General features: G+C 42.1%; 3 protein-coding genes across 4 annotated transcripts in view; 1 reads left to right on the forward strand and 2 right to left on the reverse strand.

The window, feature by feature from the left end:
* The first annotated feature begins 1734 nt into the window (after window positions 1-1734).
* gsap (gamma-secretase activating protein) lies at window positions 1735-61898 on the forward strand. Of its 2 annotated transcripts, none has more exons than XR_013963533.1 (32): window positions 1735-2191; window positions 3311-3381; window positions 4869-4925; window positions 5458-5527; window positions 5815-5856; window positions 7193-7281; window positions 8033-8102; window positions 8591-8640; window positions 9456-9566; window positions 9920-9976; window positions 10138-10184; window positions 11247-11332; window positions 13292-13369; window positions 13729-13821; window positions 14061-14153; window positions 14668-14851; window positions 15306-15468; window positions 16284-16353; window positions 18981-19060; window positions 20565-20645; window positions 22946-23068; window positions 23306-23361; window positions 26378-26409; window positions 27959-28020; window positions 30748-30843; window positions 38470-38540; window positions 39422-39516; window positions 40216-40335; window positions 53678-53739; window positions 60121-60232; window positions 61029-61131; window positions 61280-61298. XR_013963533.1 is itself a non-coding variant. In XM_080757137.1 (32 exons), exons 1-32 carry the CDS (start codon window positions 2035-2037, stop codon window positions 61378-61380), a joined length of 2775 nt encoding a protein of 924 aa, XP_080613263.1. In that variant the 5' UTR covers window positions 1735-2034; the 3' UTR covers window positions 61381-61898. The 2 variants fall into 2 exon arrangements, 1 of the variants encoding a protein (XP_080613263.1); XM_080757137.1 differs by having other exon boundaries at window positions 60121-60225; window positions 61280-61898.
* Window positions 45201-46665, reverse strand: LOC308310562 (C-X-C chemokine receptor type 2-like; the record flags this gene model as incomplete). Its single annotated transcript, XM_080756949.1, has 3 exons — window positions 45201-45566; window positions 45951-46124; window positions 46261-46665. The coding sequence occupies 3 exons, from the start codon at window positions 46663-46665 to the stop codon at window positions 45201-45203; spliced, it is 945 nt and encodes a 314-aa protein (XP_080613075.1).
* Window positions 61899-75953: 14055 nt separating the features above from the next.
* Window positions 75954-122972, reverse strand: part of ccdc146 (coiled-coil domain containing 146) — a gene marked incomplete at both ends in the record, with an annotated part of 76427 nt that continues 29408 nt past the window's right edge. The window contains 13 exons of the mRNA XM_080757006.1: window positions 75954-76148; window positions 82577-82702; window positions 84552-84689; window positions 85385-85513; window positions 105766-105994; window positions 108426-108574; window positions 111797-111872; window positions 112078-112242; window positions 114792-114880; window positions 115925-116089; window positions 116549-116641; window positions 121254-121350; window positions 122057-122146. Of these exons, the coding sequence (XP_080613132.1) occupies window positions 75954-76148; window positions 82577-82702; window positions 84552-84689; window positions 85385-85513; window positions 105766-105994; window positions 108426-108574; window positions 111797-111872; window positions 112078-112242; window positions 114792-114880; window positions 115925-116089; window positions 116549-116641; window positions 121254-121350; window positions 122057-122146 (1741 nt within the window). The remainder of the gene's footprint in view (window positions 76149-82576; window positions 82703-84551; window positions 84690-85384; window positions 85514-105765; window positions 105995-108425; window positions 108575-111796; window positions 111873-112077; window positions 112243-114791; window positions 114881-115924; window positions 116090-116548; window positions 116642-121253; window positions 121351-122056; window positions 122147-122972) is intronic.

Here is a 122972-nt window from a genome sequence, read left to right on the forward strand (position 1 = left end):
TCCAGCCAGGAGCCCTGCGGACACCACGGTTGGCGCCAGTGGCCGTCAAGGATGTTCTTTTCCAGATTTTCCAGATTACTGCCGATTCTGTAAGAGGAACGGGGAGACGGCCGAAATATACAGGTCACACCACCTGAAGACAGTGGACGGGATAGTGACCTGTCCATATCTGCGCGTGTACGTGTGTCCGATATGCCAGGCCACCGGGGATAGGGCCCACACTATCAGCCACTGCCCACGAAAAAAAGTCAACTTGTCTTCTGTGGAACCTATGTCATGGCACCGAAAATAGCGCATCATGTTGTGAGCTCGTAGAACGGCTAGTTTTGGTTATTAGTTATTTTGAGGTCAAAGAGTATTTGTTCCATGAACATGAATGGTTTCGGATGTTTTATAAAAAGCCAATATCTGTGATTGGCTCATGTAGAATAGCACAGCATATATGTTTAGAATAATAAACATTACAATTTTACATACTGTGCTAATTGTTTAGGAAACAGGCCAGGGCACTATAGTGTGTGTGTGTGTGTGTGTGTGTGTGTGTGTGTGTGTGTGTGTGTGCTTTTATGTTCTCCTTTAATTCTGTTTGCCGATTAGGATGTGGCCTGAACATTTCTTTTTAGTCATGATTTTATTTTTTGGCCCTTAGATTATACACGAAGAAATTGTACTTTTATTTGACACCTTTAGTTAGTTTGCAGATTTCGATTTTTGAAAGATTTTAAGATGGGTCCGTTCTTTAAGTATTTTTTGATGCTAATACTTGTGTACCTTTATGTTTCAAATGCCTATTGTGAAGCACAATTACAAGTCTCAAGTAAAATTTTGAATACAGGACTTTTACTTTACTTTTATTCAAACCCGACCTCCCAGTCTCAGGGCAGACACTCTAACCACAATGCCACTGAGCTGGTACAATGCAACGGTACAGTGCATAAAGCTATTACATAAATGTATGACTATGCCACCCATGACTATGTTATTATATTTATAAGGAAAACTTTGACATTTAAATCAGTACATTGATGTTAAAATGAAAACATGCTCCAGTTGCCTACTTTAACCCCACTACAATTATTTGAACACATTAGTTGCTGTTGCTTATATCGATTTTGATTATTATTACAAAACAAACATTAACCACCATTTTCTACTTTTGGTAGCCTACTTTAAGTACATTTTGATGCCAATAATGTTGTACTTCAAGTCAATTTTGGATACCAGACTTTTACATTTCTAAAAAAAAATCCACCACTGGACTCAAGTACAAGGGTTGAGTGCCACCACACTGGTCACGTGCGACTGTCACTGTGTGGTGGCGTGCAGGTAACCTGGCTAATAACCCAGGCAATTCTTTTTGCCAACGGCTGATTCGGTCTGGCTTATTAGCTAGGCTAGCGTGCAGGTGCATGCAGCAGACAATGGTACTGCACTGTTACTGTTGATGCAGATCAAACAGTTAAACTGACGCTGCCAGATCCAAAAAGCTTGCTACACAAATTTGTTAAAACAAATTTGTGTAGCAAGCTTTTTGGATCTGGCAGCGTCAGGTTATCAAACAGTAGGCCTAGGCTATAATTTCCGTGTTTGCTCCAGCTGGGGTCAGGTGACCATGTGTCTGTGTGCCATGCCATCCATTCAGCGAGGCGGTGAGACATTCCATTCCCGGCGCAGTGACGCTTCTGTCGGCTTCACAATAGCAGAGCTACCCGCTGGCCCTGGAGGAATTAAGGAGGGACGCTCAGCGAACAAACAAGCGGCATGAAATGAGAACATTTCCGCATGTGGTCAATAGGTGACAGTTGAACAAAGACAGCGCAAGGCTACATATTTGGGTCGGTTTAAAGTACACATTTCGTAAAAGTTGGAACTTTTACGACGAGCGTCTCTCTGTCACATGAGATGAGAGAGCTGTGACAGCTATAGTGCAAGGTGTCGCTTGACTCGCTTCTGCTTTGATACATTGGCGACACAATGTATCGGCGCTGAAAGAGTTTAACTTGGGGAAACAAACATTTTTAACATTCTGGTTAAATGCTGTTGTTGGGAAAGAAAGACGTTGTCTTCAGACAAGAAGATAACCAACGTGGAGGAACAGAATGCATGCTGAAGATCCAGCCAACGTTCGACCTACAGAGAGATGTGGTGACGGATATCTGCAGGAAAGAAGCATTGGATGGCAGAGTGAAAGGTAAAAAAGTAAAAACACATTTATTAGACCACCTCACCACCTATAGTAGGCTAGTTCATTAGTCTCGAATCTTTTTTATAATTTCAATGATCACCATAACTCTGACAGTGTATAAATTAACCAAATGTACACCCAGTCAGAGTCGACTGACATAAACTTTAGTTGACAGTCTGACTGCATAGCAAGATATCTCCTGCATGGCATATGGCATACTTTTAATTCAAACTACATCATTGGGTTTAAACTTAATTGTGTTTGAACCTAAAAACACCCAGTACAGTACAGTAGCCTATTGCTTTGTTTTCCAACTGAACCATGCTACTATCACTATATACTGTGTTCACAATTATCCAATGGGAATATTGTTTACAACACTGCCAGCCAGGTCCATTTCCACACACACACACACACACACACACACACACACACACACACACACACACACACACACTTTCATTGCTGTCCTTGCTAGCTCTGGTCCATAGCGTTAAAGGGTTAGATTAGATTACACTCATGTTCAACATTTTACTAACTATGTCATTAATATACCTTAGAGCTGTTGTGTGGAAATAATTAAAAAAAGTCAAGTTAAAATCATTAACATGGTGAAACACATGATGACATCATCAAGATGTGTTTCACCATGTTAATGCTTTTTGTGCTATAGTGCTATATAAAATGCACCATTTACCATTAATTTATTTCACATTTTATATAAGGGGTAGTAGCCTCGGTACAAATGGAAGTTACCAAACTCTCACTGTCAGAGTTACAAGCCTGTTAGGGTTCAAAAAGGAATCGTTAACATCATAAGGATTAAGGATCCCAACCCAGGCATCTTTTTGTGTTAAGATGTAGGGAGACAGGAGAAGAAATGCGAAGAATTGGAAGCATTTATACTGACACTGGTCACAATGGCTGGGTAGAAAGATAACAAGGGATTGGATATTTTGTTCAAGGACAATTCTGACACTTTGAGGCAGGACAGTTCACTCAGCTTTGTACTGTAAGGCAGCCCATCCTGTCCACTACACTTCTACAGATCACTGCTATGCATGCATCCATTCATAACATAACCCCTCAGTCAAATTAATGGCATTTTCATCTTGTGAACCGTAGAATGTTCTGGATTGGTCGACACTCGCATCCTCAACATAGAAAGAGATGGAGGAGTCCTGTACTCTTGGAAGGTAAGGTTGTTTGTCTTCTTCTTTTAATACAGATTATAAGGTTTTCAATGTTTAATGATTTGAATCATGTGGGAGTACTAAAAACATGCATACAAAATGTATTTGTAAAGCAAAATTAGAAGGTGCTTTAAAATACAAAAATATAACGTTTCAAAAGTAAAATAACAGAAGGAATCCTAAAACAAAATGAGACTGAAACTATAAAAGATATACCCACAAAATACATAATCTGGGGGGCCAGTCACCCATGGGTCAGTCACATGCCAAGACCTGGGTCAGATGTTCCATAGATGTTACGCTGAAGAACCAGTTTTGGTTCCAGTTGGCACTTTTATTCTTCTGTGTGTAAGTCAGTGTAGCTGACCCTTTTATCTTCAGGCTCACAAGGTAATGCAGTGGTTCAGTGGGGTCGACCAGGGCAATCGACAGGTCAACTGTGTAATTTCTTCACACCCTTGTGGCTGTTGGGTGGAAACCTTGTATGTCCAAAACTGTGGAAAATGGGACAGAGGGGGACACCTGTGTACCAAACATCCAATGGATCCAATGTAGTTGTTATTCAGTCACAAGCTCTTGTTGATCCTTTGATCCACAGACACACTTAATCACTTTCACTACAAATGTATTTCAACTTAAGATTCTACAAGCTAACGGCACTGTGAGCTTGTAGATCTGCTCCCCCCAACCCTGCTCTCCTCTTGCATGCCGTTGATCAGAAGTGATGTTGATGTTGAAAGTTGAAATATGGAGATGCAAGGTTTCTTTCTGCCCCACCAGCAACGATGTAGCGTGGAGCCTCATAGTGACAGAGCCTGCATGGGAAAAACCCTTATAGTTTAGTCTAGACAGAGGGATTAATCACCACCATGCCGGCTTGTGATGGCCATTTTCGCCAGGCACGGACAGACAAAATAATCAAAATCTTCTTTATTGTCATATCACACGTTTACATGTGTGAAACAGTGGGGGAATTTGTTTTCGTGCAAGCTCCACTGCTTTAGTTATTTCCATAAAATAGAAGTGGAAGAGCAAAGAAATTCCAGCCTGATGACAGGTGCTGATCATGCCTTCTTCAGCAGTCTAACGGTAGCCGGGTGGAAGCTGTTGAAAATGAGCGGTCAATAATATTACCAGAAGGGCCATAGGGCTGTATTTTGCGTGTCTTAAGTACCAGGTCTTATTCCCTAACTTGAGTAAACTAAAGACCTGGAGGCGTGATCAATGCTCTTTGGCCACTCAGAATAGCCAAATGGCATTGATCACGCCTCCAGGTCTTTAGTTTACTCAAGTTAGGGAATAAGACCTGGTACTTAAGACACGCAAAATACAGCCACAGTGTCTTAAAAATGACATTCTGAAGAAAACCTGGAGTGTCAAGTCAGCCACTAACACATTTTGCTCACCACTCACCCTAACCTGACCCTACTTTGACCGCTGTAGACAGTAAAATATGTTCTGTTCTAATGGGTTGTTTTGTGTGCCAATAGGGAACCACAGGAAACACCAGGATTGGAAAATATGACCCTAATACAAAACAGAACAAGGTACTGTGTGTGTGTGTGTGTGTGTGTGTGTGTGTGTGTGTGTGTGTGTGTGTGTGTGTGACTGTGTGTGTGTGTGTGTGACTGTGTGTGTGTGTGTGTGTGTGTGTGTGTTAGTGTGTCCTTTTTATGCACCAGCACCATATGAGACTCCAGTGGTTTAAACCGTCAATACTTTGTATACTTCACCGTTAGCTCTGTACTTGGTCTACCCCAAACCGAAAATGGACTATTTACTTGTAAGCTATTTTCGGCTAATGTTCCCCTCAGAATAGGGATGCTAGCGTTCAAGTGGTAAGCCTGCCCCCCATTGTAACTTTAAAAGCATTGTGGATTAAAATGATGAATAGACATGCACAAAAAAGAGGAATCTTGGTCTTGTTTTTTTGTTCCCCCCCAAGAAGCAGTTTGAGTCAACTTGTCTATTTTATAATGCTGGAGGGGAAATATAAATGTGTTTGTACTGCCACACCCTCTGTGTGTGTGTGTGTGTGTGTGTGTGTGTGTGTGTGTGTGTCTGTGTCCTCCCCTACAGCTCCTGTATACATTTGACAAGCAGGTGTGTGTGAGCAGCTGCTCTGTTAACAAGGAGGAGACACTGCTAGGTGAGTTCTTCAGACATTTACTCAGTGACAAAGCGACCCAACCTGAAACCATCTGGTACACACGGTTTGTGTCAAATTTGAAAACACTGATGACTGTGACAGAGGACAGCTTGGTTTAAGACAGTGGATCTCAATCTTTTCAGGCTGCGACAACCCCCAGGCCCAAAAATAAGACCGCACGGAACATACCAGTTATAGGGCAAGAAAAATGACGTTGTAAATTGACATTATCTTTTACAGTATAAACATTTTGATAATGATGAGACACCATTACTGTTGTCTTTCAGCTGTCAGCCTGAGGACTGGTGCAGAGGAGCGCTTCAAACCAGGTAACTCACTCACTCACTAATTCGACTAACTAATTCGACTTCTTCTAGGCCTGGGACCAATGACCCACCTATATGCAGAGCATCTGGATAGCATTGGCTGGCTCTGGCTAGAAGACAGAGTCAAACAATTGAAAATTGGTCTGACATTCAAAATTGATCATGCAGCTATGCCCTCAGTGCATGCCCATTTACTTGACTGATTACTTAAAAGAAAGTGAGCGACAGCCACAAAACTAGAGGTAGCGTAAACAATGATCTGCTGCCACCCACTAAAAAACAAATATGAGAACCTCCAACACAGGAACAGTGGGAGGACTTGATTCAGGAGATTCATTTTATGGAAAAACTAACACACAGTCTGAGGCTACAAGAAGAAAAGATGGAGGACAAATGGTATAAATGGACAATATTCAAGGGTATAGGGGAATGAGAGACAACTGGGAATGCCTGGAAAGATAAAGTAACTTTGTATAAACGCAATGTCGATGCCTGTTGTATTTTTTATTTTTCTGTTTTTTATTTTTTGTACGTCTGTGATGTTATATGTATTGTAAGTTTGTTTTTTCTGTCTTGTAAAACAATAAAAATTTAAGTTATAAAAAAAAATAAAAAACAAATATGAATAAATTCTCCTTCCGCAGCACTGCTATTCAGGTGTGGAATGCCCTGCCCCTTTCCCTTAATTAAAACAAGCAAATCACTGGCCTCCTTTATAACAGGCCTACAATTTCACCTGTGAGCAGATCAGAGGGAGAGGAGGTGACCAATTGCTGTTTTAGATTCTTGTTCATGACTACATAATATGTGTGAGTGCATGGGACCCGAATGGAAAGGTCTTTCTTTGCAAATCCTTTTGGACAAAAATGCCTGACTGTACCTTGTGCTGTTTGCATTTTTCTTTTGTCTAATACAATTTTCAATCTCTCTCACTCACTCACTCACTCACTCACACTTTCTCTCTATTTTTATCGCTCTCTCAAAAGGTCTCTAAAGTATTTTAGCTGCAGTGTGAAACAGAAGTGTTTTCTGTTCAGAGCAGTTTTAAATAGAAATCACTACCATAGATATTTTTGCCTGATGTTTCAGTTGATGTTAACTATTATCCTGTCGCGTGGTACATTTCTGTATCATATCAAAATATCATTTTCGGCCAAATACAACGAGACTGAGCGTTAGGGGGTCCATCAGCTAGGTCAGGAGGGGTTGCACAGCCAAAAACGTTTGGGGACCACTGCAGGCTCTAGTCTATATGCCACCATTTATGTTGATTTCTTTACCTAACCCTCCATTTTCTTTTACTCTCATTTACTCTCTCTCTCTCTGTCTCTCTCTATAGTATCAAAATGCCTGACCCTCCTCATAGAGATTTATCCCATCAACAACACCAGAGTCCTGAAGGCAGTAGACTGCAGGGTCAGAGTGCAGGTAATGGACCCGCTCTTTCACCCAAGATTTGGTTCAATATATTTAACATAATTCCTGCTACTATATCATTTATGAGCAGCAAAATTCTTTCCTGTCTCTTTGCAACAGGTTAGTATTTTGTTTTTTTCCACACTGGCTGAAAGGCTCGTGTCTCACTACGCCTCTCAGCCATTATAAAATACCCGGTAACCTGAGACCTCTTGTGGCTTATTGCGTTAGTCTGGGGTCAAGTGGTTAATCAGAAAACAGAAAAGGTACCATCTTTTAAATAATGGTACGTTTTTCATTTGTGCTGCCTAAGTGCCAACCATTTTCCAAATCATGAATGTTTGTTTAATTTCTTGAAAAAACCAATGGATTCCATTACTTTCATGGTATGAAAAAATGGTATGAAAATCTACTTGCAGAAACTTGCATTGTGATAAATTAAATCAACAATCTAATGGGTAGTTATAGTTATGCATTTTAAAGCACAGATTAATTTGAGAATTCTAGCCAAAAGAGTCCCTGGAAAAAAAGATTGATTCATGAGGGAAATTCAAACGTCTATGTAATGTTTTAATGAAAATCTAAAATAAATTGATTATGTTTATATATATAATGGAAGCGGCAAATGGACAAGGGCCTGTATTGATGCCGATATAGTACTTTTTAAAGACAAAGCTCCATAAGAAACCATAATAACATAGCAGTAAACACAAGCACAAAGCATTCATTCAGATATAGTGTGGCACTGTGCTTTGTTATCCAGTTTCTCTACCCAGAGACGGACAAGGCCACAGTGATGGAGAGTCACCTGCTGCTGCTAGCTGAGGATGGATGTGAGTCTCTCTTCTCCTCCCCCTCATCTCTTTTCTCCCTGAATAATGATGAATAAGAAATCATTATGTGCCATACTAACCTGTCTTTACAGCCGCATTATGTAACTTTCCTATACTTCTATCTATCCTCGATTTGAACCCGGTTTCCTGTGAAAGTGCTGCATCGTTTACCATTGAGCGAATAGAGCCTGCCTGCTTGCTCAGGGATGAATTGAATCTGGTCAAAATCATGTGTCTATGTGTGAGACATGATGATCTTTGACACAATCTAAATGTCTCAATAGAAGAGCAGGGAGACAACATACAACCACACCAATTGTACAAGTTACTGTATATTGTATTTACATACTCTACCATTGGACAACATTTGTGTGTGTGTGTGTGTGTGTGTGTGTGTGTGTGTGTGTGTGTGTGTGTGTGTGTGTGTGTGTGTGTGTGTGTGTGTGTGTGTGTGTGTGTGTGTGTGTGTGTGTGCGTGCACGTTTCAGATGTGGATCAGTACCATGTTCTGCTGACTAAACAGGAGGGCTACAGAGTGGTAAGGCTTCTTTCTATACAACACCACTCGTTCTCAAAGTGTGGTCAATATTAAGTAGTTCTGGTCATTTCGTGGGGGGCACTGGCCCCTGTGCCCCCCACAAAATGATGGAACTACTTCATATTTCACCAAAGCCAGAGCAGAACTCCCACCACGGGACTCGGGCAATCAATTAATACAGTTGCAACCACTATATTAATGGCAAGTGTTTCATACAGCTTAAGTTAAAAAAAATCTGAACTATCCCTTTAAGACCCAAGGCTCGTTCTACAACTAGTTTTCTAAATCCGCTTCCCCTCCCGGCGGGGAGGATAGGTGGGCACATGGTGAACCAGTTTTCAGTGCTAGTCTGCCTATGCCAAAAAAACATTGGGTATTTTCATGCTGTGGTCACGACAGATCAAAAGAGAGGGATTGTTTAGAGTTATTTCCCTCCCAACAGAATCAACCTGGCACAATGTGTGAAGTGTGTTGAGTCACAGTGATGTTGTTTTTGCTGTCATTAAACGGCAAGAGACAATTCTGATCACTTAAATATAATACCCAGTTTATAGTTTTTATGTAGACAAGAAGACTTTAAAATGTAACTATCTGCCAGCGCATCGGGATTCTAATTAATTAGTATCGGACCCGATTCTGAAGCCATTAGTCTCGCTGATGTGTCCCCATATAATTATACTGAATCCCTACTCGGCTGCTTATTTTTACCTACACCGTTGCTTCTCAAACGTGTATTTTGGTGGGCGTGTGTGTGCGCGCGCGTGTGTGTGTGTGTGTGTGTGTGTGTGTGTGTGTGTGTGTGTAATGAAAACCAGGTGATGGTGAATCCAGACCGTTTGTCCAAAGCAGTGGACAAAGTAGCAGAAGACATCAGTTGGGTGCAGTGGGATGGACGCACACAAAGACTGTACTACCTCACACAAAAGGTGACACACACACACACACACACACACACACACACACACACACACACACACACACACACACACACACACACACACACACACACACACTTAAATAATTGATTTATGTCCACACAAAGGGAAATGCACAAGGACACATTATGGGTGCACTTATGTTACACAATCTGTCTTATATGATTGTCTTGGAATCATGATTCAACAACAAGAATGTCACTCAGCAGCATCTCTGATACACACACTATAATATCCTCACATTATTTACTTGAACTATATAGTGAAATATTGTGATATTGAACAATAAAGTGAAATATTGTGGTATTTTATGTGATTATTATTATTATTATTTCAACCTACAGGACAAATATATGCTGCGAGCGGTCCAGTTCTACCCCACCCACAACTGTGAGACAGTGGTAAGACATCCAAGATATTGTGAATTTTAAAACAACTGTATATTTAGATTTGTTTGATTTTATGACCTTTATTTTACAAAATACCTTCATTGTGATGTTTTAGGAATTGAAAAATGTTGTAAAATATACATTCATGTGAGTAAATCTGTTTGTTTTAACAGTTTGAGCTGACAATAGAGCTGCCCCCAAATCCATTCCCTTCAATGAGGTGAGACAAATAGCTGTTGGCATAGACCAGTGATTCTCAACTTTTTCAAGTAGGAGTTGTAGGCATTACATTTGGTTTGACTAGGTTACACATATTGTGACGATCTACAAGCTCACAACGCCTCACGTGAGCTTCAAGATTCAAGATGTTTATTGTCACACAGATGTACAAGTACATGCATTGTGAAAAACTTAGGTTGGGGGTGCTCCACAATACACATACATAAATAACAATACTAAACTCATGTAAAAGGTTTTAAAAAGGTTTAAAAGAACTCAAACAGCATACACCATGGAAAAGTTCATTGTTCATGTAGTGTGGGTATATTTGTTCCGCCCAGGTTGGGCCAGGCCTTAATTTTCGGGCCTATTGAGAACTCTAGTTTTCGCCGGCTGCGGGTGGACTAATAACTTTGGGGCAGGCCCGTCTAGAGTTTTAAATGGACTGGTATCAGTCAAAATGGAGACATCGAAAAGGAAGGATGGATGGGGAACGATCAACATACTGTATGACATAGGATATATCAGAACAGGTTCTGACATATACAATATCCATATGCATATACTAATATTGATGACATCAGGGATCTCCATATATGAGCCTAATTGTGACAGCAGGTCACATTTACTATGACATCAGGGATCTCCATTCTGAATTACACTGCAGTATTGATACTTTTACTTCAAGTAAAACATACAAGTACTTTTTCCACCACTGCTTAGGCCTCACTCACACCTTTCGATCTAGCATACAACATTGATGCATGCTAGATGTAAGCAAGATGTAAGTGTCATGGCCACCCCAATGCATTTCCAATGGAAGTTTGATACAACATTTTGGACTAAAGCTGTTGTATGGCTTTCGGCTGTGTTTCGACTGCCCCCCTCCCCCTCATACAACACAAATGTTGTGTCAAACCAGGTGACTCCCATTGGAAATGCATTGCGAGCTTGCATCAGCTATACATCTCATACAACAAGCATACATCAGTCTATTGTAAAGGTGTGAGTGAGGCCTTAGTATTACACTTATTCAATTTGTATACTTGTCTATATCTACTAGGTTTGTGAATGTGGGCTTTGATCATTACCACCAGGAGAGAGCAGAGCATGAGCTGGTTAGGATGGAGGTGTTCACTAACACTATAGGTAACGCACGCGCACGCACAGTCGCACACGCACGTCATTACATGCAATAATGTGCAGTTGTATGTCATCATGCCAAACACACCCACAAAGCCTTCATATTAATAATACAGTACTATGATAAATGTTTTCATTTATCTCATACTTCCCCCTCTGTCTTTACCATGACCTGTGCCTGAAAACAAGAGAGTAAGTGAAAGTCATGCTAAAATTAAGTTACAATACAAATGAGATACCAGTATGATGGAATCACATAATCAACTTGATCAACCACATGTTTAGATGCCAAAAGGTTTGCCTTCATGAAATACAAGTTATAGGTCTGTTATGTAGACAAATGACAATATGAAATATCATATGACCTGATCTATGACAATGAGCTGAATCAATAGCTAAACAAGTTTTTGCGTCAATTAAAACGGGTGACACATGACAAATGACAATATGAAATATCATATGACCTGATCTATGACAATGGTTTTCCCTACATAACCCCCCCCCTCACACACACACACACACACACACACCCTTCTTGTTTGACCCTCTTTTGATTTTGATTTCTAGTTTTTAACCTTTTAAACCCTTTTAAATAGTTTTCTAATAAATGTGTCTGTACCTCTTTCTGTAAAGCGACTTTGGGTATCCAGAAAAGCGCTATATAAATCGTATATATTATTATTAATGAGCTGAATTAATAGCTAAACAAGATTTTGTGTCAATTAAAACGGGTGACACAGGAAAATAGTGAGTTTGTGTGTTGAGTTTGACTCATTTAAAGACAGAACTTCCCTTTTTTAGGGTAGACTCATAATAATAATAATATATACGATTTATATAGCGCTTTTCTAGGTACCCAAAGTCGCTTTACAGAAAGAAGTACAGACAAAGTTTAAAAGGTTAAAAACTAGAAATAAAAATAAAAAGAGGGGCAAACAACATGAGCTTTTAGCAGAAAAGAGAATTGATAGATTCACTTGATGAGGAAACAGAAGGCATGTTAAATATGAATATCGTGATTTGTTTTACTATAAACATACCAAGGGTCCCAAATCCCAATGTGATTTGATGTCATATACTGGCTGTTTTTCTCAAGCATGTTTATCAGCACTCAATCATACTTGATTGAAAGTTTGGAATAGTAAGAAAGAAAGGAATTTGCATGCCAGTTAGAAAGCAAAAAATCATTCCCTCATATACAGTGCACAGAATGTGTTTCCGCTTTCTACTGATTTATATTGAAATAATGTCAAACTAAATAAAAACCAATGTAAATATACCCAAAATACCTAATAAGTACTTCTTGATCTTTATGTAAAACGTATTAAGTTTTTTGATTTCAACGATTTGACTCAATTAATGCTACAACTCTTAATAATTAATCACTGATTTTCATCTACATTAGCTCCTGTCTTTATTTTCAGTAAACACATTGTTCACTAACTGAGCTAAAATAATGTACATGGATGAGTGTAGGGGCCAATTTAACTTGATTGAGTGGTAGTAAAAATGAAACCCAAAACAAACAAAGTTCTGTGGCTCTCACAGGCCCCTCTTGAAGCGGTTCGGTTCTTTTATTCCCTGCCTAATATTGACCCAGTTCAGAGTGTTTCCACTGAAAATGAATTGGTTCAGAGCCCTAAAAGTTGTTATAGGAACTGAAAAAAATGGCCGCTGGTTCCGTGAAAGCACCAAGGCTGCAAGAATCGGGAACGGAACCAGTTCTAGAACCAGAAGTTATTTTGGTGGAAAAGGGGCCAAAGTGGGGTCCAGGGGGTTTCAAACAGACCCTCACAGGTCTGTAACTCTGAGAGTGTACAAAGTAAGGGTCTGTTTGGTTCCATTTTGTTCATTCTCACAGTTTAGTTATGGGGTGTTTGAAATGAAAATGTTTCAGAACCACAGAACCAGTAAAAAAAAGTGTCCTTTGATGTAGTAACAGCACCCTCTTGTGGATGTTTACAGGAAGTATGTGTGTGTGCTACAGCCAGCCTCCAAATGACAACCAGGAGTTGACCTACACCGTTGTCCTGGTTCACAAAGGTAGGGGTGTGTGTTGTGTGTGTGTTCACGTCGTGAGGATCCCCACAAGCTTTGATTGATTGAATACTTAAATTAATCAGGTACGGTTTACAGTGATCGTTAAAGCGATAAGACAACCCTAGACTGGGCTTGTTATGCGTATTCAATTAATTAAGGCATATTTTCTAGTGTTAAGCTTTTCTGGAACCTTTACAAAGTGTGTGTTCTTTCTGCTTTGGCAATGTAAACGTATGTTTTCTCATGCCAATAAAGTCAATTGAATTGTGTGTGTGTGTGTGTGTGTGTGTGTGTGTGTGTGTGTGTGTGTGTGTGTGTGTGTGTGTGTGTGTGTGTGTGTGTGTGTGTGTATGCGTATGCAGGTTGCAGTAAGACCTTCAGAGTAGTTCTGAACAACAACAGCCCCCATCAGACAGAGACACACCCCCAGCTTCATCCTCTCTTTATCCCCATGGGTTTGTACACACGCACACACACACACACACACACACACACACACACACATGCTAGGGCTTTAAGCAACTAGTTGACTATTCTTTTTATATATTTTTGGTTTGTAGGCCTCAAGATCAGCTAGAATGATAGATTATAGTCACCAATGTACACAGTTTTTAAATGTACAAATATTATATATTAAAAAACGCACACACACGCACACACGCGCAGCCCCCTGACAGAATGGTGTGTCTCGCAGGGTTCTACATGCTGGTGTGTGTATCTGGCTCTTTCCTTCACTGCATCAACAGCAGACAGCAGGAGATGCTCTGTCACTCTCTCTTCCTGTCCGGTGAGACTCTCACTTCCTTCTATGTCACCGCATACATACATACTGTACTACTGTGCATGAAGCGCACTAACATAGAGGGAGGGCATGGGTTGTTCTATTGGGTCTTTTGTGTGTTTGGACTTCTATCTATGTGTCGCCCTATTAAGACATGGGATGCATATAATGATACACCTACAACTTTTAACCACTTTAACCTTTATTTTAAACTTTAGCTATTGGAAAATAGCAGATATACAAGCTCATATAGCGCGGCACTGAGTGCCGAGCTTGTAGACCTGCTATTTTTGAGGGGAGTACTGGGAGCTGATGGTAGGTGTGGTGCTCCACCTCAGCAATCCATCTCCCAGGGGTCTAGCGCACTGTAACTGGGACAGACTCCCACGTGTTACCGGCTGATACCGACAATAAGTCACTCCCGACCTACTTCTTCTGAGGCAGTGTTGGGTCTTCTGTCTATGTGCATAAACCTGTAGATTCTGATGCAGTCTTGGGTCTTCTATGTGTTAAACTGTAGGTTCGGATGCAGTCTTGGGTCTTCCGGGCCTGGTGTCCAGTACCGTGGCGCTGGGTCAGCAGCAGCACGAGGACTCCGCCGCCTCCCTGCTGGATCTGGCCAGTGGACGGGCCTACACGGCTGCACTTAACCCCGCCTACCTTTTCCAGATACTGTACGGAGACCTGCCTGACTGCACTCCAGAGTGAGTTGTCAATTAGATCAGTGGTTCCCAAAGTGGTGTCCGGGGACCCCCAGGGGTCCTTGAGGGAGTTCCAGGGGGTCCCCCAGTCCTAGTTTAGGAACCAAATGGACCCTTATGGGTCTGGAACTCTAAAAGTGTACAAATGGAACCAAATGGACCCGACCCATTTATTTTGTACACTCTCAGAGTTGAATTAACTTTGATTTTACAATATACATTGGGGTCCCAGAGATAGAAATGCCATTAAATGGGGGGACTGTAGCCTAATTCAGGTCAAACCGGGGGCCCTTGACATGAAAATGGTTGAGAATCACTGCTAGAGCCGCAAAGATCTTAGTAAAATAGTAAAAAAGTCAAAGACGTTTAGGGATAAGGGCGTAAGGCAGTGATGAAAATAGAGCCCTAAATGTCCTAGCTGCCCATGCAGTCACTCACTCTTTCCCCCACCCTGCAGGCAGAACGCCGACATCTGTCCCAGTTTGGGTCCTGAAGACGGCACACCCATCTGGCCCACCCACCCTGCCCGCCGTAGCAGCAGGAGGTCTGACGCCCAGCGGCTGGCCGCCCTCCACTGTCTGCTGGACTACATGGGAGATGACCCCCAGCTGGAGCTAAAGGTAGGGGGATGACCCGCAACTGGCTCTTCCTGAAAAGCACGGTTCAATTCAGTATTCTTTTCTTATAGTGCCAAATCAGTCAACAAGTTGTCTCGAGACAAATGGGGCCCAAATTGACCCAACCCACAGAGAGATACAAGCAAAGGCAACAACCGTAGAAACAGTCGACGTACTGTATTTACAGGAATAACAATTATCTGGTATTCTTTGGAAAGCGGTCGGCAGTAGTGTCCAGTATGCTTTGAGTGGCGGTCAGTGGGCTGAATCATGTGGTTCTGTTCAAATTGTCAGTAAGAACGACGGGTTATTGGACAGAGTGCTGACCATGTTTTAGATGTTGTCTAATGGCACTAGCTCTAAATGATAACGTCAATATAAATAAACTCTTCTGCTCGATTGCAGCAAATGTGGTCTTTTTTTGTTCTGGGGAATTACTTGAACTGGCGAGTGAAGGTACTGTAGGCCGGAGAGACAGAGACGGTAGTGACGTTAATGCAGTCGGACCTAAATGGAGCCACTGCAACTATTCTACCCTTCATACTATAGCTGACCTTTTGTTAATGTGAAATAAACAGCTCTGGAGGCTTTGTAGAGAAAAAGAGTCCATTTCACCTTCTCTGTGTTCACTTCTCTGCTTTATGTGTGCTGTTTACACTTTGAAGAAGCCAATCTACTAGTTCATGACACGAGACCTAGTAGATCGCCTAATTTAACTTTAAAAAAGGGCATAACTTAAGTTTGTGTCCCGGAGAGACATCAAATTGAGTTTGGGAACCCCTGTTTTAAAGTACTGTTAATGCAGAATCTTCCCACAGATCATTGATTGGCTGTGTGACAACCAGATGGCCTTTGAATCCTTTGACCAGATCCAGGAATTCATTCTAGGTGGGTCATTCTTCTTCTGTATGTGTTGTTTTGATTGCATAACACAGCTAATAGAGCTAATGGTTTGACTTTATCCTTTCTCCCTTCCTGTCATTGTCACGTGAAGAAGACATGGCGAATGGAGCACGATCGTGGCTGTTATTTTAGAGACTCTTGAGAGTTTACACTCAAGTAGTGTGACTCGAAAGGGTCTGTGTTTTACAGAGGTCGCTTCACTTGGATTTTTCCAGCTGAGGCGAAAACACCAGGTGACCGTTTGCTTCGTTCGCGTGGCCCCACTCACCTTTCTATCAAAACTAATCAGGTTTGAATGTGGCTTAATGACCAAGTGAATAGAAAAAAACACAAATAAAAAGTATGTCATGACATCACAGGTTTAATCTCTATTCCTTCATCTCTAGGGGCCTGTGGCTCCCCGGCTACATGGGGAGAGAGTATGTTTTGCATACGTCCATGTTTCTGTCCGTCCGTCCGTGTACAGCTAATCTCTGGCACTGTTGGCCCGGCCCGGCCAAACTCTGCACACACTCCCTACACACGACTAACCTCTACCCCAAATTCTTCAGAACGGCCTGTTATTGCGCCATCCTGAGGCCGTTTCTTTGCTAAACACATTTCATTGCTATCTCTATGGTCATGTGATCAACACGGATCTGTCCCATTTCCCATATTCCATCCCGTTTGGCTTGTGTTTTGTTTTTTTGTCTCAGTTTGGAGGCAAGATTATCACCATGACATTTAAACAGCAGTTTCTTATCAAGCCAGATGCCAAGGTGTTATTTGACCCTCTCTATTATAGAACCACATGCAGAGGTTATGGATATATATATAGATCTGTGATTCTGGTCCTAGTAGTGAACACTGTGAATTTTGTTTTGCTATGCAGTGAACTTTGGCGCCCGACCCCAAAGGGGTCCCGCACCTCTGGTTTGGAAACACTGCGCTAGAAGACGGTATACTCGCGTAGCAAGCTTATTAAAGCTCAAAGCGCGTGGTGATAATAAAATGCTAGGGGAGCATTTCTGAGCATGAAGCAACTTTACTTCTTTTTAATTTATTTTTTATAGTATAATATTTATCATTTGGATATGCTTTAACACTGTTTTTATTAAGAGGACACAGCTCAGTGAAATGATGTAAATGAGAGAGAACGAAGGAAATGGCATATAATAATAGCCTTAAGCTCCAGTGTGAGGTGAACTAAGTGCAAAGGAATAATATAGTTTTTGAAATGAACTCGTTGGAACTGGAATGATGTCTCTAATCATCATCATCATAACCTTTATTTCAATTCGGAGTACAATTGAGGGACAGGCTCTCATTTTCAATGTAGCCGGGTGCAGTACTTGGTTTAGACAGTTTTTGGTTTAGACTAGTCATTGGTTAGACCAGTCAGTCCTACAACTACAACCTATCTCAAACCCTCACCCTAAACCACACCTCCCACAGGGCAGCACACCTAAACCCATGTCTAACCAATAGTCTAAACTAAGTATTGCGTGAGACAGACGGCCGCTGGCATTACGTGTTCGTTTTTGTTTGTTTGGATGGCAATTAAGATAATCACTCTCTTGGTTGACAATCAATTTAGTTTGAACAGCTTTTTGGTTGTTTTTCATTTTCAGTTTTCAAGTTGTTATACCAGCTCATGTGGAGTGTGAAGACCAGTGACTGTCAAACCTTTTCATGTCGAGGATCCTCCCCAAATTGATTGGTCTTTGCTCCATGTCATTCATCTCTCCCCATTTCCTGTCAGTCTACGGTTTCTATCAAGGCAGAAAAAGACCCCCCTCAAAAAATGTCTTCAAAAATACTATTAATAAAAAAGTGATTAAACTGATTGTGATGCTAAGTTAAAGGTTAGACCACTTTTGTAGAGGTTTGGGTTGTGTAGTTGGTTACCTTGACATTGACTCCAAATGTGGACAAGAAAAAAAGAACTGCTCCATTAATTAGAAATTAATAATTCAAATTATGTTCGTCATTACTAACATTGTATGCTGAAACAGCTCTCAAAGTCACTCTTTTAGTACATAAACAAAAAAAGTTGATTCAGACAATATAGAGCATCACCAAAACTCGTACCATTTTTTTTTTAAATACAAATGTCACTTCCTGTTGATTTTTCTATCTGCATCTGGGTCCACGGCAAAAGAAAGGCAAAATTCCAACAGAATCCTGTGCATTCTGTTGGAATGGGGAACCGGTCAAACTAGCAATACCCAAAGTTAAAGCCTCAATCTGCGATTTCTGGTTCTGTAGAACAGCAGAAATGGGGTTAGAATGATAACAATAAATACTAATTCTACATATTGTGCTAATTGTAGTGATAGTGGTTATCAAAGTGAGGGTCCAGGGACCACAGGGTTCTTCAGTTGGTTCCAAATGGAACCATATCAATTTGGTTCCATTTGTACACTCTTGACTTGAGTTAATAGGGGCGGGGGGGTCCTTGAGATTCAAATGTTGGTGTTAAAAAAAAATCTTCTGGGGGTGTGCACAAAGATATTATCTGATTGTGGCCAAATACATATTAATTGCAGTTCCTTTACATGGAAATGTTTGAGGACAAGGGTTGAAAAGCGACTGCCCTTGACAATCAGTTTTACTGTGTATGTGTGTGACAGCCTCACTGTACAGGATCAGCTATGACAAGTCTCTGAGTCTGGACAAAGTACTGCCTTACTCTTCTGTGTTTGACATGAAGGTAACACACTCACACTCACACACACACACACACACACACACACACACACACACACACACACACACACACACAGGTACCGCTTTGAATTTTATGCTACCCTGGTTTAAACTTTGCAACTTAACGTGTATAATCAGATTCTGAGTCAAAGCACATTAAAATGAAGTAGGCCTATTTGAGAAATCACCTCAGACCCGTCCCAAATGTAGCCAGGCATGGTCAGACTAATATGACTACATAGATATTAGTGGACGTGATTCAAACCCTGGTCTCCCGCACGGGAAGGGGCACTAAAGCCAAATACATGGATTCAAGTTCTTAGTCGCCATGACTGATTTCAGACAGTCATTTGGATTCCATAGAATCCGGCCTGTCCTCTGTGGAAGCACGCGTTGGGCAGCGAAGATAGCCGATCTACAAGCTCTCAATGCGCTTGAACTAAACAAACTCACAGTTATGTTCAGAAGCATCTTCCCTAAAATGAAATGAAGTCTCAGATATTTCATATACTGTAAAAGCAAAGGTTAAAGTGTCATAGTCTGTGATTTCTTCACCTGGTTGGCAGTACAGAATGTAGAACAATTACTAAAACATCATAATGTTACATCTTGTGTTGTAATGTTTTAAACATTATGTTATACTTTAGCTATTGAAAAATGGCGCGCTACGAGCTTGTAGGTCTGGTATTTTTTTTAAATCGTGAAAATGTGTCGCAAATGTTTGAATATATATTATTTCAGAGTGAACGTTTTTAACTCAAATCTTTGCTCAGGCCTAAATGGGTTAATTGTTTAGGAAATGGCGCTAGTGTTTGGTTTCACAAATCGCACATTAGTCGCACATTAGTCGCATATTAGCCTTGTTGGTCTTCAGGCAGAGGCACTGAGCCACTCTACTACAGTACATTGAGACCTGAGACCAGATTCTACAAAATGTCTTCTGAACCCTGACAGTTTTCTGAAAAACCTGTTTCTATATCAGTGGTGCTCAAACTTTTTCATGTCAAGGACCCCACAAATTATACGTGTTTGGCCGCGTGTTGGGTCCCCCAAGAAGTAAAGATTTGAGTTATAAACGTTTGCTGTGAAAGAATAATATATTCAAAGATTTGCACACATTTTCACGATTTTTCAAAAATATAAATGATCTACATGCTACATGTGCAGATATACAAGCTTGTATATCTGCTGTTTTTCCAACTGCTAAAGTTTAAAATAATGGTTAAAACGTGGTTAAAAGCTAAGGCAACTCGGATGCGTCCCAGGTCTTAACAGATTAATTTGTGTTCCGTGTGGTGTTGTTCAGAGCCATGGAGTATAGACAACCGGTCACCTGGTTCATGTACTCGCGTGAGCCCATAGACTCCAATGCATTCCGTAAACTTCCGGTGTCCTTATTCGCCAATAGAAGTCTATGTAGAAGAGCTGCCATTGGACTGGTCCCATGAAGTGCTAACGGAGTTGTCCTATCTCTGTCTTACTCTATGGCTCTGGTGGTGTTGTTCCAGGAGGTCCCAGAGTGTTTGCTGAAGCTGCCCGGTGTGTCCTGTTCCGCTGAGCTGCATGCTGACCCTGTCTTCAGAGGAAAGGTACAGTACCGTTCCACTGAGCTGTATACTGACTAGGTACATAAGACAAGAGAGGCGAGGTTGAGATGGAGATGGAGATGAGCAGAGAAGGATGCTGCAGATGGAGCTGCCAGGCAAGAGAAGAAGAGAAAAGCCAGAGGTTTATTTATTATTTATTCGCCGTAGTAAAGCAAGGAAAGTGTGCAGGTCTAGTTTTGTCAGATGTAAGGTTTAAAGAAAGTTGGGAACCACTGAGGTAAAGCTAAGTGTTCAATCAGAGCAACTAGCAGACTCTCAGCCAGTCAAATAACGAGCGAGTCAGCTACAGCTACACATTCTATTTGTCAGTGAGTCATTTAGTCACTTCATCAGCCATTTAATGAGCCACGCATTGAGCCAGGCTCTTGTTCCGTCCAGCCTCATTCACATGCTGTACATCTTAAGTAACAAACTGTGTGCTTTCTCTAGCAGAGATAACTGCCTTGTGATGAATTACACTTTTCCTCTTACTGTAGGTTTTTTCCACACTAGAAAAGAAACAGATTGCTATCTTCAATGCATTATGGATTTATGCATCAGATCTGTTGTAGCTGATTTGTGTGCGGCAGGCTTTTGCATTTTGTGTGTGTGTGTGTGTGCATGCGCGCAAGCGTCTTTGTTACTGAATATTGTGTGTCCATGCTCAGCTATGTATGTGTGTATGTTTGCTTTTTGTCACTCTCAGGTGGAAACCTTGTTAAAAAAACCTAACTTTTCAGGAAATGAAACAAATGAAAATCGTCTATTTTTGCCACTTTTGCACCTTTGATGTTGGAGAGGACACTCCAGGGGGTCACCTTCAGTGGTGTAAAGTAACTAAGTACATTTACTTAAGTAAACCTTTGAGGTATTTGTACTTTAGGGTACTTGAGTATTTTCAATTTCCAATACTTTTACTCCACTGCATTCATTTGAAAACTTTAGCACCTTCACCTTGTAGATTTTGATTATAATTACAAAACATACATTAACCACTGAATGTACAGCACATATATAGCCGATCTACAAGCTCACAATGTGTTGCGATGCTTGCTGTTTTCAAAACATTTTATACATTTGAAAACTTAAAATGGGGCATGGGTCTTCTAAATCTAGTCAACAAGGCCTGCAGTAGGCTATACACTGGACAAATGTCTTCTAAATCTAGTCAACCAGGCCTGCAGTAGGCTATACACTGGACAAATGTCTTCTAAATCTAGTCAACCAGGCCTGCAGTAGGCTATACACTGGACAAATGTCTTCTAAATCTAGTCAACCAGGCCTGCAGTAGGCTATACACTGGACAAATGTCTTCTAAATCTAGTCAACCAGGCCTGCAGTAGGCTATACACTGGACAAATGTCTTCTAAATCTAGTCAACCAGGCCTGCAGTAGGCTATACACTGGACAAATGTCTTCTAAATCTAGTCAACCAGGCCTGCAGTAGGCTATACACTGGACAAATGTCTTCTAAATCTAGTCAACCAGGCCTGCAGTAGGCTATACACTGGACAAATGTCTTCTAAATCTAGTCAACCAGGCCTGCAGTAGGCTATACACTGGACAAATGTGCACCATATTATTTAAATAAACTAGAAATACGAGGAAATGACTATTGCTTTTTGGGGTGAAGAAGGTGAAGGGCTAATTACAATACCGGTACGTGGTTCTGAAAGGTTTTAACCACCATAACTCTGAGAGTGTACAAATGGGTCCCTTTGGTTCCAATTCTACACTCTGATACAACCCAGGAAGGGGAGATATTTTTTGGGGGGGTTACTAAGGTTCTGGTGGGCTCCGTGTTAAAACGCCAGCATACTGTACGCCGGTATACGTCCTTGGCGGGGTGGTGGGTGATGGGGTGATGGTGGGGGCAGCATGTGGTCCCCGGGCTAGTTATAGTATGACATAGTAGTAAGTATTTATCCACCAGTGATCCTTGTTCCAGGTGGTCCCCAGCTAAATGATGGAAAGTTGGAAACCAATTGGACCCTTATAGATCTTTCACTCTAAAATGGTCCATTTTTGTTAAACATCGGCATTACTGGAATTTCGTTACTTAGAGAATTAGAATTAGAGTCTTCTAGGTACCACATCAATACAGCGGTTGTAGCATGGAATTTTGGACAAAATCTTATCAACGGCGATAAATTATCCTTCAGTTTTGGGTCTGAGAGGCTCAAAATGCAGAATAAAAAATTGACCATGTCACCTTGACATGAAAAGGGTTGAAAACCACTGATTTACAGGAAAATAATGGAAATCTGGAGCTACTGTAGGAGGTTTGTTTTGTGTGTGTCCAGGCCAGGAGTCTGCAGGGTTTCTGGGCAGACCTGCAGTGGAACACGGACAGGATGAGGTACCTGGAGGCGGTCCCAAACCCCAGATACAAGACCTCCCACTTACTGGACGTCTGGGACAAACTGGTGAGTCAGAGAGAGTGTGTGTGTGTGTGTGCCTGTGTGTGTGTGTGTGTGTGTGTGTGTGTGTGTGTGCCTGTGCCTATCTCATTAAAATCGTAGCACGTGCAATGACAGAACTAGAGCTTCATTTGATTTATTTACATTCTACATACATGCCCCCCCCCCCCCCTCCACTTTGATGGAAGAGATGCAGTGCGTGTGTGCATTTCCTGACACTGTTTTGTTGGTTGTTTTTTCCAGAGGTGTGAAGGCAGAAAGTCTTCCAGTCATGTGGGACACATGGACAACACAACCAAGTAGGTTTGTCTTCCTCCTGCTATAGGGCAGCAGTCAAGGTCCATTATTTATTTGGCATTGATTGAACCTCAATGGTTCATAGGTTGTGTGTGTGTGTGTGTGTGTGTGTGTGTGTGTGTGTGTGTGTGTGTGTGTGTGGTGTTGAGTGGTTCTCAAAGTGGGATCCGGGGAGTCAGAGTTTACAAATGGAATGAAATGGACCCTAACAGGTCCATTTGGTTCCATTTGTACCCTCTCAGAGTTAAGTTGACATTGATTTTACGATATAAATAAAAAAATAATAAATTGAGGTCCCTTATATAAATGGCATTAAATGGGGCTCAGTAGCCTAATGCATGTCAAACTGGGTGTCCTTGAAATTAAAATGATGAGAATCACTGCTAGAGCCCTGGCATATATTTTCAAATGGGGGTCTGTTTATCTTGGGCCCCTCGCCGGCACCGGTTCTTGTATTTGTTTTACTAAGGATAAGATAGGGTTCAAGCCTTTACTTCAAGGTAAACCTTATTGTCCACAAGAGAAATTTGTCTTGGGCTTTCAGCCCTGCTGCAGCCACACAGAAAACATCAGTGACAAAACACATAATAGAAATTCATGACAGAGGGGGGAACACAACATTACACAAATGGTGCACAATAGTCATTTTAGTTGACAGTCTGTACAAATGATTTTTTAAACCTGATGTTCACTTGGGTTCGCTGTACCTTCTACCAGAGGGCAGAAGTACAAACTACTCGTGTACAGTAAAACATGGGTAACATCACTGCCAATTTTTTGAGCCTGTCTTATTGAAGCCTGCTCATAAATATACTGCAGAGAGGGGAGTTGTCTTACTCCTATGATCTTCCCTGCAGTCTGCACCAATCTGAACAATTCGGACAATTTGGACAATCGGAGATTACCGAACCAAACTGATGTAAAATCTAACCAGGCTTTCCAAGATCGCTCGGTAGAACACTGACATATATTTTTGGTCAACACTGTGAACCCTGAGACGACGGAGTGAGTGCAGTCTCTACTACAGAGACTGTCCACATGTGTATTCCAAGGTATTTTAGGTATAGGTTTAGGCACCGTTTTACCGAGGTTACGTTTAGGAATGAGGTTCGTTTCAGGCATCGTTTACTGAGGTTACGTTTAGGAATGAGGTTCGTTTCAGGCATCGTTTACTGAGGTTACGTTTAGGAATGAGGTTAGTTTCAGGCATCGTTTACTGAGGTTACGTTTAGGAATGAGGTTAGTTTCAGGCATCGTTTACTGAGGTTACGTTTAGGAATACAATGTGGCGAGGTCACTGGATTTGGGGAGAGTGTGTTTTGGGGCGAGCGTTTTGGTATTGTGGACATGATAGCTCCTCAGCTCAAAAGGCGGAGGCATTCTCTGTAGCTGTGCTCTTTATCTGTGCACCTGGCCGACTGATATGACCCTCCCCACCCCTCAAGGTGACCTGCCCACAACTGGCCAATGACACACCTGCTGCTGACCGCTGATAATGTCTAGTGATACGACAGTGTCCCGTGCAGAGAAAATCGCAGATAAATACTCTCAAATGAAACATAGCCTTTACAAGTTTACATAAAGCCTTTCAAGACCATTCCCAAGTGTTCTCTTTATTTTTAGTATGGGACTACATAAGGACACCAATGCAGAACTGTCCTACTATTGTTCTTTATTTTTAGTATGGGACTACATAAGGACACCAATGCAGAACTGTCCTACTATTGTACTGAAGACTTGTATCTCCATATTTCAACTTTTTATGTTTTCTTTTTTAAATGAACGCCCTTCTTCTTTGTACAAGAGTGTCGCACAAAAGTAGCGAAAATTGATCATTTAAAAGCTGACAACGTGTCGTTATACGGAGAGCTTGTAGATCTGCTATTTTATTTAAGTACCGGTATTAGCTTCTCTTCTGACTAGAGACTATAGTCAGAAGCTAATACCGGTACTTAAATGGCCTGGCCAGACCATTGCATCTCGCAATTTTCAAATCCTTCCGTCATACAGTCTGGGTATGAGTAAGTGATAAAGTGTAGGTGAAGTCTCCTCCCTAGCCTGGCTAATAAGACAGACTCATATCACACTGTCACGTGGCAATTTATTTTTGCCAACGGCAGATTCACCTCTGGCTTATTAGCCAGGCTACCTCCTCGACCCTTCTGCAAATTTATCCTAATTTACATAGAAATCATCTAAGTATACATAGCTAGCTGCATAGCAGAAATGGGAATAACAATTTAAAATGTAAAGATATATACCGGTGTATATATATTTTTTTTAATGTTTTTTTTTCGGCTTTCGCCTTTTTATTTCATATTTTTTATAGAGGGACAGACAGTAGGCTGACAGGAAATGGGGGAGAGAGATGGGGGAGTGACATGCAGTAAAGGCCGTCGGGGATCGGGAGTCGAACCCGCGGCACACTGCCAGACTCGGGCTACCGGCCAAGGTGCCTGGACCGCTGAGCCACGGCCCAGGGCAGGGCAGAAGATATTTTAAAATATATTTCCCTGAACGGAAATGGCAGCTTCCTTCCTCGGATTTCGGGAGGTGTAGTTCCAGACTCTATTTGGCATTCAGAGATTGTGGAATAGTTGTCTAGCTTCTGACTAAATATGAACTACATTCGATCCTACATAGCTATGCTATGCTGCATGCAGTGCATATCATTGGTGTCAGGCAGAAACCACTTTTTGTTTGTTTTTTTTCCCCCCGTAAGCCAACACCCGACGGGCCTACTATATCATACTACAGCGTCACACAACAATGAGCTTGTAGATCTGCCACTTTAGCTGTGAAAAGTACCAGTTTGAGACATATGTGGTTTCCGCCCGACAGAGACGATGTGTGTGACTTAAAAGTTTGCAGCCCTGTGTGTGTGTGTGTGTGTGTGTGTGTGTGTGTGTGTGTGTGTGTGTGTGTGTGTGTGTGTGTGTGTGTGTGTGTGTGTGTGTGTGTGTGTGTAGAACTGTAGATGATAAAAACCTTTTGTTTGTTTTTGTCTTGTTTTTGTAGAGTCCTATCTATGGTGGACACCTGGAGCCTTGGTAATGACACACACACACACACACACACACACACACACACACACACACACACACATGATTGATCACAAAGCCTTGTCCTCTGTTAGAACTCTACATTTCCTCCAAGGATTGTTGTGTATTTAAAACCATGAAACGATTCGAACTCTGTGTGTGACTGTGTGTACTTGTGAGGGCCAACTGTCCCCACAAGTATATAGAATTTGAGAAACGAACATTGTAAGAATTGTATGCGTGTGTACTTCTATTACTATATTTGTGAGAGCCTGGCATCCCCATACAGCATGAGAAACAGACATTGTGAGACAACTTTCCTGGTCCTCAAAAGAGAAAGAGAAATTATGTTTAGATAATTTGCAATTAGGAAAAGATTCCAGATAAGCGTTAGACTTAGCTTTAAGAGGTTAGATTTAGTGGGACTAAGACTTGATTGAATTTGGTGTGTGCAAATTGCCGCTCCACAAGCTCACAAGCTTGTAGTTTTCGAGTTAGAGTTGGGATTAAAAATGGCAAAATTATTAAATTAAATTAAATTATTATTGCCATTCATAAAATCATCGTCCATCACCCCACAAGTATAGTAGAATGTTGTACATGGACATTGTGATGACCATTGTCTTGGTGGGAGGGGAGTTGCACCACTCGGTTCACACGGGTGTGATTTTTTGCTTACGATTAAAAATGGCTATATTTATTGAAAATGGCATCACTAAAATTGCTGCCCTAAAATGTTGCAAGTACAGTAATACAAACCTGTGTGTGTGTGTGCGTGTGTGTGTGTGTGTGTGTGTGTGTGTGTGCGCGCCCGTGCGCACACACACTTCTTGCTCTGAGGGGTCACTTTTTTTTTTAAGTCCCACCAGAGAATAGTGCAGAACAGAACAAGTGCCTCCAGCCTAATTTATCACAGAGAGAGAGGAGAGGTTAGGAATGCTGCACTTATGTAAGAGTCTCTGTCACTATTACCGGTTATTCCCCTGTTGGCCAATGTTATCATGGTTTTAAATTGTTCATACATTTATTTAGTTTTATTTTAAATTTCAGTTTAGTTTTAATTCGTTTTTAATATGCGGGTTTAGTTTAGTTTTTCAGCGGTGCACACTGTCTCCAATGGACAGCTGTGTGTGTGTGTGTGCGTGTGTGTGTGTGTGTGTGTGTGTGTGTAGGACCTTTGACCCCTTTCTGAGTAGGACCTATTGACACATGCAGCTGCTTAAGTCAACAACTGGGGGTCCTTGAGGGAGTTACAGGGGGTCCCCAGCTAAATGATAGTTTGTACATTTGTACAGTCTAAGAGTTAAATTAACATTGATTTTATTTTAAATTGGGGGTCCCAGAGATAGAAATGCGATTAAATGGCGGTCCGTAGTCAAACTGCATGGGGGTCCTTGAAATTAAACGGGTTGAGAGTCACTGCTAGAGCCATACAAATCTTCTCTTATGGGGGTCCCTGGCATATCTTTTCTAATGGGGGTCCACGGGGCTAATTAGAGTCAATTTGGGGGTCCTTGACATGAAAAGGTTTGGGAACCACTGGTCTGTTGTGTTCCAGATAAGAAGCTGGTCCCGCTGTTTCAAGAAGAGGATTACCAGCAGAGGGCGCTCATAGGCCTGGTGAGAGAGGAAAGACACACAAACACACACACCACACACGTATTGCTATACTGGTGAGGATTTTATGAATGGCATTTAAATTATGATTATAATTTTGCTATTTTTAACTCTAAAGCCAAGTTGCATGCTACTAATACTATAAATCAAGCATACATCTTAATCCCAGCCGTTAAACATAACCTCTTGAAGCTATATCTAATGCTTATCTGGAATATTTTCCCTATTGCAAAGTATGCAAACATCATTTTTAACCATAAAACAAAAACATATTCTCGTGAGGACCAAGAAAGTTGTCTCACAATATCTCTTTCTCACACTGTATGGGGTTGTCAGACACACACACACACACACACACACACACACACACACACACACACACACACACACACACACACACACACACACACACACACACACACAAGCCCTCAAGTTCATTATGTCACACACAGAAATAAACTGTCACACAGCAAAGAAAAGCCTTGGCACTCAGAATTCCACGCACCCAGAAGTGTGGAATCTCTTCCATTAACAGGTGCACACGCCCATCGCTCTGGCCTCCTGCAATCAATGTACTTAAAAGGTATAAAGAATAGTGGGAGGCTTTAATGGTTCTAGTAGTCAGGATGTTGAGGGCAGATTACACGCGGCATTTGATGTTTAAACCACTATTGGACTTCACCAGCCTGGATACGCCTGTCACTCTGGTTCCTAACGGTTCCTAACATAAATTCTAATATATATATATATATGAAATTCAATAAACTAAATTCTAAGGAAATGTTTTATGAAATTCAATAAACTAAATATAGTGCAAGTGTACAGTGTAAGTAATGCATAAGATAACTTTCCGTTCACCATTACATATACAGTACATTAATATTACCCTTTAGTCTTTTTTTGCATAATCCAAAAAGGCCACTGAGCAGCGAGCTCATTGAATTTACATATGTATAGAACTAGAATTTTGCGGACCTTCGGCCAGCTCATCCTAGCTTGCATGCGTCGCCAAGGGGGCATACTCTTGCTGTACTGTACTGTACTGCTCTACTGCTCTACTCATTTACAATTTAGGCATTTAGCAGACGCTCTTAATCCAGCGCGATTTACAAACAGTGGGTCGGGACCCATTTGTAGTGGAAATAGCTACGCTGTAGATCTACTATTTTCCCTAGTTTGGGTCCGGGGGAAACGTCTTTCTCTAACGCTGCAGTGCAGGGCTCCCCAACGCTAGACAGGGGGACGATTCAGGGGTCCTGAGTTGGTGTTGGTGAGACTGCACTCTCACATTGCCAGAATGCAGTATACCTGCCTCTGGGATTCTGTCTTGGTAGAGAGGTAGAAATTGGTACAGCAAACCTAGGTTCATACCCCGGGTAGGACACGGAATATGGAATCAAGTCAAAGTCAAAATGCATGAATGAACACTGAGAATTTTACTCTGTGTGTGTGTGTGTGTGTGTTCCAATAGTTGTGTGCCTGTGCATTTCAGAGTGAATTCAAGGCGCGCTCCTTCTGGATCTTTGCCCCATAGCCTTTTAAGATTATGAATCTTTTGCAAATGTTTTGGCTTTGTCAGAGTTTATAGGGAGACTTGGATACTAACTCCGGGGGAGCCCAGGGTCGAACTGGGAACCGGCCACTCGCTGTGTAAGGTGTGCAGACTGTGCACCCTGTCTGCTATTGTTAAACTTCCACCAACCCAGTCCTCCCTCTCTCTCTCTCTCTCTCTGTCTGTCTCTCTCTGTCTGTCTCTCTCACACCGTCTATCTATCAGTCTTCATTCCTCCGCTGTCTTTTGGTCTTGGCTGAGCGTTCAATGTTCCCTCCATTCGTCTTCCTGTCGTCCTCTCATCACCTCGTCATGTCCTCCATCTTCACTTCTCTGTCACCCTCCCTCCCCGCCTTTTTTGACTCATTCCCTATTTCCTTTCCTTCCTATTGGTCCTCTCCTTCCTATACTTGTCGGCTTGTCGCCCGAGACTCCCGATCTTCCCTATAGACGCACCCCCCCCCCCCCTCCTCCTCCTCCCTCTTGCGCTCCTCACCCGAGACTACCGATCTTCCCTATAGACGCACCCCCCCCACACACCTTTTATCACTCTGCTTCTTTTTGGCTTCTTCATCACTTATTTTTATCCCCACCCCCCCCCCCCCCCTCTCTCTCTCTCTCTCTCTCTCTCTCTCTCTTTTCCCAGCAGGATGGCAGGTCAGAACACTGTGACTGCACCTCTATCACAGATCTTCTCTGCTGTACTCTTGTTTCCTCCTCCTCTCCTCAGCTCTGCTCTCATCTTCTCATCTCCCCTCTCTGCTTCTCTCCTCTCCTCTCCTCTACTTTCTCCTCTCCGCTTCTCTTCTCCCTGCCTATCTCCTCCCCTCACGCTATAATTTGGGACAGTGTAGTCGAGAGAAAAGTTGTGAAGTGAACTTTAGCTGACCCTACTGGGAGTGCGCACCGTCACCAAAGTCTGCTCTCGGTAGGCTGTGTGCTGTTACGCACACACGCGCGCATACACACACACGTACACGCACGCACACACACGCGCACACACGCACACACATGCGTGCACACACACGCGTGCGCACACGCGCGCGCACACACACACACACACACACACACACACACACACACACACACACACACACACACACACACACACACACACACACACACACACACACACACACAGAGAGTCACTAACAGCATGTGTGTGTTTTGTATTGCAGATGGTTGATAAGCTCAGAGAACATGTGAACAGACATCTACCTCGATTGGGGAAGAAGAGGATCGATTCGCTGGTGCTCAGCTACGTAGCAAAGCTGGTAGGGTGTGTGTGTGTGTGTTTGTGCGCTTGCATGCGTCTATACTTGTATTACTAAGCTTGTGAGGGTCAAATGCCACCACCACACAACTGCAGTGCAACAAAATAACAAAACACTACTGCGAAACATGCGTCCCCCGCTATTTAATCCAATAATCCACGCTGCCGAGATTGTTTTATTACCTTTAGAGCATACGCTGAAGTATTTGCAGCTTTCAACGACGAAAATCCGGCGAAAATGGTCCGTTGGTTTGTTATGATCAGAAGCACCAGCGGCCATGACAATGCGAAACGAAACCACAGTCCACAGCATGTTGTAGTCTAAACAAACGGCCCCTTCCACTTGCATTGGGCTCAATTTCCCAGAAGCTCTAGCAGCCCAGAGGATGACTTGATTTCCGGTTTCGTCATCATAACGCGACGGCCTCGTCACGGGACAAATCCGCTGTTTCTTTTTAATTATTTTAAAACGGCGAATTAAATTAAACAAATAGCGGGTTTAGCGTGTTACGTGCGGTGGAACCCTGGATTAAATAATTTAAAGCCCTGAAAGTGTTAACTAAATAACAACTAGAATAAAAATATAACTATAACTAACTGAAACCGTATTGTGTGTTTACAAAACAAAACAAAACTGAAACGAATAGACAAAATGCCCTTTAGTTGTAGTTTATTTCTAACAGTTGTTGTGCATGCGGTTGGTGGTTCATCTGTAACTGAATACATGTTTTAAATGCTATCTTTTGTTAATGGTGGAGTCTCCCGTCGATCCGACAGATGAGTACTAGACGAGCAGTTATTTCCTTTCCACGGTAGGGATAGGGAGCCACGCTCCCTATCCCTGGGACACATCAGGTCCAGTTTTGAGGTGAGAGGTCCACGTTTCCCGTGGCCTCTCTTGTCTTGGATGGATTGATTGAACCGCACGTGCCTGTTGGAAGGTCTCGATGCCTTGGGTAACCTGCATGTGCCTCCACCTTTCCCTGTCGGCAGCTGTATCCTCCCAGTTTGCTGCATCGCTGTTGCAGCTTCTGAGGTTGGCCTTCAGTGCGTCTCTGAAGCGGAGAAGGGGTCTTCCCAGGCCATGCTGCCCCTCCATCAAAAAATAAGAACTAATTACAACTAGCAAATCCGGGGAAAAAAAATAAATATATATACACGCACACTGTTCTTGAGCTCCTAGGATTTATTTCACTTCCCTTGAACGGAGAGCATATCTGCCTTATTGAGACTAATAGCCCTGTGGACAAATAACCTATTAACCCAATAAAACCAGGAAAGTTTATTTTAGCTTTGGTCAAAGTACATCTGCTATTTTTGGAGCATTTAAAAAAAAAATCTTGAAAGTGTTACAACGACACTTTGTAGAATCGGCCTCAGCTCTTTATCAGTATTTATTTTATACATCGCAGAGCTCTTATCACATGCTGCCACACCAGTGATGTCATCATGACCTATCTACCCTACACGGTAAAGTGTTCATCTAACCCACGAGAGTCTAAAGAAATGATGATGATTATCTAAAGAATTATCTCAGAGTGGATCCTCTTCCTCCTCTAAGAGCACTTCAGTTGCATCAGGATGACTAATACTCCCATCTGGAAAAAAAATAACCCCCATAAGAAAAGATTTATATTCAAATTGTTTCAAATGGTGTCAGTCACACTGATTAAAGCTATATTATCTAACTTTATATTATCTAACTCCCTGGACCCCCTACCCCAACGCAACCCAGTTTGAGAACCACCTCAACAGAAGCGGCGCACGGTGGATAGTCTGTAGCACTGTCGCCTCAAAGATAGAAGGTCCCGAGGTCGATTCCCGCCTGGGATTCTGGGGGCGATGGGAGTGTGTTCTCACATCCGCGTCATCCGCACCCAGACCCTAGGCGAAAGGGCCTTTCTGTGTGGAGTTTGAATGTTATCACCATGTCCTGGCCTATGGGTAGGTACCCTCACAAAAAAATGCAGTAATCCTGGTCCCTATACTGCCTCCCCCTGGCCAGCTGGGGTGCCTGATGGAGGGGAAAGGAACTGGTTGGAATAACGTGTTCCTTCCACGCGCTACGTGCAACCGGAGAAACTCTCCCCTATCAGGTTATAAGAAGTGGCCTGCTCACTCCTCATGCATTGATGGAAGCATGAGCTCGGTTCGGGGCTCTCCCCATGTTTGCAGAGGGAGAGTAGCGCCCAGGATTACAGCTTAGGCAATTGTCACCGGGTGAAAAATTAGCTTACAAAAATCACGAGATACAAACAATAAAAAAAGAGAACTACCACTCAACACAAGCGGGGATGATCATTATCTCTCCCCGCCTGTTGGCGCTTATTGAGACTAACGACGGTGCACTGACACAGGGGAGAGGGGTATTGGTGGTGTGTGTGTGTGTGTGTGTGTGTGTGTGTGTGTGTGTGGACGAGGGGAGTGGATTGGGAAGGAGAGGCGCATTATTACTTAAGAGTTGGTGAAACTTCTGCACTTGATAGATTGCACTCGCCGAGAACATTATCATCATTGTTATTTATCTCCACTCCCCCTGCATGTCGCATTCCTTTCATAACAACCGCAGCAAAGTCAGATAGAGGAGAGAGAGAGAGAGAGAGAAACAGCTCGTTACAGCGAGTGCAAAAGGGATGAAGTATTTTAATTACGCAGGGGAAAAAGACTTCTCTCACATACTGTAGGCAGTGAGGTTGTAGGAGTGTTTCTCTTGTCAGCCAAGAGGAGAGCATCAGAGAGATCCTTGCTCATTAAGACAAACCGCTGATTCTGGTTTGCCGGTCTAATAAGAAGCCACCAAAGGAATGCTGCTGCTGTGTTTCGTCTGGGTCTTTTCAATGGTTGAGTTTTTGAGCGGTGCGTGCTTGCTGCTTCTATAGCCTCGGTCCCAGCCTCACTCATCTGCCAAGAGAAAAGCCTGGTCACAATATAATGCAGAGTGCATAGGTGGAAACATCTGCCCCCGGATACAATATTTTTTGGACCAATCACACTTATGTTTCATTCACGGAGAATGTAAACAGAATTGTAAAGCGTAAAACGTAATTTTCTTGAGCGGTACTTCCGCCAAAATCCCGCCAAAAATAATACAGCGTATATTGTGCTGCTTCTACAAGTGACTTTTGTGTGTGTGTGTGTGTGTGTGTGTGTGTGTGCGTGTGTGTGTGTGCGCGTGCGTGCGCATGCATGTATGACCCAAGTAAACGCAAGCACAAGTGCGCATGACACACTACAGCCGGGTAGGTCGGTATGCATGGTATACATACGGTACAGACATGTATGTCCCGACAAATGTAGACCAATCACAGCGAACTATTTCAGCTCAGCTGATGCTGCCTCTAGTCTAGACAATCACAGCTCACCTCGCGCTCAGCAGACTAGCACCGAGTGACCTAAAGGGGTGACTTGGAGCATAGCATTATCTCACTCTCTCCATCAGCAACTCTTCCCTCAGAATGGAGGCCCTACAGAGTCCGACACACAGAAGCTAGTCAGAGACCTGCATGCACAGCACCCAGAAAAACTCAACTTGAGAAAGACCAAGCAGACAGACGTGAAATGAATGAAATGTATTGATTGATTGAATAATTTAGACAGAAATGTGAAAACAGCAGCAGAGTACAGTCAGACTCTTCGTCTAAAGGATAGCACCAAAAAAGGTCCTTGCGGTGTTGTTTCCATTCGGGTCATAATATGAATTCAATTCATTCAATCACATGAATCACTTGTATGTAATCACAACATTTTTGCCTTTTAAAGGATGTTAATGGTATCCAACTTTCAACCCCTGAATTTACCATGATCCAAAATGTATATAATTCACAATTTTAATACCGGTATGTTATTTGTATGACCCTAAGGATCATAAAAAACCTTGAATGATTCGTTTGGGAAGAATCTTCGATTGACTGGCCTATAACACTGTGATGTAGTGATCGAGTGATGAAATGTTTTGGACAACCAAGAGAATCCAAATGGAATCCTGTAGTGTGTGATGCCTTGTTGTTTTACAATAGTGTTGTATGTGTGCATGTCTAAGATTACCTGATGAGAGAACATTTTCCTCTAGCATACAATGCAAAAACATCCTTATGTGTAATTCCAGCTTAAAAGACAATCCCTGTGTGATCCTACAAAGATCTTGCTAGAGAGAAGTGCTGGGACAAGCACTTAGGAAAGCTGTGAGCTCCAGGTGGTCATTATCATGGTAGAACAGCCGGCAGAAGCAAAAAAGAAATAAATTGCTGGTTTGTGCGGAGGGCCCTCCGAGTCTGTGGTTGATGCCCTTTGTATTTTTAGACTGTTACATAAGTTGTTCCTTTTGGTTCCATTAAATGAAGTGGACTGTCTGTTCCCCGTTGATATGTGGGGATAAATGGATGGGTTGCGTAACATTTGGACCCAGCAGGGCCAGACACCTGGTGCCTGGCCAACATTCCTGACCGCTATGCTGTTGGTAGAGGCACAGGGAAGTGGCATCTGCTGTGAACTCCTGCACCGTTTGCCAAACAGTGGGTCAGAACTCGGGACCCATTTGTGGGTCACGGTCCACGGACACAATTGTATGGGACCCTTACTTTTTTTGTTTCCTACATTTTGTTTTGAGTTATTAAAAATCAAATCAAATCAAATAAACATTCCCAAAAAAGCTAAACATTTCATCGATTACAAACAAATTAAATTATATTTTAGTCATTCTGTTAATTTATTGAATAAATAATACAATTCCATAATTTTGAAAACAAATGTTTAAGAAGTAGTTTGGGTCCGGGGCAAGCATGTTTGCAAACCTTTCAAATACAACATTGATAACCACTGTACAAGTGGACTCCTAATGTGCCAGAGACTTGACATTTAGTAATTGGGTCTTATGATCAAAATTAGAACATTATAATGATGTGTGAAAAGATTTAATGAAATCTTTCCCACGGACGAGGCCAAGTCTGTCTGTCTATGGACATTGTGTGTGTGTGTGTGTGTGTGTGTGTGTGTGTGTGTGTGTGCGTGTGCGCTACTTCCATTGTGAACAGGAAGTGAAAGTTGAACAAATAGCACCAGCACTTTGTCAGTTTTAGCTTTGTGATCTAGATCAGGGGTAGGCAACCTTTGGCACTGGTGCCAACCTTGGCACAAAGGAGGGTGATCACTGGTACACTGGCATAAAAAAAAAAACAATTACCGGTAAATAAACAATTAAAAAAATGTAGTCAAATAAATGAATTCACTCATATTTGTATGTAAATTACATCCTGCACATCATTCTACATTCATTAAAACCCTGAACTCTGACTGGGGGAGGGAGATAGGAGGCCTATGCTCCGAGTCTAATGATCATAACAATGTGAAAGAATATTTAACAAGGGAAAAGGTTATATTCGTGGACAATCAAAACATGTTGAAATTGTGGTGTGGTGGTGGCATTAAAGTGACACACTGACTATCCAGAAACTAAAAACATGGCACTTTGTTTCAAAAAGGTTGCAGACCCCTGATCTAGATTTAATGCCATGGGTATGTAAGGGTGGGTTCATGACCTCTCTTTGTTCTCTGTTTTGTTAGTTCAGGTCAGGTTAGATATTTGTATTTTAATTTGCTTTGTTTATTAGAAGTTATGTTTTGTGTTTCGGTCCCCACCCTGAGGTATTGTAATTTTGTAAAATGTGTTATTTATCTTAAATAAATCCTAAAGCCTTAGGATTTTAGGATTTTCATGTGTAGCCTGTCTGAATTGGGAACTGGGTAGGAGGGAGTCCATTTTGATGTTGCGACTTAGGTTCCCCTAGGTCGGGTCGTAATAAACAAATAATTGCACTTTGACGGTACTGTCAACAGCAGTTATTCTAGCCTGTCTGTCTAGCATTAGGGTCTTGAGCTCTGCAGGGTTAGCTCTGCTGTCGCGCCACAGTGTGTCTACATAGGATAAGGTGGTGTGCCTCTTTCCTTTCCTAGCCGTGCCCTGGGTTGGCTCCCAGAGAGTCTGTTTGCTCGCCACCAGTTCCGGGTGCCTGACCCAGTGCCCTGGCTGTAACCCATAGCAGTTCCCCTGTAGAGGTCCACATTTCTGATGTGGTCTGTCAACGTGGCACCAAGTGCCGATTTGTAGCATTCTTGTGTAGACACCATCAAGGACATTTTCCTGTTGTTGTGAGCGTCCATGTCTCGGCCCCGTACAGCAGCGTCATTCGAAATACTGTACCATACAGCTTTGAGTGGAAGTCGGGGCAAATGCTCTCGCCAGAACATTTCTGCTACCATGTTAGATTTCCATACTCTTCTCATCCCACGCAGGGCTTTGGGGGGGTTCCAAATGGACCTGTCCAGGTCTGTAACTCTGAGAGCATTCAAATGATCCATTTGTTCACTCTCAGAGCTGTGGGGATCCACAAAATCAAAACGGTTTTAGAACCACGTTCCTGTAAAATCACAAGATGTCCTTGCGTGCCTCCCCTCTTAGCTGTCTGTCTTAATAAAGAAACAATACACAATGCCTGGCTTCCAAAACAAAACATCCTCTGTGTACTTGACTGGCACCAAAAGATGATGAGTTATTCAGTTCCTCCATCAATCATCTCATCTGTGACCCTTAGACCCTTTTGTAAACATGAGACTGAATTAAATATGAGCTGGCATTTCTGTTTAGTTATGTTTGTGTGTTTGTTTTAATCCTGCCACAATGAACACCTCCTCCTCCCCACACTAGCACACTTATGAATGGCAGCATTGTTTAAATAATTGAACTCAGACTTTCTCCAAATGAAAGTGATGTTTCTTTTTAGTTAAATAGATTTGTGAGAGTGAGTGTGTGCGTTGAAATGAGCCATTTAACACTTAACAATCCTGTACTGTACTTTAAAAGGTTTCATGACATTTTTTTCTTTCAGGGTTTATGACCTCAATTTCACCCACACAACCTGAACTTTGAACATTCAGTGGATTTTCTGTGGTCTGTGTGTCCTGAAGCCTTTTGAGCTGCAATGAAAACAAGCAAAACAGTGACATCTGCTGGCAAATTGTTATGTCCTATAATGAGATTTGTGGACTCGGAGCACTTGTTTGAGCCAGAAAACCCCAGACCACAGAAAATCTACTGAATGTTAAAAACAATTACTTCAGTGCCTATTAATCGTCAGGCAAAATGTCATAGTCGTGACGGCCCTAATCATGATGACATTGTATCCATGTCACCAATGTGCACATTGTGCAATAGTTGTACTTAGATATGTATATTATCACGTATTGTGCAATAGCTGTACACAGCCCCATTGTCGATCATATTTAGTATTTATTAAAACCATTTTCAGAGCCATTGTTCATGTAATACTCTGCTTCATTATGAATGCTGCGCGTTGCACTGATCATGTTATTTACTGTTGATTGTTTTGATGCTCCTGTTTGTTTGTGCTGTTTTGTTCATATGCATATTCATATTGACAGTCAATAAACATACGTAATCTACAATTTAATTTCTGCATGCCAATCTACAAGCGTATATCTTGTCTGGGGATTGCAGTTTTTTTTTACAGAAGGGCAGGGGCTCAATTAAGACCGCTTTGATGTTTATGTATGTACGTGCCTGCTCAGAAGTAAAGTAAATAAGTAATACATGTATATTTGTGTTTGTGTTTAGCTGGAGCTCATCAGACACATCCTGGAGTCAGTGTGGCTGAAGTACAACCTGGGTCCTCGCCTGCTGTGTTTGTGAGTAGAGCCTCTCTCTCTTGGTCTCTTTTGCACATACTGTAGAGCAAACTTTTTCACGTCAAGGACTCCCAAATTGACACTCATTAGCCCCGCGGACCCTAACCCCATTTGAAAATATGTGACACAGGCCAGCACTTTGGTCCTCAACTCGCCGGAATGAAATGGTCGAAATAAAATCGGGTTTTTTTTGCCAAGGAACCCCATAAGAAAAGATTTGTACGGCTCTAGCAGTGATTCTCAACGATTTTCATTTATACTGATAAAAACTATGGCTTAATATACGGACAATTTCAAATAAAAAGTATGGCCTAAAATGTAAGAAGATATCCAGTGTAACTAAGACAAGTCAATTTCATGCTTTGTTGTGTGCAGGTTTTGCTCTCCGAAAATAGCCGCTCTGCGACGCGTTGTGAGCTTGTAGATCTAAAGACGGCTAAATTATAAATCAGGAATTACACTTATCCATGGTCGGTCGCGGGGGCAATAGCTCCACCAGAGAGCTCCATACTTCCCTCTCCAGAACAACATTAATAACTTAATGCTGGGGGATCCCAAGGCGTTCACGGCAGATTTTGGAGATATAATCCTTCCTTAATCTCATCCTTGGTCTGCCCGGGGGTCTTCTTACAGCGGGACGTGCATCGAGGAGCTCCCTAGGGAGACCCTCGAGAGGCATCCTTACCACCCTATCTCTAAGGGAGATGCCAGGCACCTGTCTGAGTAAACTCATTTTGACCGCTTGGTATCCGCGACCTTATTCTTTTATTAAATTAAAATGTATTCAAAAGATTATGACTAAAACAAAACAAAAATTGCTGTCAAAAATAACAATGCTTGAGTGTGTGAATGTTAATGTGTCATTCATGTGCTCAATGCAGTGCTCAGCAGGGCACTCCTGCAGAGTGGGCCGTGTTTCACCTGATGTGTCGTATACTGGAGGCCACCAAGGGACTCTGTCTGCCCCTCCCTCCAGGTAGGGGACACACACACACACACACACACACACTGCAATGCATCCACACACTGCATGCACACACGCATAGACAATAGTCACAATTTTCATTTCCATGCTAAAAATGTCCATATAATTTAAAATCAAAATAAAAAATTGTGGAAGTCGCAAACATGTACAAGCTCATAGTGTCACGATGCAACACGTTTTGAGCTTGTAGATCTGCTATTTCCACTCTGCTAATTCCACAAAGCCTAAAAGCCAAAATGAACACAATTAAATCGTTAATTGCAATTATTTGTGATACAATGAATCGTCAATGTAAGTGTTGTAATCATGACAGCCCTATGCACACATATTCATGTACACAATGTTCTGTCATGATTTAGAAGACATTTTGTAGAATCTGGTCTTGGGTCTCAATTGACGATATTCAGACCCATTCATCCAAACAGAAAAGTCCTATCTGATTGTATTAAACAACGTCAAACTCACCAACGTTGCAGCAGTAGCTCATAACATGTCTACGGTGGACTTTTATGAAACAAAAACCTTACAGATTGAAAGAGGATAATTCAAGCTGCAATGTTGGTGACTTTGACGTTGTTACAATTCGATAGGACTTTTCTGTTTGGATTAATGGGCTGTCAATGGGAAGTTGCACCTGCTACGTCTGAATATCGTCTCCATGTGTGCACACACAAACACACACACACACAGGCTACCACACCCTGCTGGTGGCTCTGGGACTGCGCTGCCTCCCTCACCACACCTTCCTGCAGTACGTGGACCACGGCCTGCTGCAACTCACAGACACCTTCGTGTCACGCCTCATGACAGGTACAACTCACAGACACCTTCGTGTCACGCCTCATGACAGGTACAACTCACAGACACCTTCGTGTCATGCCTCATGACAGGTACAACTCACAGACACCTTCGTGTCATGCCTCATGACGGGTACAACTCACAGACACCTTCGTGTCACGCCTCATGACAGGTACAACTCACAGACACCTTCGTGTCACGCCTCATGACAGGTACAACTCACAGACACCTTCGTGTCACGCCTCATGACAGGTACAACTCACAGACACCTTCGTGTCACGCCTCATGACAGGTACTCACACCAGTGGTGGAAAAAGTACTCAGATGTTTTGCTTTTAAGTAAAAGTATCAATACTGCAGTGTAGAAATAGAAATACCCTGTTACAAGTAAAATTACGGAATTAAATAAATGTCTTTGAGTAAAAGTACCAATGTATTGGTATCAAAATGTACTTAAAGTACCAAAAGTAGAAAGTACTCATTATGCAGAATGTCCCATTTCAACTTTTCAAGTGTATGCAAATCTTTTGAAAATAGCTGATCTATAGCTTGTTTGGTGTGCTGTACTAAAATACATTTGCATGCACAAGGGCTGCCAAAGTAGGCTCTTCTAGTAGGTTTTTCTTGTTTTTTCGCCCCCTCTCTTTGAAGTTAGACTGAGCAAGCTCTAAACTGACTGGGCAACGGCCCGCGTGGCCCAATAGACCCTATGCCGGTGGTTCTTGCCTGGGGAATCGAACCGGGAACCTTCTGGCAACAAGTGCGCTCCTCTAACCTTTAGGCATACAAGGACTTGCACGTATAAACAGAATCAGTTTATAGGTGTAAAGCAGTGATTAATTTTCACCCCATCCATTGAGAGGATAGAGGTAGAGTGAGAGCAAAGGGGTAGAAAACATACAAGGTTTGCTGCACTGTTTTGTAGAGGTTGGTTGGTATAGTTCTACCTGCCAGTGTGATTGAGATTTCAGTTCCTTATTTATTGTTCTCAGTTCGCTTGTCAGCCGGAAAAGTCTTGTCGAATGATTTGTGGATTTGCCTTTCCAAGTTCCCTTTCTTTGCCATCGTTGCTGACGGAACAAATACATTTTGAATTCAACACAGAATATTCTCAAAACAAGTCAAGAAAACAGCACCATGCTATCGGAATATGTGAAATACAACAACGTTTTCAATAAGAATGTTAGTAATTCCTGCATGCATGAATACATGTATGAATGCTTATCACTCCAACAATATCCAACATACTAGTGTTGCGCGGACCGTTTCTTTTGCATAACCCGCCCATCTGTCCCGCCACGGGAGCCAGTCCGCACCAACCTGCCCCGCAATACAATATATTAATCAACAACCCGCCCTGCCCGTGGCCCACGAAAACAAAAAAACGACCGGCTTTTCAACAGCAAGTTCAGTTGCTTTCGAGAGAGAGAGGAGAGGGGAGGAGGCGCCTTTATTTTTCTTTTACATTTCTACCAAGATTTAGAGGAATATCTCATTTTAAACACTATAGGAAATGACCCAACCAGTCTGCCCTGCAGCCCAAAGTACTGGTCCTGCGGGCAACGGGTCGGCCCACGCATCACTACAACATACAGTATAGTAATAGTGTAACTGTACTGTTGAAATTGATATTGGCCGATACTGTACAGAAAAGGTGCAGCCTTATGCATTTTCAACCATGGTCATCACAATCTTAGCCAGAGGTGAGTAGGACATCCTCCCGGTAGGTGCTCCTCACTGGCAGGTGAGCCAGTAGGACACAACAGCAGTGGCAATACAGAAATGTGTGGGGATAGGAGGAATTAATTGACATATGACTACATTTGGAGAAAAATGATTCACATGGGTGGTCTGCATGCATGTTCAGAGAGAGTATTTGACTGCTCACCTACGTCACACCACCGGTTTGACTGATATGCCCATATATGGAGATCTCTGTATCTTGCAGTCCATGTCCCTTTTACTGCATGCCCACGAATTGAGATCTCCGACGTTAAATTATTTTGCTGAATCATTTGTGGGCCCACTTGCAATAATCCTCCCAGATCACCAGTGTGTCCTGATCCACAGGTTGGCAGCTCTATATCTGCCAGAATTTTGACATGTCAATGCCATCATCACAGATGAACAAACTTTTCTGTGCAGCAGCATTTGGCTGTGCATAGTCTCACGTTACCAGACTGTTGCCTCCGCGATTTCCAAACGCTTCATCATACAGTCTGGGCCAACGGAAGAGCTGTTATGAGTAAACTATAAAGCGGAAGTTGAGCCTCCTCGCCACTTCCGTTTCGTTTTTACAGTCGCGCACATTTATCCTAATATAAATAGGAAACATCTAAGCATATATACATAGCTTGTTGCTTAGCAGAAGAGGAAATAAAAAAATAAGCTCTAAAGATATTTTAAAATATATTTTCGTGAACGGAAATGGCAGCTTCCGTTACTCAGCTCATGGGGGCTATAGGTCCAGACTCTATATAGCATTCTGTTACTCAGCTCATGGGGCTATAGGTCCAGACTCTATATAGCATTCTGTTACTCAGCTCATGGGGCTATAGGCCAGACTCTATATAGCATTCTGTTACTCAGCTCATGGGGCTATAGGTCCAGACTCTATATAGCATTCTGTTACTCAGCTCATGGGGCTATAGGTCCAGACTCTATATAGCATTCTGTTACTCAGCTCATGGGGCTATAGGTCCAGACTCTATATAGCATTCTGTTACTCAGCTCATGGGGGCTATAGGTCCAGACTCTATATAGCATTCTGTTACTCAGCTCATGGGGCTATAGGTCCAGACTCTATATAGCATTCTGTTACTCAGCTCATGGGGCTATAGGTCCAGACTCTATATAGCATTCTGTTACTCAGCTCATGGGGCTATAGGTCCAGACTCTATATAGCATTCTGTTACTCAGCTCATGGGGGCTATAGGTCCAGACTCTATATAGCATTCTGTTACTCAGCTCATGTGGGCTATAGGTCCAGACTCTATATAGCATTCTGTTACTCAGCTCATGGGGCCTATAGGTCCAGACTCTATATAGCATTCTGTTACTCAGCTCATGGGGGCTATAGGTCCAGACTCTATATAGCATTCTGTTACTCAGCTCATGGGGGCTATAGGTCCAGACTCTATATAGCATTCTGTTACTCAGCTCATGGGGGCTATAGGTCCAGACTCTATATAGCATTCTGTTACTCAGCTCATGGGGGCTAGAGGTCCAGACTCTATATAGCATTCTGTTACTCAGCTCATGGGGGCTATAGGTCCAGACTCTACATAGCATTCTGTTACTCAGCTCATGGGGGCTATAGGTCCAGACTCTATATAGCATTCTGTTACTCAGCTCATGGGGCTATAGGTCCAGACTCTATATAGCATTCTGTTACTCAGCTCATGGGGGCTAGAGGTCCAGACTCTATATAGCATTCTGTTACTCAGCTCATGGGGGCTATAGGTCCAGACTCTACATAGCATTCTGTTACTCAGCTCATGGGGCTATAGGTCCAGACTCTATATAGCATTCTGTTACTCAGCTCATGGGGCTATAGGTCCAGACTCTATACAGCATTCTGTTACTCAGCTCATGGGGCTATAGGTCCAGACTCTATATAGCATTCTGTTACTCAGCTCATGGGGCTATAGGTCCAGACTATATAGCATTCTGTTACTCAGCTCATGGGGCTATAGGTCCAGACTCTATATAGCATTCTGTTACTCAGCTCATGGGGCTATAGGTCCAGACTCTATATAGCATTCTGTTACTCAGCTCATGGGGCTATAGGTCCAGACTCTATATAGCATTCTGTTACTCAGCTCATGGGGCTATAGGTCCAGACAATATACAGCATTCTGTTACTCAGCTCATGGGGCTATAGGTCCAGACTCTATATAGCATTCTGTTACTCAGCTCATGGGGCTATAGGTCCAGACTCTATATAGCATTCTGTTACTCAGCTCATGGGGGCTATAGGTCCAGACTCTATATAGCATTCTGTTACTCAGCTCATGGGGCTATAGGTCCAGACTCTATATAGCATTCTGTTACTCAGCTCATGGGGCTATAGGTCCAGACTATATAGCATTCCGTTACTCAGCTCATGGGGGCTATAGGCCAGACTCTATATAGCATTCGGAGATTGTGGAATAGTTGTCTGGCTACGCGAGACTAGGCTGTGCAGTCATTGTGAAAGACAGGCCAATGTGGCAACTCGGACTACGACTACCCACAATGCTGCTGCTGCTTCTGCTGTGATTTCTTTTGGAGGAAGTGTGCAGGCTCGTTTTTATATATGGTCAACTGTTCAGTAATTGAACACAGATTTGGATGTTTACCAGATAGCTCTACTTTGCCTTTCTCTTTAAATATCTTGTATTATTTTCTCGCTGGATTAACAGACCTATTCTAACAGGCCGATTCTAAAAGAAAACGCCTTCTAAATCGCGACCTAAATCTTCTGAAAAATGATACACCTGTTTGTATATATACAGTATATAGCAACAGCTAATGTTACACAAAAGTGTTCCCGGATTGAAAGGTTTAACAATGTATACTGTTCCAAGTGCACATTACGAAGGCACATTACAAACTTGAGACAACATGCCAAAAAAGAAGACAAACTAAATTAACAACAAACCTGTTTATCAATTATTACCCATTAACTATGATCAGACCGGATAGACAAAAATGGTGCCATCTTCTAATGAGCATTAGTGAGAATGTTACGTATATGAAGATATGTTGAACATGGGTCCTACAATATCTGTACTAAACAAACAAATGACTGAAATGGCACAAATAAGGTCTCTACTTCAATGTTCACGTTGTTGTACTTTATGTGCATTATGTCACAAAAACAAACCCTCACACCGTCACGTTGTGGGATGCGTCGTCTCCGTCCTCTCGTTTGTCCCCCGTCCTCCCCTCCGGCGCCCGGAAGCCAAGGCGTAGAAGAAGGGATGCAGGGAGCTGTTGAAGAAATAGAGGTACTCCACGACCTCCAGCTCGCGGAGAACCTCCAGCGTGCGCCGCGATCCCGCCCACGTGGCGAGCACGGTCAGCACGTGCACCGCGATGCCGGGGACGGAGCACACCAGGGCGGTGACCATGGTCAGGACGATGAGCCTGAACGTGCGCGAGGTGTTGAACAGCGCGGCTCGCTTCACTCCTCTGATGAGCTGGACGTAGAAGACCAGCAGCACCAGGTAGCCCAGCGCTCTGACGGAGGTGTAGACCACCTGCAAGAGAGGGATATTATGGGACGACCATGGCACATGTTTTACTTGAGCAAAAGTATCAAGGCTGCCATGCAGAAGTGCTCCGTTACAAGTAAAAGTCCTGTACTGTTGAAATACCTAAAATTTTGTTTTTCCATCACTGACTTAGGGATGGTTATTTCATTGCAGTGAGGGTTCTCACAAGGACAAGAGGCCTGTTCTGACCTCACTGCTCTAGCATTTAGTCACTGAGCGGCCTTGCACCTGCCTACATTTCGGACCATCTGCAGACCAGCTATTACTCAAAACATCAGATTTTGATTATCACGATTATTGCGTTAACCTCACAATTTTGTTGCCCAAAATAATTCTGACATGACATTTTAAATATCGTCACATGCCCACCTGCAGAAACACAGAGGTGTCAAAGTGACTGGAGCAGTGCGCTCCCAGACCCTCCTCTAAGTCCATTAGGAAGGCCACGGGCAGAGCTGAGACGAAGCCCACGAACCAGGGTGCCAGCAGCAGCATCTGCTCTCCTCTCTGACCCAGGACAGACCACTTCTGGGGATGCAGAACCTGTCGAATGAATACATTAAAAACGGATGGATACACATGTTGTTCGGAGACACAGTTGACCAGGCGTATCTATATTCTATAACAAAATCAATAAACCTTGGTAACCAATCAAGGCTACATGCCGCGAGTCCCATACCTTGAAGTACCTCTGTATGCTCATCAGCACCACGATGCTGAAGCCGGACGCCAGGAAGTAGAAGGAGAAATAGGCCTGGAGTTGACACAGTTCGTCCGTCAGCACCAACACATGGCTCCTCATGGCCACGGCCACCGGCAGGCCGAGCAGGAACAGCAGGTCGGCCACCGCCAGGCTGAAGAACAGCCGCCTGGTCAGGTTGGAGTGACGCAGGCGGCAGCTCAGTCTCACCAGGACCATGAGGTTCCCCGGGATGCCCAGGATGCAAGACACGGCGAGGGCCGAATAGACCAGAATGTCCTGCAGGACGGCGGCCGCGGGGTCGGACTCGTACTCTGTGGGAGGTGATGGCGTTCCTCCGTCAGAAGGCTGGAGAGTGGAGGCGTTGCCTGGGATCATGTCCATTAGGATTCACGATAGTTCTCCTCTGTTCCGTCCAGCTCAGCATTCACACCTGACTGTAAGGGAAGGCAGGTTTATTTATTTGCTTTTTCTCCCCAATGTGGTTGTTATGCCAATGAATTCCTCCCTGCGCATACATTTTGTGTGTTGTCACTGCTGGTGTATCCGACACGCACACCCGCCAGTGAGGAGCCGGCCCCGGGAGGACACAGAGCCCGCCCAACACTCTCTATACTGACGGGCTCCGCCACCATGTAGCCAAGGAGTGCCTACAGTGACGACCATCACCCTCCCTGCCTGGCTTCCCTCACCCGAATACCTAGAGACGCTCGACGAAGTTAGATGTGCCGCAACAGATTCTAGAACATTTCAACAACGAGACGACTTACATAAAAGCAAAAGACACATGGAAATGTCCTGTAGTAGGACCTTTGAATTCAGTATAAAAGGACAATTTGAATACAATACTAAATTAAATGAATAGAATTGTAGCAGACCTGGAGTTTTTGGGTAGTTGGTTCCAGATATTATGGTGCATAAAACCTGAACTGCTGTCAACTGTATCTACATTGTTGAGCGAGTTTCTCTCTTACTGTCTCGAAACAGAAAAGATATGGGCCAACGATGGTGCTTTCCTCACAATGACCACTATCTGCAGCAATGATGCATTACATCATGTCCGCGTTACACACACACACACACACACACACACACACGCACTGACGCACACACACACATGCACGCACACACGCACACACACACACACACACACACACACACACGCGCACTGACACATACACACATACACACACACACACACACACACACACACACACACACACACACACACACACACATACACACACTGAGCACAGCTTTAGTTTGAACACACCTCAGGGACCATATCTCTACTTAACAGTCACACAGCCACTGAAGCCTATATACAACACCGGCAGCCTGCGTCTGTGCATGTGTGTGTGTGTGTGTGTGTGTGTGTGCGTACACACTACTAGAGGACACAATGCAGGGCTACCAGAGGGCAAGCACAGCTGCAGGACTGTATTCCATGCTCCACCGAAGACGTCTCCCATTGTGTCTTCAGACATCTTTGACTCTTTGCTTCAAGACGAATCCATGGAGCGGTGCCCTGTAGGCCAGGTGCAGCCACTAAGCTGTGCCTAATGGTACACATCAGGGCACCCCTCCGTGGATTCGTCGATGATAAAGCGCAATACATACTGTACTCCTTCCTTCCGACATCGGGGTCCGGACAGGTTTAACAGTTTACAGTTTGGCGGAACATCTTGTGTGTCTAAACTACTTTTAAGCTAATGGAAAAAAATGTCCATTACATCCAATCCATCAGAATCATCTTTATTGTCACATCAGAGGTTGTTGTTGTTTGTTGTTTGCAGAAAGATTAAGTAAAAAGAGGAGGAGGAGAGAGCAAGCTTTTGGGGCATGTTTTGGTGATCTGCTTGACGTGGGACTGGAAGGATTGATACCTTTCATTGGTTCAATGTTTATAAAACCCACAGACACACTTAGCAAATACTTGCACTTTGAAAATATGACCGCTTTTGACCGAGGCTAAGTCATTGAATTTTTTCAAATTGATATATGGATTGTTCAGTTTGACCCACCAGTTTTGGAGATATGGCTTATAGACAGAAAGCAGCGAGTTGAGAAAGCTCTGGCATCTATTTCAGACATGCTGTGAAGAGTCTGCCTGTGCTATTAACCCCAGAGCGCCGCAGTCCCGCCCCCTTTCAGAAAAACGAGTGGCCCAGGAAATGAAACCCCAATGCATTCTCCCATCGGCACTTCTAATATAATTTATTTAAAGACGGTTACGCCGCGGACAAAGCCAACTCGGATCGTGACAAATCATGACAATGAACACAATCTTTTGGGCCGATCAAATAATTTATAAGACGAAAAACAAAACAGTGTTGTCTCCTGACTTTCTTTTCTTCTTTCTAACACTTGCCGCCATTGCCGTAGCCCTTCGGCAATTGCGCTTTTATAGTGCATTTGATCGATCGAGCCATAATGCTACTTACGTTAGCCGGTTAGCTAGCTGTGTTGTTAGCACAGCACTGGATCGTTCATCTTAGATCGTCGTCGCCATAAGAATCCATTCTATCGGCATGGATGCGATCTTGTAAACAAAGGTTGTCTTGGCAACGTAAAGCTGGCAGGGATAAGCCAACTTCCGGTTGAGGCAAAATGTGGCTTTTCAAAATAAGAGCTCAAATTTAAAAAATGCTGGCGTGAATTAGGTCCTAATTTCTCAATAAATGGTGGCAGTATAAGAGTTAACTCAGTTTTTCTCCTCTCCTGAACAGTTATAGTATTGCCGCCTCTCAAAAATAGTCACAAATGTTTCGAAATCAGCAAAAATAGCCAAATACAAGCTCACCTGTGAGCTTTGTAGAGCTGCGATTTTTGAGCAACATTCTTGTATAATGACGTACGTACGGCATTAATTTACAAATAAACTAAAACCCATACAGGCCTACAAGGTTTCTGGCCGACAGCAACAATAATACTACAGCTGGGTGCAATTTCTTACCAGCATAATAGTATAATATGACATGTCCTTGTCATTTGAAAGAGAGTGGATTGAACACTCATAAGGTTTGGAGACAGCAGGGAATATTTTAATGCACAGAGTGTCTGGGAGTCTTTCTGTAATGTTGCATCATAAAATAGAGGCAGTGGAATAATAATGGGTCCATCCAACACCTGCAGGGTACAGTCGCCTTGGGGTGCAAACCTTGCATGTCCAAAACCAGTGGTGGAAAGTAACTATTAGTACATGTACTTAAGTTGTACTTTACTTTAATAGAGGAAGAAATAGAGTCCGCAACACCGGTTTATTGATTCATCGTTTCGATCACTGGGATCTTCTTCAGGAATTACTTTATTTCCATGAATACTTTTACTTCTATACTTCAGTACATCTCGGATCCAAATAACTTTTACCTTTGGTACTATAACTACATTTTGATGCCAATACTTTTGCACATTTACTCAAGTAAATGTTGAATTCTGGACTTTTACTTGTAAGAGTATTTCTACTTTGCAGTATTGATACTTTTACTCATTAGAATGACTCTAGAACATGTATTATGTATTATTGTGAAAGATATCCACTGAATGGTAAATTATATATATATATTTTTTACATATTTCTTTTTACTACGAAGTCCTAGTAGTACAAAGTAGTAGTAAGGTTGAAATAAAAATTTTGCAAGTATAAATATATCCGGGTCTTACAGGGTTAAGTAAAAACTAAACTAAATCATTTACAGTAGTACTTTTTCCAGCCACTAGTATGACAAAGAAAAAAGAAAACTGAAATATGGACATACAAGGTTTCATCCCGACAGCAAAGAAAAGGATAAAAAAAAGTTCTGTCCCACTGAATGAAGCTGCCATGATCTTTTATTGCTGCAACGCTTCAAGCAGCACACTGCTCTTTTCCAGACAAATGAACAAGTAGCACAATAAAGTAGGAGACAATAAAGTTGAATGATACAGTAATAATAAAGAATAAAGAAGCCTATTAGAAGACAGTAAATTTAATATTTGCCCATTGAGCTGCCTTTACAGTGTGAGCCATTAGTTTGTTTATTTCTTTATTTGTAAGGATGCCATTAGCTGTGCCCTAAATCGCTGCTTCTCAAACCTTTTCATTTCAAGGACCCCCCAATTTATATGCATTAGGCCACAGACCGCCATTTGAATATAATTTTCTATCTCTGGGAGCTCCAATGTACTTTATAACATCCTAACACTGAAAGTGTACAAATGAACCCTATATTTCATGAATACGTTCATACATATTTCATGAATACCTTCATTTAACCCATTCTGACCGGGCACCCATTTTGGTGTTGGCATCATGTTATGCTTTAGCTATTGAAAAATAGCAGATCTACAAGCTCATATCGCGCCACCGAGTGGCGCGATACGAGCTTGTAGGTCTGCTATTTTTGAAAAATTCGAAGAACGACTGACATTTTTAGAATCTGATCTCAGGTCAGAATGGGTTAATCAGACCAGTGTGTGTCCCGTGGAAACCTCGTATGAATCTGATCTCAGGTCAGAATGGGTTAATGAATCCTCATTTTAAGGAAACATAATAAGACCAAGACAAAAACTGAGGCTGCTTGACATCATCCTACAAATCTGATATTCCAAAGGAATGTCTTGGATTTCTGTGTCAAATGAGTCCTTGGCAGTCGTAATCTTGTCCTTCACTCCTAATGAATCGTACAGTCCTCAATTCTGCCACCTCCAGCTCAGCCTCTTGTCTTTTCGTCAGTGCCACCGTTCCCAAACCGTACAGCATGGCCAGTCTCACTACTGTATTATACATCTGCCCTCTCACCCTAGCCTGGTACCCTTCTGCCACAAATCACTCCTGACACTTTCCTCCATCTGTTCCACCCTCACTTCTTCAACTCTCTTTCACACTCAATTATTTTTATCCCCCCTTTTATTGTTTTGCAAAGTGTCATGGGATTTTTCTTTAAAATCTTGAAAAAATTGTTTTCACTGAGATACCGATAATTAGGACCTTAAACAGTACACTAGTTCCATTAATCCAAGTCGGAACACAACCGATCAACCGGTAAAATGAAACGGCTGCCGTGTTATGTGGTCAGATGGGTGGGCCATGAACACTTATGAGATATTCAATACATAATGTATAATAACATTGATAATGTTCAGATCTTTGCATTCAGATTTAGTCTCGTAATATATATATATATATATATATATATATATATATATATATATATATATATATTATTTTTTTTGACTGCTCCTTGGTAGTTCTCTCTCTCTCTCTGTTTCCTTTGGCTCGCCCTATTGCTCTCCCACTAGCTGTCTATCTCTCTATCTACTGTATGTCTTAGGCTGTCTGTATCTCTCCCCATATTACATGGTGACGGCATCAGAGAGAGAACATAATATAAGATTTATAGAGAATATACAGTATATGTCTCAAACCTACAGCAGTACAGTATGTGAGGCCGGGAGCCAGCTGGACAGTATTGTGTGGTTGGCAGCTACATTTCCATGTTATAGACCACCGACATTATATGTATTTTTTTTGGCCACAAATATAAAAGAAATAGCAGATATACGCTTGCTATTATGACACGTTGAGAGCGTGTCAATCAGATTTTTTTGAATAGACGCTGGGGGAAAAGATTATACATGTAGGTCGCACCTCAAAAGCAACACATTTCTACTGTTCTTTTTGTTTGCATGATCTATAATATATTATATTGTCTGATATTATATTACATTAAAAAAAGAAAACTCCATTAATATCTTTATTAGAAGTTAGGCATCTCAATATAGTGTCATTTCAATCACATCATACCTCATTCATATCCAGGTACACATATAATGACAGCTTACTGGTAACCATTCACATTGATTTGTCTTGCCCACTCCCTTACATTTTTGTTTAAAGCTTCAGATAGTAAAATAAATATATATTTTCCCAATTTGGTAATAATTTGGTAATAATCCAATTCCCAGTCCCCCTGCTTCTCTGAGTGGTCCATCCCCACTAATCCCCACAGTAGGTCATTGGGAGGGTGAAGCTGGTCAAGAGTCTCCTCCGATACCCGGGCCGTCAAGCCACCAGCTTCTTTTCACCTGACGGTTAAGAGCTTCACTAGGCGGGCGTAACGCATGTGGAGGAACACGCTATCCCCCCCAGTTCTTCTCCCCCCTGAACAGGCGCCCTGACCATTTGTACAGATCATCAATGCACAATTACTATGCATTTTGAGAGGGTCTGTGAAACAAGAAATGTAACTCTTTTGTAAGGGATCGCATTCTGATTTGTCAACACGCCCGAAATAGCTGCTTTCTCCTGCCATGATTAGACTGTCTCATTATAGATGAGGAAACTTCCTTCCGCCTTTAAACACAGAACTAACTATTGGATATCGTCTCCGTCGGGTGGATGTCCAAAAACTTCTTATGTTTAAAAAATAGCAGACATAGTACATACATACAGAATAAAAAGAGCATGATGAACACATTTTCAAATATTCATTCTGCATTCAGTAAATAGAATGCAGTAGAAAAAGGCAATAGCTATAAGTTAAAAAAGGCATGAGTTAAAAGTACAACACCAAAAAAGCAAAGCAGATACGTTAACTGACCAACCCCCTCCCTCCTCATCTCCCCCCCACGGCCCCAGATAAGAGGTTTCCGCCCGACAGCGTGAATATTTTGATTAATATACTGTGTGTGGAGATGAAAGATGCCTTTTAAACAGTGTGGAGGGAAGTATGGAGGAAGTTTATGACTTTGAAGTGAGATGGTTTATGCAGCATTTCCCCTCCCCTGGGGTGTTTAGGATCTATGAAGAATGAAATATCTATCAGTCTAAAAATACACTGTAAATCGGGATGCGAGTGTCAGTCAGTCAGTGTGTGTGTGTACAGTATGTGGGAAATTAAACCTTTAAATCCAAATGCACACACACACACACACACACACACACACACACACACACACACACACACACACACACACACACACACTCCCGCACGTAACCTTCATGTTATAAATGTTTTTTCCTTTATTGGTCACCTACTGTTGACCACCAGGTTTTCACCACCACACACAAATACATGCAAATGTGTCAAACATAACCATCTCACTTCCCAGCTTGCACGCCTATAGTGAGAACCTGCAGAGGGGAGCCATTCCACATGCAAAATCTCACATTTCTATCTCCATTTCACCTTCAAAGTGTTTGCTAATTAATTCACACACACGAGTTCAAAGAGAACACACGCAAAGATGATTTATTTCTGTCATTAAAGTGTCATTTGTTCTCTCTCTATCCCTATACCCCTCTCTCTTTCTTCCCCCATCCCTCCATTTCCCACTTCTTTCTTTGTCTTCATCCCTTTTCCTCTACCACTTGTATGTTCTCTCTCTTCCTCCCCTCCTCCTCCTCTCTGCTCAGATCTGGACAACAGTGATGCCAATGAGAAACTGAAGTTCAGCATTCTGAAGAGGCTACCTGAGGTCAGTGGTGGAAAGTGAATCCACAAGAAAGTACGCACATCTCTTAAATATTTCAGGTGCTGAACAAAAAGATACGTACAGGAAAAGGAGATGTAGTCCCCACACTGTTTAGCAGATCCCAAGGTATTTTAATTTAAGTTAGGATGACAAACTTTTGACCCCAAATGGTCGATTAGACCTTCATCAGATTGTCTGTCCTGATGAAGGTCGTCCGAATAAACCTAATAAAGAGCAACATTTTGGCAAAACGCTTGAACGAGAAAACAAACAAAAAACAGCCTTGCTTGTAGATCAGCTACTTTTCTAATTGTCGCACAAAGAAGTATGTAGGGCTAATGGTTAATGACATTTTTATTTCCAAATGGAAACCTGACATCACGCACCCAAACCAACACAAGGCCCAGCCTGCTCAATCATGGTGTCACCCAAAAAAAACACACATGAAAATAAATGGTTACATTAACATCATCCAATGACATTAATCAAACATTAACTTTCCCATAGTAAATAACAACACAATAACCCAATAAAACAACAATAATGATTGATCTAGTGTGCCTAGAGGCATGCTGGGAAATTCCCCTAAGCCACTGACAGCCCAATAACACTATAATAATATTCATTCATAGATTCATTGTCCATAGATGAAATGTACTATACAATCATAATCACATTTGATAAACTACATATATCTTTATTGATCGAAAGTATCATCCCTGTCAGGCAGAAACCTCATATATCCATGATTCCCCCCCCCCCCCCCCCCCCCCCCCCCTGCACTGCAACGTGTTCCATGTGATCTTGTAGATCAGCTATCTCTGAAAACAATTTAGTGAAGGTGAAAGTGGAAAGTTTATCTGTGGGGTTTATGAATTTTGAACCAATGAAAAGTATATCAATAAGAGCTTGTGACTAAATAATTAATACATTGGATCAGAAAATAAGTGAAATACAATTGTATGCTATATGTAGTAGGGGGTCCCTGCTTCATCTCTCTCGCTCTCTCTCTCAGCTAAGGGGTCCTTGGCCTGAAGAAATTGTATTGCAGATCAATAGATATAGATATAGATTTCATAGATGGTGTAAGAGTAATAGATAGTGTAAGAGTAAAACTAAGCCATGGTATATTGTTCTATGACCAGTGTTTATTATTAGAGTTCCCGCTAGGGGCGCTGTGGTGAAACAAAGGGAGAGCGAGGGAACAAAGTGTCCTTTGATTAATTCATTCCATTGTTTGTCTGTGTTGGACTGTTTAGTTATATTTACCTGAGAGAGTAAAAGTTAGAGGAGAACCTAAAGTTACAATAGTTTCATAGACTTGTTTGACAGCACTATCATCAGTGTTGATGATAATTTACATTTTTTCCAGATCCCCCCCCCCCCCCACAAATCAGGATACAAGTGGTTAATGTGAATATAAGAAAATAAATAGTCTCCCCCCTCTAGTAACTTTAATGCCATATCAGCCATTATGAGCACAAATATCCATTGTATTTGAATCCCTCCCAGGCCAAACACTGAACAACATCCAATTTAGCTCATTATTACTCGCTCCACCAAATTCCCCATGTTAATTTCTAAAAGGTCCTACACCTACACCATGAATTTCAACTTTTCCCATTAGTTTGTGTTTTTTGGGCTCCCCTATGTGCTTTCTATCCCCACACAGAGAGAGAGAGAGAGAGAGAGAGAGAGGAAAAAACACATGCCCAGTTGGGCCAGTGTTAGAAAATACAAGGTAGAACTTCAATGCTGTCCCACAAAAAAACACTTTCCTGTTATGTACCGTAGAGCACTCTATTGTGCTCCAGTTTCTTCTGCTTTTGCAGTGAGCTCTGAGCCAACTCTTTATTCTGTCTGGCATTAGATTCTGTATCTGTCAGTGACTCTCACAGGAGTGGCTTGTTTGTCCACCATTGTTCAAAGTCTTGCTCAACGTTTGCATCTATGCTGGGCGAAGCGGGCGGTACCCCCCAGGGTCCCGTCTGTTTGACGGGTTGTCAAAGTGATGAATATAAGTCCTCCTCGCCCCTTCCTGTCCTAATCACATCCAACAATCACTCATGGCCTTTCCACGTGATGTATTTCAGTGCTTCATTGACGCTGTCCCCTTTTCAGATTCGACCAGATGTAATATAATGTTTGTGTGGTTCTACGGTTAATGTCAAAACACTGATGAGTTGAGTCGACAGTGTTCCACACCAAACTGTAGATATATAAATATACTTGGATATCTTGTTGGCCACTGTTGTGGTTCATTGGAGTAATGTGGTCATCACGGCGGCCATATTTAGTGGGGATTATTGAAGCAGATTTAATTGATATAGGCAGGATATGTGGTTAAATAACTAATTCGGGTTATCATACCAAAAATACTAAAAATAAACCTCATATCTTCAAAACTGTTACTTTTCCGGATTCAAATTAAAAAACTGCATGACGTTCATGGCCCCACTGGCCAATGTCTACAGATAATTCGATACTTCTTAATTAATAGAGAATTTAATAGAGAATTTCAAAAGGCCTGCCATAATTGGCAATTCATGGGCAAATCAGTGGGAAATCCTAATCTTTTCATGGAGAAAGTTAGCTCTGTTCCATAACCTTCCTGCTGCGCCCTCTACTGATATTGCCCAGCGAACTGCCTCATAGAGAATATTTTTCCTCCGGTGGAAAAAAATCCCTTTCTGGCCAAAAAGTACCGTTTATACGTGTGGTGGGGGGCTCAGAGTGCTTTCACTAAGGAAAGTAGGCTTTCTATTGACACAACCCGTGTTTGTATTGGTGAGTAGGTCAAACGTTTGTGAGATTTCCACTAAAGAGGAGAGGCTGGTCTGATTTCGATTTGAGATTTAAACTGGTAAGTCGCATAGCCTTACTGCAGGGCAGAAATTCGCAGAATCGAAGCAGGAAGGCTATGGAACAGAGCTAGGAGAAAGTGTGACATTTGCCAGGTTGTGAAATGGTGTCATTTCAAACAAAGGTACAGGCCAGAATATAGGGGTGGAAACTGAGTTTTCAGGGAACTTTCAGGGAAAGATCAGGGAAGTGTGAAGAGTTTTGTTCCGCACACTCTACAACTTCCTCAGTGGTAGAATAAAGGTATGGCTTTGTCATAGCGCCACCTAAATTTCAAAAACATGGGCTATAACCCATCGTTTTTGTCATTTCGTCATTTTTTTCAAATCCTCAAAAATGATGAAAAACGGCGCGCTATAGTATGCCGTACGATATGGGCTATAGCCCATGGTCCAAAATGAAGAGAAACGAGGCTAACTTTTTTTTTCAAAATTTCAAAAACATGGGCTATAACCCATCGTTTTTGTCATTTCGTCATTTTTTTCAAATCCTCAAAAATGATGAAAAACGGCGCGCTATAGTATGCCGTACGATATGGGCTATAGCCCATGGTCCAAAATGATGAGAAACGAGGCTAACTTTTTTTTCAAAATTTCAAAAAACATGGGCTATAACCCATCGTTTTTGTCATTTTGTCATTTTTTTCAAATCCTGAAAAATGATGAAAAACGGCGCGCTATAGTATGCCGTACGATATGGGCTATAGCCCATGGTCCAAAATGATGAGAAACGAGGCTAACTTTTTTTTCAAAATTTCAAAAAACATGGGCTATAACCCATCGTTTTTGTCATTTCGTCATTTTTTTCAAATCGTCAAAAATGATGAAAAACGGCGCGCTATAGTATGCCGTACGATATGGGCTATAGCCCATGGTCCAAAATGATGAGAAACGAGGCTAACTTTTTTTTCAAAATTTCAAAAAACATGGGCTATAACCCATCGTTTTTGTCATTTCGTCATTTTTTTCAAATCCTCAAAAATTATGAAAAACGGCGCGCTATAGTATGCCGTACGATATGGGCTATAGCCCATGGTCCAAAATGATGAGAAACGAGGCTAACTTTTTTTTTCAAAATTTCAAAAAACATGGGCTATAACCCATCGTTTTTGTCATTTTGTCATTTTTTTCAAATCCTGAAAAATGATGAAAAACGGCGCGCTATAGTATGCCGTACGATATGGGCTATAGCCCATGGTCCAAAATGATGAGAAACGAGGCTAACTTTTTTTTCAAAATTTCAAAAAACATGGGCTATAACCCATCGTTTTTGTCATTTCGTCATTTTTTTCAAATCGTCAAAAATGATGAAAAACGGCGCGCTATAGTATGCCGTACGATATGGGCTATAGCCCATGGTCCAAAATGATGAGAAACGAGGCTAACTTTTTTTTTCAAAATTTCAAAAAACATGGGCTATAACCCATCGTTTTTGTCATTTCGTAATTTTTTTCAAATCCTCAAAAATGATGAAAAACGGCGCGCTATAGTATGCCGTACAATATGGGCTATAGCCCATGGTCCAAAATGATGAGAAACGAGGCTAACTTTTTTTTTCAAAATTTCAAAAAACATGGGCTATAACCCATCGTTTTTGTCATTTCGTCATTTTTTTCAAATCCTCAAAAATGATGAAAAACGGCGCGCTATAGTATGCCGTACGATATGGGCTATAGCCCATGGTCCAAAATGATGAGAAACGAGGCTAACTTTTTTTTTCAAAATTTCAAAAAACATGGGCTATAACCCATCGTTTTTGTCATTTCGTCATTTTTTTCAAATCCTCAAAAATGATGAAAAATGGCGCACTATAGTATGCCGTACGACATGGGCTATAGCCCATGGTCCAAAATGATGAGAAACGAGGCTAACTTTTTTTTCTTCAAAATTTCAAAAAACATGGGCTATAACCCATCGTTTTTGTCATTTCGTCATTTTTTTCAAATCCTCAAAAATGATGAAAAACGGCGTGCTATAGTATGCCGTACGATATGGGCTATAGCCCATGGTCCAAAATGATGAGAAACGAGGCTAACTTTTTTTTCCAAAATTTCAAAAAACATGGGCTATAACCCATCGTTTTTGTCATTTTGTCATTTTTTTCAAATCCTCAAAAATGATGAAAAACGGCGCGCTATAGTATGCCGTACGATATGGGCTATAGCCCATGGTCCAAAATGATGAGAAACGAGGCTAACTTTTTTTTTCAAAATTTCAAAAAACATGGGCTATAACCCATCGTTTTTGTCATTTCGTCATTTTTTTCAAATCCTCAAAAATGATGAAAAACGGCGTGCTATAGTATGCCGTACGATATGGGCTATAGCCCATGGTCCAAAATGATGAGAAACGAGGCTAACTTTTTTTTTCAAATTTTCAAAAAACATGGGCTATAACCCATCGTTTTTGTCATTTCGTCATTTTTTTCAAATCCTCAAAAATGATGAAAAACGGCGCGCTATAGTATGCCGTACGATATGGGCTATAGCCCATGGTCCAAAATGATGAGAAACGAGGCTAACTTTTTTTTTTCAAAATTTCAAAAAACATGGGCTATAACCCATCGTTTTTGTCATTTTGTCATTTTTTTCAAATCCTCAAAAATGATGAAAAACGGCGTGCTATAGTATGCCGTACGATATGGGCTATAGCCCATGGTCCAAAATGATGAGAAACGAGGCTAACTTTTTTTTTCAAATTTTCAAAAAACATGGGCTATAACCCATCGTTTTTGTCATTTCGTCATTTTTTTCAAATCCTCAAAAATGATGAAAAACGGCGCGCTATAGTATGCCGTACGATATGGGCTATAGCCCATGGTCCAAAATGATGAGAAACGAGGCTAACTTTTTTTTTCAAAATTTCAAAAAACATGGGCTATAACCCATCGTTTTTGTCATTTTGTCATTTTTTTCAAATCCTCAAAAATGATGAAAAACGGCGCGCTATAGTATGCCGTACGATATGGGCTATAGCCCATGGTCCAAAATGATGAGAAACGAGGCTAACTTTTTTTTTCAAAATTTCAAAAAACATGGGCTATAACCCATCGTTTTTGTCATTTCGTCATTTTTTTCAAATCCTCCAAAATGATGAAAAACGGCGTGCTATAGTATGCCGTACGATATGGGCTAAAGCCCATGGTCCAAAATGATGAGAAACGAGGCTAACTTTTTTTTTCAAAATTTCAAAAAACATGGGCTATAACCCATCGTTTTTGTCATTTTGTCATTTTTTTCAAATCCTCAAAAATGATGAAAAACGGCGCGCTATACGTACTACAATGTTTGCAAGTGAAATGGGATAGCAGTGCATACCTGTGTCCTGACGTCACTCGCTCATCCCCTGGTTTGTGGAAGTAATTTCTCTGTGGAGAATAACATATTGGCCATCTTAAAATCGTCTCGTATAAGAATTGTGGTAGGTGTCTCTGTATCGCCAGTCAGTCGCTCATATTTGTTACAGTCAGAGTGTGTGTGTGTGTGTGTGTGTGTGTGTGTGTGTGTGTGTGTGTGTACTGTAGACTATGGGACAGAAAGTGTACCAGTTGTGGGACCATCCTGTCAGTTCGGCTTTCATCTCAAGGGATTACGTCAGAATGCTGCTGGAGAAACGGAACAGGAATAAGGTATGATGTAAGTGAGTAAAAAGACTGACTCACTCCAAAGTGAGTCAGTCTTTTTGTCGACGACTGATCAGGTCATTGTAAAATATTATCAGAATCTATGAAGATCAGATTGAGCTAGCTTGTATGTCTGCAATTTTTTTCTGCTTTTGCCCATGAAGAAGTAGGGCATTCATTTACATAAAAAACTAAATGGAGATACAAGGCTTCAGCCTGACGGCAACGATATCTAAAAGATACGAGTTATGCCGGCACCTTGTTGTGAGGTTTTTGATCGACTATTTTTGGTATTTGATTTACTTTTTGTGTTTTTTCGTAAATTAATGCCATAATGTGATTGCACTACAGCGTCGCGCAAAAACATCTGCAGACCTTTTTCGAGCTTGCAGATCTGCCACTTTTGATAATTTTGAATTTTAATCTTGAAAAGTGGACATACTGAATTTTCCACCTGACATCGACAATATCGTTGTTCGTCGGGGGAAATGTCCGAAACCTTTACTTTTCAGAATTCAACTTCTAAAATAGCAAAACAATAGCAGATCTGTGAGCGCAAAACACGTCTCAATTTGAGGTTTTAGATCTGCTATTCTTTGCTACTCATGTGTGACACTATAGTGTGTAAGCGTATGTGTACTGTACTGTACTCTCTCCAGAAAGTACTGTCTCCACACTTGCATCGATTACGGGTAAATGTTTTAAATTAGTTAAATTAACCAGGACCAGTTAGAACCAGGACAAGGTTATGAGAGTCGATCCTCAGTCCAGAATGCAGTGTGTTTAACCTGTGTGTGTGTGTTCTCCAGGGTTCTGCATTAGCAGGAAGAGACAAACCGGGATTCAGACGGGGAGACGGGTTCCTTCCTCTGAGCTACCTAACCAAGATCCTCACTGACGTGGAGGAGCAAGGTAGCGTGTGTGTGTGTGTGTGTGTGTGTGTGTGTGTGTGTGGGTGTGTGTGTGTGTGTGTGTGTGCTGCTATACTACTTGTCGATTGTCATTTTCCTGCTTGGTTTTGGTTGGGGTTAAATATATTGTCTGTCTCTTTCTCTGTCAGCGTTGAACCCATTTGAGGAGCAGGAAAACGTAGATGCCAGCTTTGTGGAGGAGGTGGCTCTGAAACAGACTCTCATCCTCCTGGGATATGAAGAGAAATGATGGATGTATGGATGGACAGAAGAACGGAGGGTATTAACACCCTGAGCACACAGGACGAAGTTCTCTGCCTTTTCAATTACTAACGCCCAGGACGAAGATTGATCAAAAGGACGGAGATGATTGAAACCGATCGCATCACTCCACAGGCTGGGAGCGTCTGTTGCACAACAGTGGGACGTCATCGAAAATGTTCCCCCCGTTTAGCCGAAAATCTTAAAATGTTAAAAACTCTTGATCTAAATCATTCCGTCCAATTCTAAGCAAAGATTGTGTGTTAGACGGCCCACCGCGGTCCCGTCGCTAGTCGCGGTAGAATTAATCATACCTCCCGTTGTTGTCGATCGCCTCTAGAGTGTTTTGGCTACATCTAGCTGCTTCAGCCACATCTGGGATAACATCCGGTCCGTCTGTAAAAGTGCTCCGCTGCTATAAATCGCTGCAGGGTGCTATGATTTAACTTAATGGATTAAATCTGCGTGTTCGGGGTGTTAATCTGAGGTGGACAGTAACAATGTACTTTTTTATCCCCCCCCCCCTTACAAAACATATATTGAATTAACGACTTTTTTTCTTCCAATATTTTTTTTTTTTTCATTTTTCACATGAAATTTGAAAAACCTATAACATAATTTATATAACAGACGACATTTAACCCTACCACAATACAGTACACACATCCAAAGTACAATTACTTGAAGTGAAGTGAAGTACAGATACAATCAAGTAAAGTACTTTGTTACTGTCCACCATGGCACACAATGATGTAAAGGGAAAGAAAAATCCACATAATCATCATGATCACATAAACTTTATGTGATCATGATGATTATGTGGATTTTTCTGCTTCTGTGCCTGAATTTAAATGATCCTTTATGTCATAAAGGATCATTTAAATTCAGGCACAGAAGCAGAAAAGCTTTGCTGTCGAGACCATTTAGGACCCCGTAGGAAACGTTAAAGGGAACCATTAACGGGAACCATTAACACATTAAGGATGGGAACCCCTTTTTGGGTTTTACCTTTCCAGTCGGGGAACCCATTTTTGGGTTGTAGTTGTACAATGTACAATATAGCGCACACAAACAACCCTAGGTACCTTTTGAGTAGAAAGACCAAGGGCCATGTAAGGAGTCTAGATGTTTGTTTGTGGATCATATTTCTTGATGACTTCTGTGTTCTCTAAACTCTCAGGACCAAGTTCAGGGAAATGTCTCTTTCCCAAATAAAAACTTTAAAAAAGGTTGATATTTGTGTGATGTCTTTGTCTGGGCCAGTATGTTTATTTGCTTTAAAAATGTTGAAAGTTATTTTCTTTTTTTTTTAAACATTTTTTTATCCCACAATTATCCCACAAAAAAAAGGTGAAAATCGATAAAAAAACTATAACCCATCGTTTATTATTTCCGCAATTTCCGCAATTCCACAATTTCCATTTCCGCAATTTCCGCAATTCCGCAATTTCCACAATTTCTATTTCCGCAATTTCCGCAATTTCCGCAATTACCATTTCCGCAATTTCCGCAATTACCATTTCCGCAATTTCCGCAATTTTCCGCAATTCGGAAATTTGCACAATTTCAATTTCCGCAATTTCCGCAATTACCATTTCCGCAATTCCTCAATTTCCGCAATTTCCGCCATTTTTTCGCATTTCCGCAATTTCCGCAATTTCCGCAATTTTCCGCAATTCCGAAATTTGCACAATTTCAATTTCCGCAATTACCATTTCCGCAATTCCTCAATTTCCGCAATTCCGCAATTTCCATTTCCGCAATTTCCGCAATTTCCGCAATTTTCCGCAATTCGGAAATTTGCACAATTTCAATTTCCGCAATTTCCGCAATTACCATTTCCGCAATTCCTCAATTTCCGCAATTTCCGCAATTCCGCAATTTCCATTTCCGCAATTTTTCCGCAATTTCCGCAATTACCATTTCCGCAATTCCTCAATTTCCGCAATTCCTGCTAATGTTTCCCATCCTTTCCGGTAAATACAACACATTGAGTAGGGCACTGCAGGGAGTTGAACCCCGTTCCGGTAAACCAGAAGTCCGACACCAGTGCCTTATTTTTTGTGTTGTTCATTTACAGGCCCATGGTCCAAAATGATGAGAAACGAGGATAACTTTTTTTTCAAAATTTAAAAAAACATGGGCTATAACCCATCATTTTTTTTATTTTTTCATTTTTGTCAAATCGTCAAAAATGATGAAAAACGGAAGCGCTGAGGGTGGCCTTAATAACAGAGGCCACACTATCCTTTAGGCGAGACGCTGGGGGTATAGGGCGGTGCTCTCTCTTCATCAGCAGTTCAATAGATACTCAGGCCATACAGGCGAGTCGCTGTAGGGTCCTGGGATCTGAATCCACTATATAATATACCTGGAACTCAGCTTCATCGTACTATAACAGACAGAAAGAGTGACCGACCGAACTTGAACCGGCAAAAGGGGGACAGGATTGTCAAGTACACTCAGACTGTCTAACAGTTCCCAACCACTGGTACTAGTACCACTGGTGGTACTTGAGCCCTCCTCTGGTGGTACTCAGAGGAGACAAAAGTGGAATGAAATCATTATATTACTACAGGTAGTTCTTCTGACCAAGCAATTGGTTGAAATAGGCTATCCAGCCATGCTGAAATGAGCAGACAGCACACCTAGCCTAATAGAAGATTTGAGAACGGATTAATCACATTAGAAATATCATCAGTTGCGCTGATTACAATTTACAATTACAATTTAGGCATTTAGCAGACGCTCTTAATCCAGAGCGACTTACATTAAGCAAGAACAAAAGCATGGGAATACATCACATAAAAGCATTTATCATGAAACATGCGTAAGCTAAGAAAGTAACATTGGAATATCTATATAATGAAACTATACATATAAACTATACATATATACTACTATGCTATACATATGTACTATGGCGTGCTATGACTATGATGCAATTCTAGTGCTGTCTACATAACATGCTATAAGTCTGTATCAAATGCTATCTAAGTCTACAGAAATGCTATCTAAGGGGGTAGGGTAAGTGCTATGGGCCATGATGGAGTCTGAAAAGGTGGGTTTTCAGACTACGGCGGAAGATTGGGAGTGATGCTGCAGTTCTGACTGCAATGGGAAGTGCATTCCACAGTTTTGGAGCCAGAAGGGAGAAGGAGTTTGGGACGTGTGGAGCGTTGTCCCGGCGTTTTTAGTGAGGGTACTTCCAGCTTCCCTGCGTTGGCTGATCTGAGTGCGCGGGAGGGTTTGTAGGGTTCAATCATACTTGCAAGATATGGGGGAGCCATACCTTTGGTTGCTTTGAATGCCAGCATCAGAGTTTTGTATTCTGTGCGTGCAGCGACCGGGAGCCAGTGGAGGGAGTGGAGCAGGGGCGAGACATGTGAGAATTTTGGCTGGTTGAAGACCAAGCGAGCTGCGGCATTTTGGATCAGCTGGAGAGGCTTAAGTGCACATGCTGGTAGGCCAGTAAGGAGGGAGTTACAATAGTCGAGTTTTGACAAGACTGTTGTCTGGATTAGGAGCTGGGCTGATTCGTGGGTGAGGAACGGTCTAATTCGTCTCTAATGTTATAGAGTGTGAACCTACAGGATCGAGTGACAGCTGTGATGTGAGCTTTGAACGAGAGCTGACTGTCCAGGACAACACCAAGATTCCTGGCTGTTGGGACAGACGTTACCAGGGCGTTGTCTACGGAAATAGTTAGCTCCCGCATAATTTCGAAATTTCCAATTTCCGGAATTTGCATTTTCCACAATTTCCAATTTCCACAATTTCCGCAATTTTCTATTTTCGCAATTTGCAATTTCCGGAATTTCCGCAATTTGCATTTTCCGCAATTTCCAATTCCCACAATTTTCAATTTTTGCAATTTGCAATTTCCGGAAAATGAGGATAACATTTTTTTCAAAAATTAAAAAAACGATGGGCTATAACCCATGTTTTTTGAAATTTTGAATTTTCTTCAAATCCTCAAAAATGATGAAAAACGGCGTGCTATAGTATGCCGAACGGTAGGGGCTATAGCCCATGTTCAAAAATGATGAAAAATGAGGATAACATTTTTTTCAAAAATTCAAAAAACGATGGGCTATAACCCATGTTTTTTGAAATTTTGAATTTTCTTCAAATCCTCAAAAATGATGAAAAACGGCGTGCTATAGTATGCCGTACGGTAGGGGCTATAGCCCATGTTCAAAAATGATGAAAAATGAGGATAACATATTTTTCAAAAATTCAAAAAACGATGGGCTATAACCCATGTTTTTTGAAATTTTGAATTTTCTTCAAATCCTCAAAAATGATGAAAAACGGCGTGCTATAGTATGCCGTACGGTAGGGGCTATAGCCCATGTTCAAAAATGATGAAAAAGGAGGATAACATTTTTTTCAAAAATTCAAAAAACGATGGGCTATAACCCATGTTTTTTGAAATTTTGAATTTTCTTCAAATCCTCAAAAATGATGAAAAACGGCGTGCTATAGTATGCCGTACGATATGGGCTATAGCCCATGGTCCAAAATGATGAGAAACGAGGCTAACCTTTTTTTTCAAATTTTCAAAAAACATGGGCTATAACCCATCGTTTTTTTATATATATATTTTTTTCAAATCCTCCAAAATGATGAAAACTGCGCGCTATAGTATGCCGTACGATATGGGCTATAGCCCATGGTCCAAAATGATGAGAAACGAGGCTAACTTTGTTTTTCTAAATTTCAAAAAACATGGGCTATAACCCATCGTTTTTTTATTTTTTCATTTTTGTCAAATCCTCCAAAATGATGAAAAACGGCGTGCTATAGTATGCCGTACGATATGGGCTATAGCCCATGGTCCAAAATGATGAGAAACGAGGCAATTTTTTTTTCAAAATTTCAAAAAAGATGGGCTATCATTTTTTATTTTTTCATTTTTTTCAAATCTTCCAAAATGATAAAAAACGGCGTGCTATAGTATGCCGTACGATATGGGCCAAAATGATGAGAAACGAGGCTAACTTTTTTTTTCAAAATTTCAAAAAACATGGGCTATAACCCATCGTTTTTTTATTTTTTCATTTTTTTCAAATCCTCCAAAATGATGAAAAACGGCGTGCTATAGTATGCCGTACGATATGGGCTATAGCCCATGGTCCAAAATGATGAGAAACGAGGCAATTTTTTTTTCCAAAATAAAAAAAAACATGGGCTATAACCCATCGTTTTTTTATTTTTTCATTTTTTTCAAATCCTCCAAAATGATGAAAAACGGCGTGCTATAGTATGCCGTACGATATGGGCTATAGCCCATGGTCCAAAATGATGAGAAACGAGGCTAACTTTTTTTTTCAAAATTTCAAAAAACATGGGCTATAACCCATCGTTTTTTTATTTTTTCATTTTTTTCAAATCTTCCAAAATGATAAAAAACGGCGTGCTATAGTATGCCGTACGATATGGGCCAAAATGATGAGAAACGAGGCTAACTTTTTTTTTCAAAATTTCAAAAAACATGGGCTATAACCCATCGTTTTTTTATTTTTTCATTTTTTTCAAATCCTCCAAAATGATGAAAAACGGCGTGCTATAGTATGCCGTACGATATGGGCTATAGCCCATGGTCCAAAATGATGAGAAACGAGGCTAACTTTTTTTTTCAAAATTTCAAAAAACATGGGCTATAACCCATCGTTTTTTTATTTTTTCATTTTTTTCAAATCCTCCAAAATGATGAAAAACGGCGTGCTATAGTATGCCGTACGATATGGGCTATAGCCCATGGTCCAAAATGATGAGAAACGAGGATAACTTTTTTTTTCAAAATTTCAAAAAACATGGGCCCATGGACCCATCGTTTTTTATTTTTTTCATTTTTTTCAAATCCTCCAAAATGATGAAAAACGGCATGCTATAGTATGCCGTACGATATGGGCTATAGCCCATGGTCCAAAATGATGAGAAACGAGGATAATTTTTTTTTCAAAATTTCAAAAAACATGGGCTATAACCTATCGTTTTTTTTTTTTTTCATTTTTGTCAAATCCTCCAAAATGATGAAAAACAACGTGCTATAGTATGCCGTACGATATGGGCTATAGCCCATGGTCCAAAATGATGAGAAACGAGGCTAACTTTTTTTTTCAAAATTTCAAAAAACATGGGCTATAACCCATCGTTTTTTATTTTTTTCATTTTTTTCAAATCCTCCAAAATGATGAAAAACGGCATGCTATAGTATGCCGTACGATATGGGCTATAGCCCATGGTCCAAAATGATGAGAAACGAGGATAATTTTTTTTTCAAAATTTCAAAAAACATGGGCTATAACCTATCGTTTTTTTATTTTTTCATTTTTGTCAAATCCTCCAAAATGATGAAAAACAACGTGCTATAGTATGCCGTACGATATGGGCTATAGCCCATGGTCCAAAATGATGAGAAACGAGGCTAACTTTTTTTTTCAAAATTTCAAAAAACATGGGCTATAACCCATCGTTTTTTTATTTTTTCATTTTTTTCAAATCCTCCAAAATGATGAAAAACGGCGTGCTATAGTATGCCGTACGATATGGGCTATAGCCCATGGTCCAAAATGATGAGAAACGAGGCTAACTTTTTTTTCCAAAATTTCAAAAAACATGGGCTATAACCCATCGTTTTTTTTATTTTTTTCATTTTTGTCAAATCGTCAAAAATGATGAAAAACGGCGTGCTATAGTATGCCGTACGATATGGGCTATAGCCCATGGTCCAAAATGATGAGAAACGAGGATAACTTTTTTTTTCAAAATTTCAAAAAACATGGGCTATAACCCATCGTTTTTTTCATTTTTTCCAACTTTTTCCATTCCCAACTATGCAGCTTCCACCTGAGGAACCGAGACGTGAAAAATATAACTGAGCGTCACTTGGGATGGTCACAAACTCTCCAACCATACCCACCTCATGTATCTTGGAGTTACACTGGACAGGACACTCTTCTTCAAAAAACACATGGAGAACACAAAATCCACGGTCAACACCCACAATAACATCCTGTGAAAACTAGTGAACTCCAAGTGGGGCGCAGACCCACAAACAATCCGTGCAACTGCCATGGCCCTGTCTTTCTCTACAGCAGAGTTTGCCTGCTCAAGCTGGAGCCGATCACGTCACACCAAATTGGTTGACACAGCCCTAAATGACACCTGTCGCATCATCACAGGATGCGTCAAGACAACACCTGTCCCGTGTCTTTATGCGCTAGCCGGCACCTCCCCCCGCACATCAGACGACTGTGTATCGCTCAAGATTAATGGAGAACACAGGAGATAGACAGTGAAGTTAGGGATGAATGAAGGAAAGTCTGGAATGAAATGATAGAGAACACCTCACACACATAGTTTCCTTTCGTGGCTGTTTACATCCGAGGGTCGCCGACTCGCCGGTCCTCTCGAACGGAACAGTTTAACGTCATGCCCAGGACGAAAAGATATAGAGAACACCAACATGACAAATAACAGCAGGAAGGCATGGGCCACAATCCACCGTCTTGGCAAAGACCACACCACCCATAATTCACAACGGTCACAGCAAACTCTATTGCATCACAACTGGTGTAGGTATTGGATGGAGCCCGCACACCACCAAATCGTGAAAAACAACATACTATAGTATGCCCTCCGTGACCATGGACTTTAGCCTTTCGCTTTTCTGCGATTTAACCTTTTTTCAAATCCTCAACAATGATGAAGAATCGTGCACTATAGCGTGCCACTTAATTACCTTGACCAATATCAATGACCTTGAGCAGTATAAATGACCTTCAATAAGACTAGTAAATGACCTTGACCAGTATAAATGACCGTGACAAGTACAAATGACCTTGACCAGTATAAATGACCTTCATGAGACTAGTAAATTACCTTGACCAGTATAAATGACCTTCATAAGACTAGTAAATGATCTTCACCAGTATAAATGACCTTGACCAGTATGCGGTCCGTGACCATGGACATGTGTACCATACCTAGAGAACAGGACATGTGTACCATACCTAGAGAACAGGACATGTGTACCACTACCTAGAGAACAGGACATGTGTACCATACCTAGAGAACAGGACATGTGTACCACTACCTAGAGAACAGGGATGTGTACCATACCTAGAGAACAGGACATGTGTACCATACCTAGAGAACAGGACATGTGTACCATACCTAGAGAACAGGACATGTGTACCACTACCTAGAGAACAGGACATGTGTACCATACCTAGAGAACAGGACATGTGTACCACTACCTAGAGAACAGGACATGTGTACCATACCTAGAGAACAGGACATGTGTACCATACCTAGAGAACAGGACATGTGTACCATACCTAGAGAACAGGACATGTGTACCATACCTAGAGAACAGGACATGTGTACCACTACCTAGAGAACAGGACATGTGTACCATACCTAGAGAACAGGACATGTGTACCACTACCTAGAGAACAGGACATGTGTACCATACCTAGAGAACAGGACATGTGTACCACTACCTAGAGAACAGGACATGTGTACCATACCTAGAGAACAGGACATGTGTACCATACCTAGAGAACAGGACATGTGTACCATACCTAGAGAACAGGACATGTTTACCATACCTAGAGAACAGGACATGTGTACCACTACCTAGAGAACAGGACATGTTTACCATACCTAGAGAACAGGACATGTGTACCATACCTAGAGAACAGGACATGTTTACCACTACCTAGAGAACAGGACATGTGTACCATACCTAGAGAACAGGACATGTGTACCACTACCTAGAGAACAGGACATGTGTACCATACCTAGAGAACAGGACATGTGTACCATACCTAGAGAACAGGACGTCACACCAAATTGGTTGACACAGCCCTAAATGACACCTGTCGCATCATCACAGGATGCGTCAAGACAACACCTGTCCCGTGTCTTTATGCGCTAGCCGGCACCTCCCCCCGCACATCAGACGACTGTGTATCGCTCAAGATTAATGGAGAACACAGGAGATAGACAGTGAAGTTAGGGATGAATGAAGGAAAGTCTGGAATGAAATGATAGAGAACACCTCACACACATAGTTAGTACCTAGAGAACAGGACATGTGTACCATACCTAGAGAACAGGACATGTGTACCACTACCTAGAGAACAGGACATGTGTACCATACCTAGAGAACAGGACATGTGTACCACTACCTAGAGAACAGGACATGTGTACCATACCTAGAGAACAGGACATGTGTACCATACCTAGAGAACAGGACATGTGTACCATACCTAGAGAACAGGACATGTTTACCATACCTAGAGAACAGGACATGTGTACCACTACCTAGAGAACAGGACATGTTTACCATACCTAGAGAACAGGACATGTGTACCATACCTAGAGAACAGGACATGTGTACCACTACCTAGAGAACAGGACATGTGTATCATACCTAGAGAACAGGACATGTGTACCACTACCTAGAGAACAGGACATGTGTACCATACCTAGAGAACAGGACATGTGTACCATACCTAGAGAACAGGACATGTGTACCATACCTAGAGAACAGGACATGTGTACCACTACCTAGAGAACAGGACATGTGTACCATACCTAGAGAACAGGACATGTGTACCACTACCTAGAGAACAGGACATGTGTACCATACCTAGAGAACAGGACATGTGTACCATACCTAGAGAACAGGACATGTGTACCACTACCTAGAGAACAGGACATGTGTACCATACCTAGAGAACAGGACATGTGTACCATACCTAGAGAACAGGACATGTGTACCATACCTAGAGAACAGGACATGTTTACCATACCTAGAGAACAGGACATGTGTACCATACTCCTTCAGTTTTCGTTGTTATAATATTTTTTATTATTGGGATTTGATCATTGATGCAAATTCTAAACATATGGATGCAGCTGCAGAAGTTGTGTTGCTTAAAGGAATGCATAGTTGCGTTCTCCTCAACTGCTGCGCAGCAACAACAAAAATATAAAAATGAGAAAAAAAAAGGAAAAGAGTCGTTCGACACGTCGATTTTAGGCCTCGATTCGTCGATTGGCCACATATGAGTCGTTTGGCATCCCTAATTCAGAGATCTCTCTGCTGCCTACGACACTGTCCAACACCGCACAATGGTCAGGAAAAGCCTCCTCAACAACAGGTCGCTTCTATGTCCAGTTAAATGACCAGAGGAGTAAATGGAAAGCCCAAAAGAACGGCCTCCCACAAGGTAGCGTGCTCGCCCCCCTCCTTTTCAATATCTACACAAACGACCAGCCACTACCCACAGAATGCCAGCTTTTCATCTACGCCGACGACCTCTGCATTACCATCCAACAAACAGACTTCCAGAAGATTGAGTCTGTCCTTGAAAGTACCCTCCAAGAAATGTCAAGCTACTACAATACAACCACCTGAAACCCAACCCATCAAAAACCCAACTATGCAGCTTCCACCTGAGGAACCGAGACGCAAAAAAAAGAACTGAGCATCACAAACTCTCCAAAAAAAAAACACCTGGAGAACACAAAAGCCACGGTCAACACCCACAATAACATCCTGTGAAAACTAGTGAACTCCAAGTGGGACGCAGACCCACAAACAATCAGTGCAACTGCCATGGCCCTGTCTTTCTCTACAGCAGAATATGCCTGCTCAAGCTGGAGCCGATCACGTCACACCAAATTGGTCGACACAGCTCTAAATAACAACTCCTTTCGTGGCTGTTTACATTCGAGGGTTGCCGGTCCTCTCGAACGGAACAGTTTAACGTCATGCCCAGGACGAAAATATATAGGGAACACCAACATGAAAAATAACAGTATATAGCGTTGTCTATATAGCGCGCCGCTCAATGACCTGAGACCATGGACCAATGAACCATGTAAATACAACACATTGAGCAGGGCACTGCAGGGAGTTGCACCCCGTTCCGGTAAACCAGAAGTACGACACCAGTGCCTTAGCTTTTGTGTTGTCATTTACAGGTCCTTTCGTTGAAATGTAAATTTTACATTTCTTTTTTTTTGTCAAATATGTTTTTATTGAACAGATAAATTATTACAAACATTATAATATGAAATACTTTTTTTATGAAACAAAATGAAAGAAAAGATAAAGACAAAAAAGATAAAGAAATCCCTTAACCCTCCCACCCATACTGCTCAGTGACATTGCATACTATATAATAAGATGATAGAAATCTTGTGGAAAACATCTGAAAAGAAAATGGCGTACAGTCAACCATATCAATGGTATCCTGTCTATTAATCGTTTCTACTCAGGTAATGGACAAGGGGCAGCCAAATCTCAAACTGTTTCTCCCTGTTTCTCAGGAAATACCTTATTCTCTCAAGATGAAGTGTACTAGTCATTTCATTTAACCAGTGCTTAAATGCAGGAGCCTCTTCCTTCTTCCAGTGTGTCAGAATTAGTTTTTTCGCTGTAATCAGACCATATGAGAGTAAATTTTACATTTCAACAGTAAAGTAATATTTAAAGAAGAGAAATACAAAAGCACAAAAATAACATTTTCGAATTACCGGTATTTGCTTTGATTTTTTTTAACTTTCTCTTGCCGACCTCCCACATTTCATTCGATGATTAACAAAAAACAGTGTTGGATCTGTAAGGATCCATTTGGTTACACGTGCGTGCGCGCGTGCGTGCGTGTGTGAAATTTTGGGGAAAAAAAGTTATCCTCGTTTCTCATCATTTTGGACCATGGGCTATAGCCCATATCGTATGGCATACTATAGCACGCCGTTTTTCATCATTTTTGAGGATTTGAAAAAAAATAAAAAAACGATGGGTTATAGCCCATGTTTTTTGAAATTTTGAAAAAAAAAAGTTATCCTCATTTCTCATCATTTTGGACCATGGGCTATAGCCCATATCGTATGGCATACTATAGCACGCCGTTTTTCATCATTTTTGACAATTTGACAAAAATGAAAAAAACGATGGGTTATAGCCCATGTTTTTTTTAATTTCCCCCGCACATCAGACGACTGTGTATCGCTCAAGATGAATGGAGAACACAGGAGATAGACAGTGAAGTTAGGGATGAATGAAGGAAAGTCTGGAATGAAATGATAGAGAACACCTCACACACATAGTTTCCTTTCGTGGCTGTTTACATCCGAGGGTCGCCGCCTCGCCGGTCCTCTCGAACGGAACAGTTTAACGTCATGCCCAGGACGAAAAGATATAGAGAACACCAACATGACAAATAACAGCAGGAAGGCATGGGCCACAATCCACCGTCTTGGCAAAGACCACACCACCCATAATTCATAACGGTCACAGCAAACTCTATTGCATCACAACTGGTGTAGGTATTGGATGGAGCCCGCACACCACCAAATCGTGAAAAACAACATACCCTCCGTGACCATGGACTTTAGCCTTTCGCTTTTCTGCGATTTAACCTTTTTTCAAATCCTCAACAATGATGAAGAATCGTGCACTATAGCGTGCCACTTAATTACCTTGACCAATATCAATGACCTTGAGCAGTATAAATGACCTTCAATAAGACTAGTAAATGACCTTGACCAGTATAAATGACCTTGACAAGTACAAATGAGGATCCTGAAAGACATACATTAAAGGGGGAAATGACGTCATGACCGAGGCAGACGTGTGAAAGACTAGCTCCGCTGAACCTAGTTACAAAGTAGCCTTAAAACTAATCAAAACCTAACAAATGAGTACGAAAATATACTGAAATGGTCGTCAAAGAATGGTGAGAGGCAAGACCACGAAAAGTTCGGGCAAAGGAAACACAGCAGAGTCTGAATTAAGACCAAATACAAGGCAGCTGAAGCTAACGCAGCTAAAGCTAACTGGTGAATCATCACAAGCCATGGCTGCTGGAGGGGACGTGGAGTCGGAGATGCTAACAGAGCTGCGGAAGCTACGAGCTGAAAACAGTGACTTTCACAGAGACACAAAGACCTCATTGGGCAGACTGGAGGCATCCATGACTGAAATAAAACAATGGACGGACATGTTGGACCAGAGAGTCGCTACGGCAGAGCAAAGAGTAAGTGACGCTGAAGACAGAAGCATGCTACATGACAGAGCATTAGCTTACTTGCTAAAAAGAGAGTCCAGCCTAGCTGCAAAGTGTGACCAGATGGAAAATATGTCACGTCGCAACAACATCCGCGTGTACGGCATAGTAGAAAACGCAGAAAAAAATGATATGCCTGGCTTTATACAAGGATTTCTGTGTGAAAATTTGCAATTAGAAGAAGAACTGGCCATAAGAGTGGTGAGAGTACACAGGGCCACTGTGCCCAAACCGAAAGAGCCGACAGCACCACCGAGATCCATAATCATTCGCTTCCTTGACTATGGGGTAAAACAGACAGTCTTGGCGCAAGCGTGGTCACAGGGAAACATCCAGTATGAGGGAAGAAGAGTGGTATTTGACCATGACTATTCACAGAATCTACAAAGAAAGAGAAAGGCAGTGTGGGAAGTGATTAAAAAGCTGAAAGATAAGAAAATCAAAGCCCGCACCATCCACCCGCCCCAAATTAAGATCTTCTTGGACACTGGAGAAAAGGTCTTCCCATCATTACTGGATGCAAGAGAGACACTGAAGCAGTTTGGAATCATCGTGGATGAAGAGGAACAAGACATTTTCGACAGGGAGCTGGCGCAAGACGGGTGGAAGACACAAGGCAGGAAAAGAAGAAGCCGTCAGCTGAACCTGGAGGACATCAGAGCCATAAAAGAATACAATCCAGTGAATCCCGATGACAACAGACCCACCATTCAAGACGACGACTATAAGAATAGCAACGGACAGTAAAGTATCCCAGCCAGGGACATCTAGGACAGAGAGGTATCCAGATATTCTGAATCACATCTATGAACGTCCAGGAGGTCAGTATCATCTGAAGGGATGTTGCGACAAATTGAAACATTTGTTAGTATAATATGAACTTAAGGTAAAAAAATTAAAAAAAATCAAACTAAGGCAATGGTTATTTGAAACATAGGGGAATGCTTTGGGAGAGGGTGGGGGGGGGGGGGGGGCAGACAGAAATGTGTAAAAATAGAAGTCAGTCCACAAAAAAAAAAACATGGGCTATAACCCATCGTTTTTTTTTTTTTCCAAATCCTCAAAAATGATGAAAAACGGCGTGCTATAGTATGCCGTACGATATGGGCTATAGCCCATGGTCCAAAAGGATGAGAAACGAGGATAACTTTTTTATTCAAAATTTCAAAAAACATGGGCTATAACCCATCGTTATTTTAATTTTTACATTTTTTTCAAATCCTCAAAAATGATGAAAAACGGCGTGCTATAGTATGCCGTACGATATAGGCTATAGCCCATGGTCGAAAATGATGAGAAACGAGGATAACTTTTTTTTTCAAAATTTCAAAAAACATGGGCTATAACCCATCGTTTTTTTTATTTTTTCGTGAAGAGTATGTGAAGAGTCTGCCTGTCATTTTGGATGAGTCTTGTTAGTCTTGGCGCCATGACTGTCTCTGTATCAAAAAGAGTCACGTATATCTTATGATAATGTCGGTTTGATCCTGGGCTTGCGGAGGTGTCTCATGGAGCTGCCTTGCTCAGAAGGCTTGAAGGGGGCCAGGGCTCCGTAGGGCCTGGGCAGAGGCAGGGGGGCGTCTGGGGGGATGTAGGCATCCGGACGCCGCTCCGCTGCTGTGAAACCACCGTTAGGCAACCGCCTCCTCTCCTCCTCCTCCTGGAGCTACACACACTCACGCGCACACACAGGCGCACACACACACACACACACACACACACACACACACACACACACACACACACACACACACACACACACACACACACACACACACACACACACACACACACACACACACACACACACACACACACACACACACACACACACACACACACACACACACACACACACACACACACACACACACACAGTTTATATTACTATACTTCTGAGGATATCCATATTTTAGGACAGCTATGTTATGAATGCCATTTTTTGCATTTTACCCCAAGCCTAAAGCCCACACGCACGTACGCACGCCTGCACGCACGCCCGCCCGCCCGTACGCACGCTCGTACGCACGCACGCCCGCCAAAAGGAAGAAAAGTTGAAAGAGTCACATGGAATGAAGTGGGAGAATACTTTGGGAACGCCCACCTGGCCCCTAAATGGTTTCTGGTATCATGTCTCCCTCCTGTATGCAGAAGGCCCTGTTTGGACGACTAGAATCCTAGCATCTCCAATGGAGGTTGGAGATAAAGTATCAATATCGCAATATATATATATAGAAATACATTACAAGTAAAAGTCCAGAATTCAAAATGTACTTGAGTGAATGAATGTACAAAAGTATTGGCATCAAAATGAACTTAAAGTAGTACCAAAAGTAAAAGTAGGATGCAGAATGTGTTGTATTGAAATGTATAAAAATCATTTGAAAATAGCTGATCTACAAGATTGATGCGACGCATTGTGAGCTTGTACTGTAAATCAGCATTTTTCAAGTGGCCGAAATGTATAGGCCTATGGGGCTTAAGTGGTTAATGTATGTTCTGTAATAATAATCTAAATCTACAAAAATCTTAAAATAAATGTTGTGGAGTAAAAGTATTTGCCTCTGACATGTAGCGGAGTAGAAGTAAAAGTACTGGAAATTGGACATACTCAAGTAAAGTACAAATTCCTCAAAACTGTACTGGAGTACAGTACTTGAGTAAATGTACTTTACATGCTTCTTATCTTCATATTTAAACTTTGAATTCGCTATGTGATGCGAGCTCGTACTGCATATCTGCCGATTCTTTGCCATTTTTTAACATTGAAATGTGAATCCTGAAAAGTTTTGGGACATACAAGGTTTCCACCCGACAACATCGATGGCTAAATTGATTTTCTTTTCTTAAAAGGAAATCATTGGACCTCCTCTGCTTGGCGCTCAGATCTATGAGGATATACGACATTTTGCTCCAACATAATCTCTCCAGGATCACAGGAGTATTGGCAGGCGTTTGCTGGCCCGTCTACGAGGAATTGAACGGTATGCGCTTGTTTACGCTGGTCCAATTGGTAGACTTAAAGGAGTATTTCACCCCAAAAAATGACTTGCCTTGATGGAGATTTTACTTTAGTTTTTATCGCATTCTTAAAGGACCACTTCACCACTTTTCAACCTATCTTCATATAATAGGTCTTGACGATAAAATGACACGATTTTTTTCTACTCAGTCTGTGTCTCATATAGGAGGGCTGTGGGCAGTTTAGAAACCGTCTTCCAGTGACATCATCATTAGGCAGATTCTTTTTTAAACAAGATTTTCAAAAATGTTTCGATTTTCATTATCGTGAGAACGATGGCTTCCATTTTCGCATTGCAACTTTTCAGAACTAGAAAGCCTGCAGTTTTTATTAGCTTGTATTCCCCATCGATAATGTCACTGGAAGACGGTTTCTGAACTGCCCACAGCCCTCCTATGAGAGACACAGACTGAGTAGAAAAAAATCGTGCCATTTTATCATGATTATTAGTGAGGACCTATTATATGAAGATAGGTTGAAAAGTGGTGAAGTGGTCCTTTAAGCCCGATAGAAAATAAGGTAATGTTTTGGGTGATACACATACAGTACACTGCAGAGAATTTCAATCGTCAAATAGCCTTCATTGCTGAGTCACCCAGGCTCTGATGTAAATCCGCCTGAATATATTCCAGTCGCTTGTCGTCGTGTCGAGAAACATTGTAAAGTGCCGATCAACAACAAGGAAGTGAACACAGATAGAGCGACCCGTAGCGCGCCACCATTGCAATAGGAACGCATTGGGCCTCAATTTCCCAGGAGCCTCAGCAAGCCAGTGCGACAGATCCGAACGCGTCACCTATCCCACTCTTTCTGAAAAGGAAAAAAAAAAACCTAATATCTGTCTAAATAACATTTTGAATTAAAGATTTAAATTACATTTTAACCTTTGCACAAGACTGCATGGTCGTCAAGGTTACAGGACAAGTGCTACGGTCTAAGGTGGAGTCTGAAGAGTTTAAAGAGGCTTAAAGTTTGGGACTGAATCTGCCTTTCTAACCACAACGGGGGAGTGTGTTCCACAGTTTGGGAGCCAGAAGGGAGAGGAGTCTGGGACGACGTGTGGAGCGTTAATTGCCCCAGATGTTTTGGGGAATGTTCAGACAGCTTCTTGTAACTACTTGTAAAAGAATATATTTATATAACTTACAAAACATCTATCTAATCTGATTATTTTATTCCACCACTGAGCACTGGTGGAAAGCAACTAAGAACATTTACTTAAGTACTGTACTTACATATTTTTTTGGTATTTATACTTTACTTGTGTATTTCCAATTTCCAATACTTTTACTTCTACTCCAAATATTATACTTTACTTTACACCACTACAATTATATGAAAACTTTAGTTACTAGTAACTACTAGTTACTTTGTAGATTTCTATTATTATTATTACAAAACACATAATTTACTACTTTCTGGCCTCGACAGCCCATACATCGACATTAAACTCGCTTTGCCACTCACTTCATGCATGCGCATACCCACTATATATTCCGGACTTTTACTTGTAAACAGAGTATTTCTATATTGCAGCATTGATACTTTTGAGTACTTGTTCCAACCCCTGAGGAATTCAGTGTTCATGAGTTTTGTTTGCCCGGGCGTCGTGCATCATTCCAGGGATCGTGCGTGACGGAAATCAAAGCGAGTTGAACGGTCCCACGCCAGATGGATCGAGACATCAAAGTGACGAGGACGTTCTCATGCATGTAAACTCTTTATCCCTGGCATGTGATCACAGCAACACACACACACACACACACACACACACACACACACACACACACACACACACACACACACACACACACACACACACACACACACACACACACACACACACACACACACACACACACACACACACACACACACACACACACACACACACACACACACACACACACACACACACACACACACACACACACACACACACACACACACACACAAAAGGAACACCACAGGGGGTTGAGAGGAACAGGAACACTGCCATTTCCACCACAAGCCTTACAGCAACCATTACGCCCGACTTACACTTACAGTCGTGCGATGGTTTTCGCACGCCAAAAATAGAAATGTAATGATAATAGAAAAAAGTAAAAGTAGAACCAGGTAAGTGCAGAGACTGTTAGAGAGGCATATAGGCTGAAGTTCCCTAAAAAGGCATTTTTAGCAAGAAAATAGCGTATGCATTGATGCTATTTCAGGGTGCTCTAGCTACTGGAGAGTGGAGAGGCAGCAGGGGTACAACATAGATTTCTGGACAAATTCTTCCAATGCAAAATGCTGCATTCAAGTTCAGGAGAGTTCGGCAATTCTCCTCAATGCTCGCCTTCGGGTATGGCATGGAGAGGGGGGGGGGGGGGGGCATTTGCATTTTTGTCACCATAGTAGGCTAAATGCTGCATTCATGGTCTGGAGAGGGCATTTATTTTTTACAGGCGGGTAAAAGGCCCCCTTTGATGTCTATGTGTGCACATGCTTGAATATAACATAAATACTTAAAAAAATTATAATTAAAGGACGACTTCACTCAATTTCAACCTATAACTGGTCCCCACTACTCAATCGGTGTCTCATATAATCGTGTTTTAGGGTTTTTACTGTGTATTGCTAATTTTAGGTCTATATGATGTTTTCATGGAAAGCTGGTTCAACTGCTGTTTTCAAATGTGCTATAAAGTAGGGTGACTTGACTTGTTAGTACAAATAGTGAATAGAAAAAACGTTGAATTGTCAACCAGTCATTTGTCAACGGAGCTGCCAGGACAGAGTTGACGAGGAAGGCCAAAGAGGAGGTTTATGGATGTGGTGATACTGGTGAGAGAGGGCATGGAAGTGAGAGATGACGACATGCAGGTGGCAAGAGTGGAAACTAGACCAGTAGTTTCCAACCCTTTCCATATCAAGCTCCATTATCTTTTCGACATTTGAGCCACGGACCACCATTTGATGAGATTTAGCCTCTCTGACCCAAAACGTAGAATATTTTGTTATTGTTAAACAAGTCATGCTGTATTGATCTTCGTACCATAGGAGAGATAACAGGCGATAACGTTGATCAAAATAACAGCTCTTGAGAGCATAAAATGAAACCAAATGCATTTGGTTTCATTAGACACACTCAAGAGTTAACCCATTCTGACCTGAGATCAGATTCATACGAGGTTTCCACTGGACGCACACTGGTCTGATCAACCCGTTCTGACCTGAGATCAGATTCTAAAAATGTCACAGTCGTTCTTCGATTTAAAAAAAATAGCAGACCTACAAGCTCGTAGCGCGCCACTCGGTGGCGCGCTATGAGCTTGTAGATCTGCTGTTTTTCAATAGCTAAAGCATGACATGATGCTACAACACCAAAATGGGTTCCCGTTCAGAATGGGTTAAAGATCGATAAGGGTCCATTTGGTTACCAACTCTCCATCATTTAGCTGGGGACCACCTGGAACCCCCTCAAGGACCACTGGTCGAGAACCACTGAACTAGACGATCCGCCGTGGTGGGGAACCTCGACGGGAACTAGCCGAAAGAAAAGTAAGTTATTAATCTACCAAATCACATTGTGCTTGTTCCACCACCCTGCCACTGGCTCGGAAGCACAATCCAATTACAGCACTGCATATAAACAATTTAGTTCCAGGGGGGGGGGATTAAGCTTATGTTTGGTGTCCGGAGTAATTTACTAAATACGTTTCCTAACTTTGAATGCGGCACACACAGCCTGAGGTGGCGCGGTCCCATACAGAGTCCCAGACACCAATAACGTCTCCTGAATGCTTGCGTTATAGAAAACCATTGATCCGTTGCAACCTTCAGTCTATTTGTGGTTGGCCGAGCAGCAGCAGCACACGCTCAGTGTCAGGGAACCGTCCAGTTTGCAGCCTGCATAATATAATAAAACGCAGCGCCGATGTCTTTTGGGCCAAGGTTGTGGCTGGAGAGTCGCATGCGTGTGTACGTACATACACACTACATGCAATGCACGCAAACACTGTATAGTGTATACTTATTATACTTGGAGGACATCAATATTTTATGACGGCGATTTTAGGCCAATTGAACCCTGACGCTACGGCTGATAATAGGCGATCTGCAAGCTCACAATGTGGACACAGGAACAACGGTCAGCAAAAAACTATTATGCACGCAATTGGATTATGCTCAGACACAATAAATATGTCTGTAATGAAATGCCAGTGTGTGTATGTGTGTGTGTGTGTCTTTATCTGATGTAACCTATACACACTATTTGTGTTTGACTGTCGCTGACTTGTCCCTAACAGCTTTTAATTGATCGCCTTTCACGGCTTTGGTTGCAACTGTCTGTTTTACTATTATCTGACTGCACTGGCAGTATTTATGTGATTTGCGCAAGGCACGTTGAGCACAGTCGACAAAGCTGCACAGGAGCGCAGCAAAATGATCGACAGGAATTTAAGGGACGATGGAGAAAAGGCTGCCCGGGAGGTGAAGCTACTGTTCCTCGGTGCTGGAGAATCTGGGAAGGGTACAATTGTCTAACAGATGTATCTGTTTATGTGGACATGTGTGCGACGTGGGTACGAACCCTTTCTCTCTCCTGCCGGTCTCTCTCTCCCCTCCTCTGGTTTCGGAGCGTCCTCCTCCACTCCTCCTCCATGCTGGTACAGGGAGCCCCGCCCACATTCAAATGCTGCCTGCAGCTCTCCACCTGCAGTACACAATGAAGTGCTCCTTTAAGCCCTCTGCAATTCATCACACGACGAATAGCAAAAAACGTCCGCTCTACACTATTTTAATGTTTGCCTATATTAAACCACTCCTATAGACAGCTATGTGTGTGTCCCTCCCTGTGTCCGAGCACGAAAATAGCGGGTTTTTTTTCAGTTCCAAGTAGTTTGTAGTTGCAGATAGTGATATATCATTGATGAAATTTCATACAATATATCGATATATCGCAAATATCGCAATATATCGAATATGGTGATATTATCGTTATCGAGGGCCTAATATCGCGATATACATCGTATCGTGAGGTACCCATATCGTCCCACCCCTATAGCGTTCTAGTGGCTCACCTGCAGGTGTCTCAGCGTGACGTCCTGCTGCAGAGACACAGCGTTGGCCTGTGTCATGGACAGCTCTGCCACCACGGCCTTCATGCGACGTCCACTGCTGTCCACATGGCGGCGCATGTCGTTCAGCTGCAGACAGGAGGACACATGCAAGGACGTCCATGTCAGACAGAAACATCTTATTTCCAAATTTTTACTTTCTTTGTGTTTTCCCCCCGTAAATTAATACCATACTTTATCATCATATACTAACTACAGTGTCACACGAAAGCATCAAAAGTAGCAGATCCGCAGGGTCAAAGCGCGGCGCTATTTTTTAATTTTTGATCCTGAAAAGTATAACAATTTTGAATTTTCCACTCGACAGAGACGAGGACTATGGTGGTGTCTGGTGTGACATGTGAGTGTTCCACGAGTATGTGTGTGTATTTGTATGTCTGTATTTTAAAAACGGAGGCTACAGTTATGACAGAGTGGCAAGTTTGGCAACACAAAAAGACTGTGCAACACAGTTACGGATTGTAATCAGTTTACTGTGCTATATTAGTTCTACTTTGTTTGACTTGAAATTTCCCTCTGGGGTTCAATAGTGCATTTTGTAATGATGATTGCTTTTGGCAGTGGTGCCATTAAATTATAGAACAAAGATGGAGCTGCAGTGTCTATTCCCTTTGCATTTGGCATTTTCTTTGTTCAATTGTTCTCAATGATGGTATCAATGATGGTATCAATATTTCAGTACTTCATGAAATTGTGGAGAGTACCTCCAGTGTCAATAGACAAATGATATATGCATTATGAGTTATGATGATCGCAGAATCAATTCCAATCAATTCCAAAGTTAGTAAGAATTGGAAATCAATAACGTTTCGACTTTTGGCTTCTCAGTTCCCTTATCGATTCGAGCGGAACTTGACGTGAGGTCATGTCTCGAGAGACCAGAGTCGCGTCATTGAGATAAAAATCACTGGTACAAACATACTGTATATTATGTCATTCTAATAAAGCTATTGACTTCTGTTGAATTGCCTGCTGCCAAACGGTGAAAACAAGGAACACCAGAGTAAGGCCAAGTGTGGACAAGGAGGGACGCATGCACACCGCACAGACTCATAGTCTGGTGAGACGTAGGAGTGCCTCTGCAATCCCCCAAGAACACACAAGGCAGGTGGAGCCTCCTGTTGGCTCTGACATAGAGAAAGGACAATAGCTGGAAGCCTGGATGAGAGAAGCAGTGATTTGGCCAATCACAGCTGACCCGCCAACTGGAGAGTGTTATATGGTTAAGGGTCAAAACTATAGGGATGTCCCGATCATGTTTTTTTGGTCCCGATCCGATTCCGATCAGTTGATTTTGAGTATCTGCCGATACCGATTTTTCCCGATCCGATATTTATATTTTTATAGAACGCTTATGCCATATCACAATAGTATAATATCCAAAATCACAGATGATATCCAGTCTAACATCACGATATGGATATAATATTGATACTAGGGATGTCCCGATCACATTTTTTTGCTCCCGATCCGATGACGATCATTTGAAAATGACGTGACCGGCCCCGATTTCCGATCACGTGATCGGATCGGGACAACCCTAGTCGAAACACCTCGGGGACCACCTGATGACCTCTCTTCCAGGCCAAGGTTTTATCCATTATAGATTGATTATAATCGCATCTATGATGTATTTACAAACTGAATGGCTCGCATTAGTATATCACCTCAAATGCTGTTGCATCAGTTGAAGCCAACATGCTCTACCCTTAAGTTGACTGTCTGTGTAAATGAAATCATAGTGATAGAGTGGCCCAGATTAGCACCCATTTGACAACAACTACCGCTAATAGATAGCTAATAGAAGGATTGATAAGGCATCGGATCGACAAACGTGTGCTCGTCCTAAATGTGTGTGTGTGTGTGTGTGTGTGTGTGTGTGTGTGTGTGTGCGTGCGTGCGTGTAGTGAGCGTCTACCTTCCTGGCCAGAGGTAAGCTCTCTAGCCGTGTGACGTCGACCTGCTCGCTGATTGGCTGAGAGAGCCGGGTCACCTGATCCAGGAGCAGCTCCTTTTCCAACAACTGCTCCTCGCGCTCTGCCAGACACACCTCCAGCTGCGCGCACACACACACACACACACACACACACACACACACACACACACACACACACACACACACACACACACACACACACACACACACACACACACACACACACACACACACTCTGTCTTAATTTAACTACGGACCCAAATGTAACAATCAAAACATATTTCCAGTTTCCAGTTGTCCAAAGCTACATAGTAAGGCCTCAGAGTGAGAATATGTAATAGAGTAACAACCTCTCTTTATTCAACAGTTGAGTCATTTGTGGAAAATACAGTACAGTGAGCGATATCTATTCTGAATGTACCTGTACAAGGTTTCTAGTATAAAAAGTTGTATTTACACGGCTGCACTCGCACGCACGCACGCACGCAGTCCTGGCAGATAGTCAAATACGTCTTTGAAGATATACTTTATATGCATGAAGCCTATGTTTGAACGGTTATTACTATAGTGCGTCTAGGATAAAAATGGAAGAAAATAAATAAATATAAAAATAGCGCGTGACTGTGCGTCTAGGAACCGATATGCAGAACCAAAATGATATAATTTGTATGGGTACGCACAACCCGGTATACCCACCATTTGTTATTTGGTTCCTACTTGGAACCAAATTTCCGCACACCGTACCCATCCCTAAACGTGCATGTGCAATGTTTGCACGTGTCCACATGCAAGCATGCGCACACTGTAATGCAGACCTGCTCCATCTTTGCCAACAGTTCCATGATGGTGGGGTCGGAGCCTTTCAACGCTCTGCTTCTGTTGTCATGCTTGGGGTCCGACAGGGCTTTCTCCAACGCTGGCATGCGGTCCTGCACTTCTGACAGCTGCAAGAGGGAGAGAGAGAGAGAGAGAGAGAGCTGTGACAACAACATAGTGACCTACGTCGCTGTTGGGCAGAGAACTTGAACAGTATGTCCTGAAAAAAGAATATAAATGAAAACTATTTCGTTAATTGAACGTTTACGGGGCACAATGGACACAAGTCTTTGGCTCACATCACGACACATTGTGAACTTGTAGATCGGGCAATTTCTTGCTATATTTGTGTGACACTGTAGTCTGTAGTGTGAAGACGTAGTCGTAGGGCATTTACTGAAATACTAATATAAAATACTAAATTCTGCCCGACAGCAACGATGAGAAGCGAAAGCAAAACTTAATTCATTGAAATGTTAACATCCCCCCCCCCCCCCCCAAAAAAAAACAAAAACAAATCCGGAGCTCTCTTTTGCTCCAGCTGTCAGTGCCGCAGAGGAACCTTTCACCATTATCGTTGAGACCTCTTATATTCATGTTCTAACATTTGGTGTTTGTTTAGTAAATGAACAGCCTACTTTTATTATTGTATTGTGTTGTGTATAGAGTACATAGATGTTTGAAAAGGCTGATAAGCTTGTATTACAGCTTCTCTTTTATTATCAATGGCATTTAATGTTTGTGTTAGGGACAAGATGACGTAAATTTCCCTTCATTGTCAATGTTTAACTAAAAACAAAGTGGTGAGTGGTGCTGTACTGTATACAAGTGTGAGACAGACAGACAGACAGACAGACAGACAGACAGACAGACAGACAGACAGACAGACAGACAGACAGACAGACAGACAGACAGACAGACAGACAGACAGACAGACAGACAGACAGACCGATAGAGAGAGAGAGAGAGCGAGAGAGAGTTCTCAAAGTGGGGTCCTAGGGCCCCCTTTCAGCACCCTTTTTTCTTCTTTCTAATTATTTGTTCGGCCCCAAAACTCTTGTTTGTTTTCATGAGTTGTCACGATCCGGGTTGAGTTGGCTTTGACCGAGGCTTACAAGTCTTTAAATAAATACTTTATGAAACATCTATGGGGAAAATTAATTGTAAATTGTTTTCCGGGCCGCTCGTCGGGGGTGGGACTGTGCGACGCTCTATATCCAGATCAGATTGCATTGTTTTGCAACCACTTTGGAGAATCACTGGCCTAAAATGATAAAACATTTAAAAATATTTTCGTCCTTGTGTGTATGTTTTACTCTCCCTCTTGTCCTCTTCCGTCCTATAGCTTCCTCTCTCCTCCTCCCTGTTCTGTTCTGTTCTTTTATTTACTTTGCATGCTTCACCTCGACAGGGATTTGTCAGGAGAAAAAAAAACAGACCCAAAAATAATAAAAAAGGAACTTTTGTTTGGACATACGTTTCCACCCAACAACAAACGACTTGGTGGTTTCTCGGTTTCTCTCTTATCGCGCTCCAGCAGGCCACTTTAGCAAGGGTACACTTTATATATTTGCACTCCGGGCTAGCTGAGAAATGTCTTAATAAGCTTTTTTATAATTACTTTTTTTAGGTATTTTTAGTCAAAAACTCTGTGGAAATAGTGGCCTCAACCCCTTTTGGGAGAGGGTTAGTCACTCAAAATGCAGAAACACACTGGCTCTGTAAACGCTGTATGGCATGCATTCCTAACGGTGTGCCTTGTTTACCGAGGCCCCAGCTAGCCTTCATCAATATGCCCATACACGGACAAAATGTGTCCGTGGCAAATTCTAGATTATTTTACACACCATTATAATGTTGCTGAGGAATAGGCATGACACTGATTTACTATGGCACTATGTATGGCACATTAGGGCTCCACAAGGACAGCGGCTCTCAGACATTGTATTTAGTTAAAGACCTGAAATTTGCATTTACAGGTTTGTGTACTCACTTTGCATGTCTGTGACTGAATTTCTACCAAAACAAGTCCAGCAGAACTCAGCATGGCGATGACCCCTGCCCTAGCTGGCTGCATGATGTTATGATTTGTTTGTGGGGGCAAGTCATGGAGTATAACGTTGAATTATAAACGACAAAATGCTCAGAAGTAACTGCAACTATCCACTGGTCAATGGTGGAAAAAGTACTCACACTTTTTACTTAAGTAAAAGTATCAATAGACATCAATAGTATCAATATAGACATTATTGTTAATGTTGCAAGAAAAAGTCTGGAATTCTAAATCTACTTGAGTACCAAAATCAACAGTATGCTACTCATACTATGTGTAGAACATCCCATTTCACATGTTCAAAATGTATGAAAACTTGGATCGTGACAAATCATGACAATGAACACAATGTTTTGGGCCGATGATGAAGTAGAACGGTGCCGTGCACATTATAGGGACAAAGTCGTGTGTGTGTGTGTGTGTGTGTGTGTGTGTGTGTGTGTGTGTGTGTGTGTGTGAATGTGTGAAGACCCATCTTCTCTTTCTGTCATAGTGACATTGTCCTGCATCAGATCATGTCCAAATCAGGTTCTCCAATCTCCAGTAGCCTCTTCAGTTTTTTGAAGATTTTTTGAGTGGTGCAACCACTCCCTTACGGAGCTGTGTGTGGCTGGCTGGGTCTGAGCACTATGTGTGTGGCTTGCTGGCTGGCTGGGTCTGAATTTATAAGAAGAAAAACAAAACAAATAGTGTTGTCTCCTGCCTTTATTTTCTTCTTTCTAATGATTTGATCGGCCCAAAATATTGTGTTCATTGTCATGGTTTGTCACGATCCGAGTTGGCTTTGTCCGTGGCGTAACCGTCTTTAAATAAATACTTTAAGAAAAGCCTATGGGAAAAATGCATTGGGATTCATTTCCTGGGCCACACGTCGTTCTGAAAGGGGGTGGGACTGCGACGCTCTATAGAGCACCTACTTTAGAGTTGCCCAATTCATGGTTATATACGGGATGTGCATGTCTCACGCTTTTAGTCTTAGAAGCGTTATCGAGGACAGCCGAGAAACAAAGCTAGTGACACATGCTCCGCTCCCAGGAACATCATCCCAGATGGCTCTGATGTGAGGAGACAAGCTGTGGGATCAAGAGCAGCGATGCTTCCCCTCTTAATCAGGTCACATGACAGAGGTGATGCCGAGGAGAACGGATGGATACCATGTGATTAACCACTTGAACTCTCTAGCCTCAGTGGAACGACTTACGAGTGTACTTTTGTATAGAGCTATTTTTGGAGAATGCTCCCCCCCCCCCAGGATACACATGCTGGGGTTCAAGTGGTGAGAGAGAGAGAGAGAGAGAGAGAGAGAGAGAGAGAGAGAGAGAGAGAGAGAGAGAGAGAGAGAGAGAGAGAGAGAGAGAGATGAGCGGAAGGTGTACTGACAGTTAAATAGAAGGAGACTCATAATGAAGGAGACACGTAGATGAGTGAGAGAGCCGGAGCCAGAGATGGATGGAAACAGACGGATGGATGAGAAGGCTTAGAGACGGGACACAATGAGGGAGTGTGAAAAGTGGACATGAAAAAGACAAAGATGACCATGAGAAAGACAGCTGCGATGAGAGCGAGACACAGCAGCAGGACGGACAGTCAAAGGGGCTATTAAGTTGAAGTAAAAAGTCATTATAATCAACGCTATAGTGTATCTGGTATCTGGTTTCGAGCTCCATCCCTACTTAACCCATTCTGAACGGGAACCCATTTTGGTGTTAGCATTATGTTATGCTTTAGCTATTGAAAAATAGCAGATCTACAAGCTCATAGCTACGAGCTTGTAGGTCTGCTATTTTTGAAAAATCGAAGAGCGACTGACATTTTTAGAATCTGATCTCAGGTCAGAATGGGTTAAGTACAGTTAGGGGTGGGTCCCGAACCTCGGGACCAATCCGGTACCGAACCGAACATGCTCGAGTACCGGGTACCCATTACAATAATTCAATTTCGGTTCTCTCTATCGGTTCCTGGGTGACACCCTGCACGCACGCACGCACATAAAACAGCTGATTATAATCAGATCATGCTACTCGGAGAGCCAGCAACAGAATGGACCGTGGTAATCGCTTCCTATTGTTGCGTTGTCACACGTCTAACCATTAGACGTGCAATAACAACAACACGGAACAATAGACTCTAACGACCCTCGGCCATTGAAATGTTAATGCTTAGATGCATGCAGAAGACGCTGCAAACAGCTGTGCGTCATTATAGCCACACACGTTTCTAAAAAAGAAGCAACACTGGTCGTTTCTGGCCAGTGTTGCCAAATAAGCGATTAGTAAGTAATTTAATTTAATTTATAAGCGATTTTGGGATTCTTTTTGTAGATTGAAAAAATATTGGGGGTCCTTTGCTCTTGGCATGAAAATGTTTGAGAACACTGCTCTAAAACAATATTAGACAAAGTTTGAGCCACAAACACATTGCTCTCTCTCTTCTCCTTTTGTATAAATTAAATAGGCCTATTCATGATTCTGCTTATAGAGAAGTAGCCTATGTTAGTTTGTTTTATGGAAACAGTTGTTTGTGTTGAATGTGCTAATTGCACAGAATTATTCAAAAGAGAGAAAATGGGCAAGCCATAAAATAATGCACATTGCACTTGTCTTTTCATACGTCATGTGGAAAAAAGGTAAATAAAAAAAGTAACATTAATGTTGTCAAACCTGATCGGACACATTACCTGACATTGAGCTTTTTTGTTAAACATTTGACCTCTTTTATATCATTTTGGAACCGAAATAGGGAACCGTTAAGAACCAGAATCGATAAGCAGAACCGGAATCGGTACCGGACTCGAAAAAATCCTAACGATACCCATCCCTAAGTACAGTACAGTACACCACTGCCAATCACCCAACATTATAGTCGATTTAGTTTTAGTCATCTGAAACGATTTAGTATAGTTTTAGTCGACTGAATATCACGTTTTAGTCAATTAAATCTAGTTTGATTTAGTTGACAAAAAATTATTCTGGCGGGCCGTGACGGCGTCGCCTGATTTATCCGTGTGGCTACAAGCTCACAACAACGCATCGATGACATCAACACTGCTATGCTACTAATTGTGATGCTCATTATGTCAGCATCGCCCATTACAGAGACACAGACAATATGACAGCAATACGAGCGGGAAAAAAATAAAATAACAGCATAGCTCTGACGTGCTGCTATTACTGGATGTAAAAGCGTATTTTCTTCAGCTGAAACAGTGTTACAAAACAAAACCTGTCACAACCTCTTGATCATTTTCCTTGGTTCAACATTTATAAAACCCACAGGAACATTTTCACATTCATCATTCTGTGAAAACCATAGAAACTACTTTGAAGGCTTCTAATGCCATAACAACCTTGGACGAATGTATAGGCTATACCTCAATCTCAATATCTCTCTCTCTCTCTCTCTCTCTCTATACCTCTCTCTCTCTCTCCCTCTCCTCTCCCCTTGATCATGTTGCTTGTTTTTTATTTTTATTTAAAAAAAAATATATATATTATATAAGTTCTGGGTTCATCTTGGGTGACTGTGGCATTGCTCAAAGCTTCCTTCTGATAGGCTCAGGACTGTAGTGTGCCACACCCGTACCAAATATCGCCTCTGACGGGTTGAAACCTTGTATGTTCAAACCCGTCACTTCTCACTTTCAGCTAAAAACTAAAAAACTAAAAAAATTGCAGATCTATAAGCTCACAATGATGTGACGAGTTGTGAGCTTTTAGATGGGCTATGTTTGCGTGTCACTGTGTACAGTAGTATGATAAAGTTGGACATTAGTTTCCAAAAACATGAAAAGTTTAAATAATGGATACGAGATGTCTGCGACTATATCTTAGAATGTGCTCGTTCTACAGTATCACACAGCTGAATCCTATTTATCTGTTTATCTGTGATCGTTATGATCATAATTATCACCACTCATGACAGAAGATGACAGCATAGACACCCTCATGAATCTTTCATTGCAGTTTGTACGTCTCCCCTCCCGACACTGGAATCTGCAACTGTTTCTAAGGAGGGCCATTAACCCAGACAGACAGACAGACAGATAGACAGACAGACAGCGTCCCAGAAATAAATTGTCCCTACAAGCTCACAACAGGCAGGCAGGCAGGCAGGCAGACAGACAGACAGACAGACAGACAGACAGACAGACAGACAGACAGACAGACAGACAGCTTCCCAGAAAAGAAATGTCCCTGTGACTGAGACAATGACCCAGACAGACAGTGACACTGTCTAGCTAATATTATGGTCAACTTATATAGCCGAAATATAGCCGAAATAGCCGATCTACAAGCTCACATTGCGTCCCTACCCGCGGCCAAGCATGAAATGTGTCTTTTTGGGAGAGTGATTGATTCCAGAGTGCTCCTCCCACCCTATAGCACATCATGCCACCCTGAGCCATTTAAACACTGGGTGATGGATGGGGTACATGAACACATCTCCATCACCCTCTCCCTCTCTCTCTCTCTCGCTCTCTCTCTCTCTCTACTCCTCCATCAATCTTTCTCTCTGCCTCCTCGTCCTCTGCATGTCTGTCAAAGTTCTGCCGTCTTTCCGCTTAAAAGGGCTTCGTATTTTCCCTGCTGTCGTCGGCACAGAAACCCTCTATCTCCCAAGTTTCAACTTTGTATGTTGTTTTTTTCTCGTTTTTTTTTTACATTTATTTCTTCATAAATGGATGACCTGCTTCATTAGTGTTGCACAAAAGTAGTGACAATAGCAAATAGCTTATAAAACAGTATTTTCTTTAAATAATAATAAAAAGGAAAGGTTTAGAGTAGACATACAAGGTTTGCACCCGACATACTGTAGACGTTATCGACTTTTCCGTCTCATATCTGAGCTTCTTCTTTTTTCTCTCACAATTGCCCGTCTCATCTTTGTGGGGGGGGGAAAACATTTGGAGATATAATGTCAAGACTGCGAGATGAAAATGAATTATTTTGATATGAAGGTAGAATCAAACAAAAATAAACAATTCAGGTTTTTCACGGACTGAAACTGTCTTCCATACTAAACAGTCTGACCTTGGAAATCCTCAGAAAAGATGCTTCTTGTAAGGTTTTTCAAAATTGGAAGAAAATCAGTAGACTGCTGTTACTGCATAGCATTATTATCGTGTCGGCCAGAAACCTTGTATCTCCATACTTAGTTTTTTTTTTTTTTTGTGTGTGTGAAATTAATGCCCTTCTTGTAAATGAATGCCCTACTAGTGTCACACAGAAGTAGCAAAAATAGCCAATCTACAAGCTCACGGTGTGTTGCATTGCCATAAGCTTGTAGAAAAGGGTCCCTAGATAATAATAGGGTTGGCCCTTACATCAAGCAGCCCACCCAGCTGTCACTTTGAGTGGCACCGCACGAAGCCACGGGTGAACTTATGTACTGTATGTCGAACATTACTAACCCTAACCTCAGTCTTAACCGGCCATGTATGTCGGACTCCATCACCTGCCCGACAGGCTGAGCGGTGTCATATGTCCTGTTGCACGTCGGCGCATGGTGACGCAAGACGACCCAAGTGATTCAATTGGTTCAATTCAATGGTTGCTTACAACTACGTCTACATGCATCTACATGTGTCTACTTGCAACCAAACGAGTTGCCATGGCGAGTCGGCGACCCATTGGTGTGGTTTGATGACATCATCAACTTGCATCATCAATACAAGACAAAGTATTTATAAAATAAATTACATATTCTTATATAGGGCAATTATAATGTATTAATGCATTACTAGAGCGGTGCATGTGGGGCCTTTACAGCCGTGCCCGTTGGGAACTGGCCTACTTGGAACGATGCAAGTTGGAAATGCATGATGCCCCACCTACATAGTATGCGTTGGAGCCTCTACAGCGGTGCCCCTTTGGGCAACTGGCCTACTTGGAACGATGCAAGTTGGAAATGCATGCCCCACCCAGATATTATGTCTGTGTCCCCCATATATGGAGTTCTTTGTCAGGCATGCCCAAATATGGAGTCTATGCAGACGTCAGAATGATGTCAGAATCTCCATATGGACCCTGGGCAGGGGTCCGGTCCAGACCCGGGCAGAGGCATTTTGGGGGCGGTTCTGGACAACCATGAGTCCGACCGACTCGACACCGGCCGCTGCAGCCCCTGTGGTGTGGAACGCGTGCGTCGGATTTGAAGTCGGTAGGACGAACGGTTCTCGAGTTACATGATTACACAGACAGAGACATTTATAGATCCTTTTAACAAAATAGCTTTTGAATAAATAATATTGGAGCCATTTGGAACACAGGTTCGTTTGTTCCTCCCATGATGTTTTGAAAAGGAACAATCTTGGACATACAAGTTTTCCTTTCCGCCAACGATCGTACAGTTTCATACAGTGCAGAGCCCGTCTCTCCAGCTCTCCTCGTGAGCCGAGCAGCGAAACACAGCCTGTTCCCTCTAACTAGCTCTGTCTCCATCGGTCTGTCACTCTTGCACTACCGTATGCTGCGAATTAGACCTCATATTCTGGCTTTTAAAACTCCACATTATTTGCATCTCTTGCTGGCATGCGTCTCCCACCTTACGGTCTATCTGCCTGTCTCCGCCTGGCTCTACTGTAGCGGTACTGTATTCTGCATATGTATATGTATATATACGCCAACGGTATACCTTCTGTCTTGCCTCAGGTGAGTTTAGCCTCAATTAGAGTTTATCGTCGCGGTCAGGTGGAAACCTGTCCAAAAACTTCGACTTTTCAGGGAAATGGGGGGTAAAACTTGTGTTCCAATGGATCCAATTAGTACTTATTATTTATCATTATTTATTTAGTATTATTTGCAGCTCTGGTTAATACTTTTCATTGGTTAAATATTCATAGAACCCACAGACACCAATTCACCGCTTTCATTTTCACATTACTTTAAAAAAAACTACCTAGTTATTCACGGGCCTTCAAATCCAGTCATACGCTGCACTGACCAGAGGAATGATCAAGTGTTTATCTTGATCAGTACTATTTCTATGCATTTCATGTATATATTCCCTTGTGTTGTTCTTGCTTACTGTAAATCGCTCTGGATTAAGAGCGTCACGTTGTGAGCTTGTAGATCGGCCGACAGCGACATTATAGCCGTGTCCCCTCTGTCTATCTTTCTACCTGGTGTCTGTTGCTCTATCCGATATTGCTCTATCGATTCAGAAGACATGGTGTCTTCTGAATCTACATACAGCCTAAACTGACATGTTCTATATAAAACATGGTGTCTTCTGAATCTACATACAGCCTAAACTGACATGTTCTATATAAATCATGTTGTCTTCTGAATCTACATACAGCCTAAACTGACATGTTCTATATAAAACATGGTGTCTTCTGAATCTACATACAGCCTAAACTGACATGTTCTATATAAAACATGGTGTCTTCTGAATCTACATACAGCCTAAACCGACATGTTCTATATAAAACATGGTGCCTTCTGAATCTACATACAGCCTAAACTGACATGTTCTATATAAAACATGGTGTCTTCTGAATCTACATACAGCCTAAACTGACATGTTCTATATAAAACATGGTGTCTTCTGAATCTACATACAGCCTAAACTGACATGTTCTATATAAAACATGTTGTCTTCTGAATCTACATACAGCCTAAACTGACATGTTCTATATAAAACATGGTGTCTTCTGAATCTACATACAGCCTAAACTGACATGTTCTATATAAAACATGGTGTCTTCTGAATCTACATACAGCCTAAACTGACATGTACTATATAAAACATGGTGTCTTCTGAATCTACATACAGCCTAAACTGACATGTTCTATATAAAACATGGTGTCTTCTGAATCTACATACAGCCTAAACTGACATGTTCTATATAAAACATGGTGTCTTCTGAATCTACATACAGCCTAAACTGACATGTTCTATATAAAACATGTTGTCTTCTGAATCTACATACAGCCTAAACTGACATGTTCTATATAAAACATGGTGTCTTCTGAATCTACATACAGCCTAAACTGACATGTTCTATATAAAACATGGTGTCTTCTGAATCTACATACAGCCTAAACCGACATGTTCTATATAAAACATGGTGCCTTCTGAATCTACATACAGCCTAAACCGACATGTTCTATATAAAACATGGTGCCTTCTGAATCTACATACAGCCTAAACCGACATGTTCTATATAAAACATGGTGCCTTCTGAATCTACATACAGCGTAAAGTAAACCGACATGTACTATATAAGAGCAAACACAGAGGCTTCGGGCAGCAGACAGCCTCAAAATGCTCTCGCCAGCATAAACGAAAAGAAAGAAAAAAAAGAAAGAAAAAACACTGCTGGGGACAAATGCGGCGACACCTCTGCAATAATACAACAGCCACACTGACAAATAAGAGCTTTGTGTTGTTTAGAAATCCAACCGCGTAGCGGTTTGTGTGTGTGTGTGTGTGTGTGTGTGTGTGTGTGTGTGTGTGTGTGTGTGTGTGTATAGCGGCGGCCACTCAATGAGTGTGGTTATAGAGGTCTGAGGCAAAGCGTGGGCCAATTTCTCCTGAAGAGCAAAATGTGAATGGCGGTCAGAGTTGGCTGCTGTTGGAGCCCGACTCGTATAGGAAAAGGTCAGGCTTTAAGAGGCGAGCAGAATTTATGTGTTGGCGGAGGTGAGGAGGATGTAGAGGTGAAGAGTTTGCAGAATTTGTGTACCTTTACTTTAGTATTATAGTCTCGGTCAGGTAGAAACCTCCAAAACTGTTACTTTTCAGGTTTCAAATTAAAGAGTGTGACGCTGTAGTATTAGGGGAAAAAAAACACAAGATGAAGGTTTCTGCCCGACAGCCAGGTATTATTTAGATGCCAGTACTTTGAAGTTTTTAAACACAGGTCTTTTCTACCTGTAACAGAGCATTTATGTATGGCATTTTTTGTTGCTATACTCTTACTACTACTTCCACCAACCTTTTCAGGGTCATGAGAGCCAAACTTGACCTTGATGACCTTGCTCTGTTCAGACATCTCTCTCTCTCTCTCTCTCTCTCTCTCTCTCTCTGGCATCTTGTCTGCTTCTCTCGTCTCTCTTTTGTCCCTGTCCTTTGCTTTTCTTCCTCCCTCGCTCTCTTTGATTCTCTATCCCAATTAACAATGTGCTCCGATGAATCCATCCAATTAAGTGGTCATCATTTTTGACCACACGGACATACAAAATGAGTGGACAACTGAACAATAATATTACCAGGAACACAAAGAGCAGCTTCCCCCCTTATGACCATAACATGTCTGTAACTCTGAGTGTGTTCAAAGAGAGACTCCACGGGTCCATTTGGTTCCATTTGTGCACACTCACAGTGTTATGTTGGTCCTCGCAAATAAAACATTTGGCCTAGTGGACTCCTAATGTCTCATAGTGTCATAGTAAATGATCAAAATATCAACGTTATAATGGTGTGTAAAAAAGAAAATCTCAAGTCTTTGCCACGGACACATTTGTCCGTGTACGGACATATTGATGCACCCTGCAGTCACAAGCATCAAACCCACAAACACAAGTTATACTGTACTCTTTGTATATTTGTGATGGGGGGTAATTACTTTCACTTAAAATTATCAAACTTTTTCATCTCAAGGACCCCCAAAATGTGTCTGGCCTCTCAGGCCAGATACATGAAAATATTTTGTGCCAGAGAGTCAGGGACCCCCAGAAGAATAGATTTCTGTCTACAAAAAATGCAGCTATTCAAACGTTTCTGCCCCTAAAATACTATAGCAGATGTACAAGCTTGCAGCACGTCATGATGGGACATGCTGTGATAGTGTAGATATGCTATTTCTTTATCGTGAATGGATAAAGTGGTTAAAATGATTGTGATGTTGTATTAAATACTTTAGCTGGGGACCCCATTGTACCCCCCCAAGGACCCCTGAGGGTCCCCGACCCCCACTTTGAGATCCAATGGTCTGTCTAACCGTCTATCACTTCCACATGATGTTATCCCTGTGTGTGTGTTGTCTGACTCTGGTGCGTGTCTGGTCCTGCAGTGCAAGTGATTGTGTGGGACATTCCCATGCAGTGTTAATCATGTTTAATCAGTGTCAGCTGGGCTGTATGGAGGACACACAGTCATACATAAACTATACTACAGTATGACTCAACACTACAGAGACAACACGCTGTCCACACCCTGCTATCAACCTGACATGACTGACTGTGTGTGTGTGTGTGTGTGTGTGTGTGTGTGTGTGTGTGTGTGTGTGTGTGTGTGTGTGTGTGTGTGTGTGTGTGTGTGTGTGTGTGTGTGTGTACGTTCACCGCATCAACCTGACATGACTGACTGACTGACTGACTGAGAGAGTGTGTGTGTGTGTGGGTGTGTGTGTGTGTGTGTGTGTGTGTGTGTGTGTGTGTGTCGCGTGCATGCAAGCGTGCGCATACGTGTGTGCTTGTATTACTACTGTATACTTGTGAGGTCCAAATGTCCCCAAGTAATTACAGTGGTGGGAAAATTACTCAAAATGTTTAACTTTTTGGCCTAGTACTGCCATATAGAAATACTTATTATACATCAATGATTACTTTTAGTACTTCCAAGTACATTTGTATGCCAATACTGTACCTTTTTGAATTCCGGACTTTTACTTGTAACTTTCTTGTAGTTTTTGATACATTTACTTAAGTAAAACAATTGAGTACTTTTCCCCACCACTGCAGACAGGTGTTCTGGGTGTTTGCGTGTGTGTGTTTAATGCAACAGACTGCAGGTGCCAGGTGACACAGCAGCTCTCACACACAGACAGCGTCCCAGTAGCTACCCTCGATCAGACCCACTAGGGAAAGACCAGGGCCACACAATCCGTTGGATCCACTCCGGAACTACTCTGTCTGTCATCACATGATGATGGCTATGGCTATGGCCGAATTTTGCCCAAGGAGTGTTTTTCGTGCAAAACGAATGCTTGGAATGGGTTCAGAATCATGAAAATCCCCCAGTTTGACACGTCACGTGCTACTTAAAGTACAATAAAATTTAGAACATTTTGCCATTATTGGTTGTTGATGAACTTAAGTTGTCAAAATTTCTTCTAGGGTGGTTGAATAGAAACCAATGTGGGATATGTTAGTATAGTCCAGGAGCTAGGCCCAGCCCTCATAATGTTTTCGGCTACCTTTATTCACTATTACTTCCTGTTAGTATATACTTTGGGCCATCTCAAAATGAAGGGAACACCCCCAACTCTGGGCCGTTTGGTTTCAGGGGCCCCAAAACCCTTTTTTTGTGTTGGCGAAGACATAAACTCTATGTCTCTATCAGAATGTCTCTATCATAACTCTCTATCAGAATGTCTCTATCAGAATGTCTCTATCAGAATGTCTCTATCATAACTCTCTATCAGAATGTCTCTATCATAACTCTATCAGAATGTCTCTATCATAACTCTATCAGAATGTCTCTATCATAACTCTCTATCAGAATGTCTCTATCATAACTCTCTATCATAACTCTCTATCAGAATGTCTCTATCAGAATGTCTCTATCATAACTCTCTATCAGAATGTCTCTATCATAACTCTCTATCATAACTCTCTATCAGAATGTCTCTATCATAACTCTCTATCATAACTCTCTATCAGAATGTCTCTATCATAAATCTCTATTAGAATGTCTCTATCAGAATGTCTCTATCAGTCTCCCTAGCAAGTTGCAACGCTTCATTCAGCAATGTTCAAATGCCATGACTCGTGCAAATTGGGATGGACAAATACATTGGTGAAGAAAATTCTTGGTAAGAAATGTATTCCCATATTGTATTAATATCCCCTGACTACTGGGGAACAACAACACTATAGTCTACACATGGGGAGTGATTACAAAGGACAGCTGGGGCAGACAGGAGCATAGAACTTAAGAGCCCCCCACCTGTTTGCTTCTCAGAGCTAGCCTTGTCTCTGTCAGAGCGTATGTGTGAGAACCCTCTACCTGTACAAAACTGTCCGGTATGGCCTTGTCAAACCAGCTCTCCATAAAAACAAGTAAACGCGGTCACCTTACGGTCACGCGGTCACGTTAAGTGGTACCAATCATGAAAATGTCAGTGTTGGCCCCTGCACTACATCGAGAGACTGTGCAACAAACAGATTAGGTGTAGAGAGGAAGAGGAGCGGAGGGTTTTTAAGGGGTTATGGGAGGATAGACAGAGAGAAGTAGGCCTGCACTATAAGCCCTTTATAACTCAGGCTTAGCTTACCATGAACATTTCAGCAATGTTCGCCAAATTTTGCTGCAATGTTATCCCATTTAATTTGAACCCCCACAGATAGGATACGTGTGCCAAACTGCCAATGTGTTTGTGTGCTTTCTGTGTGTACCCGCCCGTGCGTGCGTGCGTGTGTGTGTGTGTGTGTGTGTGTGTGTGTGTGTGTGTGTGTGTGTGTGCCTGTGCCTCAATGCGTGCGTTTTGGGTGTATGTGTTGGTTTTTTGTGTAATAGCGCCTTGAGAAGCCATCATCTGGCAAACAAGTGGCAGGCTTTGTTTACTTTTCTCCAATTAAAATTCTTTAGAGCAGATCCAGTACTGTGCATGCCTAAGAGCATTCAGGAGCGGAGCGGATTCCAGGAGTCTCACAGATGGTGTGATCGGTCTGCGTCAAGGCATTCATCAAACAACTGGTGTAAAGTACTTAAGTACACTTTTGAGGTACTTTTACTTTACTGGAGTATTTCTGTATGTCCATACTTTTACTTCTACTCCACTACATCTCAGATCCAAATATTGTACTTTTACTCCACTATATTTATTTGCAAACGATAGTTACTATAGTTACTTTGCAGATTTTGATTATTATTCCAAAAAATACAGTACATTAACCACTCAAATGCTACAAGCTCACGATGTGTTGCATCGCGACACATTGTGAGCTTATATCTGATATTTTAGACATTTTAGACATTATGAAATGGAGAAGGTCTGCACACTGGAATAAGCTCCGAAGCTTAAAAATGTATTACTGTAAGTAAGGGATAATGTCTGCCTAGGTGGTCATAATTCACAGACAGGGGGTTTAACCACCGACGTGAAGCGGAGGAGGTTAATCACCCTGATAGTTATAGGAACCAAATGGACCCTTATGAGTCTGTAACTCAGAGATTGTACAAATTTGCACATTCTCAGAGTTGAATTAACTTTGATTTTACAATATCCATTGGGGTCCCAGAGATAGAAATGCCATTAAATGGGGGTCCGTAGCCTATATGCATGTCAAACTGGGGGTCCTTCAAATGAAAATGCTTGGAAATCACTGCTAGAGCGGTAAAAACTTCTCTTGTGGGGGTCCTTGGCATATCTTTTCAAATGGGGGTCCGCGGGCTAATTAGTGTCAATTTGGGGGTCCTTGACATGAAAAAGTTTGGGAACCACTGACCTAAATCACAACAGTGGGATTATTTAAATATTGAACCAACGCAAAGTATTAACTGAGAACATGAATTTTATGAGAAATGAATTCATATGGAAAATTAATTTGCATGAGAAATTGATTTGCATGATGAATGAATTTGTATGAAAAATGTGTATATGATAATTTAATTGGTGTGGTAAATGAACTGGTATGAGAAATGAATCGGTTATGGGGCATGAATGTCAGGCTTGTGCAAACGAGAGCAGAAGAGTGGTTGATATTTTTGTGCTCTCCCTGGAGGGGGTTGGCTGCACAACCACTGACTTAAATGAGGAGAGGAGAGGAGAGGAGAGGAGAGGAGAGGAGAGGAGAGGAGAGGAGAGGAGAGATTCATGAATCAGGGAAATGCACATCAGCAGCGGTGTAAAGAAACTAAGTACATGTACTCAAGTACTTAAGTACAATTGAGGGCGCCCGCTGGCCAAGTGGACCAGGCCACATAGGCTTTGGCCTGACAGCGTGTTACGTGTTCCGAGTCCCGTTCATTACGAACGACCTTCTCTCTCCCTCTTTCCTGTTAATCTTCACTTGATACCATCAATAAAAAAGGCAGAAAAGCCAAAAGCAAATCTTAATAATAATTTGAGTATTTACACTTTCATTATTAATTCCAATACATCTCAGAGGCAAATATTTAACTTCTCTCTTTTACTCTTCTACAATTGACAGAACAAGGTTAAGGAAGACAACATCGCAAAATAATGTGTTTGTGTGTGTGGGGGGGTGGGGGATTTCCCAGATGCTTAGTGCTCTTGTGATGTGGAGTCGGTTCATCCAAAGGAGAACAGTGATCAGACATGTTGGATCCAGCTGATTCCAGCAGGCTGTCAGAACCCGACAAGAAACACAGACACACCCTGTCCCCACAGCTCGCAGTTTGGCAGGGAATGACACTACTATACTATTACTGGATGTGTGTGTGCATGTGTGTGTGTGTGTGTGTGTGTGTGTGTGTGTGTGTGTGTGTGTGTGTGTGTGTGTGTGTGCGTGCGTGCACACTTGTGTGTTGTGTTACTATACTTGTGAGGCCAAAATGGCCCCACAACTATAAGTAAAGTAGCCTTGCCGAGCCATGAGGCCCATAGGGCAGGAGCCTATCTCCTGTTTCTGTAGCGTGAGGCAGCTTGATGTACAAGTACACCCCCTGGACATGGCGCTAGTATGTCGCAGGGACTTACAGTACCCCCAATCCAACCCTTGATGCTGAGTGTCAAGCAGGGAGGCACTGGGTATGTATGACCCGGCCAGGTATTGAACCCCGACCTCCCAGTCTCAGGGCGGACACTCTAACCACAAGGCCACTGAGCTGGTACCCAACTATAGAATTTGTTAAAGGGACACTGGACTACATGTTGTCTCAGTAAGACAGCCCTCCCCCTATCCACAAGTAGGAGCAGTGCACCAAAGCATTAGGGGAATTGTAGTCCAGGAAGTAAGTGAGCCCAGTGTCCATGACATCAGAGACACTGGGCTCACTGCTAAAATCTAAAATATCTAAAACCACATATTACACATGTTTTTGAGAACTCCATTTCCTTGGGTTGGTTAGTTTAAGTGGTGTTTAATAAACTGTTTAATATACCACACGTTCACACGTGCAGACGCAAAGACGAATGGGAGTATCATTTGGAGCAGCTACATGCATCACTGCGTCTTTGCATCGTCATGTCGCTGACTTCCATTGCGTCTGCCCGTGTGAAGGCACCATTAGGGTTAAACATGGCATGTAGACATGGCATCCATAACATGTACGTCCTAAAGGGCCAATGTCCTCGCACGTGCGGTGTGCTTGTGTGTGTGTGCGTGTGTGTATTTTGTCTCCTTTTGTTTCGTGTCTGGAGCAGTGTTTTTAATTATGCTGCTGCCTGTCTTGGTTATTTTTAATCCCAGTGGAATGATCCAAGCTAAATGAAGGTTAAAATAAAGTGTGCGTGCGTGCGCTTATGTGTCAGCGCGTCTCTTTACAAAATGTGTTTTAAGTGTGTATATATTGTGTATATTTATCGTGTGTGTATGCAGACTATGTTTAACATTTGTGTGTCTCTCTCACCCCCCCCCCCCCCCCCACCCTCTTTCTCTCTCTCTTTCATCTCATCCAAAGCAGCAGTTCAAGCTGTCCTGGCTCACACCAAGCTTTGGCAGTTCAAAAAAAAAAAAAACGTCAATATGTGATGTTTTGAAATCAATAACAGTGTAGCACCCGTCGGACAGACAGACAGACAGACAGACAGACAGACAGACCCCGGAAACCGGAGTTTGTTGGTACATTTACCGGGTGTTTCCTGGAATATACTCTATAGCATATTCCATGCTTTTTGCACAATATGTGGATCTACAGTACTGCTGCGTTTACCACACCTTAGTTTAACCTCATGGACTGTACAGTATACATGCCTGTATGCCAGAGGTTCTCAACCTTTTACATTTCAAGGACCTCTCATCTAATGGTGGTCCGTGGATCACATGCCAAATAAATAATGGCACTTGAAATGAAAATGTTTGAAAACCACTGGATACAGTTAGACATCTTCGATGTATTATGATATCTTTGACATGCTTCTCTACTGCTTGTTTTTGCTCTCCCTCCCCCCGCCCACACACACACACACACACACACACACCTCTTTTTTCCTTTCCTTTTCACCCTTTCTGGAAAACAATGCAAAAACGATGGAGCTTTACGCCAAAACAAGTTCCAGTCACTTGTAAACCTGTGATGTGACAATACGGTTTATTCTGGATTGTTCTTAAACAAACAAACAAATGTCTAACAAATGGCAAACTAATGGTGATGGTGTTATTAATATTACCGGTGGTCTGCATGTCAGAGTTGACCATGAAATTACATTTCAGTTTCAAACATTTTGAGACATATTTGTGGTTTGGCTAAACTTTATACGGCTTTGGAGTGAGACCAGGTAGAGCAGTCACTTTGAACGCACACACGCACGCACGCACGCACAGACAGAATTGTAGCCTAATTGTATCAGTATGTCCATTGTCCAGTGAACTAAGTTATGTTAACATTTCTTTTTAAACTGGAGGAGAGGAGAGGAGAGGAGAGGAGAGGAGAGGAGAGGAGAGGAGAGGAGAGGAGAGGAGAGGAGAGGAGAGGAGAGGAGAGGAGAGGAGAGGATACAGGAGGGATATAAACAGTATGGCTTTCTTTGTCATATTACAGCAAAGAAGGGCAAATGAGACATGACAAGGTGAGGAAGTGGAGTAATGAAACTTTGGCTATTGGTGTTCATCAAAGCCTTGTTCACCATTCTAAAGAGAGGTCGGTCAGAAACTTGCACACGCCCACGCCCACACACACACACACACCTCCTGTTTATACACTGCTGTTTAACGTGTGTGTGACCCACACCACGTCTAATGGAAGAGCCATTTACTGTACATCAAACTTCGGGCCGGTGTTTACAGAGGATAGGAGAGGTTGATATGAAGGGCAGCGTGCACACGCGCGGGCGTGTACGTGTGTGCACGTGCGTGCATGTGTGTCATGGGGTCAGTGGTGGAAAAGTAATTATTTCTACTTAAGTAAAAGTATGAATACTGTAATATAGAAATGCTCTGTTACAAGTCAAAGTCCGGAATTACAAATTTACCTGAGTAAAAGTACAAAAGTTGTACTTTGAAAATGTACTTAAAGTACCAAAAAGTAGTACCCATTTCAATTGCATTGTAACGCGTTGTGAGCTTGTATCTGCTATTTTCAAATCAATGGAAATGAAATATATAGGACTGAAGTGGTTAATGTATGTTTTGTAATAATAATCAAAATCCACAAAATAACTAGTAACTATAAAGTGTTCAAATAATTGTATTGGAATAGAAGTAAAAGTAGGCTACTGAAAATTTAAAAAAGTCCTCTTACAGTAAGTGCAATACTTGAGTAAATGTACTCAGTTACTTTACACCACTGGTGTGTGTGTGCGTGCGTGCATGCGCGTGTGCATGCGTGCATGCATTACATGAAAGACAGACATTCCTATGAAGGCAGCAGGCCCATATATGGTCATTCTTCCAGCACAGACTCATTGTCTATCAGTGTGTTTATTATAACCTGGAGCTACATTATATTCTCTTGTAAGGGATGATCATATTATGTACTGTACGTTGTATATCCCTCACGTGTGTTTATTTTAAGATGGCAGACGGGTCCACAGAGGAATGTATATTGAGACAAATGACTCCATCTGTGTGGTCCTAAAACAATGTCATGTTCTTGTCCCTTGATCCTCAATGGGGGCATGTTTCTTTGCAATAAAACATTAGGCTGAATTTATATATTACACGCAGTATTTGTTATACTTTAAGCAAAGGTTACAGCAACAGTGGAGTTTGATTTATTAAGAGGTGCATATTTTGACTTTTGACTTTTAATTAGAAACAGTACGTATTTGTACAATTTTTCTTTAGCCGAGTTAGAAAGTGAAAATGTACTGTACCTTTGAGAGAGAGAGAGAGAGAGAGAGAGAGAGAGAGAAGGTGCTCTTGCCTGTGTGTCTATTAGTGTTGTAGTCAAGTCGACCTAAAGCGAGTCCACGTCAACACCACGTCCGAGGGGGTCGAGTCCGAGTCAAGACCAAGTGTTGGAGGGGGTCAAGTCCGAGTCAACTAGTCAAGACCGACGGCAGGCAAGACCGAGTTGAGACTCGGTGGGGGAGGAGTCCCGAGGCCGGGCCAGGCTGAGACGAGCGGACTATTTCGGCAACACAGTATAAATCAGGCATTCTGACGCCGTCACGACCCGACAAAAATACATTTTCAACTAAAATCTTGATGATATTTAGTCGACTAACTACACTAGACTACTAAATAAGTGTAGGGGTAAGGGGGTGCAAGCTACGCTAGGGCCCTAAAACAAAAACTTATCAGATGAAGTCACCTCTATCTGCAGCGTAGCGAGCTGGTCCTCCAGGCTCCTGCAGACGCGCTGACGCCTCCTGGTCACCTGGGCGCGCCTCCTCTCCTCCCCGGCGAGGACGCGCAGGGGCCTGAGGTCCTCCTGAAGGGCCTCCAGAGCCCTGTGGCCCCGCGCCAGCACCTCCTCCTGGACGTGGAGCTGCTCGTACAGGATGCAAACCTCCTCCTCGCGCTCCAGCACCTGCACGCCTCTGCACACCACCACCACAGTGAAGGGAAAAGCACAGAAAAGTTTTACTTAAGTGAAAGTATCAATACTGCAATGTAATAATAATAATAATAATAATGGATTGCATATTTATAGTGCTTTTCTATGCACTATGTGCTTACTCAAAGCGCTTTACAAAGGTCCACTCATTCATACATTGGGAGGTGAAGCAGCGAACAGTCAACGCCAGCGTACTCGCCGTAATCAGCCATTTTCAAAAGGCCAAAAATTTATGTGGGGCTGAACTGGTTCATGAATGTTTTGAAATAATAATAAAAATAGTTATATTTGACGAATTAACACTGTTTTACTGTGACATCACAGGTTTCAGGTGGGAAGCAGTGGGTGCATTTTCTTTCCTTTTGGATGTATGAAGATAAAGCGAAAAGGGGGAGGGGGTAAACATAGAGCAAGGACAAAAACCAAGCATTAAAGAAAAACATGTCAAGGAGAGCCATAAATCAAACATATCTACATACTGTACGTACGGTATATACACAGCATAAACAAGCAGGTACAGTGTGTACAGTACAGGAGGTTGGAATATCATCAATCCACTGCTGTCACTTTGCTGTTGTTTTTAGGCAGAAGAGGAGGGGGGATGATGGTAGTAGTCGGTGTGGTTGTTTCTCAAAAACTATTGTCAATCTTTGAAAGCGATGACACCCGTCCAAAAAGTGCCCTTTAACAGCTGCTACCTTTTGGACATTTTCTCCTAGGTTTTGTAAGACGTGGACGCTATAAAAAGGCAGACAGTGTGCACATACACACCCTACACTGCAGACTAGATTAGACGTGAGCCTGACAGGGCAGAGGATACTGTCTGGCCCAGCAGGGGATACACGCTTTTATACCTTCTGGAGAAATGTTTTAGACAGTTCTGAAGGAGCTCAAGGCTTATCTGCTTTGCTCCAAACTATTTCACTGCATGAACCTGTGTGTGTGTGTGTTGTGTGTGTGTGTGTGTGTGTGTGTGTGTGTGTGTGTGTGTGTGTGTGTGTGTGTGTGTGTGTGCGTGCGCACGTGTGCATGCGTGTGCGTGACAGCCTTAGGAGGCGTCGAAGAACATAGAGCATTAACTTCAGATCCTGACCGATCCAGTTGGCATGGATATGGACAAATGTGCTACACAGAATGGAAGATGCCCAAATTAACCGTATATTAATGCCAGGAACGTGGAATTCCGACAGCCTACATACGACGTGCACGCACGTGCAAATTACTCCCTTTACTGCTCAAAATGAGCCAAAATCCAGTTTTTGGAAGGTTATTTTCCCCTCTTCTTACATCCGCGGATGAAAACATCTCATCGCCCGTCTACCGCAGCCTAGAGTGAAGCCACACTGTAGAGTGCTGGTTATTAATAGCATCTGCTATTAATAACAATTTTAATGATCTAACTGGATTAATTTAGGTACTTTTCGGCCAATTCTAAAATCCATCTTGGACTTTCCGGTCCTGAAAATCAACTGGAAAGAAATGCTAATAGAGGCCCTAGAAGCATACCCTACTTTATAATCAAATTTTAAATTAACAGCACCATAAAAAAATAATAATAATAAAAACTAAATACATAGGCCTATCATGGTAATTGAAAACAGACTTTAAACTAGCGACTGAACGCATAAAACATCATGACAATGATTACTATAAGGTCATAAAATCAAGTGTAAAGTCTGGTCAAGTCCCCAGTGTAATCAATGGCGTGGTAATTGTTCCGCAGTCAGCAGGCTGGGACAACTTCTTCTAGACCATTAATGACAACTGCACCACATTTAAGCTCTTCCTTCGTCTCTGTCGGGTGGAAACCTCATAATTATGTCCAAAACGGTTCCTTTTCGAGATGCAAAAAAAAAGAATAGCAAAAGTAGCATGTCAACAAGCTTTTGATACATTTGTGTGACGCTGTAGTGTGAGCATTCATTTACGGAAAAACACAAAAAGGTCAAATATGGAGATAAGAGGTTTCGTTTCCCGACAGCAACGACGTCCTTATTGGCCTCGTATCCTTCGGGGCGTTCCTTGCCGGCTGGGTCACACACGTCAAATTAAAACTATAAAACCTTACGATACTTCAGTTCAGTTCAGTTCCGTATTATTTTCGGAATGGAGGAAATACAGTTCATACCAGTACATAGCACACATAGTTTCCTTTTTCCCCCCCTTTTTCTTCCTACTCCTTTTGAGTGTCCGTTGCTCATGTCCTGTCCTTAGACGAGTAAAACTAGACTCTAAACACTAAAACATTTCAGGTGACTAAAATATGACTAAAACTAATTGGAACTTTATTCAAAAGACTATGGCTAAAACTAAATCAAAATTGGCTGTCCATATCGACACTATGTCACCGTCAGTCACACACACACACACACACACACACACACACACGCACACAGGTGAGTGTCAGTACGTACAGGTAGTTGCGTCTCTGTATGGCCTCCTCGTATCTCTTCCTCAGGTCCAGTGCAGCCTGCTCGCTGCAGGTGGAGCTGTGGGTCAGACTGAGCACGTCCAGCCTGTGTTCCTCGCAGCGTCCGCGTGCCTCCGTCAGCCTCCACGTCACCTGTGGTGTGCGGTATAGTGGTGGAAAACCGTACTGGCATTTCAATGTAGAAAAACTCCGTTACAAGTAAAAGTCCAGAATTCAAAATGTACTTCAAGGTACCAAACTTAAAGTACTCATTGTGCAGAATGTCTCATTTCAAGCTAACGAAATGTATACAAATCTTTTGAAAATAGCAGATCTATAAGCTCACAATACGTTGCATTGTTTACAGTGCACTTTAAATGAACATTACCAGGCGCCCCTCACTTCACACAAGTGTGATCTTTTTTTATTCCTAGGAAGGGAAAAAGTTACATAGTGAATTAACCACTTAGCATGGGAAGCATTCCTTTTTGGGTTTGTGATCCGGTCGGGAACGGATGATATCTTATGATGATGATATGTTGAAGTCACTGGTTTGTATATCAGGCCAGAACCACAACCGGAATAACTACAGTACCCAAAATAATTTTAGGGCCTACCCAATCAAATCCTTGACGCTGCGTAGTTTTGCTGATTTTTAAAACACAAAATAAATATAGATGTGAGTGCACTTGCCAGAGATTATTTAGCGTCTGTATACCTTTGTTATCCCACAGAGAAATTCCATTTGGATAGGCCCAAAAAAATGATGAAGGCTGGGAATTATTTTGGATAGTTCTTATTCCGGTTGTGGTTCTGGCCTGATGACTACACAAACCAGTGACTACAACATGACACAAGATATCATCCGTTCCATTCCGGATCACACAGCGATTTAGTAACACAAACCACCGAAGTGGAAAGCCATGGTGACGCGAGGTTATTTACACCCTATTTAAAATATGGTGAAAATAGCAGATCTACAAGCTCACAACGCATCAACATTTCTGGAAAATCTTCAAATGTTTGAGCTGTGCTAACCGCTCCAACGTGTGGCTTTGTGTGTCAAACATATCCATCCAATCCATTTGAAAACACTGCTCACCACCTACACTACAAGGCACCGAACAACTTATCCCCCCCATTGTGTTTGCTCGGAGGGCCCGGCCAACGACTGTAATGCTTAAAATGCTATAATGATATGAGATTATGTACAAAGAAGAAGAAAAGAAAACCACACAGGTTATGATTGTTCCTACAAACCCCCCATGAGCTGTCATACTGTATCCGTGGTGTTAAACGCAGCACGCTGCGCTGCTCCACAGCAGGTGTTTGATTTCATTTCATGTCATGTTATTTTATTAGACGTCACACAGGAGAAAGAAAACACATCGGAGAAACGTCGAGGATACAAACGTTGTGAGGCTTGTTTCCAATGAGGAAGCATCACTCCCCCACCTCCCCGCTGTTCCAACGCAGTACATATAACCGTTATGCTCTGCTCCTCACCACCTGTCCTGCTGGGTTACATGTCCCTCTCGGCCTCCCGCCGTCTCCCTCCCGGCCTCTCAAACATAATCAGCTCCCGCCCCGGGGCGTTGAGTTTCACCCAACACGTTTCTACCATCAACATGTAAACTGAATGACAAGCAGGAAGCAGCTGGGCTGGAGCTGGAGTGTGAAATAGTGATGATTTCCCATGCAACCACAGTATGCAAAAGTACACGCTTATTAAAAAAAAAAGGAAAAAAAGAAAGAAAACATGAACAAACTAGAAAAAGTGCCCTTCTGGGAAGGATAGGAGTGCGTGTGATGTTTGACAAAATGTTTAGGAGTAATATAAACATGTTTTGTGTGTGTGTGTGTGTGTGTGTGTGTGTGTGTGTGTGTGTCTGTGTGTGTCTGTGTGTGTGTGTGTGTGTGTGTGTGTCTGTGTGTGTGTGTGTGTCGCGACTTGGCCTACTCCTGAAAGGTTTAGAAGCCAATCATAGCCAATCAGGATGGATTTTGAGAAATCAAACAAACCCGTCTTGATCATAATGACTATGGAGAAATTTGGATAAAAAAGGAGTAATATTAGAAAATGTGTTTTACATATTTCGGCCTCTTGGTGGTGCTATAAAGAGCAGATGTGGAAAAACTCCAGGCAAAAGTTTTTTCCTTGGCCAGGGAGTGTGAGTGGCATTTCTTCCTCGGCCTAGTCCGAATGTGCGTGCACAATTTCACGGAAATCACACGATGTGCATGTGTTCATGATTTGCGGCATTTTTTGTTTGAAACCGTGCACAACCGTGCTACAATTTTGGTAGCCAATCTTAGCCAATCAGGATGGAGTCTGAAAAATCTGAAAGACCCGTTTTGTTGAATGGCTCTAGAGAGACTGTGTACCGTGGTGTTTGGACAAAATCTGTAGGTGTACTGTCCAAACAATTGAGGTCACGATGCGACACACATTCTGCATAATGAGTACTTTTACTTACTACTTTAAGTACATTTTGATGGCAATACTTTTATGGTACTTTTACTCAAGTGTATTTTGAAGTCCGGACTTTTACTTGCAACAGAGTACTTCTATATTGCAGTATTGATACTTTTAGTAAACATTGTGAGTACTTTTTCTATCACTGGGTATGACCCAGCCGGGTCCGTGACCTCCCAGTCTGGTGGGTTCACTATGTAAGTACTATTTAACCCATGTAGGACTGCGAACAGATACAAAAAAATGTCTAAGGTCTAAATGACGACAGTTTTCAGTGGTTTCATGTCAAGGACCCCCAGAATTATATGTAATTGGCCGCGGACCCCAATCTCAAAATATGTTGTTCCAGGGACCCCCCAGAAGCAAAGATTTGAGTTAAAAACGTTTGCTAGGAAAGAATATATATTAATCAAAGATTTCCACACATTTTCACGATTTTTCTAAAATAGCAGATCTACAAGCTCGTAGTGCAGCACTCGGTGGCGTGCTATGAGCTTGTAGGTCTTCTATTTTTAAACAGCTAAAGTTTAAAATAATGGTTAAAGTGGTTAAAGGCTAAGGTGACACAGAAGACAGAATAGATGTGTTCCCGTCCTGAATGCGTTAATATTAATGTCCGGACATGGCTGTGAATGAGTGCTTTGGCCTCCTACTGTGCTTGTACCGTACCTCCAAAGTAGCTCGCAGTAAACCAATATGGCCGGGGAGTGAGTAAAATGGATGGTCCCTGTACTTTCTTTTATGTATGCATTACATTTATGACGCTACTGCAGTTAGTTTTTTATTTTTATTGCCTTATTATAAAGCCGTTATATATCACTCCGACACTCACAAAGCCATCACTGAGAGTGGTGTGTGTGTGTGTGTGTGTGTGTGTGTGTGTGTGTGTGTGTGTGTACCTTGGAGATATCAGTGCGTAGACTATCCCTCAGTGTGAGACTGTGGGTGTGCTTCAGTCGAGCTCTAGCCAGGAGTCTGAAATGAATGCGCATGCACGCAGCCACGCACACACACATACACACAGCACACAGCACTTGAATTTGCTGACATTCAGACTTGACAATAACTTTTTTCATTGTGACTGATTGTGGCTGACTGTAAATGTCACATGGGCGAGTGTCTGTCTGTCAAACAAATGCACCCACGCACGCACGCACCCCCCCATCGCCCCCACACACACCTGTTCTTGTTGAGGTTGACGGTGTGCAGGACCTCGGTGTCGTGGTCCAGAAGCTCCAGCTTCTCGGCCAGGTCAGCGGTGTTCTGGGAGGCGGCCCGCCTCAGAATCATGTACTTACTCCTCTCCATGTCCAGGAGCTTACACGCAGCACTCACCTCACGCAGCCTGCAGAACAAGGTAGTGCATTACATCCACGCATTCACACACATTCATACACCGATGGCGGAAGAAACCACGCAAGGCACCGCCATCAACCTGCACATCAGGAGCAATTAGGGGTTCAGAGTCTTGCTCAAGGACACTTCGACACTAACTCTGAGGGAGCAATAAACCTTGGTTTATTGGGCAGGCACTGGGCAAGCACTGTTCAAAATACGCCAATCAGGATGGACTATCTTATTATCTCTTTTTTTAAATGGAATATTTATTTTCTTCCCGTGAACACAACACACATGTCCGTGTCGACGATTGACCAGGAGATCGATAAAAAAATGCAGCATGTCTTGAAAAGTTAAGATAAAACGAAAAAGGCTGGCAAGGGGAGAACAGGGGGTGAATTTTTTTCTCTAATGGGGGGGGAGGGGGTCCCTGGCACAGATGGGGTTCTGCAAGCCAAAATACATACTCAAAACGGGAGTCCTTGGCGTGAAAACGCTTTAGAAGAATTGAGAACACGCCCCCCACTCATCATTCCATCTGTTACCATCTGGCATGGACACTCAAGGTTCCACTAGCCAGGGGAAAAGATGGTACCAGAAATCATTTGTGAAGCCATTCTAATAAAATATAACACGCACACACATTTTAACCGTTCATTTATGTCCTTGTCCACACAAAGGAACAGGCATGTCACACACACACACACACACACACACACACACACACACACACACACACACACACACACACACACACACACACACACACACACACACACACACACACACACACACACACACACACACACACACACACACACACACACACACACAAATGGAAATGGAATGTGTTTTATGAGTAGTATATTTTATGTATTGGTATTTGTTTTTACGGTGCGTTTTACACTGTTGGCCAAAATGCCAAAGGCAAAAGTTGCATTTTATGCTAATTTAATGGACAATAAATGTTTCTTATCTCATCTTACATCTCGAGAGCAGGTAAGTGGAATGAATCACCAGTGTACTATTGAATTAGTACACTATGAAAGTAGTGCATGACCATGCATAATGCTAAGTAATGATTATTACTGGGTCTGGGTGTGTCTTGTCTGTTCAGTCACTAGCTACTGTATGTGTGCAGTTTGCTATCTAGTATTGCGTGTTTACAAAGCCAACTAAAACTATAGAAAATGCTCGAGAAAATGTTCTTAGTTGCAACTAAGGACATAGAGCATAGAGAAATAGAGCATAAATGAGACTTGGCTTGGCTCTGAAAGCTGGAGATTTCGTCGATGCCCAAATATGGAGAATCTGAGCCCCCTTGACTGAGCAACTGAGAGAGTCAAAAAGTATAGTGCGTACTGTATGTGAGTAGGTTTAGCCTAGTGACCCGTGTGCACAGGACATTTGGCACGGATGGGTGCAGCAGACCGACATCAGAGCCACGTTGTAAAAAAGAAAGTCACAAACTGAAGGTCAACATGACGTCTACAACAAAACTTCAGGTGAGATTTGATCACTGCGGGCCGGGAGGCATAAATATGGGAACACCTTAAAAGGTCGACGAGCGGAGCCGCGGGAAGGGAAGCGGTCAGGAAGCGGACAGCGTCGGCGAGCAAATGAAATGGGCCGTCAGACACTTTAATAACTGGTGTCAGGGAAAAAGGTGTAGTTTTAAATCTTCAAAACAGCAGCAAACACATCATGGATCACTTCACATTTTATGAGACGTCTGCGGTGTCAGAAACAGCAAAGGGCAGCTGTCTGCAAGCAGCGCCGTGCATAAGATGAAGAGAAGAAAACTCAATGTTGTAAACGTTGCATGGCAAGGTCAGGTCAGACTAATTTATTCTCGTATTGAAATTGTTCTTGTGTCTATTTTGATTTGGTAAACAGTTTTATAGAAGCAATAAGTCACCGCGCAGGCCATCTTCTTTCAAATGTTTAGTTTTATTTAGGGGGGGGGGGGGTGTCTAAATGTCAATACAGCAATGCATTGATATGAATACGATTAAAGTTATTTTTTGTATTATGTACATTCAAATACTTAAAGGAGTAGTTTTGCACCTAAAAACGTATTTTCTACAAACCACATGAAGCCACGGAGAATTCACGGAGGCATCCATATTGCCAATAATTTGATGACCGAGGCATCGATCAATAGGAGACTCAGTAGGAGACTATTTGAGTCTCCTCTGCTGGTCATCACATTATAAGAAAACAAGTCAAAGTTCCATACATGGACATTTCTAGCTGATAGCCTAATACAATCCCTGTTATGCCCCTGACTGTGATCTGTCCATTTAAACTCTAGATGGGCCTGCCCCAAAGTTATTTGTGCAGCCACGCCCGGCAGCCGGCGAGTTCTCAATAGGCCCGAAAATGTTAATGAAAAATTAAGTCCTGGCTCTACCTGGGCCCTCATCATACCCTGTATATTCAATACACTGCCCCCGCTGCCACCCTTAGATCTCCATATATGGAGCTGACCTGTTCTGACATTCCATATCACACACACACACACACACACACACACACACACACACACACACACACCTGCGTTGTTGCTCAGTGTAGAGTTTCTTCTGCTCTAGGATGACCAGGTCTTTCTCTCTCAGCTCCTGTTTGAATTGCTGTTCCCTTTGCTGAGAGAGAGAGAGAGAGAGAGAGAGAGAGAGAGAGAGGAGGAGGAGGATAAACATTTTAATTCAGTGATTTAGTGATGGCTGACTCCGCCGGCCATCACATTATTGACTTAGGAACGACTCCTTTAAAGCTAAAAGGTATGCATACAAAATTAAAACAGTACAATCAACAAATACAAACACTATATGTACAAAATAGATAGGAAAATGACATTGTATAACTCCCCTTTGGGTCTCCTGACTGGCTGACTCTCAGGACAGTTTTGAAAGAAACCAGCGTTCCACAGAGCAGTAGAATGAGAACGTTCTAGAACAGTTTTGATAACCGTTTCATAAAAGTCACTGCAGGCAATATTGTCCTTGAATTGTCTGGGGAGGGTTGTCAATGCATTCACTTTAAAAAAGAAAATTGCTTTCTTTTGAAAGCATGTACTATCAAGGTACTGTACGTAGGTACTTTAACCAAAATAAAATCTTTTGGGTATTGACAAAATGTTGGTCACCGGTGCCAGATGGCTGTCACTCCCTCTCCTGGCTTTTTGCCTGTAAAATTTGCTCTACAAGCCAGGACTTATTTCAATGAATAAAACATCACTGTATGGAAAACATACTGTATGAATACAACGTAACTAGATGTGTAGGGGTTGGAGGTGATCTCTTTAATCTTCCACTGAGACATTTCGGCCGTGGCATCGCGTATAGGATGGTGATTCTCCTCAACCTTTTTAATCTCAAGGACCTCCACTTTGATATGCATTAAACTGCATTTATCTTTCAGACCCCAGTCCAGCCCCGGATTAACTCATTAACTGCGAGAGTTTATACATAGCCTATTGCATTCCTTGCCAGCGTTTTTGAGCGTTTTTTACAAATCTTTCAAAAGAAACTCTGAGAAAAGGTTTGAGAACCACTGGTCTAAGGTCACCCGTCACCCCGTCAGTGAAGCGAAAACGCTTCACTGACGGGGTGAAGCGAAAACAGGGTGAAGCGAAAACGGACATGCGAGTGTGCATGCGTGTGTGTGCGTGCGTGTGCGTATGGTACTTGTGCTCTGAGCATGTCTCGGTGCTTGTGGTTCCTCTCCTCGGTCTTGATTGGGGCTAGACAGTCCAGCTGGTGCAGCTCCGCCCGCAGATGACCGCAGACGCTCAGCAAGGCCTGTAGCTCCTCCTCCTTCTGATGCACAATGTCCTCCACGTCCGCAGGCAGCTGGACACACACACACGGGGGGGGGGGGGGGGGGGGGCAGGCAGAATCCTTCTAAATCCATATTTCAGTATGTTATTTGTTTTTAGTTTTTTTTGTAAATGAATGGCCTACGTCGTCATAAAAGAGTCACCCAAATAAAGTAGAAAGCTCTCACGCTCACAACACATTGTAACGTTGTAGATCTGATCCATTGGAACACTTTTGTTCTCAAACTTCCTGAAAAGTAACCAGTTTGGGAACGGACTGAATAATAACAATTGTCTAGGTACTCAACGTCGCCTTACATAAACAGAATAAAAACAACTTCATTGTGAGAAAAAAAAACAGTTAAAAACTATAAAAGAAAGGTAGGCAAAGGGGGACTGGGATTTATGTAGGGAATGCCTGGTGAGGGGTGGCTGTGACAGAAACCGAACATTGTGCACACCTGCTGGGAGACGAGGAGAGACAGACACACACCTGCAGACGGATGCTCGCTCTGAGGGCTTTGATCTCCTTCTCCAGCTCCTCTGGCCTCCGCGGACCGTCGTCTGCTTTGGGAAGGGCATCTCTCTGCACATGTTCAACACACACAGAAACACACCATGTACCAAAACAAACCCACAGTACCGCTGGTGTAAAGTAACTAAGTCCATTTACACCATTTTTAGGTACTTTACTGGAGTATTTCTATTTTTTTACAGCTTTATTTTACTACACTACAATTGCTTTAAAACTTTGCTTTTAAAACTAGTTATTTTGATGATTATGGCAAAACATACATTACCAACATTTGAAAATGGCGAATCTACTTGTGGATCTGCTATTTTCAAATTATTTGAAAATACATTTGAAAACCTGTGAAATAGGACATTCTATATTTTGTTACCAATACTTTTTTTGTACTTTTACTCAAGTGCATTTTTAATTACGGACTTTTACTTGATCAGTATCAGTATTTCTACATTGCAGTATTGATATTTGTACTTAAGTAAAACATTTGAGAACTTTTTCCACCACTCGACAATACATAAAAGGGAGGGGGATTATTTGATTATTTGGATCTCTTTGGTTTGGAGCAGAGAGTTTGTGTGATGGCCTCTGGCAGACTCACACGTAATGACTGTCTTGAATGCCAAGAGAGAGAGAAAGAGAGAGAGAGAGAGAGAGAGAGAGAGAGAGAGAGAGAGAGAGAGGCACTTTCTTCTTTTCTTACCAGGGAATATACAAACTCAATTATATTTAGAGCCAGGCACAATCCACCAATATTAAACATTGATTACAAAAATAATTAATAGTGTATATAGCAGCGTGTCCCCCCCCCCCCCCCCCCCCCAGAAATTATTTTCGGTGGTCTACTGGAAGTGCAATTAGACACTGTGACACTGAGGCTGTCAAAGAGGCAAATAGTAAGTTAATTTGTTAAGGGCTGGAGGCATCTTGGTGGTCCAGCCAGTTAGTGATGGTGTTTTTTTGCCCCCCGTATCTTTTTCTTATTAAGCACATAGGCACCGCCGCAATGTCATGCGCCTCGTCTGTGTCTAGTTACTATTCACAGCCCTATTCAAACTAAATTGCCTCAGACAGTATTAATATTTAATGTTGTTATTCAGCATAATGCCTCGACCAACCTCGCAGAGACATGATTCCTCGTGTATGTGCAAACGTACAAGGGATCTGGAGGACTTTGGATTCTCTTTTCAGAAAAACCAAAATGTCGTCTGGCACAAGTTGGAAAATTGCTAATCAGTTTTTGTTATTTAGGACGTGGAACAGCACAGGTTCTGCTTAAGTTCATAGACCACTATGTTGATATCTAAAATCATCTACAAGCTCAACGCATCACCACACTGTTGAAGCTTGTAGGTCGACTATTTTCGGTGAAGAGACATAGTGTAGAGTAGACCAGGGGTTCCCAAACTGTGGTGCGTGCAGCCTAGGGGGTGTGTGACATGAAAAGGGTAATGGCGGTTTTATGGTGTTATTTAGCACAAACGGCAAAATCCGGTAAACTACTGTTGTAAGGAGATGTAGAGCAGCTGCGGGAGTATACAGCAGCTGCAGCTGTCAGTGCAGTGACATTCTGTGATTATTTGCCATCATATTTTTAAAAAAGTAAAAAGAAAATTGCCAAATACACAGAGACTTAGCGTTGGGGGGTCAGGAGGTAACAGGGGGTGCATATGTCTCTCAAAAAAACGGTCTGCCCTCCTAACATCATTTCTTTTTAATATTAGACCGGTGCCCGGCTGTAGAGCACCGAGATCCATGCCCCACCCGGCTATGCAATAGCCGGGTGGCCATACCCGTTGCACCCGGTTCAGAGTACCCGTTCCACCCATCCGTCTGTATCCCTTTTATGCCCATACAGTATGCAAGTTTTGTATTCCTAGGATGGAGTTCTGTGTCAGGCGTATGTCAGACAGACGTACGTACGTACGTACACACACACACACACACAGAGACTTGGTGCATTTATAGATAGATTCCGTCTAGGCTCTCGAGACTGTTGACTCGCCTCAACAAAGAAAAAGACGGTGCTGTTTTTCCTTTGATAATAAAATGACAAGGCCCTTTTTTTCTATCACACTATCACTAAACACAGGTGAAATTCACCCGAACACCTGCCTGTAGAAAAAAACAGGGATGTGGGCAGGGAAACAAAGCTACCTTCTATGATGTCACTGAGCTGTCACTGAGGTACTGAAAGACCCACCCATCTCAGACATTAGCAACATTGTGAAAATTGCTAAAATATAATCGTCTTGTTTAGTGTTCTAGGGTTAAAAACACGTTATTCTTTTTCATTTCTTGAAAAAGTTTAATATACTGTAGAGTGTAGAACCTATTGGTTTCCGCCCGGCAGCAGAGAAAATTATGTAAGTTGATTTAATTGCATGCGATCAGGGTAGCCATGGAATCAGAATAGATGCTATTTTTGGTATGCCATTATTGGCAAAAACGTAAATGCAATGTAAGAAGAAATTTAAACATTCAAAATAAAGGAAGAAAAGCAGCTCTACAAACTCACAACGTGTTGCGATCAAGGCCAAACACAAGGGCTTGCGACATGGTTAATATTCTGCAGCCCATCCTCCATGCAGTGTCGCAATCTCAGCGATGTGGTAATGAGCGTATGGAATGGCATCAATATCTAATGACATAGTTGGCCCGTTTGGTCAGTGTTTACACTTTAAGCTTGGCCACACAACAAAGACATTCAATATTAACAGCATCAATTAGGTCTGAACCAAGGCAACGCTGGCGTTCCTGTGGTGAAGGCCATGAATCTGCTATTGTCATTGGTATTGTCATGAATCGCAGTGGTGGAAAAAGTATGCACTTTTTTTTTTTACTTTAAAAGTATCAATATACTGTAGCCGATAGTGTGATGTCACTATATTACTGTTTATTTCATTGGCCCGTTTGACTGTCAAGGGTTCAGCCTCCAGGAAGAAACCCTAAACACAAAGTTAATACACCATTGCACATAAAAACGACTCCAGGGTGTCTAATGAAGTACTGTCACCTCATAGACCCATGAAAAACTGGAAAAATACAAAAACTGTGGCACTCCATCTTTAAAAATAGCAGATCTACAAGCTCATAATGTGTCACGATGCGACAGATTTTGAACTTGTAATAATCTAAATCTGCAAAGTAACTAAAGTTTTCAAATGAATTAGTGGAGTAAAAGTTCAATATTTTTATTTGAGATGTAGTGGAGTAGAAGTAGAAATATAGAAAATTACTAGAAATAGAAAATGTTCCAGTAAAGTAAAAGTACCTCAAAAGTTACTCAGTGGTTACTTTATACCACTGATGAATCTGCTATTGTCATTGGTATTGTCATGAATCTTCTATTGTCATTGGTATTGTGGTGAATCTGCTGTCATCGATATCCGGGTAAATCCTAGGCCCTGAAGTCATCCATGTGAGAGAGTCATTGGCGGTTTAATGGAAATAGTTAATATCCTTTGTTTTAATTATTTCCTAATTATGGGAAGTCCCTGCATGCCGTGCCATTGTCATGTCTTTTCATATATATATATATATATATATATATATATATATATATAATTATTATTTTTTCCAGGGCCCCGGCTGTGTCATTATGTTGCTGACACATTTCCTAGTTCTCCGACTTTTCTTTGACCTGTCATTAAAAAAGTGTTTACCACTGAAATGTACAGGAAACAAAGGCAGGCTGTTAAGCCATGCAGTATTATCGAGTATTAGAGGACACTGTATAGCAGTGTTTCTCAGACTTTGTCAGTATTATTATACTGCAGTGAATGCTGGACCCTGAAGCCAACTCTGCAGAAGGCTCTAGACGGGTGCTACACCAGAATGCCACGAGTAGTGCTCAACATCAGCAAGAGTACACATGTTACCAAAGAGAATCTGTATGCCGGAATATTCAGGGTGAGCGACAAAATAGCAGCCAGGAGAATGAGACTCGCAGGACACTGCCAAAGACACCAAGAGACCAACACATGGGCACCGGTCACGAGGACGTCCCATACTAACTATTATGTGGATGTACTCAAGAAAGATGCAGGAGCACAAAGCAGTGTGTAGAGCCCAGGATCACATTAAATAATTGACACAGGGGTGAAAAATGGGTTACAAAATCGTGGGATAAAAATGATAAGAAAAAAACCCCAGCATAAAGTAAAACTTAAGAGATTAAAGCCAGGGAAAAATCACAGATGATATATTGTAGCCTCATATCACCATCACCATCGGCCTTCCTTGTTTGTTTTGCCTCCCAGGCAAAACAAACACTGGCAGCAGTTTATTTTTAAGGCAACTGATGGGACCATTGTACATTACATCTAGCCTCGGAAACCGCAGGCATTTTTATTTCAAGGAAGAGAACATTAAATCTCTGCTGGATTGGAATCCTGTACCATTATACTGTAGGACACGCCCCAGTGTCCAGGCTCACACTAAAGGTCCCTAAAGTAAACAGCTGCCTTTTGTTAACCACTTGGTTACTTAAATTAAAGATCTGTTCTCCCATAACATACGGTCAATTTAAATCTTTAATAGCAGAATATTGATGTAAAAATGAAATTGTACTGTGATGTATCTTGATGAGAATGTGGGCAACCTCAATGTCTTTTGGGAATAAATAAAGGTTTGAATTAAATTGAATATGACATGTGATGTCCAGGCCTACCTGTGCTTTGGTGTTGTTGTAGATGGCCTGTGTTTGCTCCAGCTGATCCATGGCTTGCTTCACAGCATGCTCCACCTGCTTTAACACCTGCATTTCACTGGAGGACACAAGCACAGCAGCCATTTGTAGCACAGATTATAACAGTGGTTATTTTTGAAAAATCTAAGACATTTTTAGAATCTGATCTCAGGTCAGAATGGGTTAAACGGCCTCGACACTGCTGTGCACTATACTCTGCCCTAAGATGGCTCACTGGCGGCGGTGGCAGTTATAGCACCGTTGTGCACATTTTGTGAATGCAGGCTTATCTTCTCTGTCAGAGAGGTGTGATAAGCACTGTTATATCGCCATTGCAGGAATGCTGGCTCGGAGTATTAGTTTGGAAGGGAAATCTACTCAAAGTGGCGTAAAAAGAAAATTAGTTGAGTTAGTGAAGCTTCCCACTGCCAGCTGATGGAGGAAACGCTGTTCTCTCAGGCTCAGGGTAGAATTTACACTGTGATAGGCATTTAAAATGGGAGATATCTTGCTAATGCATTAGGCCATATGCTGTTTTGCCGGAAAAGGCCTCTTGACTGGCATTTGGTACAATTATCCATGTGTTGGACTTTTTTTTACAGTCAGTTCAGTATTAGTGAAGAATTAAAACAGCATTAAAACAGCAGTTCCCAACGTGGCAGCCGGTCAGATGGGTGACTGGGCCGTGTGCATTTTCAGAGCATATGTTTATTTTAGAGATCAATCAATCAATCAGTGCGGGCGTGCGTGCGTGCGTGCGGGGGGGTGTGCGTGCGTGCGTGCACCTGTTCTTTTCCCTGAGCTGGCGGGAGTGACTCTCATGCAGCAGTTTGAAGTCCGTCACTGTGTGTGTCATTTTCATCTCTAGCAGACCCCTGGTGAAGGCACACACACACATTCACATATTAAACCTGAAATTCTGTCATTTTACGCATAATTTCCCCACCACTGAATTGCAGATTAATCTGATTCTGGATCAACATCGAGTGCAATGATATTTTTGACAGTACAGGACAGCTATGGCTGGTCAATATCAATATACTTTCAAACCTTTCATATTTTCAAGCCTTGATTAAGATTAATGATAGAAACAAAATAGATGTCTCATTGGCCGTTGCAGTTTGTTGGAGACATGTGTCACCGGCGTAAGTGAAGCGGAAGGAACGCTGCGTCGCTGCCACTCAAGTGACTACTGGCCAATCACAGCGCGTCTTTTCCGTGACGCATCAATTCAATCCAAAGGAGCTTTATTGGCACGAGAAAACAAACGTTTATGTTGCATCTGATTGGCCTACCGAACGTCCCCTTCCGTGACACATCGTTACGTTCATTGGACGCATGCGGAAGCTTGGCACGCTTCCGCTATGCTTCCACAAAAGCCAGAGCTCTGGCGCGAGTTACGCGCCAGAGCCGAAGGAGGCGTCTACTTTTCTACGTCTATGGCAGAGACAGGCAACTTTGACAATGGAGAGGGTCACTATATTTCCACACTCACTCCAGAGGGCCACTTTGCATGTTACTGTCGTAGCAAAAATAGCTGATCTAGAAGCTCAAAACGTGTCACACTGCAGCGTGTTTTATGCTTGTAGATAACATTTAATACTACTCATTAAGCTACTAATTTAGACTGAAATAATTAAAGCGGGTCATGTTTGGAATTGTAACAGCAGAAAACAATAATATATCAGTATTCTGATATTA

This window comes from Protomyctophum bolini (assembly GCF_963924005.1).
Source record: "Protomyctophum bolini genome assembly, chromosome: 23".
Taxonomy (NCBI): Eukaryota; Metazoa; Chordata; class Actinopteri; order Myctophiformes; family Myctophidae; genus Protomyctophum; species Protomyctophum bolini.

Excerpts from the sequence above, each read along its gene's own strand:
- gsap (XM_080757137.1), top strand. The coding sequence starts at position 2,035 with ATGCTGTTGTTGGGAAAGAAAGACGTTGTCTTCAGACAAGAAGATAAC. Across the intron at positions 5,857-7,192 it reads AGAGGAGCGCTTCAAACCAG|TATCAAAATGCCTGACCCTC; the intron begins GTAACTCACTCA and ends CTCTCTCTATAG. Across the intron at positions 15,469-16,283 it reads ACCCCCAGCTGGAGCTAAAG|ATCATTGATTGGCTGTGTGA; the intron begins GTAGGGGGATGA and ends ATCTTCCCACAG.